Source organism: Topomyia yanbarensis, chromosome 1 (genome assembly GCF_030247195.1).
Source record: "Topomyia yanbarensis strain Yona2022 chromosome 1, ASM3024719v1, whole genome shotgun sequence".
Lineage (NCBI taxonomy): Eukaryota > Metazoa > Arthropoda > Insecta > Diptera > Culicidae > Topomyia > Topomyia yanbarensis.
In genome coordinates, this window is record NC_080670.1 from 172,440,962 (window position 1) to 172,585,140 (window position 144,179).

The following is a 144,179-nucleotide window of genomic DNA, read 5'->3' on the forward strand; positions in this document are numbered from 1 at the left end:
GGTTCCAGAAGTGCCCGGGAAAAGCGGCCATCTTTCATAACTAGCAAACTCATATCAGTTTCTCGAAAATGGTTGGGCCGATTTTCACAAACTTAGTCCCAAATGATAGCTATATTATCCCCACAGATGTCTGTCAAATTTCGCACGGATCGCTTATATGGTTCCGGAAATATAGACTGAACGGTCCGGTCACACATGAAATTCCCATATAAGCCGGAACTCAAAATTTTTTTTCAAAGGGGGGACCCCATGAAATTTCAGAAATCGAATTCGTATTTTTGATGCCAAATATCTTTAAAATGCATGAAACGTCGAGATTTAATGTTATCTCGAAAATTTTTTTTTATAAAAATCGACTTTTTGGGACTTTGTCGATTTCGCACCTTTTTTCAGTTCAATATTACCGTGGCTGTTTTTTCTTTTTCAAAATTTTAGAACTCGAATAATGATTTATTTTCCTGTATATAGTTGTCATGTGATGTATGATAATAAAATGTAATATATGCATTTAAAAGTTTTTAATGAGTAGTAGTAGTAACGCACACATTCTCGTGATTCATGATTGAGAAAGGCACAATTGCACCGCTAGGTGGATTAAAATAGGTTTTATATTTTTACTGCTACCTAAGGATCTCGACAATATGGAAAAAAAATAATTACAGTATGTATGTCATTATTTTTTGTTATGATTTTTCAAAATTCTCTTGGTCAAGTCTACCCGTGCGATCACAGCAAAACTTTTGTAACTTTTCAAAAATTAAATTAAAAATTCTACAAAAAAATAATGAAGACGCACAATAACTTTGCACATTATATCTCAATGACTTTTGAGGGATTGGAGGCTTTTTAGAGATTTATGCAGTTTTAGCTGAAAACCTGGTCAAGTCTCCCCATGTTCCGCTAAATAATATCATGATTAGAGTTATAATTGAGTAAAAAATGACGAACACGATATTTTTACAAATTTCATAAAATTGAGTAAAAAATCTATTTTTGATATATTAAGTGCTTATATATTTTGAATAAAGGAATATAGAGTTTTGATGTGTTAGAATAAAATGTTCGTCTTCAAAACCTCTGCAAAACATTAGAAGGATTGCTTGAAAAAAATGAAAACTGAAAAAGTTATATTAAAATTTTGGTTTTTCATGAATTGGCCTTTTGTAATATGTTTAAATTACTTTCCCGGTGGACAATATAAAAATATAGTTTCGTTTTCATGATAAAATATTGCATTTTACAATACTTTTTTATTATTTTAAATAGTGGGTAGGGTGGCTCTAAATGTTTTTAAATCAGAAAATTAACTTTTTTCTGGTTCGAGATAGAGTTTCGCTGTCTTCCAGAAAATCGAAGAATATAAAATTTTAAAAAACTTTGTCGAAGGCACTAAAACTCTATGTCAGGTACTTTTCATTTTACAATAAATTTTCCAAAGAATTGAGGTGTTTCTCTACCTTCTGTCGTTAGAAAGTTATATATACATTTTACTTAAAATAAACTATTTTTTGAGTAAATATTGCAAGATATAAAACATATCGCATTTGCCATTTTCTGGTGATCTATACTACAAAGCATGCTATTTCATATGACAGCAGCGGTATTGAAAATTAAGTGCCGTAATGGAAGATAATGCTATTTTAAACAGTTATATTTTTTATTTAAAAATTCTTATAACTTTGAAACTAAAAAAGTTTAGAAGTTGATGTTTTAAAGCAAATTATGCGCCCTAAAATAATCTTCAAGTTGTCCAAAGGGGTACTTAAGTGTAACATAAAAACTAGAGGTTATAGAAATATAACCGATTTTAAGAAACACCGTAAAGCATACATTTGGATATCTCGTACAATGGAAAGTATAGAAGCTAGAGCCTGCATTTCTTCAGCAAATTTGTCTAAAATATGTTGCTCTACAACTTCATCGAAGGCAGTAATGCTCTATCTTGAACCGTTAATAAGTTCAATTTTAAATATTGCAAAAATTAGAACCACCTTAGCATCTGTTTAAACAAAAAGAAGGGCCTTACAAAGTACAACAACTTTGCTAAACATATTGTAAGGCTATGTCATTTAATTTCAGCAAAAAGTTAAAATTCCTGCTAAATTCACCTTCTGGACCACTGTGAGTTGTAATAAGCGAAAGAGAAAGTAAACAAAGAGAGGCTCTCCTCAAGATTACTTACGTCCTATTCCAAATTTTCTCCAGATATGCTGTAATTGTTATCGGAGTATTCACTACCAGTAGGATCCCACACTTCTTTTCAATTTGCTTCTTTCAAATGAATATTCCTTAAGAGTAAACAGATCCGAACAAATTTTTTTTAAACCTTTCGTATCTCGAACCTACCGGATCTCGATTCTTTAGCAAGGAAGACAACCAAACGACTGCAAGCACGAGACAAAGCGAATTGACCAACCCGTACACCGTTGTAACTGTGTGTGTGTGCGTTTCTGCTGTGTAAAGTGTAACCTCTCCTCTTTCTCTCTGTCTCTCCAGCTTAACCGTTCCGACAAAGCTGACCAGGGCAAACCATCGCGGCTGATGGTTCTTTGGGGGAGCTCCCAACGACCGATCACGGCGGTCAAGAGGTGAAAAGTGTGCCGACATTTCTGATGGTGATGATGAGATATTGTGATATTTATATTATGCACACTTGAATGGTCGGGGTTGGCTCGGGCTGGCCTGGCACGGGATATTGGCTTACCGGTGTTGTTGTTGCTGCTGTTGTTTTGTTTGCTGCGTATGCATTTCTTGGTCCTTACGGCAAACTGCAAGGGTGACTCCGTATGCAAGCAATACGAGTTTGTCTTGTTGCCTCGTGGGAACCTGCCGTGTTCGGCCTTGACTGAGGCGGTTGAAGGTGTTGCGAAGCATATGTACCTTACAGTATCGATAGTCAGCGGCTCGCCTCGGGTTACAGATTTGCGTGCAAAGGTGTGTTAGAAGTGTACATGTCTTCCGTGTGTGTGTGTGGATTTGGACGATGTAAGATAGTGATCAGCTGCATGCAACCCGAAATGCTAATGTAATATGCACTAAGGGACCATTCATAAATTACGTAACGCTTTTAGGGGGGGGGGATTACAACAAATTGTGACATGTTGTGACATAGGGGGGAGGGGGAGTTAGCTAGATCGTTACGTAACATGTTTTCACCGTAGAAAAAAATTTTTTTTCTGGGAATTTGTTACGTAATAGGGGAGGGGGGGATGGAGAAATTTGTGACAATTTGTTACATGGGGGGAGGGGGGAGTCAATTTTGGGCAATTTTTGCGTTACGTAATTTATGAATGGTCCCTAATGCTCGTATCGGATTTCCAGGTATCGCTCTGCAAACATGAACCATCCAATTTTGATTAGTTCGATCCGAGCTCCGACGGTTAAAGGTTTTTGGAGTCGGTACAGTCTTCCCGAAGCACCGGCATTTGGATGCGCTTGAACGGACATGATTTATGTCTCCCCCCGAGGCTCCCATCTCAAATTGACAAATTGAATTTAATTCGATTGTCATCTTCGTTCACACACCATTTTTAGCTGACGTCCAGTTGCTGACTTTTTTTCGTCGTCGTCAGTCTGCGAGTGCCAGGAACCAGTCGCAATTTACTTTTTTTACTTTTCTTACGCTAGGAGAAGATTGTAGACTTGGTTTTAATCAGTAGATTCACGCGATTATTTTTCGGTTCCAATCTATTTGCTTCGTAGCCAAGTCACGAATATAGTTTGGGGCCATTCATATACCACGTCGACCAAAAAATCTTTGTTTATGACCCCTCCTCCCCTTGCGTGGACATGTGTGTATTGTGTGTGTAATTCATTTACCCCTACCCCCCTTCCCGCAATGTCCATGTGGACTTTCCACCCCGGTGACACGGCTGTCATCTACATACATTTGTCTTGAAGCCAAAAATTTTGATTCTTTGGTTCAATTGGCTGTCAGAAAATGCGTTTAAGCTATGTTCGTACCTAGATTTGCACGACATCGTTTTTGAGCGTAATAACTATTTACTAAGCAATTTATTATTTTATCCACCATTATGCTAACTGAATATTGTTTAACTTCATATAAACGTATAAAATGATTGCAGTTGGTAACAAAATCGCAGGGCAACGACATTTGAAGAGATAGTGAATTATTTTATTAGTAAGTTTCGTGTTCAAAATTTCTTGGCTTTCCACGTAGCTTAACAACTTGTTGAAAAACAACCACGGCAAGCAAATTTCTTCCCTGATTTAACTAACGATACAATTTTTGCACAAACAAGGGCAAAAAATCACAAGTGACAAATAATAAACAAATCTTTCTCGGGGTTTGAAATCGATTTCGATTCGCAATGATTACACTAAAATAACGAAATCATGAATATCATCTTTCCATTTGTAGAGAAAACGGCTCATTGTCATTCTAATCTTCCCATAAAAGCCTAAGAGTCCCATATGGATTTTTATCGAAATTGAGTTATCTGTTGGATTGTATTCTGTATTACACAAATACGATTACCAAGTTTGTTTAGAAAATATCGAAAAAAATACCAAAAGATGGTTGTCCTACCAATAAGGCTCAATGAAAATGTTCGTCTTAAGCAGCGTTTTCTCGGCTTGCTGTTTTTCCATATGGGACGCTTATGCTTTTAGGGGCAGTAATATTCTGTGCCAAAAATTCAAAATGGTAAAATTAGAGTAACCAATCAAGTTTGCACCTTTAGAGATAGTGACTTTTCGTTAACGTCGAAAAAGGTGTATTTGCTTATGTCTGGGTCTGTTCAACAACTACTACAGTTAGAAAGAAACTGTCAATGGGTGTTTCACTAATTGGCATTAACTTGAAAATGACATTTCCTTGCATCAAAATTTCCTCATTTTGGACCCTTTCATTTTAATTTTGACGGTGTCAAAAATGTATGTTGGGCACACTATTTTAACTGAATTTGAGATAAACTTAGTAAAGACAGTTTTCAAAAAAAAGTGTGCGTGGAAGAACATCATAAACAAGTCAAACTACTGTAACTGGTATTTTCTGCACGTATCCAACAAGCTTAAGTTCTTCTTCTTGGTTTAGTGCCGGAACAGCTCCAGATCTTGGCTGATGTTCATAGCGTAATTGACCCAGAAATTGGCGATGGACCTTGGAATGCCGTAACGTCGACAAGCTGTTTTGATTGTCATATAAATGCGGATTGCACAGCAGCTATTTTTAAAAACACCTCCGTACGAGACACTCGACGCTTTTTGTTCTGTTTTCCATTTTGCATCAACTGGCAAACAAGACTGTTAGCCTAAGTAACCAAATGTTCCGAGAAAACTTAAAAAATTGGCTTTAAAGTTCACATAAAGTTCTTAGAGTACTTTCAAGCAGCTTGTAACTTTCCCTATCCAGTAATCTCTAGCTTATTGAATGTCGTTAAAATGTGAAAAAGAAAATTTGACTACATATAGTCAAAATAAAAAAAGGAAAAAAGATACTTTCGTATAAATTGATCGACTATTCATAATTCCCAGCAAACATGGGTAATTTCATTATAATAGTGCACAACTGTTGTAACTACTGTCAAATGTCACTATTGGCATAAGCTTACTTTGTCATTAGATCGTGTTCTATCAAACAGCGTTCTTAGTATTTCTCTAATTGGCGCTTTAATTTTTTCAAAAATGTCTCGTTTCTTGTTGTAGTATTTTAACTATTTTCGATGACACCATCATGTGTGACTAGTTGCACGATCATTACATTTCCTCTACGAGCCATCTTCGACAAGATCGTATGGACGTAATAAAAACACCTTGAGGACATCCGCATATACTCAGTTTCCTAATCTTTACTTGTCTTGAAGATGCTAGGTTAGATTGCTTATGCGAAAAAGTTTTTCCAATGTTAGCTAATACTTGTAGTGGACTCTCCGCACTATTGCCATGAAGTTCGCTCAAGCAATCATCCTTGATGGAGTTATGATAACACCACGACTAACAGACATAACACTATGAGGAAATTCCCTCAAAATACATTGATCCGACAATTTTTTCCAGAACACTAGCTCCACCTTTTATTCACAGTCCCAAACACTCATTTACTGATGGGTTACCTCTCAGACTTAGGAGCAATTTTTCACTAGTTGTCTATCTCTCATATGCTTGTTCATATGTCAGTGGCGTCATAATTTCAAATGTGGCCACAGTCCCAACTACAAATATATTTAAAATGATCGTTAAAGCGGGCGAAGCTTTATTTTTAAGTGTTGTGTCTGTTAGTCTGTGATCACACCTCATACCATTAATTCACATCTGATAGTTGGATATCCTATGCAGAGTTTCGTGCAATATTTTTCACACACACACACTACTTGTCTAATGAGTCAATTCAAACATTGGAATTAAATCCCATATCCTATTTATAATGTTGTTAAAATGCTCCGTGCCCCTGTAAAACTAAATCTGGAGACAAAAAAGACTCCTTCAAATTCATCAATTACAAAAATAATTAGGCTGATTAGGGTCAGTTGTTTTCCTACACCTATCAGAAAATTATAGTGGGTGGATCAAAACAAATCGTTAAACACACTAAGTGCCAGTTTCTTCACCCTCGCTTAGTAGTTAAGCCAGGTTTAATCGTACTGGTGAACCTGGTTTAAAAGTTAAGCGAGGGTGAAGGGGCCTAATACAGTTACAGATTGGAAGGTACTCTATAGCCCTGAAGATTCCTATCACACCGCAACTCTAGTTTATCACAAGAATTGCAATTTATTCGAATAATATTGTAAACTTTTTAATAATTATTTATAATGTGAACAGTATGGGGCCGTACACTAATTACGTAAGGCTTTTTTAGAGCTTTTCAACCTCCCCCTCCCCCTCAGATAAGAGTTCGTAAGATTTTAGTGAACTCCCCCTCCCCCTACATAAGATCTTATCATGATTATAGTAATTAAAAAAATCGAATTGTTAATTCATCAAATAATAAGATAGCGAAAACGATATGTATAGAATTATTACAAGAAAACTCAGGACAAAATTTAACTGTAACCATCTGCAGAATTTTAATTGCATGCTAATCTCGCCCAGTAGAAAGAATAACTGTTGTCAGATATTCAGTAACTCCAATTTGGTCCACATGATCTGCTTTGCTATATTCCACTTTTTTTTGTTGGAGACGAACCACTGCGACCAGTATTTTGATCTATGTGCTATATTCCCCTTCCTTTGAATATATTTTCTTGAGATGTAGAATTTAAAAGAGTTTATAACCTCTTCTGGCATGAATTTATTCTGAGTTCCAGCTGTGACGCTTATCGTACGCATAGCTCCGAGTTAACCATCTTCGAATTTTCTAGAATTAAAATACAGTTCACACTCTGGAAATATTCGACATTCAAGATCTTTGACAATCGCATGTTAGAACATTTTCCAGATACCTTGCGGGTTTAAATCGAACGTTTGAAAAGGCAAAGTCGGTTTAACAACACGAAGGGTATCAACACTTCTTAACTTGTAAGGCATATTGTGACTCCAGTTCCCGAACAGAACAATGTACAACCAAGAGCCAAAAATTACTCATATTGTTTGATATATAAGGATTATATGGTACAAATGAAAATAGTTCCCTTTTCTTATTAAAAAGAATATTTTCCTTATGGATTTAATTTTTAAACTTGTTTTATGATATTACGTAAGAAAGGACAAACCCTCCCTCCCCCTCAGATAAGAATTTGTAAGATATTTTGAAACTCCCCCTCCCCCCATATGCCCACACGTAATTAGTGTATGGCCCCTATGAATGTAGCTTATTAATTTGTTGACAACAACGCCACCACAACAACAAACGGAGATTTCAGGAAACTATCACAGTGCCACCGGGGTGGGACTTTCCCGATGTTTTTGTCAAGTAATATAATAAAGAGGGTTTCCAATTTCAGGTAAGTGTATTGTGTTGGACTGTTTTGATACTGACTATAACCTGAAGAATTGAATCAAAACATAGTTCAATGTGAAAATTACAAGCATTAAAAATTGTATGCCTAAAAGTCACTTTTTGCATTCATCACAATAACACAAAATTTAAGTAAACTATAAACTTCAATTGGCTCATGTAAAATCAACATGATTTAAAATTCTAAAATAGTTTTTGAGAACGACATAGAAGATTGAATCAAGTGTTTCTGGGAGCAACATTTTGCTCTGTGTTGATTTTTACTGATTTTATGGCATGTACATGGAACCTCATCTATGACTGGCTTCTGAGACTGAAGTTCCCTTCTGGGGATAAGATCGTCGTCTTTGCCGACGATGTAACCTTGGAGGTCTATGGGAAGTCAATCCCTGAGGTCGAACTAACTGCAGAACACGCGATCAACACGGTGGAGGAATGGATGAGCGCGAGAGACCTGGAGCTCGCTCAGCATAAGACGGAGGTAGTTATCGTCAAAAACCGCAAGTCAGCACAACATTCAGTTATCCATGTGGGAGAAGTCGTGATCTCCTCGCAGCGGAGTCTGAAGTCTCTCGGAGTCATTATTGACGACAAGCTGACCTTCGGCAGCCATGTCGACTATACATGCAAGAGAGCGTCGACTGCTGTTGCGGCACTATCGAGGATGATGTCCAACAGCTCAACGGTGTTTTATTTTTTTACAATGGAGAAGACCTTTATGTCCTAGCCCAGTACACGTGCTATTGGTAGGGTCCAATCTACCGCACGGGGTGCACTGGGGGCGTGTCGGACTCAAATGGTGACCAGCCATTAATACCGACTAAACTCCATTGGGCTCCGCCATCATTCCTCCCAGGAACTACCTCTCGGTATTACTTCTGGGGGGATGGCTGTACTAAATGTACTCATTCACTCTCACTCACGCGATCATACATCCTGTATGAGGCTTACTTGGGTGCTCTCTCAATCACACTTTGATTCACTCTCAAACACTCCCACATGAGGCTGACTTTTGTGCTCACCTTTTACGTTCCATGCGAGGCTGACTTGTGTGCTTACCCTATCACCTGATTCACTCTCAATCGTGCCACTCTATTGTACCTTTGTCACTCCCCCTGGCATCCCATGTGGGACATTTTTCTTAGGCCCCACTTCTGACATACCATGCGAGGCTGACTTGTGTGCTCACCTTTTTCACTCCTTGCTAGGCTGACTTTTGTGCTAGCCTCTACTACGCTACGACCCTCCCGTCTTGGCATGAGGCAGTCCACTTATACGCCTATACACTCACTCTTCTGTCTTGCTTCGGGGTGGCTGGGTTTACCCCTTACGCGGTTGCCATTTGCTGCGCCAAACCTGCCTCGGCATGAACAGACCATTCACTCCCTTTTTTGCGCTTGGCCTTTTTTGCTCCAGCTAACCAATCACTAGTTAGCCGTGCCCGCCGTCTGTTGCTCGGTTCGCCAGATTACCTGTAGCCTACTGGCAATCTGGATGGTAGCAGCCGAGACTGCGTTCCACTTCTCCACCGTTTGACACATCCGCTGAATAAGGGTATCCGGGGTTGTGTCCCAGCCACAGACGTCAAGCATTGCTCTTCTTTCGACGTCGAACCGATGACATACGAACAGTATGTGTTCGGCAGTTTCATCTACACCTGGGCAGTCCGGGCAGACTGGGACCTCCGCGTGCCCGAACCTGTGGAGGTACTGACGGAAACAGCCATGGCCTGACAGGAATTGTGTCAGGTGGAAGTGAACTTCCCCATGGGGTCTTCCCACCCAGCTCGATATGCTAGGTATCAGCCGGTGGGTCCACCTACCTTTCGAGGAGTTGTCCCACTCACGCTGCCATCTGGCGACCGAGGTCACCCTGGTGCGCTCGCGGGCTCCCCTATTTCCACGTAGCTCAAAGCACTCCTCATCTTCCCGAATGACCAACCCGACTGGCATCATGCTCGCTATCACGCAGGATGCATCGTGTGATACCGTGCGGTAGGCAGATATCACTCTGAGGCACATCACGCGGTAGGTGCTCTCCAGTTTCTGTAGGTAACTGGTTACCCTCAGTGCTCTTGACCATGACGGGCCGCCGTACCTGAGGATAGATACGGCAACGCCTGCCAGTAACCTACGTCTACTGGCGCACACCTTTGAGCTGTTGGACATCATTCTCGATAGTGCCGCAACAGCAGTCGACGCTCTCTTGCACGTATAGTCGACATGGCTGCCGAAGGTCAGCTTGTCGTCTATAATGACTCCGAGAGACTTCAGACTTCGCTGTGAAGTGATCGCGACTTCTCCCACATGGATAACTGCATGTTGTGCCGACTTGCGGTTGTTGACGATAACTACCTCCGTCTTATGATGAGCGAGCTCCAGGCCTCTCGCGCTCATCCATTCCTCCACCGTGCTAATCGCGTGTTCTGCGGTTAGTTCTACCTCAGGAATTGACTCCTCGTAGACCTCCAAGGTTACGTCGTCGGCAAAGCCGACGATCTTGACCCCAGGAGGGAACTTCAGTCTCAGAACCCCGTCATACATGAGGTTCCATAGCACCGGGCCTAGGATCGAGCCCTGCGGGACTCCGGCGGTAATCGGAACCCTTTTCTGACCGGCATCGGTCTCGTATAGCAGTACGCGGTTTTGGAAGTAACTTTCCAGGATCCGGTATAGACCCACCGGTAGGCTAAGCCGGTGTAACGAGAGCGCGATGGCATCCCAGCTTGCGCTGTTGAATGCGTTCTTCACGTCAAGTGTCACTAACGCACAGTATCGAATACCTCGCCTTTTTCGTTGGATCGCTATCTCGGCAGTATTTATCACTGAGTTGAGAGCGTCCACTGTGGACTTACCCTTCCGAAAGCCAAACTGGTTGCTTGACAGACCGTCCGTACCTTCCGCGTACGGGGTGAGCCTGTTGAGGATGATCCTCTCAAGCAGTTTGCCAGTCGTGTCTATCAGACAGATTGGTCTGTACGCCGATGGGTCACCTGGCGGCTTCCCGGGCTTCGGCAACAGCACCAGTTTCTGCCTTTTCTATCTATCGGGGAAACGGCACTCGTCAAGTCATCTCTGCATAGCTAGCCTGAACATGTTCGGGTTCGCTATGATCGCTGCCTTGAGAGCGTTGTTTGGAACTCCATCCGGCCCTGGAGCTTTGTTCATTGCTAGGGATTTAGCCACTGCGAGTAGTTCTTCATTCGTCACTGGAGCCACCATTTCGACCGTGCCCGCACTGTCTCGTAGTGCAGGTGGCCAGGGGCTTGTGGCTCGAGACGGGAAGAGTACTTCGATAATCGTTGCCAACCGGTCCGGAGACCGTTCTGGGGGTGAGGAGCCCCCTTTGGTCTTGGCCATCACAATCCGGTAGGCGTCACCCCACGGATTCGCGTTGGCACTCTCACACAGGTTGTCGAAACACGCTCTCTTGCTGCTCTTAATATCCTTGTTAAGGGCCAATTTCGCAGCTCGAAACACTTCACGGCGGTTCTCTCTTGCATCCTCGGTGCGAGCTCTTTGCATCCTACGTCTAGCTCTGAGACAGGCTGACCGTAGAGCTGCAATCTCGGCACTCCACCAGTATACCGGGCATCTACCGTTTCTTGGCAGTGTTTTTCTCGGCATAGTGGCGTCGCACGCCGCTCAACGGTGTGCGCCAGTAGAAGTAGGCTACTGGTAGGCGTTGCCGTATCTATCCTCAGGTACGGCGGCCCGTCATGGTCAAGAGCACTGAAGGTAACCAGTTACCTACAGAAACTGGAGAGCACCTACCTCGTGATGTGCCTCAGAATGATATCTGCCTACCGCACGGTATCACACGATGCATCCTGCGTGATAGCGAGCATGATGCCAGGCGGGCTGGTCATCTGGGAAGATGAGGAGTGTTTCGAGCTACGTGGAAATAGAGGAGCCCGCGAGCGCACCAGGGTAACCTCGATCTCGAGATGGCAGCGTGAGTGGGATAACTCCTCGAAAGGTAGGTGGACCTACCGGCTGATACCAAACATATCGAGCTGGGTGGAAAGACCCCACGGGGAAGTTCACTTCCATCTGACACAATTCCTGTCAGGCCATGGCTGTTTCCGACAGTACCTTCACAGGTTCGGGCACGCGGAGGTCTCCGCCTGCCTTGACTGCCCAGGTGTAGACAAAACTGCCGAACACATACTGTTCGTATGTCCTCGTTTCAGCGTCGAAAGAAGAGCAATGCTCGACGTCTGCGGCTGGGACACAACCCCTGATACCCTTATTCAGCGGATGTGTCAATCGGTGGAGAAGTGGAACGCAGTCTCGACTGCAACCACCCAGATTGTCTGTAGGCTACAGGGCATTTGGCGCACCGAGCAACAGACGACGGGCACAACTAACTAGTGATTGGTTAGTTGGAGCGAAAAAGGCCGAGCGCAGAAAAGCGAGTCAGTGGTCTGTTCATGCTGGGGCAGGTTTGGCGCAGCGACTGGCAACCGTGTAAGGGCTAAACCCAGCCACCCCTAAGCAAGGCAGAAGAGCGAGTGTACAGGCGTATATGTGGACTGCCACATGCCATGATGGGAGGGTCGTAGCGTAGTATGTTGGGACTTAGCTATCGATGCCTCGTGGCGTGGCAGAGGAGTGAAAGGGTGAACATCCAAGTCAGTCTCACACGGTATGTTAGACCCTAGCACAAAAGTAAGCCTAGCAAGGAATGAAAAAGGCGAGCACACAAGTCAGCCTCGCAAGGAACGAAAAAGGTGAGCACAAAAGTCAGCCTCATGTGGAGTGTTTGAGAGTGAATCAAGGTGCGATAGAGAGAGCACCCAAGTAAGCCTCATACAGGACGTATGAACGCGTGAGTGAGAGTGAATGAGTACATCAAGTACAGCCATCCCCGCAGAAGTAATACCGAGAGGTATTCCCGGGGGGAACAATGGCGGAGCCCAATGGAGTTTAGTCGGTATTAATGGCTGCACCACCATTAGAGCCCGACACACCCCCAGTACACCAAGTGTTGTAGCTTGGCATCTACCAATAGCACGTGTACTGGGCTAGTACGTAAATGTATTCTCCATTGTAAAAAAAGACTGCAATGGGCTGTTCATGTGGTACGAATGCCGGAAGAAAGAATTGCAAAACAATATTCAGCAGGGAGCCAGGAAGAGGGTGCCGACTTCGTGGGAGGCCACGAACACGTTGGCTATACGCAGTGGAAGAGGACCTGAGATCCCTGAACGTGGGGGGGGGGGGGGGGTATCTGGAAGGAGCCGCCCAAGATCGACAAAGATGGAGTTCTACGTACGCCCGGCATTGGCGAGGAGATGCTGCAGTTAACAAGATATCAAGCTAGGTACGTAGAATGGCCCATAAGTGTTTTAAGTCCCGGGGCCCAGCGCGGCTCTCGACGACCCTGAATGTTTGTGAGGGTCCAAAACTGTTCAAACGATGTGAAATTTGACACCTGAGTTTGCTTTGATATTTGTCACAATATAAAGGGGGGAGGGAACCTTGAGTCTTAATTTTTGCGATGCCCTGATGTGCGCTTTAAGAGTTGTACACTCGTGAAAAGTTTTTAATTATAGAATGCGCTGATGACGCAAATTTCTTTTACATTCTAATTAAACAAAAAATATATATGGGACATGGAAGTGGCCCCCGTAGTCTATTTTCATACCTCTAGCACAGTGATGCCACAAGTACAGGTTTACCTAGAAAGATACAGATGTTTGAAGCATTTTTGGTAGATTTTTCACATGACAGCAAGGTAGAATAAATTAACCCTGCGATGCATCCCAGTAAACCGCAGGTAAACGTTGAGTGATTGCAAGAATCTGAAGTGGAGCTGGTACTGATTGAGCTTGAACTGAAGCTGACATTAGAATGCGATATTTATTTATTTATTTATTTATTTATTTATTTATTTATTTGGGAGCAGGGAAAAGCCCGCTGGAGCTGAATTTAGCTTTAACTCTCTCTCCAGCAGGCATAAAACCTCCTCATCTTTTATATCAACAGATAACAAATATCCAAATGATACAATTCAACACTTATAACTACAATTAAAGCTAACAGCAAATCTTAATTACTATGAAACTATTACTAGACTACAGCTAATAAGATAATGAGCTCAAAAACGATTTTTTGATGGCATTACGGGACAAATGAAAGTCGAAGTCGTTGGAACAGCGATTGAAAAGACGGCACATACTGACGAAAGGTCCGTTATAGCCATAATTTGTTCTGGCTAACGGAATGCGAAAGAAAGGATGGGTTCGAAGCCTACGACGATGAATGTCTATGTCCAAAAGTAGCAGAAGTTCAGAGCAGTCGATTCGAGATTGCAGTAAATCGGCGATGAAAACTGCTTTCGAAACATCTCGGCGTACAGACAGGAGATCGAGATCAATAAGCTTACAACGATCTATGTAGCTCGGTAGGTGCAGTGGGTCCCTCCATGGGAGTCTACGAAGTGCGAAACGAACGAATTTGCGCTGAATGGCTTCGATGCGTTGAATATCATTATGGTAATAAGGTGCCCAGACTACATTGCCATATTCGAGTGTAGAACGGACTAAAGCACAATAGAGTGATTTTAAACAATGTATGTCGGTAAAGTTCTTGGAGACTCTAAAAATGAATCCTAGCAGCTTGGAGGCCTTAGAAATAGTGTACTCAATATGGTGTTTGAAGTTTAGTTTGGGATCTAAGTAGACTCCCAAATCTTTAACATATGATTCCCGTTTGAGAACGGTTTGTGAGATATTGTAGTCGAAATTAACTATCGAGTGTTTGCGAGTAAAGGATATAACCGAACATTTGGAGGCATTTAACATCATCCTATTGGAATAGCACCAATTGGTGAATACATCCAACTGGGATTGCAAGAATTCTGCGTCTTTGGCATTCCTGATAAGGTGAAATAGTTTAAAGTCATCGGCAAATGATAGTTTCTTGCACTTAAGCAAATGGTTTAGGTCGTTTAAATAGAGCAAGAATAGGAATGGTCCGAGATGACTACCCTGAGGAACTCCGGAGCTGATGGCAAATGGTGGAGTCGTGCAGTCGCCAATTTTCACTGCCATTTCACGTTCGGTTAGATACGAGTGGAGCCAGTCCAGGAAGGAGCCATTAAATCCAAGTCTGCTTAATTTGGAAACTGTTATCTGATGATTAATTTTGTCGAATGCCGCGGAGAAGTCGGTGTATATGGCATCTACCTGCAGTCTTGCTTGCAAGCATTGACTTATGAAAGATGTGTAAGATACCAAGTTTGTGGTAGTTGACCGTTTAATCATGAAGCCGTGTTGAGTCTCGGATATGTAGTTAGAGCAGTTATGAGTGATGAAATCGAGCACAATCAGTTCGAATAACTTAGACACTGCACATAATGCAGCTATTCCGCGATAATTCGAAATTTCGCTTTTGTTCCCTTTTTTGAACACTGGGAAAATGTATGATTTTTTCCATAAGTCGGGAAACAATCCTGATGACAGAGAGCTATTGAACAGCATTGATAATGGAAGCTGGAGACTATCAGAGCATTTTTTTAGTACGATAGATGGAATTCCATCGGGCCCTGGACTGGACGATGACTTCAGCTTAGAAAATGCTCTGCTGACTGTAGCGGGTGTAATAATAGGGTGAGAGCCGATTGGAGAACGTAGAGGAACGACGTTAGCAGCTTCGGAGATTTGATTATCAGTTAAGATTTCTTCAGAAAAAACGCTACTGAAATGTTGGCGGAAGAGGTTACATATTTCGGTAGGAGATGATGCTTGAACCCCGTCAAGTGACATATAAGATGGTAAACCGACTTCCTTCCTCTGGTCATTGACATGATTCCAGAAGCTTTTAGGGTTGGTTCTGAGTTTGTTCTGAATACGTTGGTTATAGGAATAGTAAAGAGCCTTATTCAATCGTTTATAGCGGTTATTGAGATATAAGTAATGAGATCTAAGGTGGAGTGAGGGTCTCTTCGTTAGTTTTCTTAATGCGGAACGTTTAGCGCATTTGTAGCGTTTCAAAGTGGAGTTAGACCAAGGTGGGTAGATTGGTTCACGGCATAGCTTCTTTGATATATGAGAAACCTGCTTCCAGCAAATCAAAGGGACAATGTTTAAATGAATCCCTAGCGAATCTTCTCGGAGTGCATACGTTTACTATGACCTGTTCTATATGAATTCCTGCAAGCAGGTTTCTCGCATGCTATTGATATTGCCAGCCCCATCTCAGCTTCTCGCTGCCACCCTGTTGACCACCTTTGGTTGCAAATAAAGTGGCAGCGAGCTGGAGCTAATATTGACATCACGCAGTCAAACTCATCCGGAATCCGATTGAAAAATATGTATAAGAAAAATGACTTTTTTAAAACAACCTTGTTATTGTTTGGGTACAGAATCCGGTACAGATTTTTCTATGGAAGAGTACAGATAGAAAAGATTTTTCAACTCCCGGTACAGATTTAATTATGGCAACACTGGTCAAACATTCTTTCTATGGACTTTTCCGTACCCCCGACTTTCCCTCAAAACTATCCCCGTGCTATATGAACTTCTCCTGTCATGGTTAACAGTCTCAATTTTATACGCTAAATGACACTAAATTTAGCTGCGTCTCTTTTGGAGAAGTGTCCACTGCAAATTTGTCTGCCCCATGTGTAAGACTGCCTCCCATCACTAGGTGAATTGGTCCTTCGGTATTCTTTTTTTTCGTACTGCTCCGTCGGATCACAACGACTATTTCGATGCCGGCTCTCACTCATTCAGTCACCGTGAGCTCGCTCGGAGCAAATTGATTGTCATTTCAATTTAAATGTATGCAGATGAAGCAAACTTGGTGAATATAATCAAAAATTGCGAGTACCCGCACCCGGTCGTGTCTCTAGCCCAGCGGATGCACGGCTTTGCTGGTTTCGTATCCCATTCACGAACAGATCCCCAACAATATCGCAATCGGGAGGAGTAAAAAGTGAACGTCTAAGCGAAGGGGGGGGGGCACCGGACGACCATAAAGCAGTGTAGGTACCCACCGTTACCGTCACCGTCACTGAAAATGAAGAGAACCAGACAGTCGGAAGATTCAGTCGACCAGAACCGTGCCAGCCAACATCGGACGGTTATCCACTGCCTGCTGGAACAGTATATGCAAAAGACCATCGGATAATCGGTCGTAAAAAGTCGATAAAGTATCATAAATTACTGATAGATTGAGCGATTACGGAATCTGATTGTCATTCGGCAAAGTTATGGTCATTTTCAGTTTTTTCGACAGCTGATCCGCAGGCAGTACCGAAAGCGATTAAACCTGAATGGTGATTTATATGAACTTAATTAAAGTAGCGCTTCGACAGATATTTTCAATTCTAAATGAAACCTAATTGCAATAACAGAAATCAAGCTTCACCTCAAACAAAAAGCATCAAGAAATCAGAAGTAAGCTGTCCAAACACAGCTCGGACTGCAATCAAATCCCAGCCCGGCTTCAGCTTAGATTCATAACATTTTAATTCGATTATCTTTTCGATTCTGCTCTTCTGCTTGGTACTGAATCTTTTTCAAAATGAAATAGATCACCTGCTCAGCATGGTAGGTAAGCGAAGGTAGCACAGGCTGTGTCTGTGTGTGTGTGCATGTAGCTTCCGGGCGGAGGATTTTAATGCATCGTCAGATTTCGACTTCCGAAATCAGGCGGACCACTTCCGGAGCTTACCGGGTGAATTCGTGATAGGATATGTATCTCATATAGGTGGAGTTCAGAAGCAGGAGCAACAACAAAGATGCTTCTCGTTTCATAATTAATTTCCACTTGGACTGCGAGAAAGCGGATGTCCGTTGCTAAGCTGGTTGCCTGGTCTGATGAGCTATCTTTCGATAAATAGATAATACGAAGATCCCGTGCAGGGATTCAGTGCTGATGGATTTGGAAGCTTCTGAAACTCATCACATATGCTGGTGGTGTTTCGCCTGTTTCGGATGGTAGTCGCAAGACGGTACATTCCGTTGTTCTCTTCAATTAGAAAGTTTTCTCCTAAGTGTGTTCGTGTTGGTTTTAGTGCGGGAAAATTGGTGAAGGATTTTTCCTGGGAAGGAATGTGCCTCACTTCTAAAGTTGTTTTAATTGAAAGAAGAATGAAACAACTGTTAGTAGACTGCTTCAAAATATAAGATATTATATCCTTTCTTTAGTTATTCTCTATTTTCTTAGACTGCAATTTTTAATTTTCAATATAGAATAATCTACACTTTGAATATACAAAACCCTTTCTCTAAATTTTGTTCGATTAGGTAACGTTGGAAGTTGGATGTTAATTGCACCAGCTGTTCAGAAGGGAATGATATATTATTTGTGTGATTTTTTAATAATATTTCGCTGATTTTTATGTTCTAGTAGTTTTTTTATGTAGACCACGCATTTATTTTCAATAATTCAATTATCATTACCATTATTATCAAAAACTAGAGTTTTTTTTGCAATTCCCTAATCAATTCCCATAATTTAAAGAAAAGGAAACCTCAAATGTTAAAATTTGACAATTTTCCAATATTCCGATGTTTTCAAAATCTCAAAGATCTTAAAATATTTGAAATTCCGAAAATTTTTAAAATTCTCAAATTTCAGAATTCCCAAAATTTTTAGAATTTTTTAAATCCTTTAACTAAAAATTCTTTGAATTTTCAACGGGTTAAATTTCTAAGAATTCTTAAAATTTTGAAAACACGAAATTTTCAAAATTATTTTGATTGTATAATGACAATAAAAATTGTTATTCTCAAAATTCTCAGTTTCGAAAATCCCCAGGATTTATAAAAAATCAATATCTAATATTCCTGAATTTCTCAATTTTTAATACTTTCGAGAATTTTTAAATTCTTAAAATTCTCAATATTATTGATATTCTAAAAGTTCGCATGGTTATCAAAATTTCGAAAGTTTCCCAAAATCTGAAATTATTAGCTTTTTTTTTTAAATTTTCAATGTGCTTGGGGCCTTCGAAATTTACAAGACTCTTGATATGTATTCTCATGATCCTCAATTTTTTTTTCAAAATTCTCAAAAAAATCAAAATGCTTGAAATTTTTAATATTCCCAGTATTCTTAAAATTTTCAACATTTTCTCATGTCTCAAAATTATCAATATTCTCAATATTATAAAAATATCTAGTCCTCAATATTTGCAAAATTCTTACAATCCACGTGTTTGTGTTATCTTTCTAAATACCACTTGTAATATGAAAAAAAACCTGTTTTTAACCACCTAGTGGTGCAATTGTACCTTTCTCATTTGGCCAACCAACAATTCCATACTTGAGATGCTATGTGAAACACCTGAAATCAACGGCGGATCCAGGAGGAAAATCCGGGGGCTCCTGACTTCACCAAAAAATTTCAATTTGTTAAGAAATTCAAAATCATTTCAAACCAAATTTTTACTGATTTTGATGATTAAATGCGGTTATTGTGTATTACGTAATGTGTTCATTTGTTTACTGGTTTCCGTTGATGTTGTTCGGTTCACCGATCAGATCAGATCCCCCACTCAATCCAGCATCTTTATACTACCATAATATCGCAAGGCATACCAAATTGAGCTGGGCAGTGGTTCGTTCGTGGGGTTTTCACCCTCCTCACACACCCACCTCCGCATGACGAAATTTATTGGCAAGAAGATAACTTTGAGCTAATGCTGATTAGGCTAAGTATGATATTTTTTTGTATCAAGTGTTTCAGCGTTGACACAAGCTCATCAAGTTCGTGGCTGGCGAGCCTTTGCGTATAGTGTACTAAGAATGCAATAAACATTTCCACAATTATGTTGAACATAATCAGCCATGGAGTCATAGTTTGGAGAAATGAGAAAGGCACAATTGCACTACTAGGTGTATTAAAATAGGTTTTTTTTTACTTTTTAACGCGAAAAAGAACATGAAAGTAATGTTAAATTGTAGATTATTTTCAGTGCATTCGTAGCAGTTTTCCAAATATATTCTCTCAGTGTGTACTTTGATTTGAATTTTTGCGCTCGAATGCGAATGCCAAAGAGAATTCGTTGTCTACGACAAAACGACACATAGGGCTGCGGTGCAGTCAAAATGATCATGTTTGTTAATGGAGTTGTCAAAATACAAGCAAAATAAAATTTTCGTTATAAAAATCGTTAATTTCTCTTTAAAAGTATCATTTGCGAACCAAATTCAATCTTTAAAGGGTTAGAAAAGTGTTTTTGTGCCGAATGAAAAAATTTAATTGTAATTTAAAGATATTTGATGTTATTTATTTACAAAAAATAAGACTGGAATTCAGAGCAAATCAACTTTCTTCCCCGTGCCTTCTGTTTTTGTTAAGAAATATTACGCTTTTACTACGTATCTATTGATTTTGTTCGCAAGTTGTATGGTGCATGTCAAAATCAAAATTATTTTCTTGGTTCATGCTATGAGAGACAGGCGGCGCATGGCTATTTAAAGTTTTGCGTCCCGGTCGAAAAAAAATGCGGACGAACATGGTCAGGCGATTTAAAAAGTTTGACGTTTGACACAACTCGCCTGTGCTAATTGCCCCTAGGAACAAATGCAATTTGCGAATGCGATTTAAAGGCAATTTCAATACTTAGACAAATTTACTGGCGGCTGAAATGGACTTGGTTGTTTTTCGCGTTTTTCAAACATGGCGGTTCATGTTTGGCTTAAGCTTAAAATAGTTTTTTTAACAATTGGCATGTTCTCGCATGAATTTTGTTTGTTTCGTGCGCTTCATGAAGCCAACGAATGTGGGGGAAATTGTGGAATCATGTGTTAGTATAGTAGAACAAGATCTTTGATCTAAATTCCTAATGAACTTCAGATTGTGGTAAGTCTTGGTGTGCAATATCATATTCACCATAATTTCTTCATATAGTTCGGAGGTGTTAATGTGAGTAGATAATGAATCCGAAAATAAGTATTATTTGTAATTTTCAAATAAGGCAACTAAAAGCGATTAAAAAGCGCGTTCCGTGGGCGATTTAAAGGCGAGTAGAGCAGCAGAAAAATGACGGCGGCAAATCGCCCAAATGTTGCATTTGAAATAGCCCCCAAATTGCCAGCAATTTGCTGGCAAATTGAAGGGCAATTTGCGCATCCGAGTTGGCAAATAGCCCCCCGTTAGCCAGCAACTAGCCCTTTTTGACTGGGGTTAGACAGCCTATTGGCGAATCAAAGCGTGATTGACTCACAGATGGCACATATGTGAAAATGATGATGGGAAATTTGACATCCGTCAAAATACGGTGATTTTTTTGGTGTTTAAGAAAGCTTCTCTAATATCTTCAACACGGAATCCAAAATGGCAAGAAAAACGTTAGGTATGTTATAGAAATCTATCAAAGATATAACTGCAAAATCTGACGTTACTTAAATAGTTTCAATAACCGCTGACATTGGTTATATTTCAGAAATGAAAAAATATATTGTTCCCGCGTGCCTGAACTATGTTGGTGCATCCGGAAGTTTTACCACTTTACCGTTTTTCAAAGTTCCCTATCCAGTGTTTTATAAATGAAAACAGCTTTTGCAATTCGACGAGAACATTTCAAATGGGCCGATAAACAAAACGTAAACAACTCCGGTTAATACTTACTTCAAATAGACACTAACAAAGCTTTAAACACACCTTAAATAAGCCGGTTCTGAAGCCTGGCTGTTGGCGAAATAATAGATTATCGAAAAGGCACATAAGCAAAATAACTTGTTTTGATTATGTTCCCTTTCACTTCCCCTCACAAATTAACGGTTCATATACACCAAACAACAAAACGGGAAAATTTGCTTATGGGCCCTTTTCTTAATGAAAAAGACTATACTTGAAAAGGGAACAAAAACATCGCAACACCAAGAAAGGGATCAAAATAAACGTCACATAATCATTTGCTGTAAACAAAAGGGCTCACCCGCACGCACTATAAGCTATCGTCTCGCCGAAAAGGGATTATAAGAGAGGGCACAAAACCAGTGCGATATTTCAAAAGGGACCAAAAAATTTATCTGCAAAAATCGTTCAAAATACAATTTTTTAATAAAATCTGGTGTACTATTCGGAAAAAATGGTTAATTTAACATGGCATTGAGTTATTTGGTCCTTAAATCAAGCTCCTGTTCATAAATGGGAATATAAAGTACGAGGTAATTTTTCAGACGCCATTTTCTCAACATGAGCATATTGTATATAATGCCTTATGAAATGTTGACGTCGAATTATCCGGTAAGCGCTGAAATTATATTTATCTGTGATTATATGTTCAGCTGTGAAAACCGCATATCCTTCCTTTATTGGATGGACGGATTCTCCGACGTAATGCCGGACGTTCACAATGGAAATATACACATCATGGTCGCAATATGACAGAAATAACATAACCTTTTATAATTCGGAGTAGGTTTTGCAATTCTTCAAAACTTCATAAACTAATTTTAGCAAATTGCGCAATAAAGTAAAAGTTATTTCTTACCATTACTTTTATATCCCATATCAAATTAATTTGCATTTACCTGTAAGTATATCGTTTAGAAATTCACTTCCTCTATAAAAATTAAACCATCATCCTTTTTGTAATTGCAGGCCTGACAGACAGGTGTCTCACAACCAATGCGGTATATATAGGTGTGTCAGAACACACGGTTTGCTAGTGTTGGCAACCAAAAATATGTAAACAATCCAGAAGCACAACGGGTCGACGTCATAGCGGTCACACGATTCAATGGGAGCGGAACGACCGCTATGACGAAAGCAAGTCGATTTATACTGCGATCACTCACACCACTCATGTAAGATTCATCTTACGAATACCACACTGCCATCTTTGCCAGACCTGTATATACGACATTGTCTCACAACACGTTTTAGTTTTGCTTTGATTATTCAATTAGCCTGTGCACGCAGACGAAGTCGACCAGCAAGTCGACCTAATTTGACTTTTACCGTGAGCCGTGTTTACAAACATTGCTTCACAGCTGAAGCCCTCTGGATAAAGATTCGCCATCTCAATCTTATTCTTATTATTTATCTGTAAATATCATTCCAATCGAGCACGAGACCTGTCAAAAGTCCTCAATCCGAAGAAAATCGTTTCGAATCCTTCTGGAACGAGGGCCATTGACAGGTCTCGTGTTCGATTGGAATGACACTGACAAATAAATGGTAAACAAACGATTGACGTGTCGAGTCTTTATCCAGAGGGATTCAGCGTCTTTAGTAAACACGGCTCACAGTAAAAGTCATTTTTATGTCGACCTCGTCAGCGTGCACAGCCTAATTGAGTATTTTGCGAAATATTTCTCAAAAGAAATACGTCAAGCATTCATTAAAACAACAAGTCACTCGCTGTTTACACAAAACTCCTGGTTGCCAAAACTAGCAGACAAAATAACTTGGTAAACCGTGCGGCCAAATTCACTGTTTTCTCTCCGCGTGTCTTTATATTTAAAACATCGTTAAAGGCACAAATCCCCGACTATGTACGGGGAACGTGCCATTTGAGCCAATATATTCTGATTCCTGATAATGTTGTGCTTTTCACCGAAGATTAGCATGCGACGGAATCAATTCAAAATAACGAAAGAATTGAAAATATAACCTATTAGCTCCATCTGCCCAGTTTAGAACAAACATTTGGCAATATATAGGCCCTGTTGGTCAGGTATCGGACGGTCATGAATTGACAGTTCATGGATTTATTCACCCCTTCACTACCTGTTGAGCGAAAATTATTTGTTACTATTTTTTGGTACCCATTTAATTTATTGTTTAGTGTGCCTTTTTGATTCCTAACTCGATTCCTTTGCATCCTCCTAAGTTTTTTCTTGGTTCAAGACCAATAATCGCTCGAACACTTCATATAAAAATCAATTCAAATTACATTTTTGTAGCCTTGCGGAATTGAAAAGGTTAAATCTTAAAAATGGCGGTTTCGCAATCTTGTCGCTATCTTGTTTTTTTCGCTATTTTTGCTAATTTCCAGTGATAACCACAATATCGGTAAAGTCACTAAAAGTTTATCGGTAGTTATCGGTAGGGCAGGTTGTTGTCCCAAAAACGTAGTGTTGAAATAGAATTATGAAACACTGAAAACACAGATCTCAGACCAAATCCAACTCAAAAATGAATGTTGATGTAGGATGTGTCCAAAATCCATAAAAATCGGTAGTTTTGGGTAGGGATAAGAAAATGTATCGGTAGGTCTGGCCACCCTGTTTGGGAAATAGATTAATAGTGTGAAGTTAAAAATAGGGCGCTTGCAGAGCGCATATGGATTGGTGAGTCGTTGGGCAGGCAAAAATGACAGCTGCATATAATGTGTACGGAGCGGCGAGAATAATTTTTTATAAATAATAAATTCATGTTATTTAGAGCGAATATGAAAATATGTAATATGTTATAAGAATCATCAATATACATTCATTGCATTACATATAGTTGTTTATAATTTTTGAACTAGATATGCGAGAAAAATAAGTAAAATATTGCGAAAGTCTGCATCATACCCATGTAAACAACAGATATTCCAAAAGATTCTTGTCAAAAACAATTCCTTACTTCAAAGTTGTGAAATATCTTGTATGTTGAGAGAGTTCGTGCATACAAAAAAGGTTCAAGATCTTAATGTCTATACAACTTAATCCTAGGTTTTAAAAATGTTGAATTTGGATTTCTTATCATAAATAGTCAGTGAAAATAACACTCTATTTCAATATTTGTAAAATTTAATTTATCAAAAATTTAAGTTATTACAACTCAAACCTGGGTGTCGATAGATTAATCCCCATCACGATCGTTCCCGTTGCAAAGTTAAAATACAAGTTCTAAACACGGGTTTATATGTGAAAATGTGTTAAAATAATCATTTCACTTATTGGCATATACTCACAAACCATTATCATGAAAATGGGTGGTTTTATTATTGTAGATATTATTTTACTTAAACTCTTATCTTGCTGCATCCAATGGCAACATGCAATGTGTGCCCAACAGATGCTTTGACTGTATGTGTAGCAAGAGCCCTATACCTTATTGAGCAGACCAATCGTACAATGTAAATAAACATTACTCATGCTTGAGTTGGAGGAGATAAGTATTGTACATCCATCAAAAAAGAAATTTAAATTTTCGTCAGAATTTGGTTCAAATGTGATTGTATGGTGCATTCTACACGGATACGACAAACTACCCGAAGTTGAGCTCTTTTGACTCAATCTCGGGGTATCATGGAATGAGATAAAATTAGATAAACCGTGTTCAAGGTAGTTTTCGTTTAACTACGGCAAAAATCACTCATTGATAGGTTTTTTATACTCAACCATGAGTTAAATACAGTCGTGATTCGCTGGTTGGGCCACACCTCTGTCCAACTAATGAATTTGATTCGTTAGTTGGACCGACTGACAGATGTCAAAAACTCCAAAGGAGACGTTAGTAGTGTAATTGCATCTATTCACATCTCTAATAATTGTCAGATTGATTGTCAAAGTAAATTTGACATAAGATTTTGACATTCGGATGCTTTTTAGTTGGACAATGGTCCAACTAGCGGAGGTCCAACTAAAAACGGTTCAGTTAAAAAATGTCCAACAATGTAACTTATAATATTAAAGAGCTTTCAAAAAATTCTATGTGAAAAAATCAAATTTTTGAAAATTTTGAATGAGAACCTCCGCTTAACTAAAGTTTTGTTTCATTCTAAAGGTCACACCCGTACAGCAGACCCCGTATGACGAGACAGCTTTATGAGCAAAGTTGATCTTTGTGTGCGGTTTCGACTTACCTTGGCAGCCAGAAAGCGGGTGACGGTGATTAACATGTGCTGAAAGTTAAATTGTGGTGGTGACCTTTACTCAGCTTGGCAAGTTGGCAGTCATCGCAGTGCTCATAGTTACCAACTAGATTCGCGTTTGTTATGCCACTATATTTTGGAACCCGAGAGCGTTTCGGTGCCCTTGCTAGGTAATTAGTGTTGAGTAGAAGTGTGTGTGTGTGTGTGTGTGTGTGTGTGTGTGTGTGGGTAGCGATAGATTAAGTTTTGTTGCCAGGAGTTAGGAGTAAGAAATTAGTAAATTTGGACGCACTTTTCGGATTGGATGTGACGTGAGCGAGCAGAAGTTTCTTGTTTTGGATCCGAGCTGCTGGTGGCTGCCATACTTGGGATTGGAGCGGTAACATTTGTTTTGGCAATCCACAAGGCAATCAAATCCGAAGAAGGATAATTGGTTGTACAGTGCAGAGAGTTTCGTAGCCTTAATATTCAGTCAGTGAAAGTTGGCTACGAATCGACTAATTGTCCGGTAAATTATCATCCTGTCAAGCAGTCAATTATCTGCCAGCAGGGAGATTTCAGCGTTGTATTCCCAATACGGATCCAAGCAGCCGTCACAATGTCAGTTTATTTACTTCCCAGCAGACCTGATTCCAACGGTCTCTCAGGATGTCAATTAAGCTGAATAGCTTAACCAACCCGTTTAGGCATGCCATGAGTGACAATCACCAACACATCAAGATCTAGCCACAGCATCTTCATCAAAAGTCCATCCTCACGCCTCGTCCGGCCTGGTGAACTCGAAGGCAGACAAGAGACAAGAGGCTAGGGGTTTATTAAATGCACCACGCCTACGCCTTCTGTCATAGGCTCTTTTGTGCAGCCAGCGTCTCGTTGTCGGTACATCTCCACCGGCGAAGAACACATTATCTCGTTACAAGCGGCTTCATTAAATCGTAGTACACCGCGAACTCCAAACTGAGCTGGAACGCCGAAGTCGTAGTCTGCTGCCTGCTGCTGCTGCTGCTGCTGCTGCTCCCAAGCAGATTTAAAGGTGCGATTGAATCAGCAATATATCATGCCTGTCTCGTGTCCCAAACCGCCGCGCCGCTGCTGCTGGGGCTGCCGTTTGCTGTGGTTGGAGGTCCGCGCAGAATATGCGTGTACTCCAAGAGATCGGGTCTGCCGAGTCCAACCTTGTTCCTGTTTGCAAGGGACTTTGATTGTTTTGGAACAATGTGTGTGCTATGATGTGCAACTTTGTGTTACGATTGGGCCACGGAAAGTTGGATAGTTGTATAATTGAGATTTTTGGGATGTGAATTCAGCTTAAATTAAACTAGACTTGAACTCAACTCAAAACTCAGATCAAACTCAACTAAACTCTTCTAACATCAGCATGAATTCAATTAAGATTATTCTTGTTTTCACCGAAAACATTTTTCCAGTGTGACTTCGAAATCACCGGGAGTCTGGATGGGTGCCAGAACAGGGGGAAAATAGAAACAATTGTCGTACCCACACGGTTCAGGCTCATCGGTATGTTGAATGTTCCAGAACACCAAAGATAGATTTTCCGCTATTGTGCTGTTATGAATCGTCAGCTACGTACGTACATACAATACAAAGGTTCGAGTTCAAACCGAAATTGCATCACTGCATCCAATTGCATTTTGCTGCTATTTTGTCGCCGTTTTCGCATCACGCTGGCTGCCTGGTCTTAAGAAAGAAGTGAACGTTGTTTGCACCGATTCCTATTGCCACATAATTCAATTGAATTTTCAAGAATAACATCCTCGTTATTTATCTTTTACATTTATATTTGCACCCCAGGTCGCGCAGCGAAATGCAAAGTTGGTGGTATCACAACCGTAGTCCATGTTTGGCAGTTACTTACCACAAACGTAGAAGGAGTCCCGGGCGATTGGCCAGAATATCGGTGAAGGTTCAACCGACCGTGGAAAAACAAACGTTTTTGTAGGTTCTGTGACATAATTTTAAATCAACTAAAAATGAAATACACTGTTCGACAAAAAAACAACTTGAGTGTGCTATGACAGCATATGCATAATGGCGTTTTCAGTGATCGATTTTATTGAGTAATTAAAAAAATTGATATTATCAGTCATAATTTAAGATTGACAATTTAACACTTCAAAAACATTATTTAGAGATTCGGTATCTTCAATAAAGTTGTTGAGAATAGTATTAAAAACAACTTCGTTGAGGATTAAAAAAACTATATTATTCAGCATATGTGTTATAGAACAATATTTACGAAATTTCATAAAATTCAATGATTTTCAATCTATCTTCTTTATAATAAATTGCAGATACTCACACCATGGATGAAAATGTGTATCTTGTTGTCCTACAAAACTTTACAGAAGGTCAAATGTCCGAGTGATTAAGGCTTGGAGAATTTTGAGAGTATTGAGAATGACGAATGTTTTAAAAATGTTGAAAATTTCGAGGATTTTGGCAAATTATAAAAATCATGAGAATTTTGGAAATTTTGGGAAAGTTAGAATTTTTCAGAATTCAGGTAAGAAATGTATTCAAGGTTGGGACGGGTTTGTTTAGAAGCTGATATCTTGTTTCCATAGCAATATTTTTTACCTTGTAGTACACCATTTTGTAGATATATTATGTGGCTTAATGTCTGCGAATGGAAGACGTTTGCTTGAAATTTTAAATAAGACTCAGGATCAATTTTCTGCATGACGACAAAATGGCCAAAAAAATGTGTCGTATAGGTTGGGACACTTCAAACAATTTAAATTATTAAAGACATTTTAAACTTCATTGCATTATATTTAGTTGTTGTGTTATATTTGTTAATTAGTATTTTAGAATAAGAAAAAGTAACTGAAATACTTATTTACTTCCACTTGACAATGTTAATCTGACTCACAGTTTTTACACGTAAAACTTGTACACAATCTTGTACGCATGCGTAGTTGCATGGTGTCCCAACCTATACGAGACGCTTGTCCCAACCTATTTTTCGAATAAAATAATCCAATGAAGCAAACGTAAAACCCTGATCGGTAATAACACTTCAGTTATTTCTTAACATTATAAAATTATTTACGTTGCAATTTCGATGAAAAAAGATTCAATTTAAAATGGCCCAAAAATCAGCACAACAAAAGATTTTTCGCTCGATTTTTGACACTGTGACAAGAATAAACTATAACTTCAACTTCTATATCTTTGAAAATTTTGAAAATTTAAGGGGTATTGAGTTTTTAAAATATTGGTACTTGCGGAAAATTTGAGATTTTGGAGAATTGTTATTATTTGAAGAATTCAAAATTTTTAAAAAATTTGAAAATTCAGAAAATTTTTGAAAATTTTGAGAACATTGAAAATTCTGGGAATTTCCAAAATTTTGAGGATGTCCAATATTAGAAGAATTTGTAGGTTCTTGAGAATTTGAAATACGTTAAAAATGTTTGCAATATTTAGGATTTTTACTATTTACAAAATGGTAACCGTTTTTAATAATTAAGTTTAATTTATGTGTTGAAAATTTTAGGAATATTGAGGATTTGAAAATTAATAAAAAATTTAAAATTCATGGAAATTTTCAAAATCCTGAGAATTTTGAAAATTTTGAGGCTATTGACATTTTAAAAATTTGAGAAATTATGAAAATTTGAAATATTTTTAAAAAAATTTGAAAATCTAGAATTTTATGAGTTCTGAGTTCATAATTCAAAATTATAAATTTTATTAGAATCGTGATTTTCTTGGAGTTTTAAATATTCTCAGAAATTGATTTTTTTATTTTTTTTGATGCATTTTCAAAAATTTTACAGGAGTTTGACAATTTTTAAAATTTGAGAAATGATAAATATTTCTTGGATTTCTAGAATTTTGATGCCTTGAATAATTTTATGAAATTTTGAGAATATTAATACGTAATTTACAAATTTTAGGATTCAATAGAATTACGAAAAATTGAGTTTTAAAATTTTTAAGAACGTTAATTTAAAAAAAGATGCATATTGAAAGTTTTGAGATTTTTGGGACAGTTGTGATTCTAAATATATTGGTATTTGAGGGAGTTCTGAAATTTTTCGGAGTAAATATAATTTTTAAAATTTAAAGAGCTTTACGAATTTTAGGAATTTTAAGAATTCGATTTTTTTTGAGAATTACGAAAATTATGAAAATTTTGGTTATTTTGAGGATTTTAAAAATTTTGGGAATATTTAGAATCTTGAGAGTATTGAGTAGTTTTTCGAAAATTTTGAGAATGTAAGAAATTTTGAAAATTTAAGGAATATTTCGAACCAAAAAAATAAAATTATCACAATTTTGAAAATTTTTGAAAATAATGAGAATTTCTATTTAATTTTGGAAATTTTAGGGATCTTGATCTCTCAGAATTTCTGCAAATACCAATATTTTAAAAACTCAAATTTTTAAAATTTACCTTTTTTACCTTGTAGTACACCATTTTGTAGATATATTATGTGGCTTAATGTCTGCGAATGGAAGACGTTTGCTTGAAATTTTAAATAAGACTCAGGATCAATTTTCTGCATGACGACAAAATGGCCAAAAAAATGTGTCGTATAGGTTGGGACACTTCAAACAATTTAAATTATTAAAGACATTTTAAACTTCATTGCATTATATTTAGTTGTTGTGTTATATTTGTTAATTAGTATTTTAGAATAAGAAAAAGTAACTGAAATACTTATTTACTTCCACTTGACAATGTTAATCTGACTCACAGTTTTTACACGTAAAACTTGTACACAATCTTGTACGCATGCGTAGTTGCATGGTGTCCCAACCTATACGAGACGCTTGTCCCAACCTATTTTTCGAATAAAATAATCCAATGAAGCAAACGTAAAACCCTGATCGGTAATAACACTTCAGTTATTTCTTAACATTATAAAATTATTTACGTTGCAATTTCGATGAAAAAAGATTGAATTTAAAATGGCCCAAAAATCAGCACAACAAAAGATTTTTCGCTCGATTTTTGACACTGTGACAAGAATAAACTATAACTTCAACTTGGAATAAAAAGTGAGCCACGACTGAGTCTAGTATGTGCTAAAAAAACAAATGGCAACACTGCATAGGAACGGAAATATCGAGCTGTCCCAACCTATACGACAATCCCTTAATTTCTGAATCTTGAGATTTCCGAAATTTTGTGAGCTTCGAGAATTTTAAATTTTGGATTTGGATTTGGAGAATTTTAGGAATTTCATAAATTTGGAGAATTAAAACAATTTTGAAGATTTTGAGAATTTTTATAATTATAGGAATGTTATTTTGTTAAGATTTGAAAAGTGGAAAAAACACATTGTTATTTTTTTTAAATATTGAGAATCATTAAAATATTAAGAATTATGAAAATCATAAAAACTGAATTTTTAAAATAATCAGGATTTTTAAAATAAGATAAGATTTTTTTTTAATCTTGAGATTTTTTAATTTTTTTAAAATTTACAAAATTTTAAAATGTTTTATAATTTGATAATTTTTTTGAAAATTTCAGGTATTTTTAGAATTTTGATAACATTCAATTTAATTTTAATTTAATGAATGTTGAAAATTTCAATAATTTAAAAAAAAAATGTAGGGATTTTAAGAATAAATTTTAATTTTTATTAGAATTGCGAAACGTTTTTAAAAAATTGCAAAAAAATTGATAATTTTAATTTTTACTCAAATTTTAGAGATTCTTTAAAATTTAAAAAATTTGACTTTCGAGATTTTTAAAATTTTGATATTTTTGGAGATTTCCATAATTTTGAAAATTTGAATTTTTTTTCGAATTCGGCAAATTTAAAAATTTTGAGAAATATGAGAATTATGAAAATCTTGGAAATTTTCTAGGATTTTGAGAATTTCGAGTATATCGAGTATTTGAAGAATTTGTAGGTTGTTGAGAATTTGTAATATTTCAAGAATGATGAAATTTTGCAGGATCTTGAGAATTTTAAAAATGATAAAAGTTTTTATTAGTTAAGCTAAAGTTATAAATTTTGAGAATTTTGGGAACATTAAGAATTTAACTATTTCTGAAAATTTAAAGATTCATAAAATTTTTGAAAATTTTAAAAATTTTAGGAGTTTGACAATTTTTAAAATTTGAGAAATGATAAATATTTCTTGGATTTCTAGAATTTTGATGCCTTGAATAATTTTATGAAATTTTGAGAATATTAATACGTAATTTACAAATTTTAGGATTCAATAGAATTACGACAAATTGAGTTTTAAAATTTTTAAGAACGTTAATTTAAAAAAAAGATGCATATTGAAAGTTTTGAGATTTTTGGGACAGTTGTGATTCTAAAATTGAAATTTCAAGAATTTTAATATTTGTCATTTTTATAGATTTGAGAAAATATTTTAGAGAATTTATATGTTTTTGAGAATTCCAATTTATTTTTGATTTCTATATCTTTGAAAATTTTGAAAATTTAAGGGGTATTGAGTTTTTAAAATATTGGTACTTGCGGAAAATTTGAGATTTTGGAGAATTGTTATTATTTGAAGAATTCAAAATTTTTAAAAAATTTGAAAATTCAGAAAATTTTTGAAAATTTTGAGAACATTGAAAATTCTGGGAATTTCCAAAATTTTGAGGATGTCCAATATTAGAAGAATTTGTAGGTTCTTGAGAATTTGAAATACGTTAAAAATGTTTGCAATATTTAGGATTTTTACTATTTACAAAATGGTAACCGTTTTTAATAATTAAGTTTAATTTATGTGTTGAAAATTTTAGGAATATTGAGGATTTGAAAATTAATAAAAAATTTAAAATTCATGGAAATTTTCAAAATCCTGAGAATTTTGAAAATTTTGAGGCTATTGACATTTTAAAAATTTGAGAAATTATGAAAATTTGAAATATTTTTAAAAAAATTTGAAAATCTAGAATTTTATGAGTTCTGAGTTCATAATTCAAAATTATAAATTTTATTAGAATCGTGATTTTCTTGGAGTTTTAAATATTCTCAGAAATTGATTTTTTTATTTTTTTTGATGCATTTTCAAAAATTTTACAGGAGTTTGACAATTTTTAAAATTTGAGAAATGATAAATATTTCTTGGATTTCTAGAATTTTGATGCCTTGAATAATTTTATGAAATTTTGAGAATATTAATACGTAATTTACAAATTTTAGGATTCAATAGAATTACGAAAAATTGAGTTTTAAAATTTTTAAGAACGTTAATTTAAAAAAAGATGCATATTGAAAGTTTTGAGATTTTTGGGACAGTTGTGATTCTAAATATATTGGTATTTGAGGGAGTTCTGAAATTTTTCGGAGTAAATATAATTTTTAAAATTTAAAGAGCTTTACGAATTTTAGGAATTTTAAGAATTCGATTTTTTTTGAGAATTACGAAAATTATGAAAATTTTGGTTATTTTGAGGATTTTAAAAATTTTGGGAATATTTAGAATCTTGAGAGTATTGAGTAGTTTTTCGAAAATTTTGAGAATGTAAGAAATTTTGAAAATTTAAGGAATATTTCGAACCAAAAAAATAAAATTATCACAATTTTGAAAATTTTTGAAAATAATGAGAATTTCTATTTAATTTTGGAAATTTTAGGGATCTTGATCTCTCAGAATTTCTGCAAATACCAATATTTTAAAAACTCAAATTTTTAAAATTTTCAATACCTTAAAAATATAGAAAACATTAAAATTCATAAAATTTTAGAAATGTTCTAAAAAAATATTTTTAAATTTCTATTTTTTTAAATTTTTAATGTTTTCAACATTCATAAAATTATCCAATTTTTTTCAGTTTTTGATGTGATCAAATGTGATGTGATCAAATTTTAAACATTTTATGAATGGAAAACATCAAAAATTGAAAAAAAATTTAAAAATATTTTTTTTAGAACATTTCTAAAATTTTATGAATTTTAATGTTTTCTATATTTTAAGGTATTGAAAGTTTTAAAAATTTGAGAACTTTTGAGTTTTTAAAATTTTGGTATTTGCAGAAATTCTGAGATTATTAGGAACTTCAATAATTTTGAAAATTTGAAGAATTCTGAGAATTTTTAGAATTCACAGGATTTAAAATTGTTGAGAAATATGAGAATTTTGAAAATGAAAATGTTGAGGGTTTGCAAAATTTTGGTAATATTGAGAATTTTGAGTATTTGAAATATTTTCGGATTTTTGTTTAGCATTTCAAGAATAATAAAAAAAGATTTTAAAATTTGAGCTTAAGTTTTGGAAATTTTGAGAATTGGAAAGAAATTGAGAATCGTAGAAATTTCTTGAAGAATCGTAAAATCTTAAGAATTTTGAAAATATTGAGAATTTTAAAAGTAATTAGAATTTCCAAGTATTGCAGAATTTTGAAAGTTTTGAGATATTTTAAAATGTTGAGAATTTTCAAAATATTGAGAATTTTTAAAATTCAAAGAATTTTAAATTTTTTGAGAATTTTAAGGATAATGACGGTTTTTAAAATTTGAGCAATTATAAGAATTTCATGCATTTTTAGAATATTGATATCTTGAATTTTTTTAAATATTTCGAGAAGTGGGTATTTTATGAATGTTGAGAATATCAATAATTTGAAAAAGGTTAGAAATTTCAAGAATTTTAATATTTGTCATTTTTATAGATTTGAGAAAATATTTTAGAGAATTTAAATGTTTTGAGAATTCCAATTTATTTTTGATTTTGATATCATTGAAAATTTTGAAAATTTAAGGGGTATTGAGTTTTTAAAATATTGGTAAAATTTGAGATTTTGGAGAATTGTTATTATTTGAAGAATTCAAAATTTTTAAAAAATTTGAAAATTCAGAAAATTTTTGAAAATTTTGAGAACATTGAAAATTCTGGGAATTTCCAAAATTTTGAGGATGTCTAATATTAGAAGAATTTGTAGATTCTTGAGTATTTGAAATATGTTAAAAATGTTTACAATATTTAGGATTTTTACTATTTACAAAATGGTAACCGTTTTTAATAATTAAGTTTAATTTATGTGTTGAAAATTTTAGGAATATTGAGAATTTGAAAATTAATAAAAAAATTAAAATTCATGGAAATTTTCAAAATCCTGAGAATTTTGAAAATTTTGAGGCTATTGACATTTTAAAAATTTGAGAAATTATGAAAATTTGAAATATTTAAAAAAATTTTTGAAGATCTAGAATTTTGTGAGTTTTGAGTTCATAATTCAAAATTATAAATTTTATTGGAATCATGATTTTCTTGGAGTTTTAAATATTCTCAGAAATTCATTTTTTTATTTTTTTTTGATACATATTGCATATTTTGATTTTTTTTTGGATATTTGAAATTTGGAAAATATTGGTATTTAAAGTTATCCTGAGAGTTAAAAAAATATGGATAATTTTCAAAATTTCAAGAATTTTGAAAATATTGTTAAATTTTGAAACTTTAAAAATCTTGAGAATTTTGAAAATATCGAGTATTTGAAGAATTTGTAGGATATTGAGAATCTTGAAAATATTAAAGATGTTGATTTTTTGTTAGGAACTTAAGAATTGAAAATTATTGAAATTTGACAAAAATTTTTGAATTTCAGGATTTTTGAGAATTTTAGGATTTTTGGGAATAGGTAAATTTGTGTAATTGTAAGATCGCAACTGAAATTTTCGATAATTTTGAATCTTTTAAGAACATCGACATTTTAAAAAATATTGCAAATTTTGAGATTCATAGGATTTTTTTTAAATTTCGGGAATAATTTTTTTTTCAATTTTAAAGATTCTGAGAATATTGGGAATTTTAAAATTTTTAAGGATATTGAAAATTTTAAATATGTTAAATTTCATAAAATTTCGAGAATTTTTAAAATTTGAGATTATAGGAGTTTTGGTAATTGTAAGAATTTTGAAATTTAGAAAAAATTGAAATTTGCAATAATTTTAGGGAGTTTTGGGAATACCAAAATTTTAAAAAATATTGTTTGTTTTGAGATTTATGGTTTTTTTTAAAATCTTGAAAAAAATGATAATTTTCAAAATTTTGATCACAACGATAACTCTAAGGACTTTAAAAATGTTAACATTAAATGAAACTTTGAGAATTTTTTATATTTGTAAAATGATGAGATTTTTGAGAATATAGGAATTTTGGTAATTGTAGGTCTTTTGTAATTTTTGATAATTTTGAGAATGTTAATAATTTTTAGAGTTTTAGAACCATTGTTATTTTAAAAATGTTTAAAACTTTTGAGATCAATAGAAATTTTTAAAACATTAAAAAAATTTAAATTAATAAGATAACAAAAACTGAAAATGTTGAGAATTTTTAATGTTTTGAGGATATTACCAATTTTTCCAATATCGGAATTTTTCGAAATGAAAATTTTGTAGATTTTAAGTATTTTGATAACATGGAGAACTTCATGAGTTCTAATAGTATGAACTATTCAAAAAACATTAAGATTAATTAGAATTATGTTTTTTTTGAGAATATAAAATATTTTCAGGATCCTAATTTTTCAAAATTTTTAAGAATTGGAAAATATTGATAATTCTTGGACCTTCGAGATTTTAAAATTATTGATATTTGTGGGAATTTTCAGATTTTTGAGAATATCGATAATTTGAAAAATTGATGAATTTAGGGAATCTTGAGAATAAAAAAAATTGTGAGCCATGAAAATTTTCGAAAATTTAGGAATTTTGAGAATTCTGTGAATTTCGAGAATATCAAGTATTTGAAAAATTTGCAGAATTTGAAGAATTTTGTTATTTTGAGAATTTAAAGAATTATAATAATTTTGAAGGTTTTAGAATTTTAACAATTTTTAGAACGTTGAAATCTAAATTTTTTACGTTTTTAAAGATTTCGGTAACTATTATAGTAGGGCTTTCAAAATTTTCGAGAATATGAAGAATGTTAAAATTTTTGAGAATTTTGAAAATTTTCAGTATTTTCAGATTTTTGAAAATGATGTGAATTTTCAAAATTTTAAAATTTGAGAAGATATGATTATTTTATGAGTTTTAAGAATTTTGATAACTCGGAGAATTTTAAGAACTGAGAATAGCTAGAATGAGGATAATGCAGATTTTGATTTATTTAAAAATTAGGGTGTTAAAATAATTTTATAATGCAGAAAATTGATAAAATTTAAACTTTTTGCGTTGCTATTTCGAAATTCTGTTCTGAAAATGTTCGAACACTCGTTCACATTGACACCTTTCAAGCCACACATACAGATGGCCTTCCAAACCAGATATTTTTTAGTGATCTCCAATCGTTTCGTAGGCTTGAAAATGCCTGTCACTTTCCCACTTTCCGGGATCGTGATTCAGGCATCTTATTTATAGTCATTGTTTTTCTCGTCGTTATAGCTTCCGGTAATCGGTTTGTCCCTGTCCTCAAACCTTTCCCGAACACTTTCATTTGAGTACATACAATTAACGATTTCGGCGTGCGAGTAGTTCGGATTTTTGAATGCGCAAGCAAAATTTAGATTCGTTGCTGTTCTTGATTGTGTGCCATTTTGATAACTATGTGCAAAAATGTAAAAATCAAAATAGAGGCCCAGCATGCACATATCTACAAAACTTGCAACCAAGTCCAATCGCATTTTTATTACAAACTTGTATACCATAAACGTTTCGACGGCGCCGGGGGTTGAGTGGTAAGCGTGACCGCCATTCATTCCAATTCGCCTGGGTTCAATTCCAGCCGAGGTCGTTGAGATTTTTCTGCGGTGAAAAAATCTGTGGTCACGTCTTCCTTCGGAAGGGAAGTAAAGCCGTTGGTTTTCAGTCCATGAGTTTGATGGATCGATATCTAGTCCAGATAGTGCACTGCACTAAATGCAGTCACCTCTCTGATGTCGGTAAAGAAGAAGCAGAATCCGACTTACTATCAAATATCCTCCTCTCGTGATACTTGTGGAGTGCGCAGTAGTATATACGGCCTCTAAACAAAAGCAAGTATCGGACTAACCATTCCTTCCCTTTCCGTTCGCGATCTACGTTCGGGACTGGCCGGCGCTGGTATTGATCAATAAACACTTTAGGATTACCAGGAGTTGCACATTGACAGATGTTTCGCTATTCCCGATCCTAATTATTTATTGATTCCCTGTACAACTTCGGCTAGCCCAGAGCGATAACGGAGTAGCAGCCAGTGGTGGTCGCACAAGCTCAAGCTCAAACGTGTATACAATAAACGTTTCGTTTCAAGGTGCGGAATGTAACTTCAGGTTTTTTTAAATGCACGATTAAAAGAAATGCTTCAAGTTGAAGTTAGAAAAAACCGGACATTTTTTACTGGTAATATCCTCCTTTCAAAAATGTATTGGTGGATTTGTGTTGATCAGATCTGGAAACATCCTCAGACAGCGCTTAATTCGATATGTGCATCTTTCTAGTGATTCACAGTCAAAATCAACTTCCCAGCAGACGTTATCATTTCTGAAAAACTTACACAGCTCTCCTGAAAACTTACACAATTCACAACTCATTGATAGGTATTTAATACTTAACCTTGAATTCAATATACTAAAATTTAAGTTGAATTTACCTAATTTTGAGTATACCCCCCCTAATTTTGAGTATTTTGAGTATAGTAATATACCGAAAGCGACGCACAACTCAAAAGTAAGTTAAAAGTAAGTAAGTTCTTTGGGTTGTTTCATTTTTCCGGGTATGCTTCGCCTAGAAGAAATCATTTTGACAGTATTCTCGCGACAACCCTGCGGTCATGCTCAGCCCCTGTCAAGGACGACGTCGCACTGCCATGAAAATCAAAACATTAATTTTAAATCGAATGATTAAAAGCTGTAATTAGTTACTAAATGTTGATTTTCTGAATAATATAGTATTAAATCATCCCACAAGATTCAAAACGTCGTGTGGAATGTTTGAATATCGTGTATAGTGCCGAACATAATTTTTTGTTTGGGGCTTCATAGCTATAACGCCCGGTCGCTGTCAAACTCCATATGATGGTATAGGGTTGCCAGAAGGCTGGTCTTGCTCTATATAGCACTTCTCTTCAGGTATCTCAAAAATATCACCGTTTTTGTTCTTCCCGGTGTTATTCCGCTGCAACTCTGGTCGGGTTAGTACTTCGTAACCCACTAGATCCGTCGGCGAGGTACTGATTCCAACCAATAGCTATCAAATGCAGATTTTCTTCGCTGACTACTGACAGCTCCCATGTGGGAACAAGAAGAAAGCCAGCCGTCGTGGCATGGCGGTAGACCATGAAATATGGTCTGTCGTAGCACATCTTGTCGTAGCCTACTAGGTAGATACCTACCGTGGCCTGTGCACGTGCGGGTTTGGCAGTTTTTATTCTGTTCTCTATCCCGAAATCGTTGCATACATATCAGAGGCAGCCAATACGTTCGGCTGTCAGACAGGTCGAAGTTGAATTCTACCCGTTGTGCTAGGGTGTCTCTGGTGTTGGAGGAAAGGGTTTTTTTAAAACCGGATGTAGATTTGTGGCTGGCAGCACTGGTGAGCTGAAGTGAATTTTTATCAATTTTTCGAATCTACTCTCATAAAATGTTTTGAAATTACGTTCGTCTCAGCTGAAAAACTGGTACAAATAAAACAAAAAGTACTCAAACTTGTATTCTTCTAAATATAAGAGACTCCTTACTCAGCATCTACTTCAGGCTCTACGGTTAGATGGCATATAGCAAGCTGATAAAGCGGTGTCATGCACCCAAATAATGGCATTCGCCGTTTTTACTCATATTTGTTTTATTCGCCAATACATATTCATAATGCTGAGGAAGTATTGTTTGCACCAAAATTCAGTATTTTCACATCTTAAAATCGGTAAATTTTTGACAACCCAGTAGAGAAAGGAAATGAAGCAGTCTCGTTAAAGATGGTTAAGCGAATACATGTCAATAATTTTTTTATTGACATCTTGTTAGTAGTGAAAAGGACTGTTTTGTTGGATTACCTATAACTACGACTGCTTTATGGTTGTTGCGACATACTTTTGATTCGGGCTCTAGGTCACTTTGACAAGCATCCTTCGACAATATTAATGTTTAGGCTTATAATATAATTAAACAAGCAGACAAAATGTTTTAAGACGGACCCATGATAGTAGAGTAAAACATTTTCAATGCCACCGTAACTTCCTAAAATCGTCGCCGAAGGACTTTTCGGTGTCAACAATTTGAGTCGAGGCAGTGCAGTTTTCCTCATTCTCCGAAACCGCGTTGTGTCACTGGACCGCGAATGTCCCCGCACTAGCTAGATGCATCCACTGTACGGGCTGGATCGCAACGATTTATGTTCCATGTCCTTTTTCGACGGTGTCACCCGGAGCGGACGCGTAACCGCAGTCAGTAGTGGATCCCTTCATTGCAACGGGCAAGGGCGGACGGGACGGTCCATAAGCAACAAGAGGCTAAACGTGTAGTGTCGGGGTTGGGAAAACTACGCGATGAGACCCAGCCCACCAACCATCGGGGAAAACTACAACCGGTTCAGTGGGTCATGTGACGGAACGGTTTTGGTCAGCGTTCACAACAAGTATACTGGTAATTTGGATGAACCGGAAACTCTCTGGTTTTGTACTAGCATTCTGAATCCAGATTAGAATGACAATTTTGAATAGAGAACACAACCAACAGGAGTAGTGGGTTGTTGTAATACTTTAAATATTTAATACTTTTGTTTTTGTGCTTTTTGAAACTAATAGAATTACATAAATGTCAGCTTGATACTGAAAAATTCAAAATTTATCACGCATTAAAAAATTTTCTTCTGTAGATAAACAAAAAAACTAAACATCGAATGAACTAATGATTTGCTATCAATAATATGCAGGAACACAAATTATGTCTCCGTTTTTTTTTTGAAGCTAGCGTCAATCCGGCGCTAGCTTAATCCTGTCACTAAGTTAGTGTCGGATTCTGATGAGACAAAGTCGAATCGCAAATTCCGTAACTAATTCAATATGCATGCAGATATTTTTCAATTTCGTAGTATTACCACAACTGCTAGAGCTGCCATATTGTCATGAGCGTCCATCCTATTTAACCTAGTTTGATCGGATCAAACTTCCTCCAAGCAAGCCATGCAATAAAACGAATAACTCTTGAAAACACCAACCCGAAAGAATGCCACTCGAACGGTAAATCTTCAATTTGACCGAAAGCCATCGGCCACATCCAGGCTGCTTTCCCGCTTGGTTTCACAATTCGATCATCCGCATTGTTCCGGTTGAATTGCGAGATAGTACCTACATACCAGCCTGGCACACTGCATGCCGGCCGCGCGGGCCGGCCGACTCGCCAGACCGTACGATTTATGTCAAAAGTTGGCCGTTCGTCGAACTCTTTCAGCTAGCCGGGTTTTTGGTTAGCTAGGCCGCCGTTTCTGTGTTCGCAGTCTCGACAAGCTAGTGACCCGAGCATGGTTTGTCCAATGCACGCAGGAAGGCAGGAGACACAGGGCGGAATAAAGGCACTTCCTAATTGGCACCCGCATTCAAGACATAAATTTGTGCCTTGCAAAAAATCATCCTTGAGAGCTGGGAGAATATGCATTATCGGAGACTACGGAGAGGAAGGGAAGAGAGAGTTATTGAGAGTTTGTTTCCTATTTGGGTTAATGGGTTTCAGGACATCGGGCATTAATTTTGTTTTTAACTACTGATCGAAGGTTTTGTTGATTTATTGTAGAAGTTGTCGATAAAATTAGATTAGCGTATATTTATTTAGAATGTGGTGAATATATTTTGAACAGTTTTATCTCTATCTCTCTTATTCTCTCGAAAATAATTTAAATGTTGTCCTCCGTAGGAGACACAACGCTAAGTTTTCAAGATTTTATAAACAGTACAGTTGAGAAAAATCAGCTATTTCGGCATTTTTTTGTAAACATTTTATTTTAATATAATTTTCGGCAATGGAAAATATTCAAACATATTCTTTAGATTCTCTATTGGCATTCGATGTCAGTAAAAGAAGTCCTCTACTCTAGAGGCCCGAAATTGAGCTGTTTTTTTTTTACTAAATTGCAAAGTATCTATTGAGACATATTGTAACGGCAAATGGAAAAATAACAGGACATTTAAAGACTAGAAATAAAGATATGACGTAACGTTTGTATAGTATGAAGGGTACTGTCAGAATTAACATGTGGTAATCTGACCTTCATAGTTGCATGGCGTTGTTTGAGGATTTTCTTAGCCACAGAGGAAAAATGAAGTATGATGGCTTTACACGTTTTTTAGACCAGAAAAAACTACGTACTCCGTGATGTATCAAGATGGTTTTCGTAAACTAACCGTGACGTTTTTTGTTTTAAATATTTTTAATAATACGGTTTTCATATGTTTGCACTTCACTTGTTGACATCGAGGCATTTCATGTTAATAATTGGTATTTTAGAGGACTATCAGTGTTTTTTTACAATGCAGAATGCATTTACGCACTGACCCAATAGACGTGCTTAGTAGTTGCCAAGCTACCACACGGAAGTGTACTGGAGTGTCAGGCTCGACCAGGACTAAACTACCTAACGGGTAATACCGACTAAACTCCATTGGGCTCCGCCATCTTTCCCCTAGAAACTACCTCCCGGCATTACTTCTGGAGGGGATGGCAGTACTTAATGTACTCACTGGCTCTCGCTCACGCACGCACACATCCAGTATGAGGCTTACTTGGGTGCTCGCTCTGTCACGCCCTGACGCTCGCTCTGACACTCCATGTGAGGCTTACTTGGCTGCTCACCTCTAGCATACCATGTGACACTCCAAGTTAGTCTCGCCCTACACTCCTCAGTCACGCTACGAGGTATCAATAGCGACAGGTACCAACATTCTACGCTATGACCCTCCCATCTTGGCATGGGCAGTCCAAACATTCATTTATTCACTCACTCTTCTGCCATGCTTCGGTGTGACTACCGCGGTTGCCACCCGCTACGCCACATTTGCCTCAGCATGAGCACAAGTTAGTCATGCCTGTCGTCTGCTGCTCGGCGCGCCAGATTCTCTGCAACCTGCAGGCAATCTGAGTGCCTTCCACTTCTCCACCGCTTGACACATCCTCTGGATAGGGGTATCAGGGGTTGTGTTCCGTCCGCGGACGTCTAGCTTTGCTCTTCTTTCGACGTCGAAACGAGGACATACGAACAGTATGTGCTCCGCAGTTTCGTCAACACCTGGGCAGTCTCTCGTGCCACGCAGCTCAAAACACTCATCGTCTTCCCGGATGACCAGCCCGACTGGCATCATGCTCGCTATCACGCAGGATGCATCGTGTGATACCGTGCGGTAGGGAGATATAACTCTGAGACACAGCAAGCGGTAGGTGCTTTCCAGTTTCCGAAGGTAACCCCCAGTGCTCTCGCCTAGGACGAGCCGCCGTACCTAAGTATAGATACGGCAACGCCTGCCAGTACCCTACGTCTATTGGTGCACACCTTAGAGCTGTTGCACATCATCCTCGATAATGCCGCAACAACCGTCGAAGCCCTGTTGCACACATAGTCGACATGGCTGCCGTAGGGCAGCTTGTCGTTTATGATGACCCCAAGAATCTTCAGACTCCGCTTTGAAGTGATCACGACTTCTCCCACATGGATAACTGCATGTTGTACCGACTTGCGGTTGTTGACGATAACCACCTCCGTCTTATGTTGAGCGAGCTCCAGGCCCCTCGCGCTCATCCATTCTGCTACAGTGCTGATCGTGTGTGCTGCAGTCAGTTCTATCTCGGGGATTGACACTCCGTAGACCTCAAAGGTTACATCATCGACGAAGCCGAAGATCTTGACACCAGGAGGGAACTTCAGTCTCAGAACCCCGTCATATATAAGGTTCCATAATACCGGGCCCAGAATCGAACCTAGCGGGACTCCTGCGGTAATAGGAACACTTCTCTGACCGGCATCGGTCTCGTATAATAGTACACGGTTCTGGAAGTAGCTTTCCAAGACCCGGTACAGACCCAACGGCAGGCTAGGCCGGCATAACGAGAGCGCGATTGCATCCCAGCTTGCGCTGTTGAATGCGTTCTTCACATCAAGTGTCACTAACGCATAGTGTCGAATACCTCGCCTTTTCCGTTGTATCCGTTGTATCTAGGCGGTCTTTTCCACTGGGTTGATAGCGTCCACCGTGGACTTATCCTTTCGAAAACCAAACTGATTGTTTGACAGGCCGTCCGTACATTCTGAGTACGGGGTTAGTCTGTTGAGGATGATCCTCTCAAGCAGTTTGCCCGTCGTGTCAATCAGGCAAATTGGTCTGCACGCCGATGGGTCGCCCGGCGGCTTGCCGGCCTTCGCCAACAGTACCAACTTCTGTCTTTTCCATCTATCGGGAAAACGGCACTCGTCAAGGCATCTCTGCATAGATAACCTGAACATGTTCGGGTTCGCTATGATTGCTGCCTTGAGAGCTCTGTTTGGAACTCCATCAGGCCCTGGAGCTTTGTTGTTTGCTAGGGAATTAGCCACTGCGAGTAACTCTTCATTCGTCACCGGAGCCACCATTTCGGCCGCACCCACTATGCCTTGCGGCGCAGGGGGCCAGGGACTTGTAGCTCGAGAAGGGAAGAGTACTTCGATAATCCTCGACAACCGGTCCAGTGACCGTTCGGGGGGTGAAGAGCCCTCTTTTGTCTTAGCCATCACGATCCTGTAGGCGTCACTCCACGGATTCGCGTTGGCACCCTCGCACAGGTTGTCGAAACAAGCTCTCTTGCTGCTCTTAATGACCTTATTAAGGGCCAAATTCGCAGCTCGAAACGCTCTTACCTCCTCGGTGCGGGCTCTTTGCATCCTACGTCTAGCTCTGAGGCAGGCTGATCGTAGAGCTGCAATCTCGGCACTCCACCAGTATAGCGGGCATCTGCCGTTTCTTGGCAGGGTTTTTCTCGGCATAGTGGCGTCGCACCCGCGTGATAGAACAGCTAGCAGCGCATCCCCGCTTAGACTGTCGGTGCTGGCCTCCAGTCCCAGGGCCGCGGTGAAAGCTTCGCTGTCGAAGTGATTGGACTTCCACCCGCGTACCTGACAGGGATCTCCCGCCCTCGGATGCTACGTTCAATATATTTATTTATAATTAATTAATATCAACAGACACAGTGTGGTCCTAATGATAATTTCTTAATCTATTTAAAAAGTCAAATTGTAATCTGCTACGTGGAATGTGAAGATCGAACTCGGATGACACTCTGTTGAAGGTCCGCTGCAAACCAATGATGGCACCGTTTACTCCATAGTTATTCCGGCGAAGAGGTAATCGGAGGAATAAATGATTGCGAAGGGCGTGAGGGCGAACGTTCATGTTTATCGCACTGAGAAGCTCGGGGCAGTCAATTCGATCTTGCAAAATATCCGAAATCGTCATAGCACGGAATAGATCTCGTCGCACTTGCAATGTATCGAGTCCAATAAGCAAACCCCGGCTTTCATAACTTGGCAGCTGGTGAGGGTTGCTCCAAGGCAATCGACGAAGGGCAAACCGAACAAATCTGCGCTGAACTGTCTCAATTCGATGGACACCGTTGAGATAATGAGGGTTCCACACAACTGAACAATATTCCAGAGTTGATCGAACGAGTGAGCAGTAGAGAGATTTCAAGCAGTAAATATCTGAAAAGTGCTTAGATATTCTCATTATGAACCCCAAACAGCGTGATGCCTTTGCGACAATATAGCTGATATGCTGTTTAAACGTCAGTTGTTCATCGAGAAAAACTCCGAGATCTTTGACGCAATTCGCTCTGTCAATTGTGGATTCCGCTAGACAGTAATCGAATCGAATTGGCGTTTTTTTCCTCGAGAACGTAATGACCGTACATTTCTTGGGGTTTAGGGTCATTCGGTTGATCTCGCACCATTCCGCAAAGGTTTCCAGTTGGCGTTGAAGGAAAGCTGCATCATCAGTATTCCGGATTCTATGGTATAACTTGAGGTCGTCGGCGAAAGACAACCGTGATCCTTCTAAACAAAAGTTAACGTCGTTGAAATACAGAAGATGCTGCACACCATAGTTGATCCTAAAGCGGATTGCTACATGATCGCTATGGATGTAGCCTTCGTCTACCCTCCATTCTATGCCTGGAACCAGTCTCGGGCTGGCAAATGTTACGTCAATCCACGCCTCCACCCCGTTTCTACGGAATGTACTAGCGGAGCCATTATTAGCTAGCACAGTATCGAGTTTCGCAAGCGTCTCCATTAGCGCTTGACCCCTGCTATTTGTACAGCGGCTGCCCCACTCCACTGCCCAAGCGTTAAAGTCTCCCGCTATGGCTACCGGTTTCCGGCCCACTAGGTCTAATGATAGCCTGCGATCATCTGGTTGAACTGTTCTATGGGCCACCTTGGTGGAGCGTAGCAGCTGCAATAGAACACACCATTGATCTTGGCAATCGCAACACCCTCGGCGGAGGAGTGTCTTACCTCTTGAACCGGGAACTGTCCCGTTGTACAGATTGCCACCATCCCAGGCCCGTCCGAACCCAATTGTTGTTGCCGGCAGGGACGTTGTACGCGTCTGATAGGAGGGCGACATCTGTCCTCGACTCCGAGACCGACTGCCACAGCAGCTGTTGGGCTGCTGCACAATGGTTAAGATTTAGCTGTGTGATGTTCACGGTTTCTTCTTATTTACCTCACCGAAGGGACACGAAGGTCCGCCCATAGCATGTTTATGGGCTTGATTCTTAGCGGTGCAGATAAGGTACTTGTGCGCCTTAGTGCAACCCCGCTCCTGATGCCCCTCCTCGCCGCAGCGACGCCATAGTTTGCTTCTGTCTGTGCTCTTACACTCGTAAGATTTATGGCCGGACTCAAGGCACTGATAGCATCTATCCACTGAAGGTGGCTGGGGTATGCTAATTGGGCATACCGACCAGCCGATCTTCAGTTTACCTTTCACGGTAACCGTTTTGGCATCTTCTTTCAGTAGCCTGAGTTAGGCTACTTGGGTACCGGAGGGTCCCCCTCTCAAGCGCACAGAGGCCCGCTCGATTGTTACGTCGCATTTCCCCTTGACGGTTGCGACGACATCGTCTGCGGTCGTGAACTCGTCCAGTTGCTTACACTGGAGAGTCATTTCCGCCCCTAACGACCTGACCTGGGCACCTTCACCCAGGACTTCTTGGGCCAAGGCCTTATAGACAGCACTGGATTGTGCGCCTCGCTTCAGCACCAAAAGCATTTCTCCTGTATTGGTGCATCTCACGCTGCGCACGTCTTGCCCGAGGGCCGAGAGGCTTTCGGCCGCCCTCATCGACTTTAGGACGTCAGCGTATTTGTCCTTGTCGGTTTTTAACCACAAGGCCTCGCCTCTGTCCTTGGCTTTCTTCGCGGGCCGCGGTACATCCGGTGTCGGTGCCGGCTTCTTCTTGGTAACCAGCGTCCAGGGGTTTACGCCCCCTGCCCCGGTTGCACCGAGTTGCTGGTACCTTCCTCGCCCCGATTTACCTCGACCAAACGGCGTTTGGCCGTGACGGTTACACGCCGTGTGGTGTTGGTTTTTTCACCCTCGCCTGGTGACCTGCTAGGGCGCTTAGCGTTCGACGCTGTCTTGCGCTTGCCCTTGCCTTTTCCCTTCGAGGGGAACTCAGCCGCCGCTTCGAGCGACATGGCTGCTCCATAGAAGGGGAGGGCCCCTGTCTGGGTACCTATGTCGGCCTTCTCTCTTCCCTCTCTCTTGGAAGCCACTGTCTGGGTTCCTCTGTCGGACTTCTCCCGACATTCCACCCTCTTGGCGTAAGCCTGCTGTTCCTGTCCGGAGCATTAGCAGGCTCTGTGTCAGCTCCTTGCTAATACTTTGTTTCGCGCTAGTGAACTCGATTATTGCATCGAGCTGCTCCACCATTTTGCGCATCGCGGATAGTGGCCCGTCCAGCGCGTTGATAAGTCTATTTTCTACCACTGCTGGGGGGTCACTGGTGCTATCGGATGCAGCACTCGTCGCTCCACTACTCTCCCCACGGGGGGAGACCTCGCCAAACCGCCTTTAGCAAAGGGGTTCGGCACCTCCGTTTGTTTATTGTTTTTATTTTTATTCACTTCATTCATGTTGATACCCACGAGTTGCGCGAGAAAGAAAGGTCCGCTACGCCAGAGCTCCGCAGTAACGTGGTAAGGGACGCTTACTGTGGGGGTTGCCCAGGTACCCCCCAGGCTCCGTTAACGATCGAGCATCTTTTTCACCCCCTCGATCACTCATCCCTCGGCACGGGTCGCTTCACGCCTTGGAATTGGGGTTATGACCGCGGCCCAGATCATCACAACAATCCTCCTTTACCATGGCTTTGGACCTGTAGCTCTGGTTCTCAATAGTTTCAGGTACGTATGTTATTACAGACATGCTACTATTGAGATCCGTCATTCGCTAGCGGAGTTATTGGCAGGGACGTTGTACGGGTCGGATAGGAGGGCGACATCTGTAGAGCACTATCAGTGTGATATGTTTTAATTGTTACGCACTCAATTTATTCTACCGAATCTCTGCTTTTTGCGCAACTTTTGCCGGTATTTGAACAGCCCAGCACTCGGAAAAATCATTTTTGCTGAGATCTCATTGAAAGCTACAAGTGTTTGCTAAGGTTTGGGAAATATTTCGCTGAAGATCAACAGTATCTTTTAAGAGAACGATATAGATTCTCCAGGCTAAGTTTGTACGCGGGGCATGGTAACAGATCATGTGGATTCTTTCCGCAATAGGTACACTTTTCAGCATTTCCAATGCAAGAGTTATTCCATTCTTTATCTGCGCACTTGACACATCGGGAGCTGATTGTTACAATACTGTCCACTCGTTTGTGTATGGTGCAATGCAAGATGCATGGTTCACATAGTGGAACAGGCAGAGACGAACCTTATCTAACAAGACGTAATTAGATATAACAGTTCCATCCGCCGTTTCCAAGGTTACAAGTTTGAAGGGACATTCAATTTTGTTCCGTCCTGTGCGATTGCCCTTAAAAATCTGCACTCGCGGGGGTCTTTAAACAGCGAAATCGAACACACCGTCGATCTCAACTCTGTGAGCGGGTATGTACACCCAAAACGTACCCGGTAAGATTCGCTTACATTAATGCAATAAATACGAGCGAAAATTGCAAGCGTTCTGGTAATGTGCGAAAATTGCAAGAAGCTTCCTTGCATGCAATGCAAGAAACAGAAAGAACGAATTTTGTCTATGTATTAGCGATGTATTGGTGACCAACATGCGTTAGAAAAAAAGACAGTTGGCATTGTAAAATGAACTCCGCACAACCAGATCACTGAGCAATACTTTATCCACCCAACCATACTACCAGATAGTTATAAGTGGATAAAAGTCATATATAAACACTTAGATGATTTCACGATTAATGAAAAAGTAAAACACGCACCCAGATTTGAACTCAGGCCCTTGCGCATCTTAGCGCTACCTATGAGCATTGATCTGTCCTTACACGTAAGAACGGGACGTTAAAACTCGTAGAATCGTCACATCCGCAATTTGATGCCGTCTCGTGTGCAATTAATAAACCACAAAACTGCGTTTGATGATGTTGGTGAGGAATGAATAAAAAGCAGACGGAAAATAAAAACTCGCTGTGCGTTTCTATAACACCCAGTATAGACACGTGAATGTGGTGGTAATCCTTTGACAGTGTGTTGAAGAAACGTATGTACGTATAGCGCGAGATGAAGTAATTTTGTATGCTTGCAGTGATTGCAAGCGGCTTTCACTGCAAAATTGCAAGCGATGCTAACATTATTTGCAAGTGATTGTCGCTTGCAACTTTTGCAAGAGATTTTTGTTTTGGGTGTAGACGCGGTAGCCTTTTGTAATAGGCTTACCGCCAGTAACATTATTTGTTTACTGAAGACAGACCGGATTTTCGAGATCTTTGTCACGGCTGAATGTTTTTGCGTCAGGTCTCTTCAAAATATTGAAAATACTTGGTGTTTTATCTTTGATCTGAAGGAAGATCAGATATCGTTCGACCGAATGAAATGTGTATTGTTTTGAACAGGAAGTCGAAATCTTTGATGACGCATCTTGTTCGATATCCATTTTATTTCCATTTTAGTTTATTTATGTATGAACTTCGAGTCCGGCGCAAACTGAAAACGTAAAGAATGCGAAGAAGAAACAGAAATTACAAGGGATATAATTAATTGAAAAACAAGTTAAAGGATAGTATAGTAAAAATGTTGTACTTATCTTCACTCTTTATATGGCTGAAAAATACTGATTTTCTAACCAACTGGTTAAGATGGAAGAAAACCATCAATCCAACAGCCATAGACGGCGCCGGTGGTTGAGTGGTAAGCGTTATCGCCACTCACCCCAGTGGATCCGGGTTCAATCCCAGCCGAGGTCGTTGATGGTGGAGTCACCTCTTTGGTGTCTGTGATTAGCACTCAGTGCGGACAGAGACTAACGGAAATAAACAAAAAAAACCGAAGGGCGCAAAACTGAGACTTTGCCAAGGGCACCAGAAGACCAGGCTACGGCTCTGTGTTCGTTGGACTTATTTTCCATAGCGAGAGTGGTTGTTGCTTCATGACTCAAAGCGTTAGGGTTTGGGAAGCAACAAACCCTTGGAAATTAGCTTCCCTTGACGACGATCCAGCATCACGCTAATTGTTGATGAAGCGCGGGTCGATACTATTGCGGATAACAGCAATGTCAGTACTCGTTTTTGCAAGAAAAACATTTGAATAAATGGAGGTGAGAAAGTCATCATATGTAACAAAACTCATTTTGTTTGAAATTGCAGAAAATCACTTGGAAAATTAATAATTTCAGCACATAAAACAAACCTTCAAAAGGTGTCGATTATTTCCACGTAAAATCCCAACATATTGCGCACCGCGTATTAACAAACAGCACAGGTATCAATTTTGCCAGAGCACTTCGAACTCGCAAACGAAATGTTTTATTTATGTTCATATTTAAATTTTAATGTGCGATCGATAAATAAATAAAACCTGCTCGGATCCGAGATACAGTCCATGACGAGTTGAGTGGGTGGAAAGTGGTGGCAGTACCTACCTACCTTCATCCTCCCAGCACCTCTCCAGGACCATAAACGATCGGTGTTGCAGGTAAGTAACTGCTGCTCTCGCGAGGTGGTGTTTTCGGAGGAATTAAATTGAAATTAAATAATTGCGATCGTTCCGCGTGCGAATCGAAGATAAATGCGTGCGATGGTATCGTGCATAGCCATCAGCCGTTCAATGTACTGGTTTGGTCCGTCTCGGTATCGCTCCTTCAATGCATTCTCCGTGTATCCATACAGCGTGCATTGCAATCTCTGTATGCTAACGTTTGCTTTTTTTTCTCTCTGCCTCGAAGCTGCACTATTCTTACTTATTTAGCATATCAAACGCAACCAATGAGCAATAAATTAATGACAACGATTTATACTCAATCGAATCGGGTCCCGGGGGATTGATAAATTTATTCGGCCTCTAATGAAGCCATGTGCCGTGGTTTAGCTTGGCTGCCCAGACTGTCGAATGTGTCGATCGGTTTTTTTTCTCCCTTCTTATGACGGAAGGCAAAAGCTGTTGGCCAATCTCGGGTCTCAATGGGAGAAGTAATGCAGATCGATGTTTTTTTTTCTTTTCAGTTCAAGTCCCACACCTGCACGAGGCAAGCCTGCATAAATACATCATGCATCGACGACGGGTTCGATCCAGCGGAGATGGGGACTCATTTGCATTCGAGTTTAACACTCAAAAATGCTCGGTTCATGTTCGGAATTAATTATCGTGAAACATGACCGTCAATCGGGAGATAATTATTATTAGCTGTTAATATGCGTTTGGGGAAAATCGGACTAGCGATTTCTCCGGTTGGTGTCTGGGACTAATGAATGAGAATTTAGGTGAAATCGATAGATTTGGATAAACTGACACGCTGGGGAAGGTTTTTAGCATAACGAGAATAACAAATCCCAAGATTGAATTTGGAATAAATAGATACCAGTGTCGGAGATATTTTAATATATTTTGCATGGATTCTATTTGGGGGTTACAGTTCCGCTAAATGTTAACGAACTTCGAAAAATAGACCAGAAAAGCGGATACGGGGTGGAAGGTATATCATTATATCCGGATTTTGTGGACGATATACGGGGTAAATATTGTCTTCACTAAAAGTTTAGTATTTTAGTGTTTCGGGTTCTTCTCGTCAGTAACTAACATCAACTTAATGCTAGTTAGGTAAGTCTATATCTGGCGCCAATTTTGTACTGGCTTAGACTTATCTAACTATTACAAAGTTGGTGTTAGGAGATTCCGAAACACTAAGATACCAATCATTTATGTTGGGTATTGTAGAAGTAGTTTAAAGTGTATTGTTTACACTGTATTTTTTTCGTTGTCAGTTTTTCGAAAATTGGTAACAAATGGCGTCACCCGAAAAGCAACTCCGCGAAATCATTTTACGCAAGCACCTTGAGAATCTTCAACTCTCTCATTGGGACATCGGAAAACAACTCGGAATCGTGCAGTCAACGATGAGTCGTGTGATAAAACGTTACTACCAAATTCTGAGCATCGAACGGAAGGAAAAATGCGCTCAGAATGGATGTTCTATTAGTGATCAGGATCACAAGTAGGTCAGGGATATGCCCAAAAAGCTGAATCTGTCCAAGTCTATCCTTTAAAAAGCCAATAACCGGGAGGAACCGCATACGTACAAAGTGTAGAAGGCTACAAATCGTGACGAACGGCAAAATACGATGGGAACGTCACGGGCCTGGAAACTGTACACCCAGATTCTGACGAAGCCTCATTGCCTCATAATGAATAATGAGACTTACGTCAAGGAGGACTTCCGGGGCTACTGTTCTTCACCGCCCAGCACAAGTTTGGTGTTCCGGAGGAAGTAAGGAAGGAGACTACCGGGACAATAAACGGGGAGATCTATCTGAGGAAGACATGAAGAAAAAGTGTGTTTCCGTACATAAGAAGTTACAGCGAGATGTTGCACAGAACTTAATGAGTGGAGTTAAGTGTAAGGTGCGAGCGTACGGTTATGGTATTGAAGTCTAATGAAATAAATATGCGAAAAGCTTGGCAATGGATTATATTTTATTGTCTGAAAATTTGAAAAGGACCAGTCCGCTAGCTAATATTCTACAGCGTTTTTTTCCGTGATACAATTTGATGTGAAACACCCTTTATGACTGTATTTTCTGTTGAATTTTTGGGTGAAATTAATTCAACGTCGAACTCTAAGCGTGTAATATCGTCTATTGCTGCTGTCTTAGTCGCAATCGGAGAGATTTCTCCATCCAAGGAAGTACCACCGAAAATATATTAGTTTGCAAGGGGCCCACGCCGTATGATTTGTTTTTAAGTGATGCCAGATTCGGCTTTCTGTTGGCGAAGCGAATTTTTTGAGAAATAAATCATGACTACACGGAGAATTCCAATGTTTTGTTGGGTCAAGAAAAGGAGCTCATTTTGAACCGATGAGAATTAATGAAATCGAACCATTTGGTTTGGTTTCCTCAGGAACACAAATTGTTTTTGTGGCAGTTTAGTCTTATCGCTAAATTAGTGTCGGATTCTGATGAAACGAAGTCGAAACGCAAATTCCATCTCTAACTTAGTTTTAGGTATTGTGCTCCTCTCGCGCAAAGATGGCTTTAAACAATTTTCTCCTTAATGGAGAAAAAAAACTTTTGGATGGTCAGTCGTGACTAATATACTACGAATCATGGACCACGAATACATAAATAGCATTTTTCGATTTCGTGAACTATTTCTCGAGCACAGATATTGGATTGTGACTAATATATTAAAAATAACTAACTAGCTCGCGATGATTGAAAGAGTTCATGAGCAATATTCCGAGTTTCGTGATATAGTTCAAGGGAAAATATTGTTTGATTTTGTGAACTATTTCACAAACATGTAAACCAGATCATGTTCAAGATGTAATAAATCATGAATCAGTTCACGTCGTATGGTTAGACTCCAAACAATGTTCCTAAATCTATGAATAAAATCACGAGTCCACCGTTGGTTTTATGAATAGGGGGATGTGGCCGAATTCCGACCGCTAGCCAATACGGACCCCCAGGTGTTTCTCAGGTGGTAATATTATGAAGAGCGTATGTATCATTTTCATGGCTGTCATTTAGCTCCAGTTCATCTCACAAAATTTTGCGGTTCTCAGTTTTCGTGTGCTTGCGCTAGGGCCGAATGCTGTTTTGGAGCGCTTTTTTTGAACAATGTGTAAGCCAAAAAACTGATAAGAAATGGTCCGAATTGGAACAGGGTTGGGGCTTGATTATAAAATACGGTATTTTAGTTCATGGTCCTGTTTTCGTAACGTTAAAACGTGATTGTTCCAGAATCCATTGTTGCCACTTTATTCGCGATTTTTTAAATATTTTATTCCGTGTTGCATTTTCCAGTTTCTTCATATCAGAAACATTGTACTACTATCGTTCGTGCTCAGAATAATACTGCTGTCAGGGGCGGGCATGGCGTGGTTTGTAAATCGATTGCCTTGTTCGTAGCTCACCTTGGTTCGATTCCCAACCCCTGCACAAAGGGTTAGAAATTTTTCCAAAGAAATTTTCCTAACCCGATAAAAGAGGCCTCTACTCTAAAGTAAAAATCGCTATGATCAAAATAAAATTAACAAAAACTGTGTAAGTAAGTTCTGTAATCTTAAAAATCGGGAACGATTCTCGTGAAAGACAATTTAGGACGTTCAAAGGTTTAATTTCTAATAATCTTTTTACTTGATTTTTAAAGATTATCACTTCAAATTTCACCGCATACAGGACGCTACTTATTGGCTGTGGCTGTGGAGCCCACTTATTTGCCATTAATCCGGTTAGAACCCGGTTGGCACAAAACGGTGAACAGATAGATGGACCTTGTCAACTAGGAGATAGTTAGGTAAAGCGGACCCAGGGAAGCTCACCAGATGTTAGTTTGAGCTTCCGTTAACTCCGCGGTTCAGCAGATTCGCGCAAACCGAACTCGTCTCGATGAACACGCCGTCGATCTCAACTTCTATTGTAGGTACGTACACGTGGTAAACCTGCGTCAACGGGTCGTCGCTAGTAATGTCATTTGTTTATTTTAGACTGGTTATCAAAAAGGGCTTATTATGGTGAATATTTAATATTTTTGTCACAGTCGAATACTGCTGTGTCTGCGCTATTTTAATTTTTTTTTCTTTGGCGTGGAAGGAAATTGAGTTCTATAGATAAAATTTCACGCCAAGGAATCAGTTTTATTTCAACATCCTTTTGATAGTGAGAGGAATCCTGGCTATGGAAAGTCGTTTTTGAAAGGGGCCTATAGAACAGAATTGTCTAATTAAAAGTGGAGGAATCGGAAAAAGGAATGAAAGTGGGTGGCGTTCAAAGCGAGCGGCTGGATTGGATAAGAAACCGGTTAGATATTCTCCTGGTGCATGTGGTTTCAGAGCAATATTGAGCTTTGTTTGAAATGCTTTAGTGCACATGTGTTTAATTTTATTTTACGTTAATTATCACTTGGTTGCCCTGGTTTGAAGAGTTAGAGTGTCATAGGATCGTATAAGTCATTCATCCGGAAGGATCGTAGCACATCGTCCCGTACACAAAGAATCGTATACGAAGTCAGTTGAAACAGATGGTCAAGTTCCACAATGAAATGTAGTACACTGAAATCTCCGCTTAAGAACTCTTTCTTTGGTAATATTCAATTTGCATAACGTTTTTTACGAACTAATTTCGAAATAACGAATTTCTTTTTTACGAACCAAGTTCGTAAAAAAAGTATGTTACAGTATGAAGTGGTATGCAATTTAACATATTCTTAGCTAATTGTTACAATTAAAAATTGGGTATTATCGGAATTGGGTTGACGAGTGCATGATTGAAATCGATGTCTGAAGCCATCTTGAAATCCAAGACTTTCGGTTTTGATAAATTCTCTATAACCTTAACAATAAGGGGTATTTTCGGAATGGGGTTAACGAGTGGATGACGGAAATGATTGTCGGAAGCCATTTTGAAATCGGTTTAGATAGTTTCCATAACCTCAACAATATGGGTATTTTCGGAATGGCGTAGACCAGTAGATGATGGAAATTGATGTATGAAGCATTCTTGAAATCCAAGATGGCGACTTCCGGTTAAGATACATTCTCTGTAACCTCAACAATATGGATAATTCCGGGATTGGGTTGACGAGTAGATGACGAATATCGAAGTCTGAAGCCATTAATCCCCAAGATGGTGACTTCTGGTTTAGATAAAGCTTTACAACCGAAACAATATGGGTATTTTCGGAATGGGGCTGATGAGTAGATTACGGAAATCGTATCTAAAGCCATTTTGAAATCCAAACTTCCTGTTTAGATAAACGCTCTAAAACCTAAACTCTCCATAACAATATGCGTAATTTTGAAATATAGTTGATGAGTAGATGATGGAAATCGTTGTCTGAAGCCATTTTGAAACCTCTTGGCGACTTCCAGTTCAGATAAAGTATCTAGAACCTCTTTAAAGTGGGTATTTTCAGAATGGGGTTGATGATTACATGACGGTAATCGATGTCTAATACTATTTTGAAATCCAGGATGGCGAATTCCGGTTTAGATTAATTCACTATAACCTTAAGAGGTTACATCACTATAGAACACGAAAAAATAGGCATATTTCAGGAATTTTTCTGGAGGCAATAAAGGGATGAATCGAGATCTTGTCAAATGGGATTTTTAATACTAGTTATGAAGTACAAACATATTTCTTTCGAGTAATTTTGTCACAAGATTTCATTTTGGAGAGGGTCCCCGGCAGGAAACTTATTTGCCGTAATTTTTAACCTGGAGCTTGAAACTAAAAATGTTTCAATTCCTTATAACGCAGGATTTGTTTTTTTCGCTAAATGGTGCTCTTTTTTGATAAAAAAACGCCAAAAGTGTCCTAGAAATAGATACAAAATTGTTGAGTAAAAAAATTAGCCAATAAAAAAAAAGAAATCCTACGTACGTCGCTAAAGAGATCAATATTTAATATGCTGTTAAAAATTTAAAACCCTAAAAAATCGTTTGTTCTTGTTACGTTTCCGACCAATTCAAAAAATGTGGTTTCTGGTAAAACGATGTTAAAGTTTTGAATGCGTTCGGGATATACATAAGAGGCGTTGCGGCAGAATTGAAAATTTGAACATTTAGCAATGGTTGTCACCGGTGGTGTCATTTTCAAGACCCTAAAGCACATTTAAGACCAATATGGGCATTTTCGGAGTGAGACACTTATAGAGTAGATATAAATAAAGGTGATTAGTGAAGATAGGGTTATAGAAAATTTTGCTCAACCGGAAGTAGCTATATTGGCTTACAAAAAGACGTCATTCATCGATTTCCATCATCTACTCGTCAAGCCCGGTCTAAAAATACTTATTATTGGGATTATCAACAATTTGACTCAACCAAAAGTCGCCATCCTGGATCTTTAAATGGTTTTAAGCTTCCATTTTTATCATCTACTATTCAAAAATAGTCATATTGTCAGGGTTATCAAGGTCATTATTCAACTAACAAATTTTAATAAGAATGTGAAACGAACTTTTTTTCACGAACTAAATTCTAAATAACGAACACTTTTTTTGCGAACTAATTGAATTTATGAACCCTCGGTTTGATTCGTAAATGGAGGAGGTGACATTCGTCGCTCGCTGTCCTCTAGAGGAAAATTAGTACCCATTTGAGGACTACCCTGGTTGCTTTCCACCGGCAAGGGAGTACTCCGACCTCGACAAAGGCTGCTTCGGCGGGGGTGCTTGGTAGCAGTTCGCAGGCTAACCGCACTGCTCCGTAGTATAGTGGCCCGAGGATGCTGGAGAGCCCATCTAAGCTTCGGCACATGAGTTCGATCCCGTAGAAAATTTTGCTGATTATTGGGGATCGTTCGATGTTGAGTGCCGCTCTACGGTTGTTTATGGGGTGACGGGAGCAGATAATGCGGATCAGCCACTTTCTGCTTTCGCAGTCATTTTTGATTCGTCGGAAGTGGGGCATCAGCGTGAGTTTCCTGTCGATTGTGACTGCGATAATGACTGGTTCCTTCCTAAAGGGTACCATGGTGTCGTTAAGGTGGATTGAACTGGAGTTCGCTAGGTGGTGTTTGCCGCAGCAATGGGTGATGGCGTATTTTTCGGCGTATATGTTGAATCATGTTGCGAGTGGCCATCGGCCGACGGCATTGACGGCCGCCTGTAGTGATATCCGGGTACATGTGATGGTTTTCTCCAGGGCCACCAGGATGATGTCGTCGGTGTAAACGACCACGTAAATACTACCGGGTAGCGTTGCGAAGAGCGAGTTCATACTGATGAGAAATAACGTCACGGTAAGCACTGGGTCTTGCGGCACTCTGTTGGTCTCACAGAACTCCTGAGATAGGGTCCCGCCTATACAGACCCAGAAGCGTCGTTTGGTGAGATAGTTCTGGATAAATGTGCCGAGGTTGCATTGTTTGAGGTGTTGGAGCACGTCCTCTCACCACATTGTGTTGTATTCTTTTACTACGTCTAAGATGGTGATGTCGGCGTGTAGATTTTCTGATACGACCTTGTCGAGTATTTCCCCGAGGGATCCTAGGTGGGCTCCAGTACAGAGTCCTTTTCGGAAGGCTAACTGGCGTTGGTCAAGGAGTTTTTTGTGTCTTTAAGCCACGTAGTCAGTCGCCAGTTGACCATTCTATGCAGGGTTTTGAGGGTACAGGACAGCAGGCTGATTGGCCGGAAGTCGAACTACGAGGGCCAGTTTACATTCTTCTTGGAAGGTCCCTTCTTCCCAGAATGCGTTGAAGCAGTCCAGGAGGGCTCTTTTGCCTCTGGACGGGAGGTGCCGGAGCATCGGGTATCCCACACTGTCGTGGTCATCGGATGCTCCGCGCGTGGTGCTGAGGGCGGCAGCGAGTTTCATTCCAGTGAAGGGTGTGTTGTAGATGGTTGAGGAGTAGGGCGTGAAGGTGGTCGGTGAGGTTTGCACTGGACGAAGGCAGCAGGCAGGGCTTCATCGTCGGATAAGGATTGGAAGTGGCGTTCTATGCTGTCAGTTATTTCCTCGGGATCAGTGATGGTGGTGTTATTGACCGAGTTGGTGTTTTCCGCTGAGCGCGTTTACTCATCTCCACTGTTCGGCAGATATCGAGTCCGAGTGGATGCCGTCGACACGAAGTTGTTCCAGCTGTTTTCTTGGCTGTTAGGATAGTTTTTTGCGGCGTTTCGGAGTGCCCTGTAGTAGTCCGCCCTTTGATCCAGTTTCGGTTTTTTTGCAGAAGGGTGTGGGTTTTTCGACGCGTTTTAATGGCGGCGGCGACTTCCGAACTCCACCAGTGAACGGCTCGGTGTGGTGGTGCCTCGTTGGTTCGGGGGATACTTTTCCTGTTGCGTTGAAAATATTGTTTGAGAGTTCAGTCGGCGGGTATATTCGTTATCAGTCCAGCAGGTTTTCTATCGCTCCTTCGTAGGCGTCCCAGTCGGCACTGCCGTAGAACCAGCGTCTGCACCGGGTCGTGTTGGGTGGGGAGGAGCTGTTTATGTTTACTTGGGGGGGGAAGTGGTCACTTCCGACGATGACGTTGGCCGTGAACTAGCCACGCATCTCGGCGATGGATCTGGAGGCGAATGTGACGTCGAGGACGGAGGTGTTACCCTGTCGTTCAGTATGGCTCCGTCGGCTTGTTCGATCAGTCGGATGATTTCGTTGCCTCTATGGCAACATTTGCCCGAGCCCCAAGACGTGTGGCGGGCGTTTAAGTCCCCCATGACAAAAAAGGCGGGAATCTGTTTAATTAGGCTGGAGAGTTTGTTTCTGATATTGGAATTGGTATTGGATTCCCTGGGGTATGTATAGGAAGACTATGGAGCAGCCAACGGGACATTCTCCTTGCGGGTGCGACGTGTTTAGTGGTAGAGGCGTTGAGGATAATAGCTCGGTCTTGATAGCCAGACCGAAGGTTTGGTAGATGTCTTCGCCTCTCGCCATCTCCCACTCGTATGTGTTGCTGAGGCATGCGGCGGGGTCAGTATCTGGGTGAAGGTGCGTTTCCTGGTTCGGTGCTGGCGATGATGTGTTGCAGGTCCCCGAGGTTGTTTTTTAGTTCTTTGATGTTCCACTGGATTGCAAGAGTCCATTGCTTTTTATCAACAAACGCCAAACATTCATAGCTGGGCGTTGCTGTCACGTCCACTTGTTCGAATGTTCGAACTGGGAGTAGTCCGCAGAAGTGCCAAGCTCAAAACTGAAAGTTTGTTATCATGAGATTAGAATTATAGGATATGAATTCAATAGGCTTAAATTTAGTTGAAAGGCACATTTCCAGCATCTTCCTTTTCTTTACAGCTCGCCTTGAGTTCAACATTCCTGGAAGGAAGGAAAGGAAGCTGGAAAGCAGAAGATGCCTTAGTTTGCTAATAAAATGCCTGACGGGCAATTTGCTCGTATAGAAAGCGGACCACCCCGTTCGTGATAACCGGAACTCTCAAAGGGCTGTGTACTTGAAAAAATACCTCCAAAAGCCTATACTAAGGAGACCAATTTCGTACCAAAAGATCTTAATCTCTCAAACACATTAGAATCGCTGACAATTGAAAAATACTGAGCCATCATAAAGCAGTCCATCCATCAAGAAGCATCCTAAGGAAGTGAAATCGAAGGCATCAATGAGGAAAAAAAGTGATTTTTACACAAAAACAAGTTGGCCTTAAAGTTGTACAAGACCTTATGAGCAGTTTTAAGAGTAAGGTACGTATTTGACTAAAAAATTGAAAAAGATGGTGAATTTTGACGAACGTTTTCTTGTGATGCCATTTGATTCCGCACACGTTTGAAATTTTCTATGTACGAGGATTTAATTTGCACCAACGCAGTGATTTTAAGCGAATGTTTTGTAAGCTTATGAAAAGGTGACCACTCGGGATAAAAGTGTAACGCCGACCCTGTCACTATTAAAAATCCACCAATATTTGTTGCCGAATTGGAATATTAGATTAATGCTATCTAATATGAGATCAGGTTTCTACAATAAATATGTAACCACAACTTAATATTTTTTTTTAAATCACTGTATTTAAAGTAAACGGCATTGCAGTTGCTTACATTAAAATTTATCTATCCTATTACAAATCTTTATATATAGAATCCTCATTAGCAAAGCTCCCACTGGGAGCCTCATAATAAATACAAAATAAAAATTCTCACCAAGACAGTTCCAATCCCTACAAACTAGAATGGTCGCGACTATTAACATAAACCACAAAACATAAGTACACGCAATCAAAAGGGCAACTTAATTCAGCAAACATAAATAACTTAACCCATGTCGACACACCGCGCCGCGCGCCTAGCTGTATGACCCATAACCCGAGCGCACTTTTTTGTTCAGCGATTTGGTCGATCGAACCGCTCAATAAAGGCATACATATTCATATGTAGCCAGCGTATAATTTAACTCTGTAATACCTCCTTTGCGCTCGAACACGCGGTTCCCATTTAGATATAGACAATCTTCAATCCGACCACCGCGCCGAACGAACCGATGCAACGCCGGGCGGTAAACGGCAAACGAGCGCGCAGCTCCATGTGGGATGATGCGACGGGAAATATGCAATGCTACACAGCCACCCGCCACAGTGCGAAATAGTTGGCAGGAAAGGAGCGGAAGGAAGAGCAACAGCTAGCAAAAAAAAAACTACTAAAAGAAATCGCGAATCGAAGAACTTTTATTGAGTGACAATTTAATTCAAGCTCATGTCACTTATCTGATTCAATTTATTGTGCTGACATTAAACCTGAGGTGGAATGTGCTGCTGCTGCTGCTGAAACATGTGCCTTTTTGTTTGCTGCCTGAGGCCCCCCTCTCGTATTCTGCCTCCGGACGAACCCAACAGTAGTTGACAACACTGTTCGGGAAGGGATTTGGCAATTTCGAGCGGCGAACTTTTCGACTAAACGGCTAGCCTATGGTTCACCGACACCGTACATATCGAAGATGTCGAATTCAGTGTGGCGTGGACCAGGAAGAAAAACTATCGATCTCGTTGCGAATAGGGTTGGGTACTTCTGAGTTGGTTTTGGAATTGAGTTGAGTTGGAGTTTTTTAGTTTAGTTTTAATACATCCTTCGATGGGGATGGATTCCGGTGTAGAAGATTGGTGATGGGAAGCAGGCAAAACCTGACGATTAGGTTGCCCAGAATAATACAAATTTTAACAAATTCAATCGATTTACCCCTGAGTTTATTTATAGTTTCAATAGGAATCTTTGCTCTAAATTTGTCTAAAGTCTGGCTACCGCACTACATCTAGTACTCCGGTAGCAACAAACATCACCACCAAACAAAATTCAGACAACAAGAAGGAAAGATTCACGACCGGAACCAGCAAAACGAAGAAGTATTAGGTTCTTTACCGGCACAGTTAACCTCACTTTTCCGAAAACACTCAGTTCATTTGTGACCAGAGATGCCAGGTACTTTTTTCAAATGTCTGCAATAATAATTTTAAAAGTCTGGGAAGAACAAAAAATGGCAGGAAAGCTAGTGTAATCAAAAGCCTTTTTATTCAAAAATCTGTAAATATCTGCAACCAAACTAAAAAATCTGCAAATATCTGCAACCAAACTAAAAAATCTGCAAATATCAGCGTCATCGAAAAAATCTGCAGCTTAAATTAAAAGTCTGCGAATTTGCAGACTTGTCTGCAAATCTGGCATCTCTGTTTGTGACGTCAGCGTGAAGTATTCAATAACTGATAGTTCAGTTATAGTTGATCGCAACCCTCATGACAACAGCATCGATTAGGTTTTACACCAACCGACATAACCCCACAAAATGAACTTCGTTTGACAATAGTCGGTGGTTTGTTGACATGGGAGTTACGTTAGTTAGAATGTAACAGATGAGCACCTGTTGCACTCGAACTCACGCAACTGACAAAGTAAATAAACCACAGACAATTGGGATCTTTATTGAAACACTTTTTTTGACAGTTCGGTTGTACTGTTTACATGGACTTAGAAAAATTTATGGACGATTAGATTCGCTCGAAGCAAATCGTAAAGAATTTTTCTAAGTTCATGTAAACAGTACAAGCGAACTGTCAAAAATGAACACTCAGTTTGTGATGTCACCGTAAAGTATTCAATTGTCAAACATGAACTTCGTTCACAATGAGTTCATTCGTGTCGTCATCTTGTAAAACTCAATGGACGAAACCGACGATTAAGGTAGCAGATTGAATGACCCTCAGGTGTTGTCTGGCGACGCCGACAACGCCTAGGATAATCTCCGCTCGCAAATGTATATTGCATGCGATTCAATGGAAACACTTTAAAATACGATTTTTAATATTATTTTACTGTAAATATACAAAAGACCTACGGCTCCTTTAGGCTCACGCCAACGAGCCGTGTCCAATAAACGAATTAAAAAAAGTCTAGCTACCGGACAAACGAGTTTGAAGATTGTATGAGATTTTTCGAAAAATTACATGGAAAAAGCGCACTAAGCGGCATTTTCTCCGCTAGGTGGCAATGCACGCATCGGCACATCACTGCAAGAAAAAATAAGAAAGACAATTTTATTGTCTACAACTTTGTCAAAGACTCAAAATCAATTCAATCATGTTCTAGAATTCGTTCAAACATGCTATTCAGGTAAATTTCACTCTAGAACGTTGCACTGGGGTACAAATGTACCCCACGCCTTCTTTGGAGCCGTGTGAAGACGAGAATTCGGCATTTATCGACACAACCATAATTCAATTTAGAGTCCCTTGTAAGAGTAGGACTTTGCTTATAGCATTCGTGGGAGCAGGTGTCAAAGTTGGCGTGGGGTACTTTTGTACCCCAGTGTACGGTTGCGTTAGTGTTTCGTCAGATTTCGTTCTGTCAGTGCAAATGTGACTCGTGACAATACCAATTTAAATACTGGTTGTTTTACTACATAAGTAACAATTAGTGTAACAGAATCGTTTTTAATCATTTATTCAATTAATTTAATTTTGAAGTAGACAAAAATCGTTCTCATTTTTGCTGATTTTTATTGTTTTATTGTTTATTTTTTATAGTTTTTCAAAACAATGACAAATTATACTTTAATTTTCTGTAACAGTAACGTTGCGTGTTACCAATGTACTACTGGTCAGAAATATTTTTTTCATTTTAATTTCCATCCCATTTCGTGGGTATTTTCCAAAACCCGATTTTTAAACTTTCACTTTTCCAAATAATTGCACTTTTTCAAAAATGTCGAAAATTTAGCACGCAAGAAAGTTAGATTTATTTGCAGTCTTCGATGAAGTTATTTTTATCTTCACATTTTTCCCAGCTTATGAAGTTCAGGCTCGCTTCTTTTTCTGGGTCTGATTGACGAGGTATTTATGGTCGCAGATGTTCCTGCGTCTTCGTTCTGGGCCTTGATAGATGCTCCTGGACATCGAGCGGAGTCCAATGTTTCTGTAACCATGAGGTTCTTCTCTTTCCTCGTAATGGAATTCAGTTTAACCGTCTGCTCGTTGCTAAAGATAACCCCACAATTTCGTCGGCCTGGAGGTGGTCTCCACTTCCTAGGTGATAATAGCCTGAGTTCCAGTGTTGTTTTGATTGAGTTGTCTGCATCCAGCGGTCAATTGGCCTTTTTTGGGAGTCTACTATATTTATATTATATTTCCTGATTATACATCATATTAACATGATTTAATCTGTTCCACAATATTCCGCCACGTCACTCGGTCAGTTGCTGCTTGTATCCAACCTCTCAGGTGCCCGATACTCGCCATGTTCTGCTCCACTTGGTCCAGCCACCGGGAACGCTGCGCTCCTCTCCGACTTGTACCTGCCGGGTTGGAGGTGAAACCCAACTTGGTGGGGTCGTTGTTCGGCATCCTCACAACATGCCCCGCCCACCGTACCCTTCCAGCTTGAGCTACTTTCCGGATACTTGGTTCACCATAGAGTCGCGCAAGTTCGTAGAGAACCACTGGTCTAATCAGTGTGTGTACATGGCGCATTTCGTGCGGTGGTGAAGTTTCCTGCATCTCAAAGTTTTGTGGAGCCCATAGTCAACACGACTTCCATAGATAATACGCCTTCTGATCTCCCGGCTGGTGTTATTGTCCGCAGTCACCAATGAGCCTAGATAGATGAACTCGTCAACCACCTCGAACTCGTTGCCGTCGATCGTAATACTACTGCCCAAGCGTTCCATATCGCGATCGGTTCCGCCAGCCAGCTTGTACTTCGTCTTAGACACATTTATCTTCAGTCCTACTCGTGCTGCTTCGCGCCTCAGTCGGGTATACAGATCTGCTACCGTCTCCTTGTTTCTACCGATTATGTCCACGTCGTCAGCGAAGCACACGAACTGTCCGGACCTCGTGAAAATCGTGCCTCGCATGTTAAACCCCGCTCTTCGTATTACACCTTCCAGCGGTATATTGAACAGTAGGCACGACAACCCATCGCCTTGTCTTAGTCCCCTGCGTGTTTCAAACGGACCCGAGAGGCCGCCCGAAATTTTGACAACACCTTACACCATCCATCGTAGCCTTAATCAGTCTGGTCAGCTCTCCTGGGAAGGCGTTCTCGTCGATCATTTTCCATAGCTCTACACGATCCACCGTGTCATAAGCGACTTTAAAGTCGATGAACAGGTGATGTGTGCATTTTTGGAGGATTTGCCGTATAATAAAGATTTGGTCGTTTGTTGATCTGCCGTTGATGAAACCTGCCTGATAACCCCCGACAAATCCATTTTCCAGCGGTGATATTTGCCGGAACAGAGTCTGGGATAGCACTTTGTAAGCGGCATTTGTCACTGTGATTGCTCTGTAGTTTTCACAGTCCAATTTGTCGCCTTTCTTGTATATCGGGGTGATGACCCCTTCTTTCCACTCCTCCGGTAGCTGTTCTCTGTCCCAGATTCTTTCGATTATTCGGTGCATGCTTGCCGTCAGTTTCTCCGGGCCCACCTTGAAGAGTTCCACTCCTAGACCCTCCTTACCAGCTGCCTTGTTGTTCTTGAGCTGTTCAATAGCCTCGTTAACCTCATTCGTAATGGGAGCAGGTACATCCCCGTCGGCTGCGACACTGGCATAATCGTCGTCCTCGAACGCCCGATTGTCCGCCTGCGCATTGCCTCCACCTTTCGACCACCTCACGTTCGTCCGTCAAGATGCCGCCTTCCTTGTCTCTACACATTTCGGCCCACGGCACAAAAGCGTTGCGAGAGTCATTCAGCTTCTTGAAGAAAGCCCGCGTTTCCTTTGAGCGATACAGCAGCTCCATCTCGTCTCTCTCTCAGACTCTTCCAGGCGGCGCTTTTTGTCTTGAAAAGGACGAGTCTGCTGTTTTCGCTTCCGTCGATATGACTCCACGTTCTGACGAGTGGCTTGAAGCAACATCGCTGCGCGTGCTGCATTCCTCTCGTCCAATATCTCTTGGCACTCGCCATCGAACCAATCGTTCCATCGACTCCTCTGTACGTATCCCAGGATGCTTTCCGCAGTGCTGCTTATGGCTGCTTTAGTCCTGGTCCAGCAGTCTTCAAAGGGAGCATCGATGAGCTCCTCCTCCGGTTTTCGCGATGTTGGTTACCCTCAGTCGGTCCAGGTTATACCGCGGCAGGCGCCGGTATCTTACACTGTTCACTACGGATAGTTTTGGACGCAGTTTAACCATCACCAGATAGTGGTCCGAGTCGATGTTAGCGCCCCGCTATGTCCTTACGTCGATAATGTCCGAGAAGTGCCATCCATCAATCAGAACATGATCAATTTGCGTCTCTGTTTGTTGCGGTGATCTCCAGGTGTATCGGTGCAGGAGGCGGTGCTGGATGAAGGTGCTCCTTATGACCATGTTCTTGGAGGTGGCGAAATCGATTAGGCTTACACCGTTTTCGTTCGTCTACTGGTGGGCGCTGAACCTTCCAATTACCGGTCTGTATTCCACCTCCTGGCCAACCTGAGCATTAAGGTCGCCGATGATGATCTTGATATCATGTCTTGGGCAGCGATCGTATTCACGCTCCAGCTGCCCGTAGAATTCGTCCTTGTCGTCATCGCTACTTCCGAGGTGGGGACTATGCACGCTAATTATGCTGATGTTGAAGAACCGGCCCTTGATCCTCAACCTGCACATTCTGTCGCTGACCGGCCCGGCCACCATTCGATCACACGCTTTTGTATCTCCCCCACCACCATAAAAGCTGTTCCCAGCTCGAGAGGATTGCTACAGCTCTGGTAGATGGTGTGGTTCCCGCGAAAGACCCGCACCGTAGACCCCTTCCAATACACCTCCTGCAGCGCCACAATGTCGAATTTGCGGTCTTTCACTTTATCGGCAAGTATGCGAGCCTACTATTCCAAGGTTGCGTGGGTATGCCGGAAATACCCCATAACCGTGAGCCCCTTCGGGAACTTGGATTACCTCACAGTAGTATACTAAAGAGTATGTTTTCCAGTGATCTTGTTGTACAAGCCATTTGGCAGTTTCTTCATTTAAACAGTGGCAGATCATCCAGCTCAACCAGAGCGTGGCGGTCTGCGTGAATATTAGCTTGGCGGAATTGCATTGTAACGTGGAGAGTGAGGACTGGCGGTCGAAAGTGGAAAATAAAAAACTTTGACAAGAGCCTTTTTACGGAAGCATCGTCACTCCAATTCTGAGTGCCGATGAGCTGTCAGAAACAGTAGCGAGAGCATGTGATGTAACAATGCCGAGGAAATGGAGCCGAGTAACTACCGGCGTCCGGCGTACTTGTGGAACGAGAGGCTCAGCATCCTCCGGGCTGCCTGCCTAAAAGCCAGAAGACACGTTCAGAGGGAAAGATCTGAGGTAGTCAGAAAAGAGTGTAAGGTAACATTCCGGGCGGCCAGGGCTGCTTTAAAACGCGAGATGGTGCTAAGTAAGTCCGTCTGCTACAAGAAGCTGTGCAGAGAAGTAGACTCTGACCCCTGAGGCAACGCGTATCGTGTCGTGATGGCCAAGATCAAGGGTCCAACGACGCCAGCTGAAATGTGCGCTGACAAACTGACATAACCGCCGTACGATGATGCAGACAGTTGAAATGCTGATGACAATTGCATCTCCGAGTAAGACCGCGATCCTGGCATTCCCGGACATATTCAGGATAGTTCTACAGAAATGCCTGAACGAAGGCTACTTCCCGGATAGATGGAAGATCCAGAAGCTGGTGTTACTGCCAAAACCAGGCTGGTCTCCAGGGTATCCAACATCGTATCGGCTTATATGCCTGTTGACCACTCTTGGTAAACTTCTGGAAAGATTCATCCTCAACAGGCTGACGAACTACGCTGAAAGTGAGAACGCACTATCGCAGAGGCAGTTCGGATTCCGGAAAGGGACACAACGGTTGACGTCATCCGCACAGCCATCACGAGCATGGAGAAAGCTTTGAAGCAAAAGAGAAGGAGTAATCGCTACGCTCGCGAAGAACGAGTTCAACAGCGCTAGTTGGATAGATATCGCCGTAGCGCTGCACAGAATGCGGGTCCCGGACTATTTGTGCAAGGTTTTGAAAAGTTACTTTCAGAATCGAGTACTGGTCTACGAGACAAATATGGAGCAGAGGGCGATTAAGGTCACGGCGTGAGTACCTCAGGGCTCTTTACTCGGTCCAAACGCTCTAGAATATAATGTACAACGGAGTGTTAACGCTGGAACTGACCAGGGGAATCAAGATCGTCGGCTTTGCAGATGACGTTGTCTTGGCGATAACCGGTGAGAACCTTGAGGAGGTGCAGATGTTTACGGCAGAGACAATAGGCCTCGGGGAAACCTGGATGGCTGATGTCAAGCTGCAACTGGTTCACTACAAGACAGAGATTGTGCTGGTAAGCAACCGTAAAAAATCCAGCTTGTCGTGATCAGCGTCGGCGGACACTAAATTCCATCGATGCGAGCGCTGAGGCACTTGGGTGCGATAGTCTAGGATCGGTTAAGTTCCAACAGCCATGTCGACTGTATGTGAGAAAGTTCCGTGCACAACTATCGTATTGGCATGGATCATACTGAACATTGGAGGAGTAAGATACAACACGAGCGGGCGTCTCATCCTCGATTCTGAGGTGTGGCGTACTGGCCTGGGATGCTACTCTGAACTCAAAACGGAACCGGACGAAGAGCAAAGCAGCAAGAGTGGGACAACGCAGAGAAAGAAAGCTGGACCCACCGACTCATCCTAAATGTGTCAGTGTGGGTGAATAGGAAGCCTGGCGAGGTGATCTTCCATTTGGCGCAGTTTGTGTCCAGGCACGGATGCTTCCGGAAGTACTTGCATCGATTTGGAGATGCTTCGTCACCCCTTTCCTCGGAGTGTGTGAACGTGCAAGAGACACCGGAACATACGGTCTTTGAATGCTCTAGGTTCGAAGAAGCTCGAAGGGGTTCGCCTGATGTGACAGTTGACAACATCGACGAAGAGATGTGCCACGACGAGCATATCTGCGACGGTGTCAACAGAGTAGTTACAAGTATACTCTTCGAGAAAGTTGCCAAGGGACCAACAAAGAGGAGCCACCGGCTAGGAAGTCGTCGTGAAACCACAACTCGGGTTTCAGGAGAAATTCTGCCGCCGGGGAACTCTCCGTCGGTGTAGATTACGTCGATTGCCGGCGACCGGGTTAGGCTTCACCAGAATCGCCGGACCGACCATGAAACCCTACCGAGTAGCTCGTGAGTAGGCTAGATCCACCGCCGGGGATTAGAGCGAGTAGACCACGTCGAATAACTAGCAGGGGATTGTTGGGGCGCCAGTGAAGTGAAGGTTACGCTCCACCCGGAAGCACTGGATAGACTCCAGCACCTACTGGCCCGATGAGTAGGCTAGGTCTACTGCCAGGGACTAGATAGAGTAGATCGAGATGAAGCGAGGAGCTAAATGGCTGACGGAAACAAACATCAGTATAGGTACAAATCTACGGCCGAGAAAATTACAGTAGAGCAGATTCACCGCCGTGAACAATCCATATCGTGACAAAATGAATGCTAATTGGCTCACCGGTTCCGAGAGAAATTCCGCCTTCAAGGATTTTTCAGTCGGAGTGGAGTGAGTTCACCGCCGGGGACTATCCCAGTAGATCGGCATAAGGCTGAGGGCTGACTCACTGAAACAGGAGCGAAATGGCAACATAATAGATGGAGGTGGAAAGCAAGAGGAGAGTTGAGAATTAAATGGCTGAAAGGTCGATCCATTTCATGGATCCAGTGAGGCTCCGGGATAGCTGCGGAAAACTAGCAAGCCAAAGAAAGACGTGCGACGAAACTATGACGTCACCCAATTGGCGAAAATTGGCGTCACCCAAAAAGCAACGTCGCTAATTGATTTTGCGCAAGCACCTCGAAAATCCTCAACTTTCTCATCGGGACAACGGAAAACAACTCGGAATTGTGCAGTCAACGGTGAGTTGTTTGGTTAAACCTTACTACCAAACTCTGAGCATCGAACGAAAGGGAATTGCGGTCAAAATGGGTGTACTATTAGGATTTCTGGCAGCTCATTTACAACCACAGATGCAAACTCAAACCAAAGAAGTTGGGTTTGTTTTCCTCACGAAATACCTAACCTCAACTGTTTTTGCAGAGCAAAATTTTCTGTTTTCCTCACGAAATAACTCGGCGCCATTACTTTTTTAACGGGAGTAGAAAGGTCAATTAGTGATCAGGATCACAAGCGTGTAGTGAAAGCATTTAAGCGGAATCCTAATGCGGGCCCCGGAAACTGTACACCCAGACGCTGACGAAGCCTCATTGTCTCACCATGGATGATGAGACTTATGTCAGGGCGGACTTCTGGCAGATTCCGGGACTGCTGTTTTTCACCGTCCAGCACAAGTTTAATGTTCTGGAGGAAGTAAGGAAGCAGAAACTTTCAAAGTTTGCCAATGAATACATGACTTGGCAAGCGATCTGCTCATATGGTAAACCGAGTGCGCCATCCGTGGCTACTGGAACTATAAGTGGGGAGATCTACCTCAAATAGTGTCCACAGAAGCATCTGCTTCCTCTGTTGAAGCAATTCGAGGGCCCTGCGATCTTCGGATCTAGCTACTATTCAAATGTTGTCCTGGTGTGGTATGAATCCAACGGGGTCGTACCCAAGGATATGAACCTACTCAACGCACCGGAATTAAGGTCTATCGGGGGGGGGGGGGGGGCAATTATGAAGCAGGCACTACAGATGGATCCCAAGGAGGTCAAATCTGAGGAAGACATGAAGAAACGTGGAAGATGCGGCCAGATGTGGTACAGAACCTAATGAATGAAATTAAGCGTAAGGTGCAAGCGTACGGTTATGGTAATGAAGTTGAATGAAATAAATATACCAAAAGCTTCTAATGGGTTATATTTATTGTCTGAAAGTTTGACAATTATCGGTCCACCAGATAATTTTTACAGCGTTTTTTTCAGTGATGCAATTTCCCCTTTATTACTAAGCAGTATGTTACTAAAACCCTTTAAGCTCTGGTTTCTGTGAGCCGTTTAGCGCCCGTTTTCGTGAGCCATTCAGTTTCCAGCTTTATTGCGATCTACTCGAATAGTCCCCTGTGGTAAACTCATCTTAATCCGACTGGGAGCTCCCCAGCAGCGGAATTTCTCCGGAAACTGATAACCGTTTCCTTGAGATATTTCCAGGATTGATCGAGATCTACTCGGATGTTTCCAAGCAGCTCACATTACTCGCCTACTCCGACTGAGAGTTTCTCGGGGGCGGAATTTCTCTCGGTACCGACGGTGGCAATTAGCTCCCAGTTTTGTCACTTTACTAGTGAGCCATCTAGCTCTCCGCTTCGTCGCGATCTACTTGATTTTATGCTCTGCTGTAGACTGTAGCCTCCACAACGAGCCGACCGGTAGGTGCCGAGGTCTGTCGCTAATTTTCGCTACAAGGAAAAATTTGCAAAAGAAACATACAGAATTCCATTTAAAATATTGGGCACATTTTTGTCAAACATATTAAATTTTTCAAACTTTGTTGAAAAAGATTGGGGAGGGGGTATCATAAAGTTTGTTTCAATTTCGACATTTCCTTCATCGATGTCTTTAACGTCCGTTAAACACACCCGCGTAAAGCAATCAAAACACCCAACCCTATTTTCCGCCCATTCGAGCACCGGTCGCGTCGTGGTGAAATTATGTGTGTGTGTCCTTCTTTCACTCTCCTGAAACACCAAGAACAACCTGAAGCTTGAGTCGAGTATTTTGCCGAGTAAAAACGCCCAACGCGCGAGGTCACAAAAAATAATGTTGACTCTGTTTATGGTTTTTTGTTTTCCAATTTATGGCCGTTGCCAGGCTGCGCGCTTACTCAACTCAACTAAGCTCACTTCTGTTGCTTGCGGGAGATGCGGCGGCAAAGAATAGTGAGCAATCGCGGGAAGCCTTTTTTCCCTCGTTTTTGTTTGTTTTCTCGCCAAGCTTTGCGCTGTACATAGGTATAGGTAGGTAGGTACGTATTGGCGACGATTGGAACACAAGAAGTTGAAATTACCAGCTTTTTGTACGCGGACCATGCTTTGACTCTTTTGGCACCCAATGTCTACACAGGGAAGTGCACCGGGCAGGCAGGCAGACTCATCATCCTTTTCGTTGTTCGCTTTGGGTTCTCTCGTGCTAGTGAAGGTTTGTTGTTGTTGGTGTTGTTTTTGTTGGTCAACGAGTTAGAGGGGGTGGAAGGTGGGGGCAAACATTGCAATTTATAAACCTCCCAGCTCGGCGCTGACAAGGAAAATTGCACTTTTAGAGATAAGATAACACCATCAGCTCGTAAAGTATAAGAAGCGAGTGAACAGGAGGCAAAAAAATAAAATAATACACAAACAGTGGAGACATAAATCCAGGTTCCGATAAGGACGTCCATAAACTAGATGCAGCTGTAGGACCTAACCATCTCGCTGTTGCGTGCTCGCGTGAGACTCGAGATTGAATGGTTTGGGGGTTATAATTAAAACTGTCCATTGTTTGCGATTATCATCGCTCTTCGCTTTCGCTGTGTTGGTGCATAGTGCGGTGTAAAACTTTACGACCCGGAATTACCTGCACGGAGTAGTAATAATGAGTAATAATTGGAAACTTTTTTTACTACCCGCCAGCATTGGTACTTGTGATACCACAAATTTTACGATCAAGTTACCCCTTTGGAACTCGGAGTAGGGTAGGTGATCTCGTATGCAGCTTATTAATCGAAGTGTCACAATAGTTACATTTGGCTACTCGGTTGAAAACGGTTGCTTTGCTTTGATCCTAAAACCGCTAGTACACGTTTAATTTATTTACTCATAGTCTGGGAATTAATCCGATACTTCGTCAAAAGTCGGCCTATTTCCACAAAAACTTTCTGGTTATTCGATAACATTAAAGCCAATGCGCAGAACAGAGACGGCAGAATCCACTATTGTGTCTAAACGGGAAAATTGCATAGACAAGCAAAGATGGATTAGGGAACCTTTACCCAAAACGTGATGGAAACTTTATTTCCATTCACATGTTGCCTATACAACAAACATAATTCGCCACTCAGCAGGAGGCGATCCGACGATGAGCCACTACCGAACGAGAGAGACAGACAGAGAGAACGAAAAAAAAAAAATAAAACTTATGTTTATCTTATTTTAAATGTTACTTTTATTATGACATAATTTTATAGGTTTTCGACTCGTCTGCCGGGCCTGGTGTCGCGCTGGGGGCTGTGTAGCTGTTATTTTTCAGTTCGTTTAATATTGCGGAGGCACGTCAGCATTGATGATCGCTGTAATGGGCGTCGTGGGAGGAGTTTTGCTAGATTCGCCACGGGCGGTATGGTGGTTTATAACCACAACAGGAGCATTTTGGAATGGTGCTGAGATTTTAGAAAAGTGGTTCCATCCGGATGCAGAGGTCTACAAAATTTATTCGTAAATTGAACGAACAGAGAATGGGTGTGGATCCTATTTGAAAACGTAGAGTTAATTGCGTTTTATGTCTTAAAACGCAGGTGCGATGGAAAATGGAATATCCAAAGTAGCAATTATAATTTTATTGTAAGGTACAAGTGCAAACAAAGTTTTAAGAGTGGCTTTAAAATATCGTACACCCTTAATTGAAACAAGTCTCATTTCCCTTTCCAGAACCAGACTGGGTATGTGATAGCAAGCCGTTTGCTTTCAGCTAATTGTCGAGGTGTCATAGCAGGTTTTTTACTAGTAGCTTGGCCAATACGAATTCTGATCGGAGGGTTATTTTCAACGGTTTTGGAATGGCGCTAGCTCTCATTTTTCTCTGGGACGATAATCTGCTTAAGAAACGTCATTATCATCATCGTCACGGAACAAACCGTGAGGTCCGAATCATAGACGAAGCTATAATCTAGTCTTCCGGATTGATTGGTGTTAGCCCGAGTACCATTTTTTATTGTCGCAACTACTTCATGGCCAGCTTGCAATGAAAAATTCCAAGCATTTCTTGTTGCAAACTGGTTATGAAGTGGTTACCGAAACAAAAATTGCTACTCGGGAGCCCACCGCTCTTCAGTCTTCCTCGAGTGCAGGGTTTGTACTGAAATCGTCGACCGCTTCCAGGTTCTCTGCTGGACATAACTTTAGCTTATCGTTTTCTAGACATTTGCAAAATAAGCCCACCTTACTGTAGTCTTCCGTGTTGACGACGTTTCTTTTGTCAGGGGGGGGGGGGGGAGGGTCTTCGTCAAAATTTCGGTAATCTTGATAATGCATCCGAATAGACCTTTCTCGTCAAAAAATTTTATATGATAGGATGCTTCCTTTTTTATCCCCAATTCGTTACTGCCTATTGCCTCGATGATTTGGTACCTCTAACTATTGAAAAAATCAAAAATAGTGCAAGCTGCTCATTTAACCCCATATTCTGAATACCTATCTTGCCTTGTTTCCCCATATTTTTACACCATTTGGATGAATTTCCTGTGGGGAATACTAAAAGGATGCCAGATCTGCATATATATTAGTAAATCTGCAGATTTTGCATTTTCACTGCAGATCTTTTGCAGATTACAAATATTTAGCAGAACAAAGCCTATGCCAGCCAATTTATACACCAGCCTTCAACATTATTGATCATTTAAATTATATACATACTACATTTCTACGTCGCATTTATTGAAGATTTTTGTAGCAATCGGCAGACTTTTATATTTTTACTGCAGGCTGTTGTTTAAATAGACCTGGCATCACTGATGCTGAAATGATTCATTCACATACCTGTCAATAATATAGAGCATTGTATGAAAATGTATAACCTCACTTTTCTGACAGTTCGGTGTGCTTGTTTACCTAAGACTTGCTTACACGGACTTTTAAAATTTACATTACTTGAATACTTTCGATGCTCTTTGAAAGAATATCAACTCAAGAGGGATGAGGATTGGAACAATGGTAACCAATGGTACATTGACCAATCGGCGCTGGATGTAAAACCCGGTGGCATATGCTGAATCGTAAGATCAAGCATTGGGCTATAAAACGATTGCTTTCTGGATGATGGATAAGGATTTGTACACATTTGTTTGTTTGCTCGTGGGTTAATTCCTAACAAGATGATCCGATTGATTATTCATTTTTAGGTGGTGAAGTTTACCTGAACTTTATAGGTAACGAATTCGGTCGATGATAAGTTGTTGAAATGATTTTGATCGTTCAATGCCCATATCGAAGAACGTTTACATTAGTAAGAATGCCTACCAGCGTATGATAGCTGCAAACATGAGGACAACAAGGTTATCGCTTTCGAATGGAACAATTATTTATTATTCGTGTTCAAGTTCCATTACAGCAAAAGTTTCGTCGATTATCGCATTGTCGTTGATTTGGCCGGCAAATGCAAAATAGCGCTCGGCACTGACGATAAGGAGTAAGAAGGATTTGATTGGAGTGATAATAATAATGCAGAGCATTATACATTCTGGTAGAATATCAGGGAGGAAAAATTATATGTAAATTTATATTATATCCCGAGTAGCCATCATTTTGGCACCGCAATAAAGTTATCTGCTGTTTTGTTCAAATTGGCACGAAATAACTAGGCAGCGAATGATAAATTTCATAGTCAATTTATTTACTTTTTCGGAAGGATAAGTAATTAGTATGTTGTGAACATATGTGTCGCCGGTGCCGTGTGTTATGGTGGTACCGGACGGAACCGTTGGTCAGCAGACCGTCCTTGTCGTACTGGTCATAGATGCGAGGTTTTTTCTCATCTGATAGCACTTGACATGCTTCGGAGATCTGTCTTAACGCTCTCTACTTAGCGCAGGATACGCGAAACCGCTGCTAGCTTTCGAAAGAAACTTCCTAGCTGCTGCTATCAGTCTCTCTCTCTCTCTCTCTCTCTCTCTCTCTCTCTCGACTGAGGACTACAATTTCGGTCGCTATATGCTATGAAAATTGTACTTCCTGGAATTTCATCTAACGAGATCAATTCATGGTGAGGAATTTCGCTGCGTTCCAATATTGCTTGCCTCTGTAGGTGATGATGTGTGTGGATTCACCTCGGCAGCCAGCTCTTATGTTTTGGGTAATTTTGATATCTTATTCTGCTGAATAAATCATCTGCCTAAAGCCTCTACGTTATACTACGGTCACTTTAAAAACGCCCTGCTATTTAATCTTGTAGCTCTCGGCAAGTCAGTCCTGGCACTATTCTCGACTATTCCTGGCACTATACCGCTGACGTCGCACTTATGACGGTGATCAAGCTTGGCGAGAGTGGCAGTGGTTTCGTTGGAATTGATCACTCGACAAACAGTAAGTGCAAGGACTCTGCTACTGTTACAGTAAAATGTGTAATTTAAATGTAAAAAGGGAGGAATAAGAGATTAGTGTGTACTGCAAGAGGTGGGCATTTGACAGCCCGCTTGAAAACAAAAGATCGCTGCACAATTTGCTTGAAAACAAATCCCCGGAAGAACGGGTGCCAAAATAAAAATGGATAGTCTGATAAAAGAGGTTGACCGAGTACGGTCGGTGGCGGTCGGCGACTCCCGCCAAAAAAAAAGTTTAGTCGAAAAAAAAAAATAGTTGACCGAGCACGGTCGAGAGCGGTGGTGTTTCTCCCCGCTGGAGAGTCGGATAAAAGAGGTTGACCGAGTACGGTCGGTGGCGGTCGGCGATTCCCGCCGAAGAAAGGAAAGGACAAAAACCCACGTGGGTAAGAACGGTGTGAGTCGATCCGTTCGTGTTCAACGTCGCTCTCGTCATCGTCGTAATAATCGCAACGTGTGGAACTTTTCGGATTTTGGTGTGCCGTTTGTGAGCCGATTGGGTGTCATTTCGCGGTGGCAGTTAATCGCACCCAGCGTCGTGGGTTTCAATTAGGCGTGTCGATCCCAGTCCGGATTCGACTTAGGCTGGCCACCGCCGTTGTCACGGTCCGTTAACGGTGGAATTCGCCCTGTTTCAATCGCTCGTCGACGAGAGGCTCATCGTTCACAGTGCGTGCAAGTGCGGTGAATTCGAGCGGGAAAAGCCCTGTTGCATACACTAGGACAAACAATCCGCTAGAGTGATTGGATGGAAGGAGGTAAAAAACAGCATCACGATTCTTCTAATTGGCCGCCGCATGATCCAGTTCGGCAGCTACACACAACCACGACAGCCTCAGTGGAGATCGGCCGCGGTCTCTGATGACGTCAGCATTATCGGGTAAGCCTGCACACTATTAATTCTCACCTCCCCTTATTAGCCCTTGCCATTAAATATATGTTTGGGGATTATTAGACATTCTCTGTCTGTTTTGGGTGAAGCCAAATTTTTTGTTACACTACTTACGCCTGAGCCCCTCATTGAAACCTTCGTCCTGCCGGAGCGTATTGCTGAACCGAAGCAGGCTGCTATTGGCGCTGCTTCCTTCGAATCGGAATCGCTGAATATTCCCGTTAGCCGAATGTCCAACGTGGCCGAAGGCATACCGATTGCAGCAACACCACCAGCCGTAGCTGACCTTTTAGCCTTTAATCCAAGTCCCTGCCACTGGCATAGTGACAGACGAGTGCGGCGCAGGCTGGACCATCGGTTGACTCGGTACCGGACGGGGCGAAACAGCTGCAACAGGACCTAGACAACCTAGTATGGGGTGTAAAGGTCTTCAATTGCCATAGATCACCAAAATGCTCTGCGACTAACATTGTGCACAAAACAAACCAAATGAAATTGATCGCAACAACGATAAAATAATCTAAATTCTACCCAAACATTTGAATTATTTGAAAAGGGTCTAACTGCCAAACGTAAACCTTGAGAAAAAGGCAAAAGAAGTTTTGGTCGAATTCATTATAATTCTATTTAAAAATTTGATTCTGTTTTATTTCGTTTGATTGCGCATATTGTTTACATGAGACACTCCCCTTAATTCGTTGAGTGCGTATTTCACTGCCTTTATAATCCTTTTGGAATCAGTTACAATAATCCTTTATAATCGTTTTATAATAAGCGAATTGCTAGTTAGGACTTTTATATCAGCCGGGCCCTTTTGTCGTGACTAACGACTTACCTTTCAATATAGGGGCCCCTTTTCAAAATTTCGGAAGAAAAATGATGTAAGATTTTGAACGCTTATATCTTTTGTTGTACTGAATGGATTTAATCAATTTCTTCGGCATTTTGTCGAAAATATTTGTACCAATGTTGTATTAAATTTTGGAATATGTAGGATATTCATTATCAACGGAAAAATAGTGTTTTGAAAAATCTTTCGAAAACGACTCGGAAAAGTGAAAATTTTCAGCCCATCCCGCACAGAGCCGTCAAAATGGTGCAGCAAATGAACAATAAAATAATGAAAAGTTTATATAAAGGTCCACTACATGTTTGTTCCTATGATTATTCGTATTGGGTTGCTTGACGAGAGCAGTTGGTGGGGGGAAGCCGGGATATTAATTTTGGTTAAGCCATTAGAAGTCGGACGGAAAGGAAAGGCTCATGCACGCCACGAGAACGAGCGAGAAAGCGATAGTAGTGCATATTAGCGAAAACGTTACGTACATTTTGAACCTTATTAACTTTTCTTCTACAAAACGGATTGCCAATCTTGTTTCATAAATCGGAAGGAAAACGTTCAATGCTTGCTACCGATGCGTTCTTTGCTATATAAAATTTGTTTAAATAGTTCGAAAACTACTTTAAATGAAATCAATATTAATGATAAAACCTATAAATATGGGTGTCGCAGCTTTTCTCTAAGCCAGACGTGTGTAAGACGCAGTGCATAACCGACGTGCGTGGTCGTGAGAAGCTGCATCGGACGACCAATCAAATCAGCTACCATCGGAGAGAAAAAGAAAAACATTGGTGGAGGTGGTGGCGGTGAGAAGTCCAAAAAGCCAAAGGCTAAGAAACGCAGTCACTGAAAAGGCGGTAGTAACTGCCACTAAAAATGCCACCAAAACATCGAAGGCTGCAAAGCGTACTCATTCGGTGTGAGCTGCGAAAGGGGAAAGATCGTATGGATGTACGCAGTAAAAACAATCGTCTGCAAGGTTTGAATTGTTTTAAAAGATTCCCGTCTTGAATCAACATAGTTATCAACAAACCGTCCTTATTAGGACGAAGGCAAAATGGAAAAAGAATTTAATTAGAAAGTTTCTTTTATTAACTAGTATTAAGTTTGCACTTGGTAATTCTGTACTTTTACCAGTGAATCAGAAAATGTTTTTCTTATCTACAAACTCGAAGGTTTTTGCAAATCCTTCCAAAAAAATCAGTGAATGTGGCAACTCTACCACTAAGCGAAAGCTACACCAAAACGAATGATGAAAATATTTTCATTTATCGAACAAAAGGACGTCCTTCCATCTGCATTGTAAAGTCAATAAATAGGAACAGCTTGATGAAAAGTGTGCTCATTCGGCGTGAGCTGCGAAAGGGGAAAGATCGTATGGATGTACGCAGTAAAAACAATCGTCTGCAAGGTTTGAATTGTTTTAAAAGATTCCCGTCTTGAATCAACATAGTTATCCACAAACCGTCCTTATTAGGACAAAGGCAAAATGGAAAAAGATGGGTTGGTAATGTATATGACATAACGTGACCACACTTCGAAGTTATTTCAAATCTTGCAAAGCATAAATTGACATAATTTCAATGATTGTTCCTTTATGAATGAAATGACAAATTTTCAGGTCAACGCGGCAATAACTTTGCAATTTATAGAACAATTTTATATTTTTAGTTATCATATATTAACTGTCATCTCTTCCAAACAACTTAACCCTCTGCTGCCAACCACGTGGTTTTGCAGGGTTAAGGAGAATCATTGTAAAATGTCCAATACATGATTTTATGTTGTTACCTCCACTAAAACCACTTCAGAACACTCCCACCTGTCATACATGTACATTGTCTGCATGTTGAAATCATTATATGAAATTATTGACCTGTATTCAACGCGGAGAACTCGGTAATAAAATTGTTTTGCTGAATATACTAACGAACGGGATCCCCAGGAAAATTTCGCTGAGCCCGGTGAATCGAACTTAATGCGCAAAATTTAGCCATTTGAAGGAGATACAAGCAGAATTTTAAGAATATGAGCATCGCGGTTATGTCCCGGACATTACTCGCCCCTAGTTTTTCGCTAAGCGTGTTCATTTCTGTACGGAAAAGATTCCGATGGTTGTTTCGAGAGATTTTAACATTGATATTTCAAAGCAAGAAAATTGTTCATTTCATGAATGAATGTCTCAACGAGCTTAGAATCCAGCGCATCCCCTATCAACGCAGACGCCAACAACAAAGATTCTTTTCAGAACCACCATAATTATTATAAAGAATAACTTGAAACTTTCCCACATATTTCATTGAGTATCATTCGATTTGAATTACAAGTCAAACGAGTAGTCACGACACTCCGGTTATGTCCTAGACATTACCCACCCATCTTTTTATAATTTGTTATAAAATCATTATCTAAATTCTTCATAATCCATTGTTACGTTATGTTTATGCTCATGGCCAGATAGATAGTTTTTAACAGGGACGTGACGTGTGGATACGAAAAAAAACCTAATGTCAATTGCAGCCAGGGGGAGCTGTCAAATGCAGCCAAAGGGAACAAGACAAGATTGATCTCTGAACAGAAAAAAAGAAAAAAAAATATATCCACAGGTTTTGTCCTAGGATTTTAATAGAGAATATGAAAATTCGATTTGTTTGCATTTGGCAGTGGGCCTTTTTCAAATGTTTGGCTAGAAATTCCTTACTTCTACAATGAATCATGTGCAAGAAAAGTAAAAATGTTAAATTTAACGGAACAATGTATGATACCGACATCAAATAAAAAATTACAGCTGAGCGACCTTGTTTGGAAAGTGTTAACATTTGGCAGCGAACCAAACCAAGTTTCTCATACTATGATCGAATCAACAAAAATTCCAAGACCATGTAAACAATCTCTCTGAACTGTCAAAAAAGTGAGGTTAAACATTATCATGCAATGTTCTCCACCGAGAGGTTCACTTTAGTTTGTTTACATAACCAATGAACTTTGTACCGCGACTCACCACTTCATTTGCCGCGTTGCCAGGAACTCAAGCAAAAATATACAAAACAGTATTGCCTAAACACACATTTTGAGTCCCACCATTCTTGCAAAGGTGAAAAAAATACTCAACATTCTTGCATTTTTCAAATTTAAAAAAATCATTAAAAAATCACGATAGCTCCAAATAGTCTCATTGCAACGGCAATATTCTTAAAAATGTGTAGTCTTTTGAATAAAAATAAGAAAAAAGGGGGTTAGGTCGGACGAGAAAGGTCTATTGATCCACAACCTTATTTTTAACAGAGGAGAACTCATTTTTGGAAATGTGTCGTTCAATATTTTTTTTTATAAAAAGCGGAGCGCTAGCCCATTAGGGAGCGTAATCAACAGTCAGTGTCATCCGGTACCAGTTTCTCAGTTTTTTCCATTTTCTTAACATGTCCTTCTCGTCTTTGATTGTCTTCTTGCTCTTCCGAAGTTCCCGCTTCATCATTGCCTAGTACTGCTCCATCGGGCGCAGCTCCGGACAGTTTGGCGGATTCATGTCCTTTGGAACAAAATGGACAGAATTGGCCTCATACAACTCCAGGACACTTTTAAAATAGTGGCATGATGCCAAATCTGGCCAAAATAGCGGAGCTTCGTCGTGCTGCTGCAAGAACGGCAAAAGGCGCTTCTCGAGGCACTCAGATTTGTAGATCTCGCCATTTACTGTGCCCTTTGTCACGAAAGGCTCACTCCTCAGTCCGCAAGAGCAGATGACCTGCCAAATGAGATATTTGGAGGCGAACTTCGATATTTTTTCTTCTTAAATTTGTCGTCCACATAGAACTTGCTCTTGCCGGTGAAAAACTCCAACCCCGAAATTTGCTTAAAATCGGCTTTTATATACGTTTCGTCGTCCATCACACAGCAGCCATATTTTGTCACCATCTTCTCGTAGAGCTTCCGTGTCCGAATTTTAGCCGTCGATTGTTGCCGCTCATCGCGGTTTGGGAAGTTCTGTACCTTGTATGTATGTAGTCCAGCTTTCTTCTTTGCATTCTGGACGTAGCTCTGCGACATGCCGATCTTTTTAGCCAAATCACGGCTTGAGGCGTTGGGATTTGCTTTAATCATCCGCTTTACCTTTCCCTCCGTCTTTTTGTTCTCCGGTCCAGGTTTTCTTCCAGCTCCTTTGCCGTGGTCCAACGTCAACCGCTCCTGGAACCGCTTCAACACTCTGGAGACGGTTGAATGGTGAATGTTCAACATTTTTCCCAACTGCCGGTGCGACAGGTCAGGAAATTCCAGGTGTTTGGAAAGAATTTGTTCTCTCGACTCGCGTTGGTTCACCTCAATTTTCGTTGAATCGAAAAACACGACTTCGAGTTTGTGTGCAAAATTTGGTTGATTTTTACCCAATGATAAAAAAGTTATGCCCTGTTGAATGTGTCGCAATAATTTCGTGTTCGCCCTTTAGTTCAGCACAGACGTCATCCGTTTTCCCACCGATAGCCGCGATAACACATCCAAGCGAGGAAACGGTGTCGCGAAAGCGAGCTAACTTCATCAACTTGACACATTCATTGCACATCCAAAATAAATTAGGATTTTCGGCAAGTTTTTTCAAGAACGGCTTGTTAAGTTGTTTCACGCACTGCATATGCATCACATTGTTGCAAAATCTCATGCATTCGATAAAGTCGTCGTCCGATTTGACGGATTTGGCGCAGTGATCGCATGCACTTGTCATAATGCCGATATTCTACCCGCCCTAGTGATGAGGGAAATACTTTCCTCTACCCGCGTGCAGGTGGCGAAGTGAGCGCGTGAATTTTTTGTGGGTAATTACACACAGGTCCGGCGATGTAAACAACCTCGATTTTCACTGGATTTTTCACGACACAAAAACAAAATTTGCAGAAAACACTTTAAAACTTCACAATATCAAGGGCGCAAACAAAATTTAGAATCGACTGATACGATAATCGATGATTAAACGGCACAAATCACGTCAAATATTAAAAAAAAAAAATAACTGGATCGATCAACACAACCATCGGTGAAAATACACTGAACCAAAAAAAAAAAGTATGCAAGTCCATTTTCGTGAAATTGGTTCACATAGAATCAATTTTTAATCAAATCAAATTAGGTGCATAACAAAGCGAACATATTGGCATCAGTGTTGTTTTTCACAGAGGTAAAAAAATAAACAGACGTCTTTTTGTATGGAAAAAAGCCAGCTTGCGGATCCTATCCTAGATCGTTGGGCGAAATGAATTTCTTTGAATGTCGAAGTTCAGTTATGGTACTCTAGCTGCTTTTCTAAATGTAATTTTCCACCTTTTCAGTTCCATTTTTGGGGACACTCGATGAGATTCCACCAAATGGTTCTGTACGAATATAATTAGAGGAAGGCCTTTTTTTGTCTTGGAACTCAGTATAAATTTACCAGATTTTTTCTGCCAACTGTCGGAGTGCCAGAATATACATAGTCTCATATTAGTTTCCTGCGACACGTAGTGTATTAGTGGGGTCTGACTATCTAAGAAAATTAAATAATTGCATACCGGTATCCTCTCTTCAGACATAAATATAACGGGTGTTCAATAAAAAATGAGAATGATTTCAATAATTTTCTGTAATTAATGTAAAGAGCGTAATTTTTTATCTCTCCAAGAGAATTGCTCTCTGGACTCCCTAGAAATGGGTGGCATGTTTCTTTTCGCTCGGGTGCTGTCAGTCCAATCGAAGATGGCGTCGAAACAGCAAGCACTCCGCGAGCGTGTTGTACGGTTTTACGAAACGCATGGTCATCGTGGAAAAAAATTTATGGTGAATCACTTTCGAGACGAAAACGTTCCCCGTGAGTACAGTTTACCGGATCCTGGCATCCCTGACCGGGCACTGAGCCGTGCATTTATTTTCATTTATGCTAAATATTGAAACAGTACAGGGATATTATATTCCGAGAGGTTATATATAATATAATAGGGACAAAAAAGACCCATTACGCTTGCTTTTTTGGGTTAATGTCCCATCTGTTTTAGGCCATCAAGCTAGCGAAGTATATGTTATTCTTGGTTTAACAATTGTTCATGACCAACTCTTTTCTACCATATATAGGGTTCCAAAGCTATTTTTCCTTAAAATTGTTGGGGTCATGAAACACGAAAAGCCTGTTTTAATCAAGATGCGTTGTCTGCAAATCCAATCACTTCGTATATCATTGAACCTAATACTTAGTAATGACACTTTTAGATTTAGTACACTTCCACGATGTTCAAACATACCAATAACCCCAACCCGTATGGGCAGACAGTAGATTAATAACATCATGAGTCGACTCCTAGCTCAACCATCTCAGAAATAATCTGAACAAGGACCTCGAACCTCGTCACCACCGGAAAGCGGACCAAAATTCTTCCTGGTCCGGGACTAAATTACCCACCATATATCAGGCAAAAGATATACACTTTGACACCTTTTCTTGGCGAGACTCCCCTTCCAAGCTGTATATGGTGCTAGCACTGAAGCGAAAGGATATGTACATATACACACAACGGAACCCCACAATGCCACGTGAAATAGATTACCTTAACCTCGCCGCAACGTTTATCTTCCTTCCGACCCATCAGTATAAGGGGACTTTGACTGGCAAACGAAAAAACAAGAAAGAAAGCAAGGAAGATTAAACCACTCCGTGTCGGTTTGTCGTTCGTGTGACGACGCCCAGTATTTCAGCTAATAAACGTCAAGTTCGTAAAAGGAGACGAGTGTGCGATCGAGATTTATTAGGTTATAAATAAACAAGCCTCAACCGAGACCGTTCCGTTTCTGCAACCCCGACCCCCTCTGGCCGCAAGCAGCAGCAGAAGAAGATCTCCTGTTTCATTCCCTGTGACCAATGAGCGTGCCAGCGTGACTGTGTATTCCGGAGAAAGACACGCACGCACCCACCAACAAACAGGAAAATATGAATTTACATGATGGGAGTAGTTTTAATTTACGCTCCAATTTGCTATAAACTTCTGACATCGCATCAGGCTCTATCGTATTTCACCTTGGTTCTCGGATGTCGGATTCGAGGTATGTAAATATTCAGACATGAAAAATAAGTACCTACCTATCAACCATTTCCATATTCTTCGTTTCGAACGGTCGGTCGGTCGGGGTTCCGTCTGTCTTATGGCTGATGTTGATAGAAAGATTTTCCTTTCCACCGGATCAAAAACTCCGACCCTCTTCCTGAACGCCTGCTGTATTGAGTGGGGTTTAGTATTCCAATGTTATTTCCATTTGTATGATTACCTGTAGACATGTAAATTTTAGAGTAGTTGAAATGTATTAACGCAATTTAAAACATCATCACCACACCTGCAGGACAATGAGTGTGCACTCTTCTCTCAAAGTAACCAGAGTCATGAGTTGGCTCCTAGCCTACTAGGAGGGTGGGTATCAAATTCTTCAGATTGACACGAGTGCAGTCGATGCCCCTTCTGCCGGGGCAATCAAAAGGCGCACGCTCTGTCGGCACGACCGGAAATCAATCACGGGTGGTTAACTCGGCTGGGTCTCGAGTGTCACCCGCTCAGCTCGCCACGCTCCTCGGTTTCTGCTACTGGCTGCAATTGTCGTGTGGGGTGTGGGTGCTTGGCGAAAGTAACGCTCCGATTGGTTCCAGTGCATCTATTGTTTGATGAGCTTCGCCGTATTTGTAGAGATTCCTCGAGAAAGTTTTGCAAACAATTCTTCAGGCATGCTTTTATGTGAGGTCAATGCACTGCAATGAGAGTTGAGAAAAGTGGACTATAGTATCGATCTGATGTTTATTTTCGGCAAATTTAAGACTAAGAGAAACTAATGCTATGATATTGAAAGATGGATATGTATTTTAGAGCGAATTAGTTAGAAACTTAGAATAGAACGCCATTCTGACAAAATATATCTTAAACGCGATGTAAAAATTTAGTAAATTAGGAGCGTCGATTTAGAAACTCAAATTATTAACACGTTATATATTTAGAGAGTGTCGAATAGTGAGACAAATCGCTCCGTCTATGAATGCAATCATTTTTTCATAATTCATTCAGATCTCGAGCACACAACTTTCGATTGCGCTTTTTTCGTGATAGGAAAATATTTGTTTAGTTGCCTAATGCATCACTAATAGTAACGGCTATTGAAGTGGGAGTGCTTGATGCTGCGTTTGCAGTTGACGTTATGGCCTTAACAGTCAATTAGGAGGGAATAGCTCTTTTGGCCCGCATCCTCAACAGAAGAACGCTGTTCGGCATACCCGGGAAAAAGTTTCTCCTAGTATCAGGAGTAACGAATTTTACTTCGCAGAACTGCGATATGTATTTTGAAATTGGCTCACGGTGGGTTCGTGGTGATAAGTCATTTAGCATTACCTCCATATTATCATTTTCCATAAACACGGGAACCTTACTTTCAACGCTGCTTCCACATGACCCGTTGGTATGCGATTCCGCGAGATCGAAGAAAACACGACCAAGGGGTTTTGGAATCCCACCTCTCCTCAACTGACGGCAGAAACACCGAAGGTAGCAATGTAATGCCTGCTCCGTAACATGCTGCCTGTGTCCAAATAAGCCAAGTCTCAAACCGACACTTCATCGGTACAACTTTGCCTCGCCTGCCCACTCAAGCCGCCAATTCCAATCTTAAGTCGGACGGTTTTTTGTCCGTCTAATATCAAAATGTCAAAGGAATGAGAACGAAAACTCTCTTGCTGGTTCTCTCCTTTTGCGATTATGATGTTATTATTCTCACAGAAACCTGGCTGCGTACTGACATACATAACTCGGAACTCTCAATGAACTACACAATCTATCGTTGCGATCGCAACTCTTCCTCTAGTCAACTTCGTCGTGGGGGCGGCGTTCTTATTGCGCTATAAAATAATCTCACCGGCACGGTAATAAAAATGCCTGGTTTTGAATGCTTAGAACAATTTGTTGTGTGCATTTCACTACCAAATTGCGCTCTGTATAATTGTTGTCTTTATCTACGGCCGAAAAGCTGTCTAGACCTGTACAATACCCACTCCTCTGCAGTTCAACAAATTCTGGATAAAGCTAGTAATTCAGACAGTGTACTAATTGTAGGTGATCACAACCTTCCCTATCTCAGATGGATATTAGACGATGATCTCAAATGTTAGCTGGCTGAAAATGCCGCAACCGAACAAGAGATAGCTATCACGGAAACGATAGTCGCTGGAGGACTCAAATCAACTCTAACAAATGCTCACTAACGAAAATAGATGGACGCTCGATCTGGTATTCGTGAAGTAAGCCGATTTAGTCGAACTTTTCGAGCCTCCGACCTCTATACTGAAAGTTGACGATGTGTACGATCATTGTCATTGCCAGTTAGCATTATTTTTAATAGCTCAATCACTGAAAGCGTCTTTCCGAGTGCATGGGAACAAGCGGCTAAAATTCCGATTCACAAGGCATGTTGAATGTTACAGAGGGAGTTCACTTTTGAACTGTTCTGCTAAAGTGCTTGAAAAATTTGTTTGTTTGTTGTACGCTGCTGTTTCTAACATCATCGACGAATGTCAGCATGGATTTGTGAAGCAACGTTCTACAACTTCAAATTTGATGGTGTACACTACCATCTTGGTCCCCTCTGTTGAGAAGCGTCAACAAACCGATGCAATATATTTTGACATTGTTCTTCTGGAACTGCAAAGACTAGGATTTCCTCCATAGTTAACTGAATGGTTGCAATCTGTCTAGTCGGAATGCTTTCGTTGGAATTGGTTCAACACGTTCTGGCTTGCTCGATATGCTATGGAAGTCAAAAGAAAGACTTAGAAGATTTTCAAAAAGATGAAAGAGACGGGTCTGGAAGACTCCACCTCAACAATATGGGTATTTTCGGAATGGTCTTGACGAGTAGGTGCCAGAAATTGATTTAATTACGCCATTTTAAAATTCAAGATGGCGACTTCCGGTTTAGCGAAATTCGGTATAACCCAATCAATATGGGTATTTTCGGAATGGTCTATTCCGAAAATACCCATATTGATTGAATTGTAGAGAATTTCTTTAAGCCGGTATTCGACATCTTGGAATTCGAAATGGCATCAAAAATCAATTTCTGGCATCTACTCGTCAAGACTTTTCCAAAAACACCCATATTGATTGGGTTATAGCGAATTTCGCTAAACCGGAAGTCGCCATCTTGGATTTCAAAATGGCGTCAAGCATACATTTCTGGCAACTACTCGTCAAGACTATTCCGAAAATACCCATATTGTTGAGGTGCGGGCCATAAGGAGTCCAGACCCGTCTCTTCCATCTTTCTGAAAATGTTCTAAGTATTTAGCATTCAAAAGGACATAGCATATTTTTTGCAAAAAAAACGTGTTAATTGCGAAATACGCACAAAAAGAAACTTTGCATATAAAAGGAATTAACATTTTTTCAGGGAAAAGTTTTTTGCATTCAAAAGGACTTAGAATATTTTAAAAAACCGTGCTAATAGCGAAATCCGCGTAAAAAAATTCTTTTGCTGAGTTTTTTATGTGGATTTTCCAATTAACGCGATTTTTTTTACGCGGTACGTATCCCCCGCGTAAAAAAAACCTGGATGAAAATGGAAAAAATTAATACTATACGTTGATGGCGGTTTTGACAGTACTGTTGACATGGGCTTTGAATAATTCTTTTTCAATAGACCTTTCTCGTCAAAAAATTTTTATATGCTAGAACGCTTCCTTTTTCATCCCCGATACGTTACTGCATATTGCCGCGATGATTTGATTTCTCTAACTATTAAAAAATAAAAAATAGCACGAACTGCTCATTTAACCCCATATTCTGAATACCTAACTTGCCTTGATTTCCCATATTTTTACACCATTTGGATGAATTTCCTGTGGGGAATAATAAAATATCAGCTCCGGATGTCATATATGCATATATTTATAAGTAAATGCAGATTTTGCATTTTCGCTGCCAATTTTTTGCATATTATAAATATTTCGCAGAACAAAGCATATGCCAGCTAATTTTAACCAATCTTCAACGTTTTTGATAAATTAAAATGTCAACACACTGCATTTTCTGTATCAAATTTGTTGAAGACTTTTGTGACAATCTACAGACTTTTATATTTCTACTGCTGTCTATTGTAAAAAGAGACTTGGCATCACTAATGCTACAATAGTTCATTCATATACCTGTCAAAACATTATTTTTCAGTCCTCCGATGCACACAGTAAAAAATATTGGTGCAAGAGGGTTTCGCTCTTAGCAAAAAACAACTAACGCCCACTGTTTGGTTGAAAGCAAAACTTTCAAGCTAATCAAGAAAAATAATCAAAATAAAAGGTTAACTTTTAAGGTATGGAAGGATGCTATTAAACATAAAAGTTTTATTTTGAACTTAGAGTATGTGTTGGTCAGTTTTTTGCTAAAGGCGAAAAACTCATTTTTTCCATTTTTTTTTCTGTGTGTGCTCTTTGAAAGAAAATTAACACTCGTTTTGGCTGTCAGCTAGCAAATTTCTTCGCCACTATGGAACGTATTTGATGATAAAGCACACGAGCAAGGCCTCTTCGTACTATTGGATGCAGTTCTTTCACATATCAACAAGAAAATCCAGGACGGATTGAAACAGTGTGATGGAACCAGCCCCCTGTCAAGGACGACGTCTCTGTACAGTAGAGTGGGACATGGTTATATGAAAAAAATAAAATTTGGCTCCGAGTAACTTTTTGGGTCCCATTTAGCTCCCAGAACAACTTTGCAAATTTTTAGCACGATCGGTGAAACTATATTTTTGCGCCCACGGTTTAAAGTTTACATGGGATTTCGTATGGGGAAAACGTCTTTTGCAAATTAATTGTTCCAAGAGTCGCCTGTTATCTCCTAAAAATAAACAGATGTCTGATTTTTATAGGAAATTTGTCAAGGAAACAAAATCTAGAAGACTGCAAAACGATCTGATGCTTGTGGAAAAAGTTATTAAGCAAAAACCGATTGATACCCTGAAGATTGATGAAAATTTCACTTTTTATATCATCACTGCTTCTGACGGTTTTAGTATATACAACATTTTTAACCATCTCTTATTATGTACAAAAGAAGCCTCAATTTATCCCTTAAAACCTTGCGAAGTGGTCAAATAGTATATATAAACGATTTAGATACGTTAAGAAAGGATTAAAACAAAATTGCGTATAATTGGACAACCAAGAGCAGTGGTGCTAGAAAAAATGAATACTTTATCAATCGTCAGAGCATCAATCGGTTTCTGCTTAATAACTTTTTTCTCAAGCATCAGATCGTTTCGTGGTTTTCGAGACTTTTTTTCTTTGTTAAATTTCCTATACAAGCCACATAACAATTTATTTTTAGGAAGTAATGGGCGACTCCTGGAGGAATTATTTTGTAAAAGTTAACTTTCCCATACAAAATCCCATGTAAACTTTAAACAGTGGGCGCAAAAATATAGTTTCACCAATCGAGCTAAGAATTTGCACAGTTGTTATAGGACCCAAATGGTACCTAAAAAGTTGCTCGGAGCTGGAAACTATTTTTTGTCCCACCCTACTGTACAGCCACCATCACTGCCATGAAAATCAAAACATTAACTTTGAATCGAATGATTAAAAGCTGTAATTTGTTACTAAATGTTGTTTTTCTGAATAATACGGTGTTAAATCGTCCCACAAGATTCAAAACGTCGTGTGGAATGCTTGAATATCGTGTATAGTGCCGAACATAATTTTTTGTTTGGGGCTTTATAGCTATAACGCCCCTATATGTAGGTCGCTGTCAAATTCCATATGATGGTATAGGGTTGTCAGAGGGCTGGATGGAACCGACTAGTGCTACTTTCTTCCTTATAGTGGCCCAGACCTGTTTGGTCCACAGTAGATTAGTGCTACTTCCGCGATGGTTCTTGAAGCGAACACACTTTGTGAGACAGTCGTTTGTTTAACTATTCAGGGTAAATTACTGCTTTGCAGGATCTACAAGCTCTCATAGATAAACTAACTAAATTTCGCTTCAATAGATATGAGGTACTTTGATTATTACCGTCGATCCTACGCTAGTTACATGACGAGGACAACTTCGACGGCTATAGATGATGAATTTACCTCAATGTGGTATTGGCGAAGAGTTTTCCGATGATTATAACGAGTTTAAATGTGGACACCAAGCGTTGATATATTTAACCATTGCGAACGAGTTGCACAAGTTCAATTCAGTGTTCCGAAATTTCAAAATAAGTTACCTATTTCTGCTTGCATTTACCGAACCCGACATTTAAATTCAACGCCCTCCGCATTCATTAACTTTCCAACCGACTGAATTTTCATGCAGAATCGAATGCTTGACTGCAGAGGAAATATAAATTCATTCACCAACCAAAGCATTAATTTGTTATTATGTGGACAATTTAAGTTAGACAAGTTAGCATCTTCTACATTTTCAAGCATAAGTGAACTGCGTAATCTATATCTGAGGCACTTTTGCTCAATAATTCCCCTCAGAGTTAGCATAGAACCAAAATTCAGTTTGCTTCTTAAACCGAACATGTCCGTACCTGAATGCGCTGCGTCGGGAGAACGAATGACGAGGGAAACGAACCAAAAATTTCATTCATCTCAGCGGGCATGAAGTGAATTTCATTTTCTTTCAAGTTCACGCAGGGATATCAATTTTTTTAAGCTCTGGTTCAATCACATTTGCGGAAGACGTTATTGCAAATACCCCACTGAAGAAGTTTGTATTAAATTCAGCTGCCGTCTGGTAATAGAAGTTCTCGACAAGTGAATCGAACTTCTCAATGGCGCTGGATAGAAAATACACACACAATTGCTATCTGGTTGACGAATAAGTATATGTAAACAAACATGTCGGTAACTTCCGAACCGAACATAATCATCGATCGCGCGATAAGTCTTCACATGATGATCCGAGCATTTTTTTAGGCGGTGAAGCGCTCATTATTATTGTTACTTTTTGATTACTATTTGCCTTCACGCGCTGCTGCTCAATCTGTAATGAGTGCTCGCCGACAATGTCCAACTGTTTGAAAGTGAATTATTAGGGACCCTTACACGCGCAATAAAAGTGTCATTACTAAGTAGTATCATTACTGGAATTGTATGGGAATTTCATCATTACTCGCCTTACACGTTCTTTAAAAGTGACATTACTGCTCAGTAATGACATTACTAACGTCTCGTGTACGGGGCCCCATTGGATTTATTGAGCGCTTATTGCGTTTGGGATAGTTCTGGAATTCTGCTATATGCGAAATGACTAACCAGTGATTCATCGAAACTTGGTGAACCGCAAACTGGATTGGGGCTTGTCTGTCTTGTTTTGTAAGTCATAGAGTCAAAACTAGTGAAAACGAGAATGGAGTATCAGTTCGGTTATCTAATCCAATAAAAATTAAACAGGAAAGACATATTCGAGTAAAATTATGCATTTAATTTTTTATGTATTTGGTATATTCAGCTTTTTGTTGGTGGCTGCGTCCCCAAATGCGCACCCCAAGTCGTCCGTCCAATGTTTGTTTTAAGCTTATTGTTTGCCTATTGTTTCAGCTTTACTTATTATCATAGCTCATTGCTCTAACTTTTCCCCACGTCCCATCGTCCTTTCCATCTGCTCTTTTCCCACTTTTTTGACAGATGTGGTCGGATAGTGACAGCTTGCAAAGTCAGACTGGAAAGGCAATCAACCTCAAGCTGCTTAGAGAATGATAGTAACCTCTTTTAAAGGGACTTCAACTGATAAATTGGGACGCTGTATTCGTACAACGATGCTCTATGTAGCGCACTACTTCCGATATCATGGAGTAGTACTAAACAAGAGAAAAAACGATTGTCGCTCGATGGATTTTCCAGGTTTCAAATGCAACGATAATATTTGACTACCGCAGTTCCTGCTTTCGTGCATTCTAGTTACTGAACATGTATGATTTACAAATCAATTGTGAAATAATTTTTGTTTTATCCTACTGATGGTTTCCGAACATTAAACCCTTCGCATGAGATTGAGCAGAAAATTAATACTGAGCGTCAAAGCAGGAAGTGATGGCCTCCTCGTGAAAACTTCTAATCGCCATTTTCGGGTTACTCAGTTTATTCTTTAGGTATTTAAGTTCAAGCCGACGAGGGGTTAGTTGGTTGTTTCGATGGATCTCTATAGACCTATACAGAGAACGAAATGTTTCGCACGATCGTTAAGCGATAACTCCCGGCCATTGTGGTAATGTTGCTCAACTTTAGGTCGCAACCTAACCTACAAAAAAGCGGACCCAAAGGAACGGTACATAGAAATGGAAATTTTGTCGGTATATAATATAACTAGTGCAACAATGTGTACATATTGAGGTTCGATATAGTGTGCAGTGTTTATTCAGGAACAACAGCTCGGAATTCCGAATGCATTCCAGCTCAAATGCAACAACCAATTCCGACTCAATCGGTTTCATAATCACTTGTTGCATTTGAACTGGAATCCATACTGACTCTATTCAGGATTCCGAATAAAATCTCCAATGGTTTGACCGGGAGAGATCTCTGGTTGAAAAATGGCTACAGGCTGCATTAGGGTTGTGGTACCGGTAATACCGGTACCGAAAATCCCGGGAATACCGACCCATTTTTGGTACCGTAATACCGGTACTGAACAAAAGCCAGTACCGGTATTTTCGGTACTATACAATTTTTTTATGACAAATATCGGTCTGCTAGAAAACGTTTAGTTATATTAATTTGCCTTCTAGATAAATCGTAGAGATAACACCTTTGTGTGGGAATGAGGTCGGGCCATCATCATAATAATTCTAGAAGTTAAAGTTTTATTAGCGACATTCTGATTGGTTTCCATTATTCACTGGGTGGCGCGTAATAAGACTATGGTCTAAGTCATGTCTGTATTTAGTTTGCTCTTAAGCCTTTATCTATAAAAGAACGAACAGCGATTTAGTAACTAACAGTTTTAGACTTGGTAAACTGCTTCAAATGGGGCGATTTGTAATTATTGGTGATCGGAAAATTCAGCAAAACTTCATAGTTTACAGGAAAGCAAGGAGCCTTGATATGCATTAGAGAATAGTAGGATACATAAACATAAAGGTCGAAACCAATTTTCAGAAAAGCAAGAAAGGAAATGCGATTCACCTGCTCGGATTTACTGCCATTCTCGCTTTGATTTACTGTTGTTAATAGGGTTTCATACATTTACTACCTGTTCAAGTCGACGAAAGTCGCACCACTTAGCAGTAATTGATTTCAAAGTGGCCTAGATTTCGAAATAAAAGAAGGTGCCCTATACGAAAAATATCCTCTGTGAAATGAGTCTTGCCATTCCGAAGCAATTAAAAACAATAAACATTTTTTATCAGCACAAATCAATCATCTGAATATAAGATCATCAGTTTGAGCATTCAATTTCCGTTTGAAGCTTTTTCCAATTTAAAAAAAAAAATATTCGAGTACCGGTACTTTACCGGTACTGAGGGCTTCAGTACCGTAGTACCGGTTCTCGCCAAAAAGGGTCGGTACTGCGAACCCTAGGCTGCATCCGTTCTGGATAGGTAATAGATCGTGACTTTAGGAAATGTATTTGCTGGAATATCCCCACTTGACATTGTGAGCATTTGTGGAGGAGACAAATAGTTCCCGTTTTGCACGACGCTGAATTATGGGAACTGATTAATCGCCCCAAAATATTCAAAATAAAACCGCGAACCAGAAAAAACCAAACAATTGGAACCAAGTTTCTCGGATTGTGGTCGAATGAAGAAGTTATGTCCATGTAAACAAACTCTCTAAACTATCAAAAAGTGAGGTTAAGCATTTTCATGCAGTTTTATAAAATTTGACAGTTTGAGATTCACTTAGTTTGTTTGGATTCATTAATGAATATTATACCGCAATTCACCACTTCATTTGCAGTGCTGCCGATAACTTAATCGGAAATATGGTAAACAGTGCTGCCGAAACGGATATTTCGTGCTCCACCATTCTTGCAATGGTGAAAAAAATATTCAACATTCTTGCATTTTTTAATTTTTAAAAAATCATTACAAAGTCAGTTGTTATATTGGTTTTGAACAACGAAGCAAAGCTATTGATGTCAATTTTTACGCATTCTATTGATTGTAGGCTGCGAAATTAATGAATTAGTTGGGCACCTTGCTTAGTATGGTGAAAATAGGCATTTTACGCTAATAACACAAATGCGCTGAAAACAGTGAAGCTCTCGTGTATGAGAGCAGCGAAAACTCGAATCGAGTGCCTCTATTGTTGCGCTACCATTTGACTCAATGCGGTGAACAAAGATGGCAGACACTGCTCTAACCAACGCCTTCAAATGGGTAGGGTGATAACAGAAACATAGCGAAAATGGGCTCATCACCCTACCTTCTGTTGAACTGTATATATGCATATGGAAAAATGTCTAATATTAAAAATTTTCACCAAAGGGTTTCATCAAAATCTCATAAACAGTTCTTGCCAAAGTTGCCCGTACAAACCGCAGCTGGCACGGAGTGAGTAGAGCTGGGGGCACGTTGCTAACTCGTCGAATCGTAAAAAAGAGCAACCGCCGAGCACTGCCCAAATGTTACGTACGTACGTTTATATCTGCATCCAGCTATCTTTATCTTTCCCCTCCGACAAAGCTGGGCCACAACTTCCACCGATTTCGAGAGATGATATTACGCACGGAAGACCGCACCAACATTACGAACCGGACGACCGACTTGGCCAGCGGAAATCCATGAAACCTCCGCACAGTTTTGGTTTCAGTTCCCAAATGAGACGACTGACCGCACTCGTAAAATTATTTTTTTTTATTCCACTCTTCTGTTTCATAACGAAATGCGTTCTGGGTTTCTCATCCGAGATATCCTCTGCGATGATGTTCCGGGCCCGGTTTATGATGACGAGGACTATGGGGCATCGTTGCCTGGTGGGCGGCAGTTGTGACCGCAAAACTCGATGCGATGACGTGGGTCAGTCGTGCAGGGTGAGCTGCACACAAAAAGGGATACGCTCTGCTGCATAAAGATATCAGGTTCGCCTGATGCTTCATACCTTCGGACGCCCTTCCGCCGCTGACCACCGGACAGGATGCAGGTCTGGACTGTATAGCAAGAGAGAGACGGGAGAGAGAGTGTCCAAATCGTCGGAATCAATTTCATCTGATGTCTGTTTTGTAACGTTTCAAGATCGGCCCGAACCTAACAACTAGTCCCAAAAGCCCGATGATGCTGGTGTTCTGCTTGGTTCACCCGGTTAGCCCAGTTTGCCAGCGGACTCTCGTTGCAGTCATATTTTATCATCGTTTATTACAGCGGAAAACATGTCGTGCAGTGTTCTTGCGTGTTGCACTCGCTAAATTAGCTGAAATAAAGTTGTCGTTTTATGCCTGGAGAACTACGGCCGTGGTCTGCTGCTGCAGCCGGAGCAGACCAACGATGGACTCTCCGCGACTGGGCAATCAGACGGTGTGTTCTGGTTAAAAGGGGTGAGGGGAAATGGTAACATGCAAATTTTGTGCCAAGCTGCAAACTGTTACTGAAATGGAACTACTGATGTCACGAGAAGGACTGGGTGGGTGCCGAATGCGAGGATAAACAGTTCTAAATGTTGTGCCAGTTTTTACAACTCTACCGGAGATTTTATGATCTGGGACATTGAACGGCATAATGAAACGATAAACGGAACTCTGATTTGTAAATTAAGGTTCGATTGGAATTGTTTTGGAATCAATAAAATTAACTTGTACGGCCATAACGGTCGGTGCCTTCCAAGTTTGCAATGGGCTATAAATGGATTTGTGCATGGTTTCGATGTTCGAAGATAAGTTCCTCTATTGGGACGCTAAATGGTAAACGAATTGTATCCAGCTTTTAACATGCCATAATGGCGGTCTAAATTGTTTAGTTCGCAATTCGTTTAATTGCCTTTTTGAAGATAATCATTTGCGTCATCCGCTCAGTGACAGAAAGTCATCCTACGTTAGTCCAATGCGTTGGATGTTTATTCAATGAACACCCGACATCTTCAACTGGGCGTTGCTGTCAAGCTGGCGTAAACGATTATTGTCAAAAAAAGACAATCGAACGTATTACGAACCAAATAATTTAGACCGCCATTATGGCACGTAAAAAGCTGGATACAAGAGAGTGTCTGAACGGCTAATCTAAACTCTAAACAAAAACCAACCAAAACCAAGGTACTTTAAACGTATATTAGACAATAGATTTTACGAGTTCTCTCGTCCAATGACGTATTTTAAAGTTGTTTGAGGTACTCACACTTCAAAAAATACAAGCGAAAAAGACCTATTGAAAAAACCTAGCAATTTGAACATAAAAAGGTCATTAGTTTTCACAGTTTGGTTCCAAAGAATCTCAAATATTTGATTTAATAAATATGATGCAATTTTTGTCGATAAATATCGGTCACATGTAGAAATTTTATTTGGGACAATCTTGCACTCTTGCATACAAATATTCCAAATTGGCACCGCAACTCGCCTGCATTCGAGCGAAGTTCCGAACTAAATTGAAGCACATTACTCCGCGAGTTATTTCTTTCCATTTCAACAAAAATGCAGTCCACCTGACTTCGAAGGTAAACCGCCATAATGTTTGCAAACATGTTCTCCAAACATTTATCTTGTCTACCGTGCGGAATAGCACACGAATAGCGCCATCTATGCAGGTGTGCATGCATATTTTCAGTTCACTGTCTCTCTCTCTGGCTTGTATCTATCTACCTACCTATTTCTATACCTTCCATAGCTATACATACAATATTCCCAATGAATGTTGCAAATGTTTACAATACTAACAGAACAGCTGCTGGCTGCCGAGGTTAGCTCGAAAAGCGTGCAAGAAAAACATTTATCCTTCGTCAACCTGTCTTCCCGTCGCGTCGAGTCGGATCGCAGCGACCGGGAGCAACCATAGCAACCAGGCCAAACCTTCAGAATGGTGGTCGATTTTCCACCCTATATTTCATCGATATGATAAATTTTCGCTTTGATTAGCAAATATTTATTTATTATTTCTGCTCTAACCGAGGCAGTTCTGTTCTGCGTAGCTACATAGTGAAGTAAACCGGGCTGAAATATTGTGTTTGTGGAGTATGGTGGAATTTATCGGGGGAATAGTATTGGAATGCGATTGTACGATGGGAAGTGTTGCATCCAAAATAACGATGACACTTTCTATTCTTCGTTTACCTTTGTTGTATAACAGCAGATACAGTCAGGTGCGTTAATACCGAGCTCAGAACTATCACTTTATCGGAACACTCACATATTTACCAAATTATTAACCCTAGAACGTTGCACTGGAGTACAAATGTACCCCAGGCCTTCTTTGGAGTCGCGTGAAGACGAGAATTCGGCATTTACCGACCTGGGACCCTAACCATAATTCAAATTAGAGTTCCTAGTAAGAGTAGGAAGAAGTGGTATAGCCAGTTCGCTTATAGCCTTTGTTACCGATCTAAGTTTTAGCTGTTTCGTAACAATATAATTCCATCCACCATTAATTCAATTACAGTATCTAAGTTATGATTTTGTTCTTTTTTGTTAGTTTTTTTGTTATTGGCTCTCTATTATTATTGTTGTTAGTTTGTTAATTGAATTGAAAAAAATATATTTGTTGTTATTTTTGTTTAACATAGGATAAGTTTTGTACTAACCACTAACCCCGTTAAAATTCAAACCAATAATTACGCGTCGATAATTTGCGAAAAAAAAAAAACATTGTAAATGATAGCGGTTGGGGGAAATTTGGGAATTCTGCCTGTATTGTTCGAGGGCTGAAAAGAGGTCTTTCGTACCCACCCCGGAACGTCCAGACCAGGCGTTGGGGCCTAAGACGTGTTCCCCTCTGGACCAGTCATAACTCCTCAAGGCACCTATAATCCCGCAACCGTTACCAATCTGAAGCTATTGACTGTACCGGAAAAACCGCAACGGCAAAAGACGGCAAAATAGTCCGCACTAATCATAGGCAAACTGTATAATGCAAAATTTACTAACGCCGAATCTGTTGCTGCATGACTGATTGGCACCGCAGTGGAGTTGAGTCAGGTGCCAGTAATTTAGCCGCAGAACCACTGTTTCCGGAAAAGCTAAGGGAGAGAGAGAGATAAGAAGGACGAGAGAGAGAGAGAGAATAAGAGGAATTGGATATCGTAGGGTTCATGGGAAATGATAATGAGTGAGGTAGGGGAGTTTGGATGCAGGCCTAAGGCGAGTAAGTTCAGTGAAATTATAAAACGGTATAGTTCGCAAAGTATAAAATCCTGCGAGAAGTTTCCAACCTAGATGAGTACGGACCTGATATCACGAGTCCGCTCGAAGTGATTTTCCGGTCAAAATTCGGCTTGTGTCCCACCGTTGGCCGCTACGATTTTTCGGAAGTCCGTTTCCATTAAGACGGCAACCCGCCACTACATCGTGAAATTATCACGGTACGTCCGCCGAAGTCCGCCGCCGCACCCTAGCACGGCCGACGAGAATCGCTCCTGGGTTAGACAACGGTACGCCACTCCATTGTGGAGCAACGAAAGCACCAAGTGACGGTAACATCTCGGACGCGTGCGCAGTTTGCTAAAAGGCCACGCGCATCAGTTCTCCCCACGCTGGAAGCACCGGCGCGACGCTAGTATTGACGCCAAAACCACTGCCTCGTTCGCCAAGCAGCATCGACAGCAACGACGGCCCGCCAAACGGGCTCAGGTACGTTCAATTCCTCCTCTCTCCCACCCACGTGTCGGATCAGCGAAGGGCTCCAACGTTAATAATTAGGCGCCTAAAACTCCGTTCAAAAATAAATTGTAAAATTGTAAACCTTTTCTTTTTGTTCCTACGAGAGCCTTTTTCTTTGTTGGATGGTTTCTATATTGATTCGCCTGAGTTGAAAAATTGTTTAAAAGCGGTAAGTACAGTGAGTCCTCCCGAGAACGGTAGCCGACCCTGAGATCAAAAATAAAGGTGAGCTAGCCGCGTGGTGTTCTTCAAGAATACTTTCACCTTCGTGGAAGCAAGTGTCAAAGTTGACGTGGGGTACATTTGTACCCCAGTGTACGGTTGCCGATAGCGCAGTGGTTTTCAACCTTTTTCGTTCCATGTACCCCTTTCCGAATATTGATCACCGAGATGTTCTTAAAATTGTTTACCATCATTACTCTTTCAGAAAAAATGATTTTCTCCAATTGAAAACCATATTTTTACAATCAGAAATCTGTTTCTGAGCACTGTCAGTGAGCATTCAATTCATGATACACTGAAACAAATATCCAACGGGCATATTAGGATAACAAGTAAAATTTTGTACCACATAATTCACCCTCTACATTAGTTTAATTTACACCTGGAGGTGAATTCACCCCGGTTGAATTAATAGCCGTTTTTAATCATTTATTCAATTTATTTTATTTAATTTTGAAGTAGAAAAAAATCGCTCTCATTTTGCCGATTTCTTTGTTTTATTGTTTATTTTTAACAGTTTTTCAACACAGTGGTTCGCAAGTATAATTTGCGCACAGTAACTATTGAAACAGTAACGTTTGTGTTACCAATGTATTACTGGTCAGTAATAATTTTTTTCATTTCAATTTCCACCTCATTTCGTGGTATTTTCCAAAACCCGATTTTTAAAATTTCACTCTTTCAAATAATTGCACTTTTTCATAAATATCGAATTTCAATTTTGTACCGTTTCTAGACCATTCTTTCAATTTTTAGATTTATTTGATTTTTTTCAAATCGGTTGAAAATGCGCAAAGTTATAGTAATTTTTGTGAAAAAAGTCAGAACCGGGATTTTGTCACTTGTTTGGCCTTTCTCATATAGAAATCACTCTAAAAATCGTTAACCCAATCCCGGCCCGGAGGGCCGAGTGTCATATGCCATTCGACTCAGTTCGTCGAGATCAGAAAATGTCTGTGTGTGTATGTGTGTATGTGGAATAAAAATGTCACCTCTGTTTCTCAGAGATTGCTGGACTGATTGGCACAAACTTAGTCTCAAATGAAAGTTACAACCTTCCCATCGGCTGCCATTGAATTTTATTGATTGGACTTCCGGTTCTGGAGTTACGGGTTGAAGAGTGCGACCACACAGCAAATTCCCATATAAACTGAAATGAAAAATTCTCAAAGGGGGGAGTAAAAGAAAATTTCAAAATCAAATTTGCATTTTTGATGTCAAATGACTTTAAAATGCATGAAACGTTGAGATTTGAAGAAATCTCGAAAAAAAAATTTTTGAAAAAGATTGACTTTTTTGTTCTTTGGCACATTTTCGCTTTTCTCATATAGAAAGATTATGCAATCACTCTAAAAATCGTCCACCTAACCCCGGCCAAATTTTTTTCACCTATAAAGGCTTAGGTAGGAATATGCAATAAGGGGTTGCTACTTTAAAATTAAAACTAGTTTGAAACTTCTTAACAAGTTGAAAATTTTCGGCAGGGTCCAGACCCCCGGATCTTCCTCCCTAATCCGTCGCTGGTTTCAAGCCATGTTTCAGTGTCGACACCTAGTATCTCAAGATCTTGGCTATGTATGTGAAAATAGTACTGAATATGTAATATACATTTCCATCATTGTATTGAACATAACCAGCCATGGAACCGTAGTTTGGACAAATGAGAAAGGCACAATAGACCTTTCTCGTCCGACCTAACCCCCTTTTTTCTTATTTTTATTCAAAAGACTACACATTTTTAAGAATATTGCCGTTGAAATGAGACTATTTGGAGCTATCGTGATTTTTTAATGATTTTTTTAAATTTGAAAAATGCAAGAATGTTGAGTATTTTTTTCACCTTTGCAAGAATGGTGGGACTCAAAATGTGTGTTTAGGCAACACTGTTTTGTATATTTTTGCTTGAGTTCCTGGCAACGTGGCAAATGAAGTGGTGAGTCGCGGTACAAAGTTCATTGGTTATGTAAACAAACTAAAGTGAACCTCTCGGTGGAGAACATTGCATGATAATGTTTAACCTCACTTTTTTGACAGTTCAGAGAGATTGTTTACATGGTCTTGGAATTTTTGTTGATTCGATCATAGTATGAGAAACTTGGTTTGGTTCGCTGCCAAATGTTAACACTTTCCAAACAAGGTCGCTCAGCTGTAATTTTTTATTTGATGTCGGCATCATACATTGTTCCGTTAAATTTAATATTTTTACTTTTCATGTACATGACTCATTGTAGAAGTAAGGAATTTCTAGCCAAACATTTGAAAAAGGCCCACTGCCAAATGCAAACAAATCGAATTTTCATGTTCTCTATTAAAGTCCTGGGACAAAACCTGGATATGTTTTTTTTCTGTTCATTTGATCTCTTGTTTTGCATAGCCACTCTTTCTTCCTCACATATTTTAAATGGACTGGCTGCATTTGACAGTTCCCCCTGACTGCATTTGACGGTTCCCTTTGGCTGCATTTGACAGCTCCCCCTGGCTGCAATTGACATTAGGTTTTTTCGTATCCACACGTCACGTCCCAGTTAAAAACTATCTACCTGGCCATGTGCATAAACATAACGTAACAATGGATTATGAAGAATTTAGATAATGATTTTATAACAAATTATAAAAGGGCCCGGCTGATATAAAAGTCCTAACTAGCAATACACTTATCATAAAATGATTATAATGGATTATTGTAACTGATTCCAAAAGGATTATAAAGGCAGTGAAATACTTACTCAACGAATTAAGGGGAGTGTCTCATGTAAACAATATGCGCAATCAAACTAAATAAAACAGTATTAAATTTTACATAGAATTATAATGAATTCGACCAAAACTTCTTTTGGATTAAAGGCTAAAAGGTCAGCTACGGCTGGTGGTGTTGCTGCAATCGGTTTGCCTTCGGCCACGTTGGACACATTCGACTAACGGGAATATTCAGCGATTCCGATTCGAAGGAAGCAGCGCCAGTAGCAGACTGCTTCGGTTCAGCAATACGCTCCGGTATCGGACGAAGCTAACACTCCGGTAGGACGAAGGTTTCAATGAGGGGCTCAGGCATAAGTAGCAGAGTCCTTGCACTTACTGCTTGTCGAGTGAACAATTCCGACGTAACCACTGCCACTCTCGCCAAGCTTGATCACCGTCATAAGTGCGACGCCAGCGGTATAGTGCCAGGAATAGTCGAGAAGAGTGCCAGGACTAGGTCTGTTCCAGTACCAGGAGAAACTGGAACCGGAGAAAATCGTTCCTGTACTCTCTTCTTCTCTTTTTTCTTCTTCTGGTAGCAAACCGGAGTAAAAAGGAGCAAATATTTTTGCTCCTCTTTATTCCGGAGTGACTTCCGTGTACTGGAACAAACCTACTGACTTGCCGAGGCTTTAGGAAGATGATTTATTCAGCAGAATAAGATAGCAAAATTACCCAAAACATAAGAGCTGGCTGCCGAAGTGAATCCACACACATCATCACCTACAGAGGCAAGCAATATTGGAACGCAGCGAAATTCCTCACAATGAATTGATCTCGTTAGGTGAAATTCCAGGAAGTCCAATTTTCATAGCACAATTTAGTCGACCGAAATTGTAGTCCTCAGTCGAGAGAGAGAGACTGATAGAGTAGCAGCAGCTAGGAATTTTTTTTCGAAAGCTAGCAGCGGTTTCGCGTATCCTGCGCTAAGTAGAGAGCATTAAGACAGATCTCCGAAGCATGTCAAGTGCCATCAGATGAGAAAAAACCTCGCATCTATGACCAGTACGACAAGGACGGTCTTCTGACTAACGGTTCCGTTCGGTAATACCATAACACACGGCACCGGCGACACATATATTCACGACATACTAATTACTTATCCTTCCGAAAAAGTAAATAAATTGACTATGAAATTTATAATTCGCTGCCTAGTTATTTGGTGCCAATTTGAACAATACAGCAGATAGCTTTATTGCGGTGCCAAAATGATGGCTACTCGGGATATAATATAAATTTACATATAATTTCTCCTCTCTGATATTCTACCAGAATGTATAATGCTCTGCATTATTATTATCACTCCAATCAAATCCTTCTTACTCCTTATTGTCAGTGCCGAGCGCTATTTTGCATTTGCCGGCTAAATCAACGACAATGCGATAATCGACGAAACTTTTGCTGTAATGGAACTTGAACACGAATAATAAATAATTGTTCCATTCGAAAGCGATAACCTTGTTGTCCTCATGTTTGCAGCTATCATACGCTGGTAGGCATTCTGACCAATGGAAACGTTCTTCGATATGGGCATTGAACGATCAAAATCATTTCAACAACTTATCATCGACCGAATTCGTTACCTATAAATTTCAGGTAAACTTCACCACCTAAAAATGAATAATCAATCGGATCATCTTGTTAGGAATTAACCCACGAGCAAACAAACAAATGTGTACAAATCCTTATCCATCATCCAGAAAGCAATCGTTTTATAGCCCAATGCTTGATCTTACGATTCAGCATATGCCACCGGGTTTTACATCCAGCGCCGATTGGTCAATGTATGAACCAGGTTACCATTGTTCCAATCCCAATCCCTCTTGAGTTGATATTCTTTCAAAGAGCATCGAAAGTATTCAAGTAATGTAAATTTTAAAAGTCCATGTAAACAAGTCTTAGGTAAACAAGCACACCGAACCGTCAGAAAAGTGAGGTTATACATTTTCATACAATGCTCTATATTATTGACAGGTATATGAATGAATCATTTCAGCATCAGTGATGCCAGGTCTATTTAAACAATAGCCTGCAGTAAAAATATAAAAGTCTGCCGAATGCTATAAAAATCTTCAATAAATGCGACGTAGAAATGTAGTATGTATATAATTTAAATGATCAAAAATGTTGAAGGCTGGTGTATAAATTGGCTGGCATAGGCTTTGTTCTGCTAAATATTTGTAATCTGCAAAAGATCTGCAGTGAAAATGCAAAATCTGCAGATTTACTAATATATATGCAGATCTGGCATCCTTTTAGTATTCCCCACAGGAAGTTCATCCAAATGGTGTAAAAATATGGGGAAACAAGGCAAGATAGGTATTCAGAATATGGGGTTAAATGAGCAGCTTGCACTATTTTTGATTTTTTCAATAGTAAGAGGTACCAAATCATCGGGGCAATAGGCAGTAACGAATTGGGGATAAAAAGGAAGCATCCTATCATATAAAATTTTTTGACGAGAAAGGTCTATTGCACCACCAGGTTGATAAAAACAGGTTTTTTTTTGTTCAAACCACCTTATGTATCATTGATTAAATAAACTCCGTACTTTCACTTACACAGCTGTTTTCGCAATTAAAAAACGAAGAAAATGATGTATTATACAATATGCAATACGAAAATTGTAATCAAATGTGTAGGGGACGTTTGTACCCCAGTGCAACGTTCTAGGATGGAAAACGTTCTAGGGTTAAAAATCCATAACTAAAGAACGAGAAAACTAAAAATTTTGCAGAGAGCGCTCGTAAATTCAAAATCCGAAGGGTATGTTTCTATTACTTTTGGGTAAGGTTCTATTGTCTTTTTGGTTTTTTTTTCTGACTGTGCTTTGAAACTTGCCGAGTGTGAGTCGATCTTAAAATACGAAATGTGTCGTGTAGCAAAAATCAAAACTCGTCTTTATCCACATTGTGTATGCTTTGCTTGATGCACAATACAGTGACAAGCGAAACGCTACGGGTAATACTAAAACGGTCTCAATAAAAAAAATCCCTAAACGGGAATACCAATATATTCAAATCCTCTCTGCGTAGCACTCATGTTTCATTAATTCTTATACAATAAATATTAACGCGTCGGATTGTCTAGTTTAGGCTTTGTCAGAGTTTTTAATACTGCTGCCTTAATCTCCATTATCACCCATTATTTGTCTATTGTACGAAACTGGGAATAATTTGGCCTTTTTAGAATAAGCTATGATCCATTTCCGTTGAAGCATTGTCGCACGTCCTTGCTTCAATGGCAACTTGCCAAAACGTAACTAGACCGTCATAGACCGTTATAATTAAAGGTGAAATTTGTTTGTTATGCTTGTAACACTTCCAAATTTGTGTTTCTATTTATCACAAAAACGCTGATTTTCATGCCACAAGAACAGATTGTTTTTCAAACCATAATTTTTTTCATGATAACAAACTTGAGTTGGCCACAAAACTTTCCGTGAGCAGTAACTTGAATGAATTTGAAATTCTTTTGTTTAAAATCGGTTTTCGCATTTGATAAAGACGCCGATCAAAACACATTCGTTGAGCTTCATCAATACTTGGTCATAAAGCATACGGGCTCGGATTTTGACATTAGTAGTATTTTCGGAGACAGTCCGATTTTTCGTCAGTTTTGATTTTCCGAATTCAGTTGATGATAATCGCTTATGAAGCATTCTGCAATGCATGCAAAATGAAGCAAAACAACCCGGGACAGCGTACGTACCCGAGCCGAGGGTGCAACTATAAATGAAGAAGCAAATCTATTGATTTTCATCAAACAATTCTTTTTAGATATGGTTTTCCCGCAATACAATAAATACACGAATAATTATTTATATTTTAATGGGCTGGTGCCCACTACGAGGCTGGTATCGCTATTAACTTGCTTCGAACAAACCCAGCTTAAAGGTCGTATGGAATCCGGCAACAGAAGCCAAGAATTCACGGGGGTTCTTGCTCTCACGACGCAATAAGCAGCAAAACAGGAAAATTTCTTTTTATTTTCTGTATAAAGGGCGAACACGAAATTATTGCGATACCGAAAATGTCATGCCAATTTTCTTATAATGTTTAAAATCAAACCAAAATTTTAGAGTAGATTTATACATATTTTTACTTCAAAAATCAAAAGAAAAGTTAATCGATGGAGCCTTGAGTGTAAAATTGAACGCATTTTCACTTGATGCCCTCCATCAAAGTCTTTACAGTGTCATCCGGTACCAGTTTCTCAGTTTTTTCCATTTTCGTAACATTTTCTTCTCGTCTTTGACTGTCTTCTTGCTTAGTACTGCTCCACCGGGCGCAGCTCGGGACAGTTTGGCGGATTCATGTCCTTTGGAACAAAATGAACAGAATTGGCCTCATACCACTCCAGGACACTTTTAGAATAGTAGCATGATGCCAAATTTGGCCAAAATAGCGGAGCTTCGTCGTGCTGCTGCAAAAACGGCAAAAGGCGCTTCTCGAGGCACTCAGATTTGTAGATCTCGCCATTTACTGTGCCCTTTGTCTCGAAAGGCTCACTCCTCAGTCCGTAAGAGCAGATGGCCTGCCAAATGAGATATTTGGAGGCGAACTTCGACATTTTCTTCTTCTTAAATTTGTCGTCCACATAGAACTTGCTCTTGTCGGTGAAAAACTCCAACCCCGGAATTTGCTTAAAATCGGGTTTTATATACGTTTCGTCGTCCATCACACAGCAGCCATATTTTGTCAGCATCTTCTCGTAGAGCTTCCGTGCCCGAGTTTTAGCCGTCGATTGTTGCCGCTCATCGCGGTTTGGGAAGTTCTGTACCCTGTATGTATGTAGTCCAGCTCTCTTCTTTGCATTCTGGACGTAGCTCTGCGACATGCCTATCTTTTTAGCCAAATCACGGCTTGAGACGTTGGGATTTGCTTTAATCATCCGCTTCACCTTTCCCTCCGTCTTTTTGTTATCCGGTCCCGGTTTTCTTCCAGCTCCTTTGCTATGGTCCAACGTCAACCGCTCCTGGAACCGCTTCAACACTCTGGAGACGGTTGAATGGTGAATGTTCAACATTTTTCCCAACTGCCGGTGCGACAGGTCAGGAAATTCCAGGTGTTTGGAAGGAATTTGTTCTCTCGACTCGCGTTGGTTCACCTCCATTTTCGTTGAATCGAAAAACACGACTTCGAGTTTGACAGAATGTAAACAATACACATCAATGAGAAAGTGTGCAAAATTTGGTTGATTTTTACCCAATGGTAAAAAGTTATGCTCTGTTGAATGTGTCGCAATAATTTCGTGTTCGCCCTTTATGCAACATATCAAGCCATAAAACAATGTTTATGAAGGTTCAGTTCTCTTCAATATAACTTTTTATAGTAAGTTTCAGAAACTCATGCATTGGATAAATGTGAATTTTATTGTTTATAGGCAGAACAATCATATACAGTAATATCAGAATAATGTTGATAAACAGCCTACTATATTTCAATACTCTGAATACATGTAGCATTCAGGTCTTCAGCGAAGTTGTTTGTCGTAGTATTCTCGAAAACTTCAATGAAGACCTTGGGTAAGAGTAAATTCTTGATAATTACTTCTAGAAGAATTCATTACCAAAATCACTTTATTAGAAGAGCGTGCGCCATCATCATTCGCATCTTGAAGGATTCATTCGTACTTCAATACACTGTTCGTCGTAATAGAACAATTACTGCTTCTTCGGACGAATGTTCATTTGACCGAAGCTAGCAGTTGTGCTGCTATCACTTCATGTGTTGCTAACGCGTTTGCAGTCGTTGCAAAATTACAAGTTTCCATCATTTATTCTTATTAGGGTTGTGGTACCGGTAATACCGGTACCGAAAATCCCGGGAATACCCATTGTTGGTACCGTAATACCGGCACTGAACAAATGCCAGTACCGGTATTTTCGGTACTATACATTTTTTAAAGACAAATATGTGGACTCTCTAGGGGGATCTGTTTCAAAATATCGGTCTGCAAGATAACTTTTAATTATATTAACTTGCCTTCTAGATAAATCGTTGGAGGTGGAGTCATCATCATAATAATTCTAGAAGTTAAAGTTTTATTAGCGACATTCTGATTGGTTTCCATTATTCACTGGGTGGCACGTAAAAAGACTATGGTCTAAGTCATGTCTGTATTTGGTTTGCTCCTAAACCCTTACCTATAAAAGAACGAACAGCGATTTAGTATCTAACAGTTTTAGACTTGGTGAACTGCTTCAAATAGGGTGATTTGTAATTATTGGTGATCGGAAAATTCAGCAAAACGTCACAGTTTACAGGAAAGCAAGGAGCCTTGATATGCATTAGAGAATATAGTAGGCAAACGACATAAAGGTCGAAACCAATTTACAGAAAAGCAAGAGAGGGTATGCAACCTGCTCGGATTTACTGCCATTCTCGCTTTGATTTACTATTGTTAATAGGGTTTCTTGCATTTACCATCTGTTGAAATCGACGAAAGTCGCACCACTTAGCAATTATTGATAAAATAAGACTCATATACATTTCTACCGAACCACCTAAAGCCTCATTAAGAAAAGTGGATTTTTTTTTGGGAAATCGAATACCCGTGATGATGCCGATGATGATACTTTATGAGCATCACATTATTGGATTTCAGCACGATCCACGCCGACGGGTTGATGATGAATCATGATAAGTCGATTTTCGACCGAGCTGATCTCGTACGCTTCGGTTCGTTTTGAAGAGTTTAATCGATTTGCTTTACATTATGTAGCAATCAATTAAGATCCACTTCGGGCTAAAGCTTTAACAACTGCTCTAATCTATGGACGCACTGAATACACTCAGGTACTTTTCCCGATAGGCATCAATTTGCTGCTGCCAACTTTCAATTCCCCGGCGCTCAATTCAAAATTGGATTAGCTGCCGACTGACGACGAAGAGTGGCTTTCTCTCTATCTAACTAAACAGCACAATTCCGTTATTGATGACAGATAATCCCACTAATGCTGCCGGACTGCCGTCGAACTGTACGAGAGGGGGGCTCGATGGATCGATACATAACTCACGGCGACCCAGCAGCGGTGGCCATTCATCTTCCAAATAAGGACACTCGTGTTGCGTTCTGTTCCGCCTTGTCCACTGTGTGTCTGCATGGTCATCCTTCGGTTTGAAATAGTAGAGCTGATTACGCATTAATTATCATTAATTTTGCTCGGGCTCGGTCTGGTAAAATCTCCCAAAGGTCCCAAAGCTGATGATCTATGGTCCTATACTCTTTTGCCCATAAGGAGCTGCTGCTGCTGCTGCATCGCGCTGTAGATTATGAATCGATACATCGGAAAACAATCAGATCATTACCTTCTCTCTACAAGACACACGAACACAAGCGACAGGGGGCTTGGTTCGAGGGCTAATCCAATAATCTTGCTTCTAATCATAAAATATGGTGCTTCACTTTGGTCAGCATAAATCACTCCGTTCACCGCTGGGAAAGTCTGGTCACCGATGTCCGAGCCGAGCCCGACGGAGGGGGGGGATAAGATTCCTTAGACTGAAAGCAGCTTTACTGCTACTCGGCGACGATGATTTATTTCTCATTAATATGCTGAGAGCCCTGCGTTCCGTTCCGTGTCTTTGTCCAGATCCATCAGGTTGCGTGGTGAGGGGTAAATGGGGTAATAATTGCTGCGACAAATATTCACCTTCCTTCCATTATTAATGCGTGTTACAAATTATTTGGCCGAAGCCAGCGAGACGATTCATTGTTTCCCGAGTTGGATTTCTATTCTGATTGTTATCATTTCGATTGAATTAATTGGTTGGAGCACGGGCATCAAGCTGTTGCGAGCCGATTCAGGGAAATATAAGGCTTTTGTTTCGGTGAAACGCGAATTATTAGATCCTCGTTTCGACCTGAGATATCCGATCGCTGCACAGTAACTTTTGGGGAAAATTGGGCGTTTTTGATATCTTTGTTTCAGCATCTAGATAAGCAGAAACTAGTCTAGATCAGTTCTATTTTTTGACAGAGACGTTTTACCGAATAACTTTATTCATCATAGTGTTTTGGTATTTGTTATAAATGATTTGAAGGAATCTACGATCTATAACATTTGTACAAGACACCAGACTTCTGTATTACCCCTCCCTGCCAAACTTCCCCTCCCCGTCTCCAATCTCCTTCCCCTTGTGTAAACATTAGCTAAACCAAAACAAAGCCAGAAAAAGCAAAATTTTTCGAAGCAATACCACCGACGGAGATACCAACAGCACACTTTTATCAAATGGACGTCCGGAGATCCAACAGAATAAAGGACAGGGTAACTACAACGGAACACCAGAGCAGTCCCACGCAGAAATAGTGGAACCCGTCAGGGTAACAATTTAGCACTGGGTGGAAATATACCCTTTTTGCGTATACACTCCGTAGAGTGCATTGTTTACGTAATGTTATGCTCACCGCTGCTCAATACCGTTCACATTTAGTTTGTAAATTTTTGTATAGTTTCGCGTTTGTGAACGGCTTTGTGCGTACAAATAGGTGTAGAAAATTTTGTTTTATGTTTCTGTATTAATAACTTTGTATTTGTATACATACGAAAATCCAAGAGGTGAGTCGCTTAGCACAAGTCGAATTGTGCTCACAAATAAACAGCGAGGTAGCTTGTGCCGCAATGTGCCACGATGTGCCATGGTGTTCAGTAAAACAAAAGCAATGGTTGCTATGATTATTCAACTACACTTTGTTTACAGTTTTTGGGTTGTCAAAAGTGTGCCTCATTGTGCCACACATTGTGGTAACGAGTGAAATGATCGTGTATTACTGTGAATCGTAATCTTATATCGTGTTTTCGTAGGTGATACAGTGTGTATGGCACATTGTTCTAAGCGACTCACCCCTTGCGAAAATCCGAAATTCCGATAGAAGCACTTAGACCGCCCTGACAAGAAGGGTCCGCCGGGCAATCAAAACCATTACTTACATTTACTTACAATAGGAACATCTGCTTTCCCTTGACCTGCATCAAAGCCCGGCTTTTTTGGTCAGGGTTGACATTTCACATCATGAAACGAAAAGTTTATTGAATACAAGTTTGTATGAAAAAGTCGTTTTGACTTGGCAAGAAGCAAGTAACACCCTCCTTTGCGAAACAGAAAACAGCCTTTAGTTTCTTAAAGCGTATCAACGTATTCGAAGAACAACGCCATTGACCTCGGTTCAAACTTGCCGACACGTTCATCCAGAGAACTACGCCCAATCGTAGGCTGCCTCATCACTTGATAGATCAACGATCTTCCATCAACCAGCGAGCGAACATCGCGTCTAAACCGACTGACAGCACCGACAGCACTTTGAACCCAAAACATCCACAAATGCGAAAACCGTACGGGAACACACGATTCAAATTCAGAAAGCTATCTCACCAACACAAGCTTCGGTGATCAGGGATTGTAATTCTCTCTCACTCACGCGAGAAGTAGCTTATCCGATGTCCAACTTTTCCGAGATGAGACGAGTTGCAAAATTCTCCGTCTCCACAAATAGCGTGAGAATGATTTTCCGGATAAAATTTATTTGACTTTTTCCTTCTCACCGGAGAAGGTGATAAAATTTTAATTTCGTGGAAATCAATGAAAACTTCAAAAAATACACTTAATTACAAAGAAAAGCCGCAATGAAGTATGATAGACTTGTTTTATCGTGTTTTGGAATAACGACAGCAAAGCAGGGAACGCAAAAAGGATACCGTGATAAACTCATTCACTCATTCTCCGGCTGTTTTATTTATCCGGAGAAATAACACGTTGTATTTATCCGGAGAAGTTGTGTAAGTGCCAATAACTTTTCGTGTGAAAATGTGAGTTTTTGTTGTCGCAGTAGCAAACTATCCGGGTGCATTTACTCATATGAGCGATAAATGCAATGCCTGTCGGTGATAAATGAGGTTGGAAAGGGTGCGTTTTCGGGGTATGAGTAGGGTTGTGGTACCGGTAATACCGGTGAAAATCCCGGGAATACCGACCCATTATTGGTACCGTAATACCGGTATTGAACAAAAGCCAGTACCGGTATTTTCGGTACGATACAAATTTATAAATAATATGTAGACTCTGTAGCGGAACCCGTTTCCAGATATCGCTGGTTTTTAATTAAATTTAGCTTACGCCTTTGTGGGGAAATAAGGTGGGGCCATCATCATAATAGCACAGAGAACAGACGTCCATCTTCAGCATTCAACTTGTGTAAAATCTCTAACGGTTTCGAAGGTAGTTTGGATATCTAAACCAGGTGCGCTACTGTCGTCATGTTTTTTTGTGGCTGAGTGCGACAGAATTGACAGCGGTTATTCCTCTACCCAGTCAAACTAGTCCGGAACCGATTCGTACTTCCAGCATGAATTCCAGCTCAAATGCGTCAACCGATAGAGTCGGAATCGGTTGTTTTCTTTGAGCTAGATTCTATGCTGAATCCATCCAGGATTTCGAACCGGTTCCAGAATCGATTTGACGGATAGTTGGGATAGGTTGGTGTGGCGGCGCTAGTGTTTTTCGTATATTAATTCAAATGTTTACACACGTTTTTTAAATATTTTTGTTCGATCATGGATGTCTGTTCTCTGTGATAATAGTTCTAGAAGTTAAATATTACTAACTCCTGTTGTACTGAACGATATGTTTAAATTCCTGCACTATTTGGTCGAAATAAAATTTCAACTATTCACATCTAGTATAAGAATAAAAATTTATTTAGTTTTTTTATTAGCGACATTCTGATTGATTCCAATTATTCACTGGGTGGCGCGTAATAAAGCTGTGGCCTGAGTCATGTCCGTATTTGGTTTGCGCTTAAATCTTTATCTATAAAAGAACGAACAGCGATTTAGTAGCTTCCAATTTTAGAGTTGGTGAACTGCTTCGAATGGAGCGATTCGTAATTTTTGGTGATCGGAAAAGTCAGAAAAACTCCATAGTTTGCAGGAAATTAGGAGCCTTGATATGCATAAAAATCGAAACCAATTCGCAGCAAAGCGATAATGCTATAAGATAAAAGATGGTGTCGCATTCTAACAATAACTTCTGTTGCAATGAGACATCAGTTTGAACATTCAATTTCACTTTGAAGCGTTTCTCAAATCTTTTGAAAAAAATATTCGAGTACCGGTGCTTTACCGGTACTACCGGTACTGGGGGCTTCAGTACCGCAGTACCGGTTCTTGCCAAAATGAGTCGGTACTGCGAACCCTAGGTATGAGGTCCTAGCCGCATTACCCACTTCCAAGCAACTAGCGACAATGACTCATCCTCGTCGCTAGGATAGAGCCGAAACACTCTTGCACTACTGTGGAAAGTGAACGGTCTCAGAGGCGGTTTGGAGGACTTCTGTAAAACTGTTGATCGTTCAGTCCCAGTCTATCTGCCTGAGCTTGCCAGAAACGCACGCACGAAACAGTTCCAACATGTTCCCGTGTTTATAAAACCGCTGGGATCTAGGATGCCAAATGAATATGTATTATAATCTTGACCAGCGTTTTTCATCCACGGACCCCTAGGGGCCATACAATGGCAACTGGGGGTTCGCGCAGAAGAATACCGTTTTTCGGATGGATATTGGAATATCAAGCATTTTTTCGTAACATACTGAAAATAATACATTGATAGCATAAAAAATCGACATTTTGTTCAATAGCTGGGCTCCACAACAACCTGGGGTGATTAGGATCGAATCCGATCTAGCTTCAAGCAGAACTGATAGTCGTCACACTAATTTCATCCTACCCGGTCAGGCGCACGGTCGTTTCGGTGTACCCCCTGCCGAAGTACGCGACGTCGGCTCGTACCTAAAACATATGCTGGAGCAGCTCGAAACTTCCTTGCTGGTGATGGGAGATGTTAACACCAAATCGCCGAAGTTATCGAGGATTGTAACGCTATCCTACTGAACGATGAAAATCCCGCCTGCATCTAAGGCCAGTAGACTTCTACTCCGGATTTTTCCATCTGTTCCGACTTTTTCGTGGGAGTCTGTAGGTGGACCGTCCTCCCCGACCCCGAGTTCATCCCGATGCATCTATCATACAACTGCTTACCACCAAATACTTCCAATAGCCATCGCTGGACGCCCTAGAGCCAGCTTCACTATGCAACCACGACTATTTAATAGAAAATTTCGCCAACTACCTGAAAATATCATATCTCGGACAAGTAGCAGATCTTCGCTTCGACTCATCAATCGATGGAACTACGAGCTCAAAGTGGCTATCAGAGATCGTCGCAGGGCCCTCAGATCCCTAAAAAGGGTACCCATAGATCACCCGCTGATAGGACACAGAGCTACAAGCTTCTGTAATGCTAGAAATGTCGCCAGAAATATCATCAAAAAGCAATGGAGAAAAGCTGGAACGTTTTTCTCGAGGACATCTCACCCGAATTCACTACATTCGAATGTTGCTAAGGAACTCGGTAGACACATCTGCACCATATCCACTTACCTTCCTGGCACGTCTCCAAAACTGAAACCCAAGCGTCATTTGCACTGGACACTGGGTAGAGTTTTTTCGGGGGCAGAAAGGATAGGAGGACAGGAGTTCAGGGGTTTCACGACCCTCCATCCTCTCCCCCTCGGACGTACTGTTGGGGAGTTGCGGAGTTGGGGAGTGCTAGGATATGGTGGGGCAAGGCAATGTTGGGCTCTGCTAACACTCTATAAAAGCCATATAAACCCGAAAACAGCTCCGTCGAAGCAAGTCTGTGCCGCTTCCGCTAAGGTTTTATGCAAGACTTTAGCAACTGTAGTGCTAATCGGCACATTAGGATCGATACCAGTAATATCCTAATTATAGCATACTGCTGGCAGAACACGGATGTGAATATTGATGAGGATTTCTTCCGAAATTAATCCATGGACCGACAGCAACACCATTCCACTACCCTAGTAAGGATGGGTGACACTTCCCCGAAACGGCGAGTGGGCTAATGGTACTGGCTGTCCTCAGTCCCGTTCAAACTTTGGTAGGTTTCCAGGTACGTTCGAAGCACGGCACGTTAGTCGGTGGAAGTTTACTTTGCTGAACGTTCCTGACTATCGCCGATCCGGGTCTCAACGCGGTTCTCCATGAAGGACGCGTTAACCATTACATGTGACCTCCCTGCTTGAAAAGGTAACTATGGGATCATATAGAGGCGACTAATTATTACGAGCGTAGATAGCGGCTTGAAGTTGGGACCCAAAAAGCATGAAGGAAGACAAAAACAACAAAAATATAAAAAAAAATTCTAACGGAGCAAGTGTGGGGACATTTTCGCCAAGGGTGATCTAGCGAGGTCGCCGACCCAGTAAAACGACAACAACAACAGCAGCAGCAGCAGCAGCCAGGGCAGTCCAGGGCAGATCAAACCGACCGCGAGCTGCGACAAACCAATAGGACGCCAAGGAAAGCCTGGTTTTCAGGTACGCCCGCAAAAACCAAGTATTACCCAAGACGACCAGCAGTCTGGGTTGCCTAAAGTGATGAAGCTGAGGCAAAAAATCGAAGAACTCTACGAATTTGTGGACATGGACAGATCAGGGATCTAGAGACTAACATCAAATCCGCCGTAGCAGCAGCCGAATGCGAACAGATGACGGTACTAGAGAGAGCTGAAAATTACAAAAAGACACTGAAGATCACTGAGGTAACGAAAGCAGACGCCCATGAACCGCCGATGGGTGACCCGTATTCTCGTTCTTTGAATAGAGTAAGGGAAACACCAGGAGAGGAGGAGGAACCGAAGAAGCCCAAGAAGGTCGGTGAAAGACAGCGAAATAGCCGACATATGCAGAGTGAATGGCGTACAGCAGAAACCGTAGAAGAGAAGCGGAAATGAATAAAGGAAACGACGAAAATAAGAAAAAAAAGAAAGAAGACCTTTGGTTGCGCTAGGAGTGGTATAGGGGAGACGCTCTAGTCGTCAAAGCAAACGACGTGCGCTGCGATCATCAAAAGGGTGAGAGAGGATCTCAAGCTAAAGAACCTGGGCGAGAACGTAGTAAGAACCAGGTGTACTCGGAAAGGCGCGATGCTGTTCGAGCTGAAGAAAGATCCATTTATCAAGAGCTCGGCTTATCGGGAGCTCGTGGCAGAAGCGATGAGAGGAGAAGCGAATGTGGGAGCCTTAGTTGAGGAAGCAGTGGTCGAGTGCAGGAATCTGGACTAGATCATAATGAAAAACGAAGTAAGGGGCGCGCTAATAGAGCAATGTATCCTGGAGAAAGAGCAGATCAGGTTAAGGAAGGCGTACAGCGGCACACAGACACAGACACACGAAGAACGGCCAGAGTCCGGCGTACTGGTGGAACGAAAGTCTAAGCATCTTCCGGGCTGCCTGCCTAAAAGCCTGAAGACGTGTTCCATAGAACAGGATCTGAGGCTGTCAGAGAAACCCCTATACATTCCGGGCGCCAGGGCCGCTTTTAAACGCGAGATAGTGCTAAGCGAGTCCACCTGCTACAAGAAGCTGTGCAGAGAAGTGGACGCTAGCCCCTTGGACAACGCTCACCGTGTCGGGATGACACAAGCTGTAATGTGCGCTGACAAATTGAAAATTATTGTGGAGGGTACTATGTAGCACGACCCAACCACATGGCCGCATACACCGTGTGTTGAGGTAGTCGGTGGAAATTCTGGTGACAAACGAGTCTCAAACGACGAGCTCCTTATAGTGGCGGAAGGGCTGAAAGCGAAGAAAGCTCCCGGTGCGCACGGTATCCCCAGCGTGGCACTGAAGACCGCGATGCTGGCGTTTCCGAACAGGTTCAGGATAGTTCTCCAGAAATGCCTGGACGACGGATACTTCGAGGATTGATAGAAGATCCAGAAGCTGGTGTTGTCACCATAACAAGGGAAACCATCAGAAGATCCAGCATCGTATCGGCCTATATACCTGCTCGATACTCTTGGTAAACTTCTGGAAAGGGTCATTCCCAATAGGTTGACGAACTAAGCTGAAAGTGAGAACGGACTAGCACAGAGGTATTTCGGATTGTGGAAAGGGATCTCGCCATCCGCGGGAAAAGCATCGAAGTAAAAGAGAAGGGGTAATCGCTATTGCGGTTATGATCGACGTGAAGAACGCATTCAACATGGCCAGCTGAGTAGCGATCGCCATAGTGCTGCGCAGAATGCGGATATCGGACTATTTGTGCAAAATTCTGAGTAGTTACAGAACCGAGTACTGGTCTACGAGACAAAAATGGGGCAGAGATCGATTTGGGTCATGGCGGCAGTAACTCAGGGCTCCATACTCGGTCCAACGCTCTGGAATATAATGTACAACGGAGTGTTAATGCTGGCACTGACCAGAGGAATCGAGATCGTTGGCTTTGCAGATGACGTTGTCTTGACGGTAATCGGTGAGACCCTTGAGGAGGTGCAGATGTTGAAGGCAGAGACAATAGATATCGTGGTAACCTGGATGGCTGACGTCAAGTTCCATCTGGATCATCACAAGACTGAGGTAGTAACCGTACAAAAATCCAACGTGTCGTGATCAGTGGCGGGGAACATTCACTCAATGTCATCGATGCTTGCGCTGAAGCACCTGGGTGTGATGGTCGACGATCGGTTAAATTACAGTAACCGTGTCGACCACGCATGTAAAAGGCTGCGAGGATAACTAACATATCGACTAGGATCATGCCGGCGAGTGTGTCGTTCTCAATATTGAGGTACCGGCCTGGGCTGAACTCAAAGCGAAACCGGATGAAGTTGACAAGAACGTTTCGCCTAATGGCTGTTTGTGTCACGATCGCGTACTGAACGATAGCGTCGGAGGCGGTATTCGTAATTGCCGGGATGGTCCCGATCTGCATCACTCTGGTTGAGACCGTGGAATGCTACCAGAGGAGAAATGCACTAAATGCAAAGAGACTCGTCAGAGCGGACTCATTGGCTAAAGGGCAGCAACGATAGGACAACTCGAACAGAGGAAGGTGGACCCACGGATTCATTCCAAATGAGTCGGTTTGGGTGCAGAGGAAGCATGGAGAGGTGAACTTCGACTTGACACAGTTTTTGTCTAGGCACGGGTGCTTCCGGAAGTACCTGCATCAGTTTGGACATGCTTCGTCACCCTTTTATCCGGAGTGCGTGAACATACAAGAGACACCGGAACACGTAGTCTTCGAATGTCCTAGGTTCGCAGAAGTTCGAAGGGGTGTGCCTGGTGTGACAGTTGACAATATCGTTGAAGAGATGTGCCACGACGAACACATCCGGGATGCTGTCAACTGAGTAGTTACGAGTATACTCTCCGAGCTGCTGGTGAAGCGGCGAAGGGAACAACAACGTAGCGCCACTGGCTAGAAGACCGCCGGGAAACCACAAATCTGGTTTCGAAGAAATTCCGCGGCCGGAGAACTCTCCGGCAATGTAGAGTAGATCCAGCGCCGGGGACTAGTTGACTAGTACGCGTCGTAGCACCGTGTTGGAATCGTCGGACTGACCTGGACACCGCTGAGGATTAGCGATTGTAGTTCTCGTAGAATAGTGGATTGGAAGCTACGCTTCACCAGGAATCGATGGACAGACAGACAAGGTAGGGTAGGTCCGCCGCCGGGGACTAGATCGAGAAGATCGGGAACTAAATGGCTCACGGAAACGAACATCGGTATCAGGAGAAATCTACTGCCGGAAAATTCACACTAGGATAGATTCGCCTTCGTGGACTACTCGACTATTTCGTGACAAAAATAGGAGCTAATTGGCTCACGAAACAGACATCCGTACCGGAAGAAACTCTGCTGCCGGGGAACTCTTAGTCGGAGTAGGGTAGTTCACCGCCGGATAATATCCGAGTAGATCTCAATAAAGCTGGAAGATAAATGGCTTAAGGAAGCGGGTATCGATGTCGGTAGAAATTTCTCTGTCGGGAAACTCTCAGACGGAGTAGGATGAGTTCACCGCCGGGGACTATCCGAGTAGATCGTGATAATGCCGGGAGCTGAATGACTCACGGAAACAGGAGCTAAAGCTCATGGAATCAGCAGCAAAACGGTTTACGGGCACGAGAGCTAAATGGCGACGTAATAGATGGAATATCGAAAGAACAACGAGCCCCCCACGATGTAACACCTTGTTGTAGTTCCGACAGACATACAGACTTTTTCCGATCTGGGTGAACTGATTCGGATGGTGTAGGAGACTCATCCCTCCGGACCATAGAGGCCGGAAGTCGAAAAAAACGGGGAATAACTCAATAACTCCTCGTGGTTTGTTTTAGAAGTGTGGCGTCCTTTAGCGAAGTTGATTCTTAGTATATCGGCCTTCATGTGGTTGCATCCAAGTAGTTCGGAATTCGGCCGCCAGGGCGGCGCTTCACCTAACTTTTGAATGAGACATGCTAGAAGGATGGTGTCTTCGGAGAAGTTTTAAAGAGTGGTATTCTGAGTAACTCTTCCGATGGTATTAACTAGTTTACGTCCTAAAGATTTTTAAATAATGCCTGTTTTTGATAAATAATTTCGATAGTTGATTTTCACCCATAACTTACTTAGCTTCAGTCCATCCTAATCTGTAAGCTTAAATCGAGACTGTCTCAAAACGATATCTCAACAATATTTGAACTCGGGTTCACTTTAGAGGTTATATCTTGTTAAATTCTTGCTCAATTCTGAAATGTCAAACCAATGGAAAAGCTCAAAATCAAAACAATCGTTTGCCAGCAAGATGAAACAAAAGACACTCTATCAGATAACCCTTTCGTGTGGCCTCCCGATCGTGGCATACAACAGGGAAGGGCACAACCCAACCGAACCAGGCAACCGATCTCGATCCCAGCGCGCCAGGTGACTTTCCTCCGGTTGGAAGAGGATTACCGATTGCGGTGGTAGGTATGTAGAAGGTTGGCCGTTGTTGGAATTTCGTTCGGAAATGCGCTCTGCTGAAAGAGTAACGAAAACAAAAGACTGTGCGGAACGGTAAGTGCACGTACCTTTCGGTCTGTGGTGAGGTTGGGCAGGGTATGAATGGAGCTGAGGGGTAAAACAAACATTGCTGCCGCAACGTCCAATTCGAGGCAAAGGAACAACAGTTTCGTACCGTCAGGAGACTTATATGATTAGCAATAAATTATCCTGAATTTATCGATTCCGCTCCGTGCGACTCCGAATGGGGCCAATCGTGTCTCATCGTGGGTCGGGACGCGCGGTTTTGGGGAAGAATCGTATAAAATAATGACGCTGAGATGCATAAAATTGCGGCGAAATGTATCGGCTTTCAAGGTCGCAAACGACAAGAACTTAGGTCGCAGGAGGCTGGCGAAGGAATGTAAACAATAGCAATAAAACAGTTTTATTTGTGGTTTTTCGAAATCGGTGGACACTTTGACACATCAAAACCGAAAAAAAACTATCGAATTTCTCATAAAACGTAATTTTTCTCACTTTGTTTCAAAAGAAGTCACTTGATGGGTTTGTGATGACAGTATCTAATCTTTGGCGACAGAAAACATGGTCCGGGGCGGGCCACCAACCGATCGGTCGTCAGAGTAATCCAATCTAATCTCGAAATCGCAGTAAAAACCGTTCAACCAGAGACTCGGCCACGGTGTTGAACGTATAATACCTAATAAGAAAACGAAGACGACGACGAAGATGATGATGATGATGATGAGCCGCGGCGGTGTGATTAATCAACGCGCAGAGCTGTCTTATTAACGATTTCGCTGAGTAAACAACGTTTCGAAAATCTACTGACGGATCGAAACAAAGGCGTCGATTTGCCTATTAATCTTTCAGCTGGGTTCCGGAGTCCGGGCGATAGCGGGCATGGCCTACTGCCTGCTTCGGAATGTAAGGATTGAGTGGCTGTGGCTGGTAGCTGCTGACTACTATCTGCTGATGGGATGCAACATGGGCTTTTGGTCCGCAGCCTACGCGTCATTTCTCATCGGTTTCGATTATAAGCCAAGTATGAAAAATGAATAGAAGTTATTCCGGGAGTGCGGTTTCGCGGAGTTCGGGTAAAGGAAAGCCGAACGTTCAAAGGTAATCTGCCGCTTCTTATAGTGCACAGACACAGACACAGGGATGGAAGAAAAATAGGGCTCACAGATCTTTCGAGCTTAAGGACGAAAAAAAAGTTTGACGAGTTCAATTTAGTTCACAAAAGAAAGTGATAAAGTAACGTTGATATATTGCAAAAATTAAGTTATGAGTAGTTCGGTAAACTAGAGAATGAAAGTTACCAGCTAACTTCCAATGTATCGAAACGGTAGCACTAACAAAGCAAAATGCAATTCAATCTGGTCAGGATCGTATTTGGTGCACGGTTTTTGCACGTATTGGAACATTTAATGTGACTCGGGTTTCGACCGTGAGCTTTGTTGGTTCGCGGTATTAGTTTATTATTCTTCGACCTGTACCCCCCGATTGTTGCCGTTGTTCGTTTCAGTTCATTCCGGGACCGCAAAGCTGGAGGGCGAACGATTGTATAATTCATTATTTTTTGTTTACTTTTGAAATGTGAAACATAAATCAATATTGCTGGATTTTCGAAGCATTGGTCGTCCGTGTTTTTGTATATTTTCTTTGCGCTGTGGTTCAGAATGGGAAATATAGGGTTGCTCTATTCCTTGTAGTGAAAATATGTGATGCTTAGAGGAGCAGTAAACATTTCTTGTGTAGTTTTTAATTGATCCGAAATCGAGTTTGAAACTGCTGGCAAAATGTAACGTGTTAAAGATTGAACCTAACCCAATTTTAGATTCAATCCAAAACGTCATTAACAGACATGTCTGTATTTTACGGACTTTTGATGGTCTGCTACAGACGCAATCAGAAATCTACAGACTTTTGAAAGAGTAAAAGTGTTTAACAAAATTGCCCTAAAATAACTTAATCCAAATACGAGTGATTCTTTCACAATAGTTTACTAATTTCAAGCTTCTTTTAAAGTAATAACCTAGTGTAAATATGATTTACACAACATTCTACAGACTTTTACAGACATTTTAATTATTCTTCTACAGACATTTCACAAAAACATGTGGCATCGCTGTGTACACCCCTTAGAGAAAGTCAACCCTATCACCCACCACAGTAACCGGCGAGTAGCCAATTCGGCTATACGCTTCTCTTGTTGTGTCAGTTTGGCTGAATGGGCGACGACAGAAATATTTATATAGAAAGAGAAAAAGCTGCCACGATGAAATAGCAAGACACAGATGAAAAATGGTTTATTAAAACCAAAAACGAACGGAACCCTCCACTGGTGGTGGTGGTGGGCTTTAAAGAAGCAACATATTAAAGGCTTTATTCTATGACTTACTGCTGACAGTCAGGAAGAAAAGAATTCGAACTAATTGGAAAAATCCGACCGATTCGTTTGTCCCGGTCGGAATTGTTTCGGAACCGATTATGATAAGATCGGATTTCAGCTACGTTATAACACGTACTAGTATAACGGTATGTTGCTAGTTCGAATAAGTATAATAAATTTGGTTTATTTCAGCGTGTTTATGGCGAACTTAGTAGATTATTTCCGATAAAACATGTTGCTAGGGTCGGGTTGCTAGTAAGATTCGGAGTAATTCCTAGCCGCAGTAACGAAAGTTCACACATGGCATGTGTAAGTGAAAATCAAAATTCCTGGATAATAGCTGGTGGCTATTTTGAAACACCCTTTGTTGACGGGCTGTATGACCGATGGCTCATCGAAAATGTGTGTGTTGATTACTGATACTACAAATGTTTAACAGCTAAGTACCAATAACTCCATTCTTTTAAATTTCGTTGCATTAATTTTCTGTTCCCTCCGATACAACCTTATTTTCGCGGGTACTGAAGCCCGCATGATAGTGTCGGCTAATGGCAAGGTATCTCTGACGACAGACATTCTCTTAGGCTCAATTGACGTAGATTTGAATATTTTTCCGATGATAAAAATAATGCCAATAAGTGTTCATTTCTATACAAATTATATACATCTAATAAACTGGCCCCGGGATGTTCTACTTCCGGACCAAAGATAAACTATTATCACAATAAACAACACTCGGCCGTGTACGAAGAAGTATCTTGTATACGTACCCGCTCGGAAAGTAGAGATCGATAGTGTAGTCTCCGATAGCGGCCTTAATTGTGAAGTATTAGGTTGATTCGTTCATGAACCCTTTGCTTCAGTCAGTGAAAATTCTGGTTTTGCAAGAATTTGTGTTCAGCATCATTTTCATCATTTCGAGCCTGTCACCCGAACTACTCTTCCAAACTTTCTTCATTTGAATCCAAGAGAATAGGGAAAGAGACGAATAGTATGAAGCCAAAAATACCTTATTGAGCAGACCAATCGTGCAATGTAAATAAACATTACTCGTGCCTCAGTTGGAGGAGATAAGTATTGTACATCTATCAAAAAAGAAATTTCAATTTTCGTCAGAATTTGGTTCAATCGTGATTGTGTGGTGCATTCTAGAGTATATGTATGAGTAAAAAAAAACAAGCTTTGAAATTATTTCATGTCTTTGTTTCGAAATGCGCATCGTTTGATAAACAAATCCAACGATCGACATACGGTTTGTTTTCAAAATATAATAGGAGTCATTTAAAGTGCTGCCTGTGGAAGCGGTTGCCAAAATTCTAGTGTTGAAATCATCATAAAGGGAGTGTTGCCGTTTTGACTGATTTTCACTCTTCGTCTCTTTCCCTATTCTCTTTGATTTGAATGGGGCTCGTCTATTCGACGTTTTGTGCAGCGGGGCATAAATTGCCGTCGTTACAAACAATTGGGCCTACAGCAAGGAAAGATGTGGAAAATCCTGTTAAAACCATGAAAAGTACCCTTTGCGACACAGTGGAACGTATACGTCCGACTTACTTCTTCTAAGTTTTTATTGGATTTCTAGTTAGCGTTGACGTAGAAATACGAATTCGAAAAAAAATCGAATTTTGTTACAATGAGCATAAAACAGTCGCCATGCTTGGTCCGCCATATTAAATTCCACATCTTCGATGTCAGAATCAGAATCAGCGACCCTGAAAACCCATTGTAAGATGTTTTAGGGCAATATAAAAAAACATGAAATTCAGTCAAGCACAATCGCTATATTGGATCCGCCATTTTGAATTTTACGTTTTCGACGTAAGAATCAGAATCAGCGACCCCGAAAACCCCCTTGAAAGACGTTTTAGGCTAATATAAAAAACATGAAATTAAGTCAAGCACAGTCGCCATATTGGGATCCAATAAGACCATTTTGAATTTTTTATTTTCGACATCAGGATCAAAATCAGAGCCCCGAAAACCTTTTTAAAGCTAAAAATATCCCGTTCAGGCTAGAACCTTGTTGTCTCTTGCTGTATGCAGAAGCCGTCTCCACTCCACTCGGTCCATTGGTGCTTGTCGCCAGCCTCGCAGTTCTCGAAGGGTCCGCAGGTCGTCCGCTATCTAGTCGATCCACCGTGCTCGCTGCGCGCCCCGTCTTCTTGTTCCTGTAGGGTCAAGAACCATCTTCACCGGGTCATCGTCCGACATTCTTACGACGTGTCCAGCCCACCGCAAACGTCCTATTTTTGCGGTATGCGCGATGGATGACTCTTCTAGCAGCTGATGCAACTCATGGTTCACTCGCCTGCGCCACGTTCCGTCTTCCAGCTGCACGCCACCATAGATGGTACGCAACACCTTTCGCTCGAAAACTTCAAGGACGCGTTGGTCCTCCACGAGCATAGCCAAGGTCTCGTGGCCGTAGAGGACTACCGGTCTAATCAGCGTCTTGTAGATATTCAACTTTGTGCGGCAGCGAGTTTTGTTCGACCGGAGTGTCCTCCGGAGTCCAAATTAGGCACGATTTCCCGCCAAGATCCGTCTCTGAATTTCTCCGCTGGTATCATTGTTGGCGGTTACCAGTGAGCCCAAATACACGAATTCGTCGACCATCTCTATTTTGTCGCCGTCAATCCGAACTCGGGATGGGAGATCCACATTGTCGTCTCTAGAACCTCTTCCTCTCATGTATTTTGTCTTCGAAACGTTGTCCAATCCTGCTGGCTTCAGCCTTCAGTCTGATGTACGTTTCCGACATCGCCTCAAAGTTCCGTGATATTATGTCAATGTCGTCGGCGAAGCCAAGAAGCTGGACGGACTTCCTGAAGATCGTGCTACTCGTGTCTATCCCCGCTTTCCTTATTAAGCCTTCTAATGCAACGTTGAACAGCAGGTACGATAGACCATCACCTTGCCGTAACCCTCTTCGAGATTCAAAGGCATTCGAGAATGTCCCTGGTACTCGAACAACGCACATCATCCGATCCATCGTCGCTTCTACTATTCGTGTTAGCTTATCCAGAAAACCGTACTCGTGCACTATCTGCCATAGCTAATCTCGATCGATTGGGTCATACGCCGATTTGAAATCGATGAACAAATGTTGTGTGGGCACGTTCTATTCGCGGCACTTCTGCAGAACCTACCGAATCGCGAATGTTTGGTCCGTGGTGGCGCGGGAACCCATGAATCCCGCTTGGTAGTGCCCCACGAACTCCCTTGCAAATGGTGACAATCGGCGGCATAAAATTTGGGAGAGGACCTTGTAGGCGTAGTGTGATCGCGCGGTAGTTGCAGCAATTCAACTTGTCACCCTTATTGTAGATTGGGCAAACGACACCCTCCATCCACTCCTCCGGAAGAATCCTTCTCCCAAATTTTGGCGATTACACAGTGCAGCGCTCTAGCCAGTTTTTCACCACCGTCTTTTAATAGCTCGATGAGTAGTTGATCTACACCGGCAGCTTTGTTGGCAATCTATCGTCTACTGCGCGTGCTCCAGATCCGTTGCCATACCGCCTTCGTTCTCTGCTGCTTGGCCGATGAGGTGCTCGTCATAGTACTGCTTCCACCTCTCAATCACCTCACACTCGTTCGTAAGAAGGTTGCCGTCTAAGTCCCTGCACATATCGGCTTGCGGAACGTAGCGTTTGCGCGAACTGTTCTGCTTCTCGTAGAACTTCCGTGTGTCGTTTACGCGGTACAGTTGTTCCATCGCTTCGCGATCTCGTTCCTCCTGTTGGCGCTTCTTCTCCGGAGTACCGAGGTTTACCTGTTCCGTGCTTGTTTGTATCGCTCCACATTCTGTCTCGTTCCGTACTTCTCCTCTATTAACTGCTTACATTCGTCATCGAACCAGTCATTTCCTCGATTCGGAATTCCTGTACCTAGTGCCGCTATAGCAGTACTTCTTATGACGGAACTGATCTCTCTCCAGCCATCTTCAAGAGTAGCTGCACCCAGCTGTTCTTCCTGGGTAGTGCTGATTCCAGCCGCTGTGCGTAGTCTTGGCCAACCCCGGCGTCCCGAAGTTGCGCGATGTTGGGCCTTGGCGTCCGACTACGACGAGTGTTGTACACCGTTGAGTGTTTTGAGCGCATGCGTACTGCAACTAGGTAATGGTCCGAATCTATATTCGCACTGCGGTAGGTTCGAACGTTAGTGATATTAGAGAAGAATCGTCCGTCAATTACAGTATTAACAATAAAAAATCGCGTCTAGAGTTGAGTAACGCACCTAGAACAAATGCTAAAGAATACGACGCCATAGGCCACGACTAATTTCTACGTTCACTAACGAGCACAGGTCTGACCATCCCATCTTCTAATGCGTCTATAAATTTTTGATAGAAAAAATCATTTTTTCGTCGGCTTTTTCGTATAGGCCTGAGAATGTTTCTTGAAAGTTTCTCTCGTAAAACCGAAGTAAGTTGCTCCTGGTTTCCAGGGCCGGCGGAAAGCGTGGGTAGTATGGGTAGTACTACCCACTCGAAAATAACCGAGTGGGTACCCACTCGAAATTTTGAACCATTTCAAAAAAATTAGATGTGCAACGCATGTATCTCGCACTACACACAATTGAAATCATCGATGTACCACAATTCCATTTGCGTAAACGAACGTGACTTAATGTTAATGTAATGAAAGCGTGTGCATTGCAAAAAGCGAAAAAATCACCCTATGCTTTCTACCCACTCGGGCGTAAAGTGTTTCGCCGCCCCTGCTGGTTTCGGAAATCTTAGAAACTAGCAGGAATTTTCACATGTGACATTAAAAGCCCAAAGTGTCCCTATATTTCAGTTCCTATATTTTTTCCCAGGTTTCACACAATGCATTTGTATTGTGGAAAACCTGGTTAAATTCCGACGTCAATCATCCAGAATTTTAACAGGTATTACTTGTCAAGTCCGAATCAAAGGCAAAGACTTATTGGAATTTTTATCAAATACATCGAACCTCAGCTGGTTCTAGAAGATTTCAACTCTCACAGTATGCCATGGGGTTGTTAAAACATGAAATTCGCCCAGTGCAGTGGAGGTGTACAAGGTTTTGGTAAGTTTGATTCTCGACACTGCGATTGAAGGTCAGGCGCGAATAATCGTGAACGGTCTTCCACTCTATGGTGGGCTGAGATTACTCAGCATAGTACGCGAAATGGTCCTATAGGGCCTTTTCGAAAGTCGGATCGCCGGAATTTTTGCTAATATACGCGACGTTAGAAACGTAAATGAAAAACTTGATGAAAGCTGAAAAACACAGTTATTGGCACAGGTTCGTCGACGGATTCACGAGAGAAACTATGTTTCGTCTGGTGGTTAGGCCCTACTTTGTATATTCCATTTAACCTTTGACCAGAATACGCGAAACCAAGAATTCTTTTTCGGCGACAGTAGCATTCCATGTAGATCCACATTCCAAAAATAAACGTTTCGCGGTGAAATGACAATACTGTGTATAAACTAATGACTTTTCTTTAAACACACAAATCTCCCTACAAAACTGACGGTTTTATATTGACCTATCAATGATCATGCCTACACTTCTAAAGAGGCTCTCCGTTCGATGGAATATGAAAAGCACTCCTTTTATTTCCTGGAGAAAACATGGAAGTTCCTGAGTGCTTTATCTGAGAAATCAGATCAAATTACCTTAGTTGAGTTCTTTCGTAGTATTCCTTTCGGAGTAATGTGAAGGCGGATACTTAGACTAGAATGCTAATAAAAAGGCGGATATCAAGACATTAGAAGGTGATATTTATGAAAAGTCACGTAGCTTCCACGAGTTTTTAAATATTTCTTCTCAGAGGACGCTCGAACATTGGCAAATTTCGGTGAGAGATGGAAGTTCAGGAAGCCCAAAGGTATCAACAAACCTTGGTCCAAGAGAATGGATGAGGGTCATGACTTCATTCGGGTGATACCTCGGGTCATGTACAATAATTATACTTAGAATGTCCATGTCCGGCGTATTGGGTCGTGAAGAGCGGTCTCCGCGCTTGTGGTGGCGGTTATCGCGATATTAAACATTTTATCTGGTCGTGCACTATGTGTTCTAGTACTAGATCTCCGTTAAACGAATCCTTTCGGCCTCGTTCCATTCACGTCCGAGATACTGTACCAAATTCATTACTGATACTTTTTGTATGTATCAGACAACTAGCAGTTGAGAAATTGGATTCTGAGATGATTATGACTTTCGTTGGTTTAATTTTCTATAAAAATACACTGAAAAAAAAGTTCAGTTTGGACAAGGAAGAGTTTTTTTTAAATAACTTTTTTCCTTGAAAGTGCCCGACTTAAATTTTTGACGGTAGGTATGGAATATAATTACCTATCTTGGAACAAAATTCCATCTAAATCAAAGATGTTTTTTTTGTGAATCGATTTTAAATTTTTAAAATCGATTTTTTCAGTGTAGGTGTCGATGAAGAATTTTTCAATATTTTTATTCAAAAATTTGACTAATTTTGTGAAAATCACTCCTACGACATTTTTTGTAGGATTTGCCATTTTTAGACTATAGTCACTTGAAAAAAAAATGTAAAAAGTTTGACCCTTTTCAAAAGACAGTCTATACCATTTTTGGAAAAAAAACAAAGTATGCAAAGTGGCTTTTTGTGACAAAGTTCTCATATATAGAATGTTTCATTAAAATCTGAGAGGGTGCAGTCAACATTTGTTCGAGTTGGCGCAAAATTCGTCGTATGGCTCAGATGCTTGAAGAAAGTGAGATCTTCCATATCACTAGAGTTCCCGGTCATGTCGCCACGGAAGGTGTTGTCTAGTGGATATGAGTTTTATTTTTTTATTGGTCAACTGAATGTAAGGAACTAAGTTGCTAGTTCAGTGGTGTTATCAACTTTGAGCGATCGCGGGCGTATGTGTGCGTTATTAATCGCGAAGGGCTTAAGCATTCGTATATTAACGTGTTTGTGCATGTGACTTCGCGTGTATAAATTCGATTTTGTAACCATGTGGCAATTCACATATTCGCGTGCGTTCTTGAAAGGTTACGCGGACCCTCATTCTGATATTTTGTTTTCGGTGCTCGGATCACATTCTGACAGGGAGTGAGTTACTCCATATAACTGGAGTTCCCGGTAATGTCGCCACGGAGCGTGTTGTCCAGTGGCTATGAGAACTTTTTTTTTTTAAATTGGACCAGTCAATGCATGGACGTAGTACGCTGATACCAAGGATAGAGACCTCCGGAGTGATAGTGCGAGCGCGGGAGTTTTTTGGTTCATGCTTGAGACCGCGTTTGAAAATTTATAAGCGCTAAGACGTTCACATTATCACCGGGATGTTATCATGTTTGAGAGATCGTGGGTGTAGGTGCCGTGGATGGTCGCGAAGGGCTCAAGCATTTGTATGTTAACGTTTGTCGCGGGTATAAATTCGATTTTATAATCATGTGGCGTGTGTTCTTGTGTCGTTTTATGACCGTGCTAGTGGTGTATCAATGCTTGAGACCGGTGCTACAACGATTACTTAACTACCGGGGCGTTTTAATGTTGGTCAAATCGCGGTCGTAAGTATGTGTAGCTGATTGCAATTGCATGGTCGCGTTGGTGACCAGGTCTGAGTTATCGCGAAGGTCACGAGCGTTTGTACGTCTATGAGTATAGATAGAATATAGTATCGAAGATGCAAAGAGATTGATTTGAAGTATTTAAATTGACCGTTACTGTTTTTGTATACATGAAGTAAAAGAGAAGAACACATGTAACATGCAATGAAACTACTTTAGCTCATCTAAATGCAGCAATTGTTCTATATTCACCTTAAACGACAATTGCATTCTGTTAGAACTTCACCAAGCTATGCTGACCGGGAATGGATGATTAACGTGCGTCGGTAAATGAACTGTATTTTAATTTATCCAATCCGACCTTCCCGAATGAATAGAATCGAATGCACAAATTGAACACTGGAAGTATTAGCCAATATTCTATCATATACGCCCTGTTCTGCATCCATTCCTTGACCCAACTGTCACAAATATTCAGACGAGCACATACACAGATAGACATACGACTGGCGTATAACAATTGTACACTAGTACGAAAAATACAACTATTACAAAACAACAACTAATAGGTTTCTACTTATTTATTTATTAAATTAATTTAATTAGCCTGTGCATGATGACAAAGTCGTCCGATAAATGGAAACTCAATGACCTTCAATGTGAGCCCCGTCCACCAACACTGCCATTAAACTGTGGAACAATGTCACCAAACACGGCCCAGAGTATGAAATAACACAAAACATAAAGGCCTATAAGCCCCCTCGGTCTTCTCGATGCACTACTATCGAGGCGTAATGCAAAAACCATCTTAAAGCAATTGTCTGTCAGAGGTTCTCTAAAAGTGGTTCACAAATATGCTTGATAATGTTTGCAATACCATCAATCCCGTCAACCTAGGGAAGGGCCTTATTCAACAATTCTATTTCCATTACTAAAATAAGGTACATTGATCGTTTCGTTACTGAATCAGTCGACACAATCCTCCTCATATACTGAAAAAAACCCATCTCGAAATGCTTCATATATCACCTTTCAAGAGAATCACGCGTGTGAAGTGCGTGCAGAGATGCTTGAAATGTTACACACTGCATTCACAATTCAAACGTGTGCTGAACTGAACGACAAAGAGAGAAACTGTGAGTGCTGGTGCGCCTCGGTGAAAGCAATATAGATGAGTTTATTCATTAAATCCGAACCGAACGCCGGCATGGCACTGCTAAATAATGTTGGCCGCCTCACGTCCCATCGGCATCGTTTCACATCGGTTTCACAGCGGGCATATTCTATCAAATGTCATTCATGCTGCTCATGCCATTAGCCGGCGCTGGTGGAGTAGACCTGCCTCTGTCAGCCCGTAGCTCCTATTTATATTTGGGAACGCTTGGAATGTCTGACTCTGGTAACTCTTTCTTCCCAAAGTCTCGACTATCTCACAGCACTGATTGAGAAAATCTGTTCCCGCTTCTTGACGTGCGATGCGCTCTGTCACATCCTCACGGATCATTCTTCTAGCTGACGGATGAACCACAGCGGCACGGATTCGAGTTCGGAGACGGACGGATATTCTACCACACAGGCGATCGTAATTATCGTAAAACTTGGGTGCGCAATTAACATTTTATTAGAGCATTTTCGTTGCCGCCGTTATAAATACCAAGGGCATCCCGTTCGGGTCATCTAGCCGTTCCACACTTTCTCCCAAACGACCGACGGTGCCCCTCGAGCGTGACGAGTCGTAAATCGTGCGAGCCCCGGGAGTGTTTGCATAATGTCGTTAAGGCCGTTGACAATTAAAGGTAAATGGTTGAATGGATTATTCAGAAGTAATGCATAGGGGTAGGCAGGCAGTTCAGATTGATGACTAAATCCGTTCTTGGCGGTGTTGCGTTTGAGGTAATAAAATTCGCGAGAATGTCGTATGTCTGTGAAGTCAATCTATAACGAGATATCAAATAATATGGTAATGCGCCCAATTCGGAACTATTATGGAGCCTCCAATCGATGGAATGCGGCTTCAAATCAGGAGAGTGACAATAAGTACAGAGGCTCATTACACTAATCATTTTTTTTCCAATCGACTGGATGAAGATTTAGTAACGATTACTTTGCTGCATACCAATTAAGTTTACGCAAACAATCTAATAAATCTAAAGTGTAATGTGTCGGAAGGAATGTCCAACGAAAAATCGATCGATCTGCTCACTGCGAACGAAACTCCCTAAAAGCAGAAACAGGAAATCAATGCTCCCAGCGTGATCCGTCATCCGTTACAACAAAACAATTCTTTCGACCGAGTAAAACTAATTCTTCCGGCCGTGTGTTGCCAGGAAACCAATTCACAGCGGCTCACTGGATGACACATTGCATTGCAGCAGGAAATGATGAGCGCGTTGACTTTCTGCTTTTTTTCGATTCATTCCCAGCCATGCTGGCTGGGTCTGCTGCTCTCTGCCGCCAATTGTGTTTGCAAAGGACTCTTCCGGGTGGGTGCTGAAATCGATTCGTCTCATCGGTCTCATCAACGGGCACAAAACAAGAATAGAAACCTAGAAAGAGGCCGCTCCCGCCGTTACCGGGCGGAGGCTGAACAGATCCTTCGCGGAATGGTCCTGGTTGGGTGCGCGCGGTACACAAACAATCGTCCATCGGAGAACGAAGCGAACGAAGCATATGAACTTGCGATGGTTCCTCTCACCTGGGGGTCGTACGTTGGTGTATTTGCTCTTTGCCTTGTTTTGTTACCTGCGCTTCTCGAATCGGACTCTTGGTAGGTACCAAGTCAAAGGAAAGAAAAGTTTTTATTTGCTCTTGACACCTCTCGGCAGGGTCGGTTTTGTTCTGAACTTCTAAACCACGACCGGCTCGATTGCCGTCCGTCCCCGGAAAAATCCTCCAGTCAGTCAATTCGCTTCCAGTATGTAGGTACTGTATACTGAGGCTACGGATTTAGGTGCGAAATTAAACGCTCACCTTAACACAATAGATTTCCTTCTTCCGGTCCACCTGGGTTTTGAATTTACGCTTAGGTGTAGGGAGTAGGAATAGGAACAGGGAGCGAAAGTGTTTCTTGTTGGTTTTCTGTGGAATTTTTAGAATCACCTTTTGCAATTGGACCGCATTAAATGAAAAATAAAGTTCTTGTGTTATATGCATTGATGGAGCTCAACTTTCTTAATATCTACCCCTTAAAATTTCAAAACGATTCATAACGGATGTTCTACAAAAATGTAAGCACGTGCTTGTTTGACACTATACAATTTCAGAGAACTCCAATTTGAAAAATCCGGACCCGACCGAACCCGAGAATTTCAAATTTGAACACCCGAAGCTCGACCCGGACCAGCGAATTTTAGCGTTAAATAACGTAAACTCGAACCAAAACCCGTCGGGCTTTGGTTGGGTCCGAGTTTCGTGCCAAAAAATTCGAGACTCGACCATCCCTTGGAAACACGTTTCCACCGGATGATGCCGATTGAGTTGATATTTCTGTGAACTAAGAAAAAGTTATCTCTTTGTTTGTTTGGTGTTTATTTAACCGCCGGGGTACTATTCTACCGCGCATTAAATATGCCTGGGGAATGCGCATGGTCTTGTCTGAGTGACTGTTGGATCATATATGAGGATTGCGAATTTGCGAGAAGGTTCGAAAAGCAATTACTAGTTTGTGTCAGTCAGCACGAAGAACAAATGTTTTATTATCGTATTCTTTGGTTTGGTTTTAGTCATTTAAACCATGTTTATTATATAAATTTTTCTCATTGTATTGATTCATTTCATATATGTTCTTTTGAGTAGTACACTTTTTTATATAATCCATTGATACATTAACCGTATTACGAGCATAATATTATAACATGGTTATTGTTGTGGAAGGTGACAAATCCAAGATTTTTTCATCTTCTGTATCTTCTGATGTTAGGACATTGTTGTTTTGTATTAATAAATTAGTTTTTTTTATTTCGATTATAGAGGTTTTAACTTTAAGGTCATTCGCATCTTCGGGTTGGAAAAAAACCTATGAAAAATTTCTAACCCTATTAGCGGGGTCGGGACTTGAACCCAGGCGCGCTGCGTACAAGGGAATCGATTTACCAACTACGCTATGCCCGTCCCCCGATTCAAGATTTTAGTGGTATCTGGGTGCCCGACTACCAGGAGACGCATTAGGTTCCTGAAACACATTTTAAGAATATTGCAACGGCGAATAGCGAGGATGATATTAATTTTGCAGAAGACAAACTAACGAAAGGAAAATTTCGAACAGAAAAAAAGAGTAGAAAACAATCTAGGGCTACAACTAGAACCATAGCGATTGTTTTCGCGCCGGGAATATGAAATAATTTTGAGCGGCCCAAAATCAGCCTTGACTGTACTGAAAATCTTTCTTTTTTATGACAGACATTCAAGCAAATTCAAGCGCATGTACTTTGGGGAGAAAGTAAACACAGAGAGGCTCTCATTTGCGATATGCCCTTTTCACATGTTTATCCAGAAATGTCTCTTCTCACCCGACCAATGACAAATGAGCATGGTATTTTGATTTTAGTACACCCAAGTGCCACAGTTTATAAAGAACAGTTGCGCAAAGACTGAAGCAAATCTACCTATTGAACACTCAAAACGTCTACCTATCGGACACGAAGAATAACAATGCTCGAATGCGTGGGGAGTATCGTTATTATGTGATTATAATTGAGAAAAAAACTAAATGATGTAATATTAACATTTAAATAATGTTAATATTTCGCTTAATGACAATTATTAAAAAATATATGTTCACTGATATTCAAATTTGGCACTATTTCAAACACCGGAACAGCTCTAGGTAGTGTTAATAATCTTCCACCAACAGTGGAAATATGAAGGTATTTCTCATAGTTAAAGTGCAGCTAAAATTTTGACAAATTTGTGTATGCATTCCACTTATATATATATATATATATATATATATATATATATATATATATATATATATATATATATATATATATATATATATATATATATATATATATATATATATATATATATATATATATATATATATATATATATATATATATATATATATATATATATATATATATATATATATATATATATATATATATATATATATATATATATATATATATATATATATATATATATATATATGTACCTGTTTCAGATTTATCTAACGCTGCAAATTCGACTGTTTTTTGTCACACCCCAATCAGACGGCAAGCGGCAAAAATCAATGCATTTCGTTCTTAGTTGCGGATCAGTTGAGAACCGGAAAAAGCTTAAATTCTTTATACGATGTTATTTATCGTCCTGATTTTTAAACACTTAATTTTAAATTTTTAAATGCACAAAGTTAACTTCTAACTGAAGCGTTCGGGTTAAGTCATTTGAAATTTAACTAAAAAGAAAAGGTTGCCAAAAATTAAAAAGACCAATGATTGGTCCAATGTTGCCAATCCTCTTTACGCAGCTCTACTATTAAAAACTCTGCCAAGTGTCACCGTATGTAAACAATGGTGCTAATTCGGTATAATTCCATATTGAATTTGCAAAAGGGCGAATAAGATTTGTAAACAAACTTTTATTTTGATGGTTTCTCTTAATTTACTATAATTTCAAAGCAGAAAACAATTGAAATTACTTCTACGAAGGGTAAAAATTTACATTACGGCATATTTTTCATGAAATTCCACTCTGCAGCAGACTAATGAGCGAAACAAGTTTGTTTACAAAAAACACTTTCGCCCTTTTGACGAATTAATATTGAATTGGTGATTTTTTATTTAGTCTATTAATTCTTTTCTTTATACGTATACCGAAGAGAGATTGAATTGATCGCAAGAGTAGTAGGCTAGAAGCATTCCTACGCTTCAGTTATAATTTTGAAGAACCTTACATAATTAAATCATTATACAATACATATGTCAGACCAATTTTGGAATATTGCAGCGTATTGCAGAACCCCTACACTGTTCTGTACGAAGAACGCATTGAGTCAGTCCAAAAACAATTTCTTTTGACCGCAGCCCAAGATGAACTCTTATGTCACATGAATCGACGCCAATAATACCTACGCAAAATATTGGAAACGATTTGAACAAAACGCAGTACGGTCAAATGACATTAGTTTTTCCAATCGAAACATTCCTAGGTTGAGAAGGATTCCTTATTTAAATTTATTTAAATAGAAGATCAAGTTTGTTAAACCCCGAATGCACTACCAACATTTTAATATTGCTCCGGCAAACGTCATTTTACAGAAACGCCCAATCATTATATTATAATTAAACAGTATAATTTTGTTCCGAATTATATCTTTCTTTATTTACAACATGAGCTGCCTATAGAAATGATTATTTTACTAACATATGGCCTGCGTCAAGCCAAACCGAACTGAGCGTCGAAATTTTTTCTAGTATTTTTCATGTTAAAATGCATTTTTAGATAACTTGCTATTGGCATAGCAAGTTAAGGAACACTCATTTGCTTTTGTTTACTATTTGTGTTCCCAAAAATAAAAAATGTGGATATTGCTAGTGCTATGTTGGATGCAATAGCGTTTTTAGAGCATGTATATCAAAATGGCACTTGGTCCTCTTTGGCTTAACACCGGCCATATTGTAATACACTGTGTGTAATACTATGCATAAACAACTGTACTTTACGTGCTATTATCATTGATTCCAAATGGAGTTTTTGTATTTTCTTCCATCCGAACTCGATGCAGTTTTGAATTCGCATCTACAATACATTCAGTGAAACGAAACATTGTATATATAAAAAAATAAAGAAAAATGATCAATAAAATTGTGACATTTAATTAAATTACTTTGGCCAACTGGCAATCGTCCAAATGACCCTTTCGGTCAAATGACCCTTTCGGTCAAATGACCCTTTCGGTCAAATGACCCTTTCGGTCAAATGACCCTTTCGGTCAAATGACCCTTTCGGTCAAATGACCCTTTCGGTCAAATGACCCTTTCGGTCAAATGACCCTTTCGGTCAAATGACCCTTTCGGTCAAATGACCCTTTCGGTCAAATGACCCTTTCGGTCAAATGACCCTTTCGGTCAAATGACCCTTTCGGTCAAATGACCCTTTCGGTCAAATGACCCTTTCGGTCAAATGACCCTTTCGGTCAAATGACCCTTTCGGTCAAATGACCCTTTCGGTCAAATGACCCTTTCGGTCAAATGACCCTTTCGGTCAAATGACCCTTTCGGTCAAATGACCCTTTCGGTCAAATGACCCTTTCGGTCAAATGACCCTTTCGGTCAAATGACCCTTTCGGTCAAATGACCCTTTCGGTCAAATGACCCTTTCGGTCAAATGACCCTTTCGGTCAAATGACCCTTTCGGTCAAATGACCCTTTCGGTCAAATGACCCTTTCGGTCAAATGACCCTTTCGGTCAAATGACCCTTTCGGTCAAATGACCCTTTCGGTCAAATGACCCTTTCGGTCAAATGACCCTTTCGGTCAAATGACCCTTTCGGTCAAATGACCCTTTCGGTCAAATGACCCTTTCGGTCAAATGACCCTTTCGGTCAAATGACCCTTTCGGTCAAATGACCCTCTCGGCAAAATAACCCTCTCGCCAAATTAAACCTCTCGGCAAAATAACCCTCTCGGCAAAAAAACCCTTTCGGCAAAATTATCCTCTCGGCAAAATAGCCCTGTCGGCAAAATAATCCTGTCGGCAAAATAACCCTCTCGGCTAAATTACTCTTTTGGCAATATGACCGTCCGGACGTTATGTCATCATGTTGCTCAGAAATTGATCTAATGGGTTTCTACACCCATGGCGTAACGAGCGACTCTATATATTTTTTACTGCATCTTTTATACTTACTAATTTTTTGAACAAAATTAATAATTCAATTCAGATCATTCTTCTTATTCATTCATGAGAAACCTGCTTGTTGATCTTTCTAGTAGTTAGGTCAATAGTATTAGTTACGCGCCCGTGAAACTGTTAGCATGTTCGTCATACAAAGTAAATTTTCCAGCTCAATTAATACTTATTTTTGGCCGCTCAAAATTATTTCATATTCTTGCCGCGGAAATTCTGCGATATCAGAAATATAGTCGATTCTACCATTAGAACCTTGTTCATCGTTAGGTAACGCTTTTAATTTCCGATTTTTTAGTGATTTTCGTTTTGCTGGTTTGTCTTTCGTACATATAATATTTGAATTATGAATCGCTATTCACCGTTACGACACTATTTAAAGAACTTTCAGTCTATTCTCGAACTGTTCACTAACGGGACATAGCAAGTGGACGTTCCTGACAACCCAAATAGAATTTCTAGTTTTATAGCACACTACAAGTGCATTCTAAGTTTTAAGAAAGGCTTCGAGAGTGCCATAAAACCTCGATTGTTACTAGGGAATTTCTACTGAGAGATTAATCTCCATGATCATCACATCAGGCTTTATTGCCACAATCGGTGGTTATTTAACCTAATTGCTAGTATTTCATGATCCTCGGCAGTTTTATTTACAGTGGACAGTCAAATGTACCTTGACAAATTTAGTTTGACAAAGCAGACCTGTTCAAAACCCACCCGTTATGAGTCTAAATGGACGTATAATTCGTTGAATGCAATTTCTTGTAATCCAGTATCGGTGAACCCGCCGTCTAGGTTCCCGCTTTCAAAGTTAAGATCAACGGCGGGTTCACCGATACCGGATTACATGAAACTGCATTCAACATCAATCGCAAAAAGTTCGGGATGGCATTCTACGTTCATTTAGACTCATAATGGATAACTTTTGCCTGACGAAATGCTATTCGGCTGCGATCGAAACTTCAAAAGTATGCTCAGATTATCACAGGGTTGTTGTTTTTAGGCTGAGGCAAGCAGAGTCGTCTCCGTTTCCGCTCATAAAGTAAGTTGCCTAACTTTATGAGCGGAAACGGAGACGACTCTGCTTGCCTCAGCCTAAAAACAACAACCCTGTGATAATCTGAGCATACTTTTGAAGTTTCGATCGCAGCCGAATAGCATTTCGTCAGGCAAAAGTTATCCATTATGAGTCTAAATGAACGTAGAATGCCATCCCGAACTTTTTGCGATTGATGTTGAATGCAGTTTCATGTAATCCGGTATCGGTGAACCCGCCGTTGATCTTAACTTTGAAAGCGGGAACCTAGACGCGGTTCTTCTCCATAAGAGACTCTCCGCAAACTTTGCTTGCCTTAGTTTAAAAACCAGTAATTTAAAAACCAGTAATTTATTTATTAATTAATTAATATCAACAGACACAGTGTGGTCCTAATGATAATTTCTTAATCTATTTAAAAAGTCAACATGTAATCTGCTACGTGGAATGTGAAGATCGAACTCGGATGACACTCTGTTGAAGGTCCGCTGCAAACCAATGATGGCACCGTTTACTCCATAGTTAGTCCGGCGAAGAGGTAATCGGAGGAATAAATTATTGCGAAGGGCGCGAGGGCGAACATTCATATTTATCGCACTGAGAAGCTCGGGGCAGTCAATTCGATCTTGCAAAATATCCGAAATCGTCATAGCACGGAATAGATCCCGTCGCACTTGCAATGTATCGAGTCCAATAAGCAAACCCCGGCTTTCATAACTTGGCAGCTGGTGAGGATTGCTCCAAGGCAATCGACGAAGGGCAAACCGAACAAATCTGCGCTGTACTGCCTCAATTCGATGGACACCGTTGAGATAATGAGGGTTCCACACAACTGAACAATATTCCAGAGTTGATCGAACGAGTGAGCAGTAGAGAGATTTCAAGCAGTAAATATCTGAAAAGTGCTTAGATATTCTCATTATGAACCCCAAATAGCGTGATGCCTTTGCGACAATATAGCTGATATGCTGTTTAAACGTCAGTTGTTCATCGAGAAAAATTCCGAGATCTTTGACGCAATTCGCTCTGTCAATTGTGGATTCAGCTAGACAGTAATCGAATCGAATTGGCGTTTTTTTTCCTCGAGAACGTAATGACCGTACATTTCTTGGGGTTTAGGGTCATTCGGTTGATCTCGCACCATTCCGCAAAGGTTACCAGTTGGCGTTGAAGGAAAGCTGCATCATCAGTATTCCGTATTCTATGGTATAACTTGAGGTCGTCGGCGAAAGACAACCGTGGTCCTTCTAAACAAAAGTTAACGTCGTTGAAATACAGAAGAAAAATCAATGGACCGAGATAGCTGCCTTGCGGAATACCAGATGAAGCAAAGAACTCTTCGGATACACAATCACCTATCTTGACTGCTAGACGACGATCACTGAGATACGATTGCATCCAACGGAGAATATTAGTACTAAAGCCAAGTCCATCCAATTTTGCCACTGCAATAGCGTGATTTATCTTGTCAAAAGCAGCTGAAAGATCCGTGTAGATAACGTCAGTTTGAAGGCCGTCCGACATAGCATCTGTAACATATGTTGTGAACGACAGAAGATTCGTAGATGTTGAACGTTTCGGCATAAATCCATGCTGAGTCTCGGAGATATACTGTTTGCAGTGGCTGGAGATGGGTTCCAACACAGCCATTTCAAACAGCTTAGGAACTGCGCTTAGCGTTGTAATACCACGGTAATTGTCAACTACCTTTTTATCACCTTTTTTGTGAACTGGAAACATGAAGGACGATTTCCAGAGTTCGGGAAATACTCCGGTTGATAGCGACAATTGAAACAGATGACAAAGAGGTTCAATTAGACCGGCAGAGCATTTTTTTAGAATAATAGTTGGTATACCATCTGGGCCTGCCGAGGTTGAAGCCTTCATTTTGCTAATCGCCAGTTGTACCATATTATTGTCGATATTGATAGAGTTCAAAGACTGGTATGATTGAGGTACATTGAGAGCCGCGCGTGAAGCCTGGGTCGGTGTCAGTTTCTCGTTGGAGAAAACACTCGCGAACTTTTCAGAGAATAGTTGGCAGATCTCCTGTAAACTAGAGCTCATACGTCCTCCATAGCTCATCGTTGAAGGCAACCCGGATTCCTTTCTTTGCTCGTTTACATGCTTCCAGAATGTTTTAGGTTCGGACTTCAACTTACGTTGCACGTTTCGCAAGTAATCGGCATGGCAACGCTTCGATGTCTTTTTATAGACTTGGTTAACATGAACGTAGTGTTGTCGCAGCACGTAGCCCCCAAACTTGGAGTACTTCTTCAGAGCGGCTCTTTTAGTCGTTTTTGACCGTCTCAGCTCGGCAGTGTACCACGCTGGGTGCTTAGATTGAAGGCCACTTCTTTTGGGTACATAGCGATCGATAGCATAGCTCATAACATTGGAGAAGGTCTGCACTGCAACGTTGACGTTGAGTCTAAAAACAACCCTAGTAACAATTGTGGTTTTATAATAGTTTTGTAGCCACTGATAAAACTTTGATAGCACTGGTTGCGTGCTATAAAACTTCAATTGTTACGTGGGAACAACCCTGTGTTAATCGGGACATCAGGCATTGCATTTATCGCTCATATGAGTAAATGCGTCCGGATAATTTGCTACTGCGACAATAAAAACTCACATTTTCACACGAAAAGTTACTGGCACTCACACAACTTCTCCGGATGAATACAACGTGTTATTTCTCCGGATAAATAAAACTGCCGGAGAAAGAGCGAATGAGTTTATCACGGTATCCTTTTTGCGCTCGCTGCCTTGCTGTCGCTGCTCCAGCACGAAAAAAACAAGTCTATCGTACTTCTTTGTCGCTTTTCTTTTAAATTGAGTGTATATTATGACGCTTTGATTGATTTCTACGAAATTAAAATATTATCACCTTCTCCGGTGAGAAGGAAAAAATCAAATAAATTTTATCCGGATCATTATTTCTCGCGCTGTTTGTGGAGACGGAGAATTTTGCGACTCATCTTATCTCGGAAAAAATTGGACATCGGATAAGCTTCTTCTCGCGTGAGTGAGAGAGAATTACAATGCCTGCCGAATAGCATTTCGTCAGGCATTTTCAAATTTTCAGAAAACTAAGCAGGATTCTTGTTCAGAAAATGACATACGGTTCAACCGAGTCAATTGATGGGTCTTTTCGCGAGAGACGATTTATGCACATATCTAGGGTCCGGAAAAAAGTAGCAACGAAAAGAATACGAGTGAAAAGATCGATACCGATAATTTTTTGCCCCACCAGAAATTTTACTTCAGACTTTGCGAATGATGAAACGGATTTAAATGTGTGCTTATCAATCTCCTTTGTTATCTATAGTAAATTCTTAATTATTCGCATAACAGTAGACAGCAGACTCGCCCAGCTTGTTTTGGGAAAGTTTCACCGTTCGAGTTCGTTGGGAGAATATTACACTTTTTCACGTTTACAGCGTTGGCTTAAATAACAGAAGCAAAAAATCAACTAGATTGGAATCAACTCTTTTTGATCTGTTTCTTACATCAAATTGTTTGTTTTTTAATTGTTATGGTTTCAATCCCAAGGGTCATTCGCCTTTTTTGGATGTAATGTACAATTCAGGAAATATTAAATTAAAATTTATCAAAAATAGAAAAAGAAAAACGAATTACTTTCTGGGCGCACTGCTTTCGCTTCTTGTATTAATTTTCTTTCATGGTGGTGAGCAATGGTAGGTTTGCCTTCTACCAATTGCTGATCATTCCGTCTGTCTTCTCCCTTGCTCGTGCTTGCGTCGTCGTTGCTGGAGCTTTGATTTTCGCTGTTGGATGTTAAGTGATTTTTGATTTCTCGTGTGACTTTAGTATAGCCGTTTTCTTTCCTGTTTATTTCTTCCCTAGGTATATAAACTATTGGCTTTCGGTTACTGCGGAATATTGTTTGTCTGTGGTTTATCAGCAGATGTTGATGGTGGTGTTGGTTGTATATGAGTATTCTGTAGTTGTTTTGACGCATGGCCTTGAAAGTCTAGTTAGACGGTAGGGGAGAGGGGGTAACAGTAAAACACAATTTTTTTCGATTTAATTTCGATGATAATACATGTTATTTATGTAGCCAAAAGTGATACACAGTTCTGGTCAAATTCACGTTGAATAACTTTTTTTATATTAAAAAGCCAGTGCTAAAATTTACCAGTGTGCGCCATGGGTAGAAAATATGAAACACGACGTCGTCTATTGTGGAATATTCTAATTGTAAATTTTATTATTTAACCCTTCGCGACGCCGTAATACTGTTATTTTTAGTTTTATATAGGTTTTCGGGGCCGCTGATTCTGATTCTAATGTCGAAAATGTAAAATTCAAAATGGCGGGCCCAATATTGCGATTGTATTTGGCTAAATTTCTTGTTTTTTTTATATTGGCCTAAAATGTCTTGCAAGGAGGTTTTCGGGGTCACTGATTCTGATTCTGGCGTCGAAAATGTAAAATTCCAAATGCGGATGCAACCGCCGTGAATCGAGTTTTTTACTGACTGTGAAAAAATTCGCAGCCACCATTTTGAATCTTCAAATTCTGTTATCAGAATCGTAATCAGCGACCT